This window comes from Podarcis cretensis (assembly GCF_951804945.1).
Source record: "Podarcis cretensis genome assembly, chromosome: 16".
Taxonomy (NCBI): Eukaryota; Metazoa; Chordata; class Lepidosauria; order Squamata; family Lacertidae; genus Podarcis; species Podarcis cretensis.
This window is the reverse complement of record NC_137186.1, coordinates 15,669,397-15,782,321: the sequence shown is the minus strand read 5'-3', so window position 1 is coordinate 15,782,321 and position 112,925 is coordinate 15,669,397. Positions and strand designations below refer to the sequence as shown.

The 112,925-nt window shown below is 47.0% G+C and overlaps 4 protein-coding genes across 5 annotated transcripts; all 4 read right to left on the bottom strand.

Annotated features, from left to right (window-relative positions):
- Positions 1–2,660: 2,660 nt before the first annotated feature.
- On the bottom strand, positions 2,661–17,324 carry CHRM1 (cholinergic receptor muscarinic 1). Its single transcript, XM_079957584.1, has 2 exons — positions 17,228–17,324; positions 2,661–4,739 (listed from the first exon to the last, which is right to left on the bottom strand). The coding sequence occupies exon 2, from the start codon at positions 4,641–4,643 to the stop codon at positions 3,060–3,062; it is 1,584 nt and encodes a 527-aa protein (XP_079813710.1). The 5' UTR covers positions 4,644–4,739; positions 17,228–17,324; the 3' UTR covers positions 2,661–3,059.
- Positions 17,325–28,953: 11,629 nt separating this feature from the next.
- On the bottom strand, positions 28,954–47,470 carry LOC307205323 (solute carrier family 22 member 6-A-like). 2 transcript variants are annotated; one of them, XM_079957562.1, is made up of 10 exons: positions 46,728–47,470; positions 43,364–43,467; positions 42,754–42,908; positions 36,906–37,074; positions 36,352–36,475; positions 34,460–34,575; positions 33,370–33,584; positions 32,262–32,370; positions 30,578–30,781; positions 28,954–29,427 (listed from the first exon to the last, which is right to left on the bottom strand). In XM_079957562.1, exons 1-10 carry the CDS (start codon positions 47,142–47,144, stop codon positions 29,331–29,333), a joined length of 1,710 nt encoding a protein of 569 aa, XP_079813688.1. In that variant the 5' UTR covers positions 47,145–47,470; the 3' UTR covers positions 28,954–29,330. The 2 variants fall into 2 exon arrangements, with proteins under 2 accessions (XP_079813688.1, XP_079813689.1); XM_079957563.1 differs by lacking the exon at positions 28,954–29,427 and having other exon boundaries at positions 30,632–30,801; positions 46,728–47,469.
- Positions 47,471–55,882: 8,412 nt separating this feature from the next.
- Positions 55,883–91,723, bottom strand: LOC307205238 (uncharacterized protein; the record flags this gene model as incomplete). The annotated part of the gene is made up of 20 exons (XM_079957433.1): positions 55,883–56,138; positions 59,594–59,797; positions 60,693–60,801; positions 63,679–63,893; positions 65,095–65,210; positions 65,835–65,958; positions 67,152–67,320; positions 68,996–69,150; positions 70,551–70,654; positions 71,903–72,420; positions 79,227–79,303; positions 80,245–80,448; positions 80,945–81,053; positions 81,404–81,618; positions 83,292–83,410; positions 84,514–84,637; positions 85,841–86,009; positions 87,173–87,327; positions 88,954–89,057; positions 91,319–91,723. 20 exons carry the CDS (start codon positions 91,721–91,723, stop codon positions 55,982–55,984), a joined length of 3,552 nt encoding a protein of 1,183 aa, XP_079813559.1. The 3' UTR covers positions 55,883–55,981.
- Positions 91,724–98,666: 6,943 nt separating this feature from the next.
- On the bottom strand, positions 98,667–112,569 carry LOC307205328 (solute carrier family 22 member 6-A-like). The gene is made up of 10 exons (XM_079957576.1): positions 112,125–112,569; positions 109,619–109,722; positions 106,948–107,102; positions 105,802–105,970; positions 104,959–105,082; positions 104,180–104,295; positions 103,073–103,287; positions 101,940–102,048; positions 100,579–100,782; positions 98,667–99,571 (listed from the first exon to the last, which is right to left on the bottom strand). The coding sequence occupies exons 1-10, from the start codon at positions 112,506–112,508 to the stop codon at positions 99,481–99,483; spliced, it is 1,671 nt and encodes a 556-aa protein (XP_079813702.1). The 5' UTR covers positions 112,509–112,569; the 3' UTR covers positions 98,667–99,480.
- Between the last annotated feature and the right edge of the window lie 356 nt (positions 112,570–112,925).

Sequence of the window (112,925 nt, the reverse complement as noted above, 5' to 3'; positions counted from 1 at the left end):
CCTCCTGAAATTCACATATATTTTCATGGGGTCTGAACTGGCAGTGACAGACCAGGAATGAGACCTAGGTGCATAATACCTCAATGAAGGTGTCGACCCAGTGTTCGGCAGCCATGAAAAAGGCAAATTCCATGCTAGGGATCCTTAGGAAAGGAATTGAAAATAACTCTACATCATAATGCCATTATATGAATCAGTGGTGCAGCCTCATTTGGAATGCTGTGCTCAGTTCTGGTTGCCTCACCAGTTGAGAAAGTTTCAGAAAAGGGCAACCAAAATGATTGTGGGGATGGAGCAACTATGTTACGAAGACTGCAGTTACCACTATCCCTGACCCACTGGTCCTGCTGGCTAGGGAAGATGGGAGTTGTAGTCCCAAAGCAGCTGGAGACCCAAGTTTGGGAAACACTGATCTAGAGGTTCCCACAAATGGAAACCAATTTCCCCATGTGGGTGAAAATCTGTCCAGGGATTGAACCTGGGACATTTAGCTTGCAGGCAGCAACACTACTGCCCTTTCCATTTGCCGTGGGTGCCTGTGCTATTTCAGCTTTAAAAATAGAAACCTCAAGGGAAGGGGAACCTGTGCTGATGTGCCTTGCAGGGAAAATGAGCACGGCCTACAGAGCTTGGGTTCCCCTCTGCAAAATCCCGTGTTTTTCCTATATGTTGCAAGGCTTTCCTGCAGCCACCAAGGGGCAGTGTAAGCCTTTTCCCCACTGTGTTGTCCAAACGTCTTAATCCAGGAGTAGCTAAACTGCCTTCTCTAGCTTTGCCAGAGTTGGAACATCAACTAAAAAAGGCATCCCGGATTAATTTGGCAGGACCATCTTTAACAAATATGTTTTATTTTTAATATTAAAGGGGGTAAAGTCCACAATTAAGTCCAGTCGTAAACGACTTGGGTTGCAGCGCTCATCTCGCTTTACAGGCCGAAGACAGTTTTCCCAGGTCATGTGGCCAGCATGACTAAGCCACTTCTGGCGAAACCAGAGCAGTGTATGGAAACTCTGTTTACCTTCCTGCTGGAGCGGTATCTATCTACTTGCACTGCGTGCTTTCGAACTGCTAGGTTGGCAGGAGCTGGGACAGAGCAATGGGAGCTCACCCCGTCGTGGGGATTCAGACCACTGACCTTTTGATTGGCAAGCCCAAGCGGCTCAGTGGTTTAACCCACAGCCTAAATACAGCGCAGAAGACAGACACCATAATAAAGCAGGCCTTCCCCATCATGCTGGCACAGGAGGGAAGGCATTTTCTAGGGCAGTGTGTGTTGCAAAATGTACATGCAAAATCTCAAGACTTGCCAACACTTTTAGGCCCATGGGCACATTTGGATTTTTCAGGGAGTGCCATGGGTGCCACCTCCAATGGTCCATTCTCCCTGCTTCCTGGATCAGCTCGTTCCTAAGACATAGAAGGAAAGAGTGCGCCACACACACTCCTTATGTTTCCCAGTCATCTGGGTGAAGGTTAGACACAATAGAATTAATCTGAGCCTTGAAAAGTACTTAGAGCTGAAAGAGGAAGTGGGAACGAATGTCGCTTTTCCAATTTCTTCCTTCAGGTCTATGTACTTTACATGGGAGCTTCCCCACCTCTTGACTAAGGGGGTACTGGGAGGGGGAGAGGGCAGAGGCACCCCAAGCATCAGGGGAAGACCTCAAAGTTATCCTTGCGCACACGGGTGCCACGTTGGAAATCCCTGCGTTATCTGAAGCCCAAGAAGCTTGCGTTCCCTTCAAAATTGTACATTTATGCAGATTTAATGGATGCTCAGTGGATTAAGTAGCTCACACTTCTTTCATTGGGCCACGGCCTTATTTGTAATCATGGGCGACATTAAGATTGCATGCTTTTTTTTTTTTTTTTTGAAAAGGTGAAGCAAGTTCATAGAATCGTTAAAAGCTGGAAATGGCGTTAGATGTTTATCTAGCCCAACTACCTGCTCTGAGCAGGATCTATAACTTACTCATTTCATTACATTACATTTATACCCCACCTGTCCTTCACAGAGCTCAAGGTGGCATACACGATTTCCCACCCCCATCCCATTTTAATCCTCACAACACCCCTGTGAGGTAGGTTAGGCTGAAAGTGATAACTCTCCAGGCTCTGCTCAGATGCCCTCAGCAAAGGAGAGCCTGCCATCTTCCTGGGCAGCCCGCTCTGTTCCACTGCTGCACACCTCTTTCCATTACAAAGTTTCTCCTAATCTTTGGCCAAAACAGCTTCCCTGCAATTTTCACCCATTGCTCCCAATTCTGCCTTCTGGAGAGGCAAACAACAGTAAGTCTGTTCCCTCTTCTGTACAACACGGACTTGCTGAAGACTATTGTGTCTCCCCTTCTCTTTTCCACCCAACAACTTCCACCATTCTACATAGGATTTGTAAAGCACTCGTTTTTATTGTCCTTCTAACAACAGAAACAATGAGCAAGGCAAACAAGAATGATGTGGATAGGGTTTTAGCTAGTGTTAATGTAGCTTAGATCCATTCATTCCAATGGGTCTGATCTGAGAACTTAGTTGGATACACCTATGGTTTTCTCTCTCTCATAAAGTCTCTGCCAATAAGCCTATAAATTCCAAAATCCGAATAACGAAGGGATACTGATTCAATCTGCACCTTCCCTACAACTTACTCTGCTTCCTTGGCTGAGGAACACTTTATTTTCTGGAACGATTTTTTTCACAGGCAGCCTACTTCTGAATACCAGATTCTGGGGGTCTAGGTGGTTGAAGCCTTTATGTCCTGGTCTAGGATGGAGTGTCCCAGTGGTTCTTATGTTCTTAGGAGCAAAATGTCTTCTGAGCTTAAAAGTATATATATATTTAAGCATCCATTATGGGGGAGACCACCTCTGCAGTGCTGAATTCTGGAAACATACCCAGGCATATCATAGTTCCAAAATATAAATACCTAGCCCTAAAATTGGGAAGGATCTCTGTTCCATCCCCCTCTCTGTTTGCCCTTCCTTATTTTATGCACCACATCGGGGTCTTCGTGCCCCCTGCTCAATGGACCAGCGCCACCTAGGAGTTGCTCCCTTCTCCCTCTAGCGTCGCCGACCCCCACGACACTGCAGCAGCATCCGGAAGGTGGTCCGGAATGACCTATTGCAGAGGGCGTAGCACATGGGGTTGATGGTGCTGTTGACATAGCAAAGCCAGTACCCCAGTTTCCAAAGGCCTTTGGGGATGCATCCCTGGCAGAAAGTCGACACCAGCACCATGATGTTGTAGGGAGTCCAGGTGATGATGAAGGCCAAAAGGATGGCGCTGAGCGTCCGGGCTGCTTTCTTCTCCTTCATCAGAGAGAGTGTTTTCCTTTTGGAGACACGATTCTTCCTCCTCTTCCTCCTGAAGGCTTGGCTCTTGGCCGCTGCTGGAGTCTTCTCCATCAGTGGTGGCATCGCTGCTTTCTTGAGCTTGTTCTCCATGACCGGAGGTTGCCTTGGGATCCCGACGAGGACCTTTCCGCCCGCCCAGTTCCTACCGGACGCTGCCTTGGGATCTTGGCACTGACCTGGCCGCGGTGGCTGCAGGACAGTGTTGATCATGGGCAGGCGGATGACTGCTGAGCAGATGGTGTGGACTTCGAAGGGCTGTTCCTCGCCCTCGGATGACGTCAAGGAGTCGGCAGAGGCCTCCTCCACTTCCTCGTCCTCCGTGTTGTTCCAGCTGCCATTGCTGCTTTGGTCTACGAACAGGCCCCCGGCCCTCTGCCCAGCAGGAAAGCAGCATGTCTGCAGAGGAAGGACAACCACAGCAGAGGAAGCAGCGACAGCATGGGATGGCTCTGAGCTGCTACTGCTGCTGCCCCCGCTGCCACTGTTTGGGGGTATTCTGGAGGCAGCCTGGGGTTTGTTCCCAAACTCTGAGCCCTGTAGTCCAGATAGTTCCTTGGCTCTCTTCTGGATCTCCTGGAAGATCTTCCAGTAGAGAGCCACCATTATGATGACGGGGAGGTAGAAGGCCGCAATGGCCGTTCCGAAGGTGATGATTGGCACAGAGAAGAACTGGATGTAGCAATCGTCCTCGGGGACTGTCCGCTTGCCGACAAAGTTCTGCCAGAACAAGATGGCGGGTGCCCACAGGATAATGGAGATCAGCCAAGCCAAGCCTATCATAACAGCGGCCCTCTTGGGTGTCCGCTTGGCTCTGTAGGTGAGCGGGCGGGTGATGGAGAAGTAGCGGTCGAAGCTGATGACCAACAGGTTCATGACAGACGCGTTGCTGGCAACGTAGTCCAGGGCCAGCCACAAATCGCAGGCCACACTGCCCATCGCCCACCGCCCCATGACAATGTAGGTGGTGTACAAGTTCATGGAGATGGCTCCAATGATTAGGTCGGCGCCAGCTAAGCTGAGCAAGAAGTAATTGTTGACGGTCTTCAGCTCCCGGTTGACCTTGAAAGAGATCATCACCAGAAGGTTCCCCACCACAGTGACAAAGGAGATGATCCCCGTCGTCAAAATGATCAAGACCACCTCCCAAAGAGAGTGCCCACCTTCTGAAGAAGGCTTGGTGGGTTCCAGGGTGTCGTTTGGAGCTAGTGGGTTGCTTGAGATGTTCATGGTGTCACCGTGAAGTCTCTCCTGCCCACCATCTAGAAAAGGGTTCCAAGAAGACAGCCACATGGGTATGTGGAACAAGGTCCTTTTTTACTTCTGACGGCCACTTCAGATTAAAAGGAAGTGGCAGTTGCAGACTGTCCTTCAGCTCAAGGACTTCACCTGGAAGGAGAGGAATGGAGACAGAAGTAAGTAACGTAACCCAATGCCTGCAAAGCCTACATTGGTGGTCCTAGATAGATCCCCGCTCCAACTCTGAGCCTTTTTTTTCTAGTCCTCTTAGAAAAACAGTTGCAAAGCAAAATGTGCAGGTATCCTCCTAAGTGAAATCTGTGAAATGAGACAACCTGCCTGTTCCACTTGTAAGACATTTTAGCCAATGAGTGAAGTCAGAGCTATGATTGATGCACTTCCTGTTTGGACCCCAGGCGATATAAATCCCTGATCTCCTAAAGAGCTCCTGTTTCAACCTCCCCCTTCAATGCACTTTTCTGGCTTCTGTCTTATTTTCTAAGTGGAAGCTCAACAGGTTAAGCCTTTTCTCATACAATTATGGGAAAAGCTTCACCATGGTAGAGCATGAGGCTCTTGACCTGGGGTGGGGAGCACATTTTTCAGGGGGAAATCACACTGTGAAATTGCGCGAGATCGTGGCATCCAAAATGGCCACTAGTCTCTAGTGATTAAAAAAGGATGCCCCGGTATTTTCGGGACACTTGTGGGGTATGCATTTGTCTCAATTTGCCTGCACGGTGCTTAAGTGGAGGTTAGGCAATGCCCTGTCTTTACTGAACATTTGCAAGAACATAAGAAGAGCCTGGCTGCTGGATCAGGCCAAAGCCCCATCTTGTCCAGCATCCTGTTCTCAGTTTCCAACCAGATGCTTGCAAGCAGGACCTGAGCATAGCAGAGAAATCTCCACTTGTGATTACGAGCAACTGGCACACTGCCTCCAATAACAGAGGTAGTGTATAGCCATTGTGGCTAATAGCCATTCATTCTGTTTGGCTTGTGGGAAGATGACATGATATGGATCATTCATCTTGATTTGCTTGCAGGGCATTTACACATCTTACCAATCATTCGCTCATCCATCTCCCCATCACATTTCCAACTGCAAAAAGTCTGGGGTGTGTGTGTGTGTGTGTGTGTGTGTGTGTGTGTTTTAAGTGGGTTTGTTGCATCAAAGCACTTTAATGTACAAACCTTAAATTCCTCCTGCAAAACATTTATTAATTTTTACTTTCATAAAAGTAAAAAGGCAGCATTACAATATCTAAGAATAAAACCAGCAAGAAGCATCCACTGTTAAATGCCGATGAGCTAAAAAAGAGAAAATTCATATTGCAAAGGAGGCCAGCGTTGAAAAGGGTGCCATTCCAGACCCTCCAAGTGCCCCTATTTTCCAGGAACAGTCCTGGATTTACAGAAGCTGTCCTGGTTTCTGATTTGATCCTGGAATGTCCCGCTTTTCCTTAGGGCATTCCTATTTTCATCAGGTAAATGTTGGAGAGTATGGCATTATTGGACCCCCGAACCAAGGAGATAAGTAACTATACATCTGAAGCACCCCCCCAACCTTTAGAAGACATCTGAAGCAACCCAGTCAGATGGGTGAGGTATAAATAATAAAATTGTTGTTGTTGAGTAGGATGTCCCTATTTTCATCAGAGAAATGTTGGAGGGTGTGCCATTCTCAGAAGGCATCTGAAGGAAGAAAGGGATGGTTTCTGCCAAATCGTCTACTGGCAGTGAGTTCCACAGGGCAAGGCTTACCATCCTAAGGCTCTGGACCCTTGCAAAGGTAGGCCAAACCTCAGGGGTATGGGGAAACCGCTAGAAATGCCCCAACAGAGGATCTCAAGGCTCATGGTGGAGCATAAGGAATCAGGAAGGATTTTTAAGGTCTTTTGAGCCCCAATTGTTTAGGCTTTGTGAATTAACCCAAGTACCTTGACCCAGTAGCAAATGGCGACAGTCTGCAGGTGATCTAAGAAAATAAATCTAGCGTACCTGAAGGCCTGCCATATGGGATATGGGGGAAACGGCTGCTTTGGTCTACAATGTCCTCACCTCACCTCCTGCCCCTCCCTGGACAGCTTGGAAGGTCTCCTTTGATCTTTTTCCTCCTTCCTTTCTCCTTTCTTTCTCTCCCTCCTGTCCACCAAGGGGCAGCTGAGGGTGACGGCGGCAGTGGTGGGTTTCTCAAGTAGAAAGAGCCGGCTGCTGTTCCTTTCAAAACTGCTCCTTGTGGGGCTTCGCCCACTTCTTCTCTGTCTTCCCCTTGTGTCAATATTCCATAGTCACGAGTTCAAACAGAACCTCCTGGCACCACAGAGGCACCTTGGGAGAGAAGGAAGCTGAGGCCTGATTAAAACAGGGAGGCTTGTGGCTCAGGGGAAGGACCTGCTGGGTATGCAGGAGGTTCCAAGTTCAAGTTAAAAAAGAACTCGGGTAAGTGATAGAACAGGGGATGCGGGTGGCGCTGTGGGTTAAACCACAGAGCCTAGGACTTGCCGATCAGAAGGTCGGCGGTTCGAATCCCCACAACGGGATGAGCTCCCGTTGCTCGGTCCCTGCTCTTGCCAACCTAGCAGTTCGAAAGCACGTCAAAGTGCAAGTAGATAAATAGGTACCGCTCCGGTGGGAAGGTAAACGGCGTTTCCATGCTCTGCTCTGGTTTGCCAGAAGCGGCTTCGTCATGCTGGCCACATGACCCGGAAGCTGTACACCGGCTCCCTTGGCCAATAAAGCACGATGAATGCCACAACCCCAGAGCTGGCCACGACTGGACCTAATGGTCAGGGGTCCCTTTACCTTTTTAAGTGATAGAACAGACTCTTCTGCAATTGAGATCTTGGTGGAACTGCTGCCATGCAATAGAACAGGAACAGGAAACCCTCAAGAATGGCGGGGGTGGGGGAGTAGCCCTCCAAGCCTCTCCATCTGGTCCTAAGGATTCTCCCCAGGCTGCAGTCTCACTGGTCTTGCTTTGAACCCCCAGTGTTTGTGCCTGGCTGGAATGTGCCCTTAGAGTCTGGTAATGCTCTTTCTTGCCTAGGTGGAAGATGGAGAGAGGGGTGCAAGTGTGTGGAAACTCGTTTTCTGCACAGAGGTAAAATGCAGATGTACTGCTCCACCCAGTTTTGCTTTGACACCCTGCACCCACCCTGCTGTGGTCCTAATCTGGATTACCCCAAGCATGCAGTGGAAAGTGTTGTTGTTGTTGTTGTTGTTGTTATATTTTTATTCCATCTTTCCTCCAAGGAGCTCAAGGTGGTGTACATGTTATCCTCACAACAACCCTGTGAGGAAGGTTAGGTGGAGAGAGAGGCAGTGACTGGCCCACAGTCACCCAGGCAGCAGGGTTACATGCCACCCCAATCTCCAAGTGGTGTGAAATCCCAGGGACTCCTCTCCAGGGTTCCCCCCATGCAATCTGAGACAGCGCCTGTGCGAAGCTAATTCCTCCTCTGCTCTCTTCATACCTTTCCTGGTTCTGGGAGACCAGCAGGGATGGGAGCTTGTCGCAGCAGGAGGGAGAGACACCCGTGACTCATCCCTGCCTCTTGGCCACCCTCCTTGCTCTCGCCTGCTTCAGTTTCTGCTTCTGTTTCTTCTTCAGCTTCAGGCTCCTCCCTCTGACCTCCCCTTGCCGTCCCACCACCACTCCCCAGGCCCTGAGCCTTCTTCCCTCAGGCGTTCCCCAGCTGGTTCCTCTCCCACCATTCCTCTGCACCCAAGCAGTCTGTGAGACAGCCACACTTTTGCCATTTCCCCTAATATAACACACCATTCTATGTTAACTTCACCAATGCATGCATTTCTGTGCCCATTGCTCTCCACTACATGCATTTTTTGGTACACAATTTTTGCTTGCAGAACTGCACCACCAAATTTGAAGCAGTGCTGTCTTCGAAGGATTGCATGCCTTGTTTTGGAAAGGGCAAAGCAGGGAGGCTTCCTTTTCAACATGAACCAGACTGAAATCCACCCCCCCCTTGCCCCCAATTCTCTAGACCCAGGTGCCAGGCTTACGGCACCAGCCTGCTTCATCCTCGTATTTTTGGGCTGTGATTTTTCTTGCCTGCTCCAAATAGTTTCTAAACCTCTACCAAGGCAGGGAGGAGAGGGGCTTGCCAAGTGAGGAGGCCAGGTGCACGTGTCTTGCGGATCGGGCCAAGAGCGGAGCGTGGTCGAGAACGCTGCCTCTCTTAGGCATCCGTCCGTTGGCGGAAAATATTTACATTAGCTTTTGATGAATGGAGCTCTGGATGTCATCATGGAGGTGCTGATGGGGAAAGAGCTGCTCTTGCCACCCTCCTCCTCGGTCTGTACATCTTTGGGCTCGAGAGCGCTAAGCCATCTGGAATATCCTGTGCCTATGTAGGTGCTCCAAGCCAGAGGAGGCCTGCCTTCTATTTGTCAACAAGAGGCAATCTCTCGGGTGCCAGAATTGGGAGACGGAGGAATTTGACCCAGGGAGAGGGGTAAAACATCAGTGTGTTCTCCTGCCCAAACATTAGTTCTCTGGGACATTAGAAGGACAAAATTAACCCTGACAAACAGGATCGAAGCTCCAGGAAGTTTGGGAATTGTAGTACGACACAGGCAGCGGAAACCTGCCCTAAGCTGCGACTGCCGTTACAATTGGGAAAAGAAAACAGAAGGGCTGGAGAAAGGAGAATCAGGGGGCCTTCCTGACTTGCCCAGCCAGGGGCATAGCGTGGGTTGCCGGTGCCCAGGGTGGGGCAAGTGTTGTGCCCTTGTGATGAATTGGGCAGCAGCTCGTCCCCTTGCTGGCCATTGTCTAATTAAGGGAGTGTCTCCTTGCAAACTGGCCCCAGCCTGGGAGTAGAGATAATGCAGAGAAACATGGAGCCAGGAACATTTTTGTCCCCATCTTCCGGACTTCTACATGATGGGCTCATCCACACTTCCCTTTATCCCGCAGTTTCTAGGCATGGGTATGAGACGTTTTTCTTTCACCCCACGGCTCTCCCTGTGGGAAAGGCACTCTTTTTGTTTGTTTGTTTGTTTGTTTGTTTGTTTTTAATTTTGTTTTCATTATTTTTTGTGATAGAAAACAAACAAATAAGCAAGGAAAAGTACATGTAGCATCTCCACTTTAAATTCATAGCATCTTTTCTCACAGTTCATTTACATTCAGTATGAGACACTGGACTCAACTATACAGCTGCAAATGAAACATTTTAAGTGTGTTGTAAAGTGCATTATAGAAATGTGACACTAGATGGCGATGGTGAGCTATGGCAAATTCAATATATATTTCAAAACTTTTTTAAAAAAGCATTTTCACAACATTTTTAATATGTGTCTAGATTCTGCCACTATTGTCATAGACTTTTTGGGGGGGAAGAGGTGGAGGGAGAGGGAGGGGGTTGTGGGGGGTGTTGATGACATTTTCATTCTATTGCATAGTGTTTGTGGCAGGGTTTTGTGTCTATCACCCAGAGTGGCTGGGGAAATCCAGTCAGGTAGGCATGGTACAAATAATAAAGTTCTTCTCATCATTATTACCGCTGAATCGGAACAATGCCAATCTGTAACAAACCTGATTGACTTTTGTTCTGATTCAGTGGTAAACAATGGGCTTTCCTGGGGAAAGCAGTAGGACAAAAGGAAATACCTCTTGGACCCATGCCTAGGAATCATGGAATCATGGATGAGCCTTGGGACCAAAGAACCAGCGGCGTAGCTAGCCGCTCGGCTGCCCAGTGCGGTGCACGCATCCTGCAGCCGGAGGTGGGGTGTGCTGCGTGGAGCCTCTCTGCCACCTCCCCCTCAGCTGTAGGGCGGCTGAGAGAGAGGCAGTGGGCAAATGCAAGCTCCACACTGCCGTTTCAGGCAGCGCCAAGCCTGCAGTCGCTCAAGCCACCACGTCACTCCCAGGAGAGACGCGTGGCTCGGGCATGCTGCAGGCCCCACGGTAAGTGCCAGCCCCCAGTGTGGCGCCCAGGGCCAGCCGCATTTCATTGCATTTCTTGTCTGAACTTAAAAGTTTCGTGAGCCCATTTTTTAATTATTATTTTTAAAATCTCATATTTTTGTCATTTTGTCACACACGCCCTCAGTGATGACACCTGAGGCAGCCCACACCCACTACACCCCCTTCCTCCACCACTGTAGAGAACAAGAAGCTGAGAGGGAGTGCTACCCCCGGGATGGGTTGTAAGTTCAAAAGCGGGCAGGTAGGTGGCTGGGTGGGGGCTGGCTCAGGGTAGAGGGAGGTTTGTTGGGCAGCCCTAATACAACAGCCTCAATTGGTGTGTGACTCACAATATTGGCGTGCATTTGTGGGAATGTTTCACGTCTCACTTTCTTGAACCCTCTGGAATCTGCCAAAGCGTGTTCTTACTCACACTGTGTTTATGGAATAAAATCACAGAGTGACACCTCTGCGCTGCCTGCCTTCCTCTCTTTCTCTGCCGCTGCTGTAAGTCAGTGTGCTGTTCTATTTTGGGGTTTGGTGCGTGGAAAGGGCGGTGCGTTGCATGGATGCTCATGGGAGAGCAGGGAATGTGGCACCCGATTGGCTGCGGCCAGAGGTGGTGGCATTCCACAGCTCCACGGGCAGGGCGCTAATCATTACTTTCAGTGTCACAAAGGTTCGTAATGTACATGGAAGCTGTGTGAAGTATTGCTCCAGTACAGTTCCAACAGTTGCTATTTTCAGGTGCGATTCAGTCACAAATTCCAGTTAGTGCAGGTTGCGCAATGAATTAAGTTGGTTTGGAGGTCTTGCGCAACAAACCAGCATGCCCTCCAACATTTCTCTGTTGAAAATCGGGACGTCCTAAGGAAAACATTCTGGAATCAAATCAGAAACCAGGATGGCTTCTGTAAATTCGGGACTGTTGCTGGAAAATCGGGAGGGTCTGAGCTACCTCCCATTGGACATTTTGTGATAAGGGGAATGTAGACCCTCCAACATTTCTCTGATGAAAATAGGGATGTCCTATTCAATGATGATGCTCCACACAGCCACTCTGGGTAGCTTCCAACATATATAAAAACATAATAAAACAGTAAACTTTTTTTTTAAATTCCCTATATAGGACTACCCTCAGATGTCTTATATAGGTTGTATAGTTACTTATCTCCTTGGCTCAGGGGTTGCATAACTCCATACGCTCCAACATTTAACTGATGAAAATAGGATTGCCCTAAGGAAAATGGGGACATTCCAGGATCAACTCAGAAACACTTGGAGGGTCTGGAATGGCACTGTTTTCAACTTAGGAATCCTTTGCAACATGAATTTTCTTTTTTTTAGCTCATTGGCATTTTACAATGCTTTTGCGGATGCTTCTTGCTGATTTTATTCTTAGATATTGTAATGCTGCCTTGAAATGTTTTTACGAAAGTAAAAATTAATAAATGTTTTTGCGGGAGGAATTGAAGGTTTGTACAATTAAAGTACATCAAAGCATCAGGAATACACACGGGAAAGTGTGGGATAAACGATGACTTGATGCAACCTCACCTGACCTCTCTGCAAAAATGCTCAGTAAATAGCCGATGACGTTTAGCCACCCCACAGGCGTTGCCTGCAAACAAATTAGGAGGAATGCTCAATAAACAGGTCACCTGACGTGGCCTACATCTGAGCACGAGCAGAGAGGCTTTGCCGTAAAAGAGGAGTGGGGAAACTTTGTCCGTCTTTATTTTTGCAGGTGGATGATATAAATTGCTCCCTCCAGCACCAAGTAACAAAAACCTCCATGTCGAGACACAGTGTGGTGTAGTGGTTAGAGGGTTGGACTATGACCTGGGAGACTCAGATTCCAACACCTGCTCTGCCATGAAGCTCACTAGGTCAAGCACCTGTCTCTCAGCTTCACCTTAGTTGTAAGGATAAATGGGGAGTGGGGGGAAGAATAATCTCTGCCATATTGAGCTCCTTGGGGGAATGGTGGGATGCAAATAAACCCTTAAAAAGGTAAAGGTAAAGGACCCCTGACAGTTAAGTCCAGTCACAGATGACTCTGGGGTTGCGGTGCTCATTTCACTTTATAGGCCGAAGGAGCCGGCGTTTGTCCGCTCCACAGACAGTTTTTCCAGGTCATGTGGCCAGCAGGACTAAGCCGCTTCAGGCGCAACAGGACACTGACACCAGAGCAGCGCATGGAAACGCCGTTTACCTTCTTGCCAGAGCAGTACCTATTTATCTACTTGCACTTTTGGGTGTGCTTTCGAACTGCTAAGTTGGCAGGAGCAACAGGAGCTCACCCTGTTGTGGGGATTCGAACCACCGACCTTCTGATTGGCAAACCCAAGAGGCTCAGTGGTTTAGACCACAGCGCCACCCGCATCCCTTAGCGTGACCTTAACTCCTGTTCTGTTCTTGCAGCGGATGAATGAACTTGAACGGTTTGTTTGCGTTTTGTAATTTTGACTATAGTATTAATAAACATGATCTGTTCTGTGCACATTGATGTTCAAAGGTTGTTGCCGTCTCAGCCTAACCTACCTTGCAGGGTCGTTGTGAGGGTAGGATGTAAAGGGAAGAACCATGTCTGCCACCTTGGAGGAAAGGTGGGCTTATCAAGTACAAATGTCCAGTTTCATAGCCAGCATCTGACTTTCCAAAAGCACCAGCCTAGCTGCAGTTAGAAACGAGTGGCGGTGCAGATAGACCTAGGATCTGATGCATTACATAATGGTGTCTTTTATATCTGCAGACGCATCCATTCTCAATTGATGCCCAGAGTCGGGGACCGTCTGCCTGCTTACCCTTATTTAATTTCTCTCCTTCTAAAAGCCTTAATTTGAAACAGAAGGCAGTTGTTTACAACCTTGCCAGGGGTCCAGCAAGGCCCCTGAAGGGAATCTAACACAGGGACATAAGGAGAGCCTGGCTGCCTCTGCTGGACCACACCAAAGGCCCGTCTAGTTCAGCATCCTTTCCTCACAGTTGCCAAGCAGACGCTCCAACGGGAAGCTGGGAAGCAAAGCCAGTGGTCAAGGGTAGGGTAGGAGCAATGACAAACCTAGACAGCATCTTAAAAAGTAGAGACATCACCTTGCCAACAAAGGTCCGTATATTAAAAGCTATGGTTTTCCCAGTAGTGATGTATGGAAGTGAAAGCTGGACCATAAAGAAGGCTGATCGCCGAAGAATTGATGCTTTTGAATTATGGTGCTGGAGGAGACTCTTGAGAGTCCCATGGACTGCAAGAAGATCAAACCTATCCATTCTGAAGGAAACCAGTCCTGAGTGCTCACTGGAAGGACAGATCCTGAAGCTGAGGCTCCAATACTTTGGCCACCTCATGAGAAGAGAAGACTCCCTGGAAAAGACCCTGATGTTGGGAAAGATTGAGGGCACAAGGAGAAGGGGACGACAGAGGACGAGATGTTTGGATAGTGTTCTCGAAGCTACAAACATGAGTCTGACCGAACTGCGGGAGGCAGTGGAAGACAGTAGTGCCTGGCGTGCTCTGGTCCATGGGATCATGAAGAGTCGGACACAACTAAATGACTAAACAACAACAACAAGGGTAGGAGTGCCTTGTTTCTAGAAGGAAAATTCAGGACACAAAAGTTGTTAAGCTTTTTTTTGGGGGGAATGAAAAATCGCACTAAAATGCTGATGGAATTTCATGAAGACTTAAAAACAAAAGATCAGAAACTGATGTAAAATAGCGGAGAAGTGAAATTAAGGCTGGAAAATTGAGAACCAGGAAAATCAAGTTGGACAGATTCACCTGTCCCTTGCATGGGGTGGGGTGTCTTGACTTTTCCCACCTTTTTTTGCTGTGGGAAAGAGAAACCAGATCTTCCAAAAGCTATGTGAAAAGAATAAAACGTAGCACATGTGCATTGCAAAGCTTGCAGGAAACTTTTGAGGCTGCCTTCACTGGCAGGTGGTTAATGTTACTGCTGGGGGCGGGGGGCGGACTGGGGAAGTGAGCCCCCACTCAGCTCTCTCCAGAGAAGTGGAACATTTGTCTCATATCTTCCCCATATAAGCTCTCCCCGTCTGCTTAAGCCACGTGCTTGCAATTCCACAGAACTTGTGAGAGCTTCTAAACACTGAAGTGTTTGGAACTTTTCATTCGAGCGCGCAGGATTGAGCCCATGAACCTCTTTCCAGTGCCATGGCTTGGCCCAGAAAGACATTTGATTTGACTGATTTTCTGTACACTGCTCCCCCAACAATGACACCGCGCTCAATGCAGCTCCAGATAATTACAAAGCACTGAAAATTAGCAAGCAACCTTTCTATCAGAGTAACCGTACTGAGCACAATAGCACAGAATTAAAGCGATGCAGGTGGCGCTGTGGTCTAAACCACTGAGCTTCTTGGGCTTGCTGATCGGAAGGTCGGTGCTTCGAATCCCCACCATGACGGGGTGAGCTCCCTTTGCTCTGTCCCAGCTTCTGCCAACCTAGCAGTTTGAAAGCATGTCAGTGCAAGTAGATAAATAGGTACCACTGTGGCGGGAAGGTAAACGGCGTTTTCTGTGCGCTGCTCTGGTTTCGCCAGAAGCGGCTTAGTCATGCTGGCCACATGACCCAGAAAAACTGTCTGCGGACAAACGTCGGCTCCCTCGGCCAGTAAAGCGAGATGAGCGCTGCAACCCCAGAGTCGTTTGCGACTGGACTTAACTGTCAGGGTCCTTTACCTTTACCTTTTAAAGTGATTCAGTTAACATGGAATGTTTCTTGGGGTGGTATGTGGGGACAAATTGTTATATGCATTTTCAGAAAACGGAAACTCAGCGCTCCCTCGCAAGCAGCAGCACATTGTTACAGAAAGTGATGGTGGCAGTGCCTCTGAGCATATAGTCACTTTGCTTTGGGGAGAGGGGGAATCCCATGCTTCTCTGTTCTGAGAATCCTTTACATTATAATGACACTTTTCCTTCTTGGACCGCAAGGGGGCGTACATGGTTCTCTTCCCCTCTCCCAATTTTATCCTCACAACAGCCCTGAAAGGTAGGCTTGGGCTGAGAGATACTGGCGGGTCCAAGGTCCCCAGTGGTCTTCCATGTCTCAGGCCAGGGATGCTGAGTTGCGCCCAACATTGGAGGGGCCCATTGCGCATGCATGACGTCACACGTACGATGTCCCACAACCCTTCTGGAGCAGGGGCAATGGGTCCCTTAATCTGGAAAAGGTGAGGTACACATAAAACAGTCTTCTTGGTACTAATTCTGGGTTCTCTGTTCAAATGAGAACAGCACTGCTTTCTCATTCCAAGCAAAACCAATTTGCTTGGAAGTAAATCCTTCTGAAATGAATTGGAAATGCTTCTGAGTGAGCACGATTAACAAACAGGCCTTCTCTTGCCCGTGGTTCCTCACTGTAGCCCACAAGTGTTTCTCTTCTGCCATCTGACCTACACTTGCGATGCAAACCATCCCCTTCCAACCTCCAAGGGCACAGGATGGGCAGGAAGCATTTCTGTGTGTCTGTTGAGGAAATTCTTTCTGTTGTTAAACGGCAAGCAAAATTCTTTCCCACAATTTTTCATTTGATGGGTGAATGTCTCAGTTTTGGTTTCCCTCCACATTTCCATGGCGGTTTGTGAATGCTGTTTTTAAAGGGCTTGTGAAAATTCAATTTAGGATGAATTTCTCCTGCTATGCACATTTTTTTTTGGTATGCAATTTTGCCCATCATACACATTTTTCGCAAAGCAATTTCCTCTAATATAGTGCAATTTTTCTGCATGCTAATTTTTGGCTTTACATGCATAGACACACATTTTACCCCAGCGCTTCTATTTTGGTACATGTCACTTGGCCCGAGAACTGCCTTGCCATATTCTGAGAACCGTCAAGGTTTGCTGGGTTTGAATGAGGTAGGCTTGCCTTCAAATGCGAACAGAATCAAATTTGTCTTTCATTTCTAGGTGAAATGTGTTTATTTCTAATGAGCATCTAGTCTATATTAAATCTAACACTACGTTCCAGTGAGGCAGCTGTGCTAGCCTATTCAGGCAAACAAACACAGAAAGAGCCTTGTGGCACAATAAAACTAGACTCTTTATTGCAGCTGAAAGCTTTATGCCACAGAATAACTGTGGATGTTTAGGTCTACAATCCACCGACCATCAGTGATTTGACACAGACAGATAATATCAAAAGAGCTCAGTGGGTAATGAGGCTGGTTTTTAGGCCTGAGAGTCACTGTCCTGGGTCAATTCGCCAGGATTTGTCCCCTTACATTGAACAAAAGCATTTTCCAGGCATTTATAATTTCTCATTACGTTGAACAAAAGCATTTTCCAGGCAGTCAACAGTTTTGGTAGGAATCAGCCACATGCTGGCAAATTCAGGTTGCGCAATTCAGGCTAATTTGGAGCATTTGCACAACAAACTCCCCCCCCCCCCGCAACCCCCCCCAGACTTCTTTTTATAAGGAAAACGATAGGCAATGCACAATAAATTGTGGGATAGCCGTTGCTTTGATGCTACGCCATCTAACATGCCCACAAACAAATCAGAACAAGTGCTAGATAAATTGCCACGGTTGTCTTAGCCTCCCCGCAAACTTTGTGCAAACAAGACAGGATGAATGCTCATGAAAACAGATTGTCTGGAAATGGCCTCAGCTGTGCCTTAGATCGTGTCGATCTCTAAAGGCTACAAGGCAGTTGACATGAATGCCTCACTTACCTTCCTGAGCCCTGACTCAGGTTCTCGGATCATAGCCCATCCAGGTGAGATGCCTGCTGGCCTCTCTGGTTCCTTTGAGACTCACTGAAGACTTGCCTGGTCTCCAGCCGAGGGCTTTTGCTCTTTCTGGGAAGTCTGGTAGTGGGAGCAAACAGCAGACTGGAAGAAGAAGGGAAAAAAACACCCACCCAGCACTCCAATAAACCATCCTCCTCTCCTTCGCTCCCTCTGCTGGATACGAGACCAAGAGTGAGACTCCTGGCTTTGTGGGAGGATTTTAGAAGGTTGTTATGGAATTGACAAATACGAAATGGATTAGTAGCATAGGAAGTTGCCTTCGGCTGAGTCAGACCATTGGCCCATCTAGCTCCATATTGTCTGCACTGACTGGCAGCAGATCTCGTCAGGGTTTCAGGCAGAGAATCCGATCCTAACCCTATCTGGAGATGTTGGGGTTGAACCTGGGGCATCAAGCATTTAAGCTCCATTGTTGGCCTATGGCACTTTCCAGCTTTTTTTTTATAAAAAAATCCTTACTGTAAAAAAAAAGAAAGAAAGCCACAAATATACCTTTGCTTTGGTAACTGGAAGCAGAAATGCTGACTTTTGTTTAGAAGGCTGGGTGTGAGAAGGGGGTAGCCATGGGCTTAGTGTATTTTTATTTATTTACTTGATTTGGAGGGCAGCTGCCCCCCTGCCCCTGGCTACACCCATGGTTGCAGCTTTGCAGTTGAGCATCAGTCGGAACTGGGACGTGGGTGGCGCTGTGGGTTAAACCACTGAGCCTAGGACTTGCCGATCAGAAGGTCGACGGTTCGAATCCCCGCGACAGGTGAGCTCCCGTTGCTCAGTCGCTGTTCCTGCCAACCTAGCAGTTCGAAAGCATGTCAAAGTGCAAGTAGATAAATAGGTACTGCTCCGACGGGAAGGTAAACGGTGTTTCTGTGCGCTGCTCTGGTTCACCAGAAGCGGCTTAGTCATGCTGGCCACGTGACCCGGAATCTGTACGCCGTTTCCCTCGGCCAATGAAGCAAGATGAGCGCCGCAACCCCAGAGTCATCCACGACTGGACCTAATGGTCAGGGGTCCCTTTACCTTTATCAGTCGGAACTGACACCGATGCTAACTTGAAGAACTAGACCTTGAAGAAATTGTGCTTGAGCTTGCTTTTCATAGAATCATAGAATTGTAGAGTTGGAAGGGACCCTGACAATCAATAATAATAATAAGTATTATTATTATTATTATTATTATTATTATTATTATTATTATTATTATTTATACCCCGCCCCAGTCACTCTGGGCAGCTTCCAACAGAACACTAAAATACAATCTAGTCCAACCCTGAGCAATGCACAAATATGCAGCTGTCCTATACTGGGATCGAACCTGCAACCCTGGTGTCATGAGCGCCACACTCTAACCAGCCCATTCCTTTCCCCTCAAGTGCCATGTTTAATTTTAGTTGAGAACAGTCTTAATGCTATCCCCCTCCCCCCGCGAGCCTCTCTGAGAGCCTTTGGCTAAAGGGGCTATTGATTTAAAGAAATTAAATAAATATGCCTAGGCTTTAGTAGGAATCATTACAGTCAAACCTTGGTTGTCGAATGCAATCCGTTCTGGAAGACCTTTCGACCTCCGAAATGTTCGACAACCAAGGCATGGCTTCCGATTGGTTGCAAAAGCTTCTTGCACTCAAGCGGAAGCCGTGTCGGATGTTCAGCTTCTGAAAAACACTCAAAATCCGGAGCATTTACTTCTGGGTTTTCCGTGTTCAGGAACTAAAACACATGATAATGGAGGTGTTTGGGAACCGAGGTATCAGATTGCTTAATCTTATTAATAGGAGGTGTTTGTTCGGTCTAGTGATATTTGTCTGGCTATTTACCTTTTGTTACGTTTTGTAACTGCTGGTGTATTATCCTGGAATGTTGCTGCCTAACATTTTATGGTGCAGAATTTATCTGATGTTGTGAGCTGCTTTGAGCATAGCTTGCCATGGAGAAGCAGCATTCAATTAAAATAATGCTTCTGGTGAATTCCTTGTAAACTAATATACTTGCCTTGGTCTAGGCTTGTTTGTTGTTGTTGTTTAGTCATTTAGTCGTGTCCGACTCTTTGTGACCCCATGGACCAGAGCATGCCAGGCACTCCTGTCTTCCACTGCCTCCCACAGTTCGGTCAGACTCATGTTAGTAGCTTCGAGAACACCATCCAACCATCTCGTCCTCTGTCGTCCCCTTCTCCTTGTGCCCTCAATCTTTCCCAACATCAGGGTCTTTTCCAGGGAGTCTTCTCTTCTCATGAGGTGGCCAAAATATTGGAGTCTCAGCTTCAGGATCTGTCCTTCCAGTGAGCACCCAGGGCTGATTTCCTTCAGAATGGATAGGTTTGATCTTCTTGCAGTCCATGGGACTCTCAAGAGTCTCCTCCAGCACCAGAATTCAAAAGCATCAATTCTTCGGCGATCAGCCTTCTTTATGGTCCAGCTCTCACTTTCATACATCACTACTGGTTGGTCTAGGCTAGTCTTCCCCTATGTCATACCCTCCAGCTGTACTGGGGCTGATGGGACTTGTAGTTCAAAATATCTGGAGAGCACCAGGTCAGGACAAGCCAGGATATGCTGAACAGGTGCGACAGAATATGTGCCTTGTCTGGTCTTTAACCGTTGTGTCAGTGTAAATTTCAGCCCATGTTCGTTGCACTTCCTAAAACAGTACACAAACCAAAACTTGGACTTCTGCAGGTTTCATGATGCAGTTCTCCATCCAAAGACTGTGTACAAAAATATTTAGTTTTGTTTTCAAAGAAATGCTTTTAAAGAAACAAATACAGGTAAGACTGGAACAATGGGAAACTGAGAGAAACCAAAATTGGCGGACTTATCAGTAATGTGCCAAACTGAACTAAAAACTGGGAAAATAAGAAACCGAGTGAAACTGAAATGGACATATCCGTCCATTCCTGAGGACAAATGGATCTGGCTTCAGCTTCTTTGGGGAAGACCTTAGCTTGGCAAAGCAAACCATGGTGCCCTGTGCATTTCCCATCTTCCAAACCATGGTTAGCTTAAGTATACGGTGAGGTGCAGCATCGGTGACACTGAGACAGAGAAACAACAATAAAAAGTTAGGTGAGTGTATCTGCAGGCCAGAAGCCCATTTCCATAGTCACTGTACAAAGCAGAGCAGACAGGAAACAGCTGTGAGATTTAAAACATCTCTCCTTTGTACAGAGTAGTGCTGTATGTGGGAACTCGCTGGAACACGGGCCTAGATTAATGGGGTGAGCTTGCCATAGAACACAGCTGGGCCTTTCATGGGGAGAAAAAGGTCTTAGCCGTAGAGAAGGGCTGCAGAAAACAGCGGAGATGAGAGTGTTTTATTTTCTCCTATGTTTCTTTGCTCATTTCCCATTGGCAGGGCCTGTGTGCTCTATTCATATCCAGGAGCCTGGCTGGATGGAACCCCCAATTTGGCAGGCAGAAAAGCTCCGCTTTCTTTTATTTTCACCAAAGCAATTTTTCCTAGCCTTTCTGCCTTTGTAGAAAGTTATTGGTGGAAGAAAGAAGGGAGTTTTAAGGTTTGATTTCTTATGGTTAGGAATTGGGAGGGGGGGCAGCGGCTTGATTTTGCTTGCATTTTAATGAGGAACTATGCAATGCACACATTTCTGACCTGAAAGCACAACTATACTTCAAATTCCACACATCTCTGAATTTTGCAACACGTTTCTCCAACTCAACCATGTGTGCAAAAATGCACATATTAGGGGGACTGTGTGCATTAAAAAATGCACACATGGGTAAAAAATCACACCCAAAAAAGTATTACGTTAGGAGAAGATTGCTTGGTATAAAAGTGCATATTAGTCAAAACTGCACACAGAAACATTATTGGGAGAAATTTGCACTAAAATGCTGACGAATCTTCATGAATGTGAGATGGGGGGACGGGGAATGAGATACTGAGAAGAACTGAAATTGATTGAGCCATCCGTTCCCTACTCATGGTCCAGAGTAAAATATCTGAATGTTGCAGCACTTCCAGTCTCCTCTGTGGATGAGAGATTTAGCCAATGGTTGGTGGAGACATTTGAGAATGTAGCTTGATCTTCATTTTTCAGCAAACCAGCCTGATTATTGGGCTACTAGTCATAGGATCCATGGAAGCTGGTGTTTTTTCCTGTGCAGCTGGAACAGTTCCTGATATAGAGCCCCTTTTCTTGTGAGATTGTTTTGCTTTCAGCCTTGTTACTATCTCTTCTGTAGGGGCACTCATATCCTCAAGGTCGTTTTCACAGAGTTGATTTCCAAGTGGAAAATCCCACTGTTACTTTTCCAAGTGCAACAGTTTCACTTGAAACCCTCTAGAGGGAGCATTCAATTGTATCCAAGTGGCAAGGATAAAGAAAAACAAAGAAGCAAGGAAGTATAACAGTAGCCAAAAGTTTCCAATATCCAAACTGTAACGTCTCTATCTTCTATGTGGCCAAAATGCAACAGAATAATTCTAAGGTCCGGTAACTTTGTTACAAGCAAACCCCCACTTCGCAAAGTTTGACAGTCCACGTCCCGGTGTCTTATTTGGGCAGCCCGACCCAGGGGGATTTGGCAATGGAAGATCTTAATTTTCCAATAATTTTCCAGCAGGTTAACAGCGTTCCAGTCTCTTCCCCCCTCCTCCTGCCAATCTGGGGGGAAGTTTTAAGTCCGATGTCAGTTTGACAGCTTAAAAAAAATAGAAAGGTTCCCTTTAAATGCAGCTTGATTTTCGTTGCTTTATCTCTTCTGCGGTTCCGGGGAGGCAGACTTCCTTAATTTATGCCTTTCCCGTTTTCAGCCGAATTTCTTATTTAATGTCCCGTTACTTTTTCGATCTTACTCACGGGTGCTGTGGTCAAATTCCAATTGCAGGAAGGAATCGGCGCTCTCCGCTCATGGCGACGCGGCTTCACTCCGCTAGCTGGGTGACGACTCTCAGCACCGCGCTTACCCCGATGCCGCTCAGAAGCCTTTAAAAAGGCTCCCTCACAGTGCCGGGGGGCGCAAAAGGTGCCCACCGAATCTCCTTTGTTCACAGGCTCCGCGCCTGTGATTTTAGGGGTCCCCCGCTTGCCGTAGCGGGTAAGACCCGAACTAACGAAGCAGTCCTGCCTCGGAGCTCGAGGCTCGGACCGCCATTAAGCGCTGGAAGCATTGACAAAGCTATCGACAGAGAACTCTAAAAAACTAACTGAGTTGACAACAAGATTGGATGTGAATACAGCTAGTGTTAAATCTAACACAGATTCTATAAATAGATTAATTCAGGAAAATTCAGAAACACGAAAGATTGCAGAAAGTGCAAAAATAACGGCTGAAGAGACAAGGGAAAAGTTCGGGCCTATTATTAAAAAAGTGAATGAGCATGATGCAGCCCTCTCCTTACTGGAACTTCAACGTAAAGAGAAGAACTTAAAACTTAGATTGGTGCCTGAAGGGGAAGGGGACAACCTTGTGAAATTTCTTACAGAGAACATTATAACTTTTTGGCAGGAGGAATGGGAGGAAGAGGATGAATTTGAGATAACATCAGCCTTTCGATTGGGTAGAAAACAGGATAAAAAACCAAGGGATTGTCTAATTACACTGAGATCAAAAGAAGAAAGAGATAAAATATTGAATCTGCATTATCAAAAGGCATTGGTGATCCAAAATTGTCAGATACAGATTTTTAAGGACATCCCCAAATACATTTTAGAGGTGAGAACATATTATAAAAGCCTAGCAGATCTGCTGAAGAAAAACACCATACCATTCAGATGGGAGTTTCCACAAGGATTGTCCTTTAACTTTAAAGGAAGGAAGATTAAAATAAAAACAATTCAGGACAAAGAACAATTTCTGGAGAGATACCTGGAGGATTTGCAGAAAGGAACCGTGGAGGAGAGGGAACCGCCTGATATAGCAAATTTGTCATTTGGACTTTTACCACCACCATCGGAGGAAGAGCAGAAGCTTGGAGCAGTTGGAGGAACAGCTACTTAAATACTTAAATACAAAATGTCTCTGCAACTCCTTAGTTGGAACTGTAACGGTTTGAACCTTCCTCGGAAAAGACGACAGGTTTTTCACATTTTGAAGAAAGAACAATTAGATATAATATGTTTGCAAGAAACCCATATTGCCAGGATACACAGGAAATTACTGATAAATAAGAGACTTGGTCAAGAATTTATCTCATCAGACAAAGTAAAGAAAAGAGGTGTGGTGATCTATGCAAAGGAAAAGTTGGTTCCAAAATTGATATTTAAAGATGAACAAGGAAGATACCTGGCAATTGAAATACAAATTCAAGGAGAAAAGATACTAATTGTGGGAGTTTATGCCCCAAATGAAGGGAAGGCCGAATTCTTCAGGAAGTTGCATGAGACATTAGTTGACTTTTTAGATTATAAAATCCTAATGATGGGAGACATGAATGGAGTTGTCTCAACAAACATGGACAAAGCACAGAGACAAGTGATTTCAAAAGAAGGGAGACTACCAAAGATCTTTTTCGAAATGACTGAAACAATGGACTTGATTGATATTTGGAGAACAAAGAATCCTCTAGAGAGGGAGGGAACTTTCTTCTCTGAAGCAAAAATGACATGGACAAGAATAGACCAAATTTGGATTTCTAGCAGTCTGGCGCCAAGAACAAAAAAAGTAGAAATATGTCCAAAAACGTGCTCCGACCATAACGCGGTGAAGATGGAGATGAAACTAACAACAACTGGATCCTTTAGATGGAGAATGAATGACACCCTATTTAAGGATGAAGAGATCCACAAGAAGGCCCTTAAAACATTAAAAGATTACTTTGAGATCAACAGGAAAACAGATGTGGAAAAAAGAATAATCTGGGACGCAAGCAAAGCCGTGATGCGAGGTTTCCTAATTCAACAAAATTCTATAAAGAGGAAGCAACAAAATGAGAAGAAGGAAAAATTTTTAGAAAAAATAAAAGAAGGAGAGAAGAAGTTGAGGTCTAAACCAAAGTCCCATGAGATTTTGAGAGAAATAAAGTTTTATCAGATGCAGTACATGGAGCTTATGAACCAACAAATAGAATGGAAGATAAAGCAAATGAGACAAAGAACTTTTGAATCAGCGGATAAATGCGGGAAACTTCTGTCATGGCAACTGAAAAAAAGGCAGAAAATGAATACTGTAACAAGTCTAGAAATGGATGGAAAAATTATCCACAAACCCAATGAGATCAACAATTGTTTTCAAAGTTTTTTTAAGAAATTGTATGCACAAGGGCCAATCAACGAACAAGAAATAGAAGAATTCATCAGAAAATACGGTCTACCAAAAATTCCAGAACAAAGTAAAAGGATCTTAAATGAGGAAATAACAGAACAAGAAATAGAGGGTGCCATTCAAAACATGAAATTGGGAAAATCACCAGGACCAGACGGCCTGACGGCCAAATACTACAAAATGCTGAAAGAATGGCTGATACAACCATTGAAGGAAGTTTGCAATGAAATTTTGAAGGGGAAAAAGGCACCTGAATCGTGGAAAGAGGCTTTCATCTCACTTATACCGAAAACAGAGACTGAGAAGAACCAGGTTAAAAACTACCGCCCTATATCTTTACTCAATGTGGATTACAAAATTTTTGCAGACATTTTGGCAAAAAGATTGAAAAGAGTGTTAGCAGAAGAGATTCATAAGGACCAAACAGGCTTTCTCCCAGGTAGACATATGTCAGACAATGTGAGAAACATTATAGACATTTTGGAGCTGCTGGACGTTGACATTAACAGGAAAGCAGTTTTGATTTTTGTGGACGCGGAGAAAGCCTTTGACAACATTTGTTGGACCTTTATGAAAAAGAATCTCCAAGGGATGGGGGTAGGCCAAGGTTTTGAAAACGGTATAGGTGCAATATATTCTCAACAAAAGGCCAAATTAATTGTAAATAACGTGGTAACAGAAGAAATACTTATAGAAAAAGGTACACGACAGGGTTGCCCAATATCCCCTTTGCTTTTTATATCAGTCCTGGAGGTTTTGTTAAACATGATCAGAAAGGACCAGTTGGTTAAAGGAGTTCAGGTCGGAGTTAGACATTACAAATTAAGAGCATTTGCAGATGATCTGGTATTGACCTTGCAACAGCCAGACACTAGTACTAAAAGAGTATTAGAACTAATTGAAATATTTGGTCGAGTAGCAGGTTTTAAATTGAATAGACAAAAAACGAAAGTGTTGGAAAAAAATTTAACAATGGAAGAAAGAGAGAGTTTTCAGAATGAAACAGGCTTGGAAATAACAAAAAGGGTAAAATACCTGGGGGTAAACTTAACATCCAAGAATGTGAACTTATTTAAGGATAATTATGAAAAATGTTGGTCAGAAGTTAAAAAGGATCTGGAAATATGGTCAAGGTTGAAACTCTCCTTGTTAGGCCGAATCGCTACTATTAAGATGAATGTATTGCCTAGAATGTTGTTCTTATTCCAGACGTTGCAGATTGTGGACAAGATGGACTGTTTCAAGAAGTGGCAGAAAGACATATCAAAATTTGTCTGGCAGGGCAAAAAGCCCAGAATTAAATTTAAGATTTTAACTGACGCAAAGGATAGAGGGGGGTTTGCCCTGCCGGACTTAAGACTTTATTATGAATCAGCAGCTTTCTGCTGGTTGAAACACTGGCTACTTCTTGAGAACGCTGACATTTTGGATCTGGAAGGGTATGACAATAGTTTTGGCTGGCATGCATACTTATGGTACGACAAGGTAAAGGTGTATAAAAGTTTTAAAAACCATATTGTAAGGAAAGCATTGTATAACGTTTGGATTAGATATAAAGATTTGTTGGAAAGTAAAACCCCTAGGTGGGTGTCACCAATGGAAGCTAGGGAAGTAAAAAAGCTTAATATGGATTCTAAATGGCCAAAATATCATGAGATTTTAGAATATGATGGCGAAAGGGTGAAACTTCAGAGTTATGAGAAACTAAAGCCTATGGTTCGAGATTGGTTGCACTACCATCAGATAAATGAGACGTTCAAACAGGACAGGAAAATAGGATTTCAGAAAGAGAAGTCAAAATTAGAAACAGAATTGCTGGAACCCAATACTAAGAACTTATCAAAAATGTATAACTTGCTGTTAAAATGGAATACACAGGATGAAATGGTGAAATCAGCTATGATTAAATGGGCACAAGATATCGGTCATGATATCATGTTTGCTGACTGGGAACAGTTATGGACCACCGGTATTAAATTTACTGCATGTAATGCCTTAAAGGAAAATATTATGAAAATGATTTACCGGTGGTACATGACCCCAGTCAAGCTTGCAAAAATATATCATTTGCCTAGTAATAAGTGTTGGAAATGTAATGAGACTGAAGGCACTTTCTACCACCTCTGGTGGACCTGCCCAAAGGTTAAAGCTTTCTGGGAAATGATCTATAATGAAATTAAGAAGGTCCTTAAGTGGACTTTTCCTAAGAAACCAGAGGCTTTCCTCTTGGGCATGGTGGGCCAAGTGGTGTCAAGGAAGGATAGGATTTTCTTTATGTACGCCACTACAGCAGCAAGAATTCTACTGGCAAAGTATTGGAAGATGCAAGAATTACCTACTCTGGAAGAATGGCAAACAAAGGTGATTGACTTTATGGGATTGGCCGAGATGACGGGCAGAATCCGGGACCAAGGGAAAGAGACAGTGGAAGAGGACTGGAAGAAATTCAAAATATATCTTAAAAATAATTGCAAAATTGAGGAATGTTAAGATGTCAGGGGGTAAGAAGTAAAGAATTGCAGCAGTAAATAAAAAACTTAAGAAACTTTTGATGAAAGGGAATTAAGACAATGGACCTAAGGGTTGCTAAAGAATTATTAAATAAGGATGCAGGGATGGGGAGGTATGGGGAAGTCAAAGAAAAAAGGGTATGAACCGATGAGCTTGAAGTTATACTGTTTTATATTGTTCTTTATTATTTGTGTGGAAAATTAATAAAAATTATTATAAAAAAAAAAAAAAGATTATTGGGCTACTAGATTGGACTAGCCCAGTAGTCCAATAGTAGTCTTCAGCTTCCTCCAGCCCCAGCATTGCCAGTGTGGTGTAGTGGTTTAGAGCGGTGGACTCGTAATCTGGTGAACCGGGTTCGCGTTCCCGCTCCTCCACATGCAGCTGCTGGGTGACCTTGGGCTAGTCACACTTCTCTGAAGTCTCTCAGCCCCACTCACCTCACAGAGTGTTTGTTGTGGGGGAGGAAGGGAAAGGAGATTGTGAGCCACTTTGAGACTCCTTAAGGGGAGTGAAAGGCGGGATATCAAATCCAAACTCCTCCTCCTCCTCCTCCTCCTCCTCCTCTTCTTCTTCTTGCCAATGTTCAGGGGTGATGGGAGTTGTAGAGTCTTAGAATTGTAGATTTGGGAGAGACCCAAAGGGTCAGCTGGTTCAACCCCCTGCAATGCAGAAATCACTGCTAGCCCTGAATCTCCCAACATTCAGTGGTACCAAATGACCCAGCTGTGGTTTAGTATTACCAGGATGTGAGGAAACTGGTGGTTGTAGTCCAACAACAAGTGGAGGTCACAGGTTAAGAACGTAAGCATAGCCCACAACTGTTTCTGTTCATTGCAACTTAGGAATTAGTAATGAATGTCCACCGTGGGGAGCTGGATGCTGACGGCTTGGCAGTTTTTATGCATCTGTGTTCCCTGGTAGGGAGGATGGTGGCAGAGGTCCCGAGTGGCACTGCCCAACCCCCTCTGGGTCCTGAGATATGCCCAACCCTGCCCACTGCTGGTGCCAGCTTTGATATTAAAAAAAATGTTTTAAAGTGGCTACCCAGTTAAACTGCGTGCCCTTTTAATCTCTAAACAGGTTTCCTTTGGTTCTGCTGATTAATTGACTCAAATTTACAGCTCTGGAAATTAAGGTCTTGCCCCTACACCGCAAGCTTCAATCCCTTGCCTTCCCCCTTCAATCTTGCAGGTTTGTTGAGACAGCTTAGATTTTTCTGTTCACAGACCTTGACCACCTTTGCAGGACTACAGGTCAGCAAAGTTTGTGATGTTGTCATGACCATCACCTGTTTGACCAGCCCCTGCACGCAACAGAGCAGGTGGGAGCCCTGATCCCTCAAACTGTGCATGGAGGTGGCATGCCTTCACAGAGAAATGACAAAAAAGGACACCAAATGACATCTCTGTTTCCCCTGGGTCACTTTTGTGAGTACCAGGCACTGGCCCCAGGTACTTGAACTCCCTGCCTTCATCGTGGGGCTAGGAACTTGCTGCTTTTTTGTTTAAAACAAAAGCCAGAAACCCATGGGCGTCTTTGAACCTACTACAAAAAAAGGCTCTGCTCATCTGTCTTGCTCAGCAATGCACAACTTGTACTATAGAGCGGTCATTCAGTACCTTGCGGAGAGTAAAGACCCAGCTAAGGTCATTGATGGCAGGGGAGATGTGCTTTCTGAGCGTGCACAGAAAAACTGCATTGGAAAAAAGGAATTTGAGAAGGAAGTGCTGAAAAGGTTTTCAGCAAATCCAAGAAAACTTCTTCTAGTTTAATTAAACAAACAAACAAAAAGATGAAAAAAGGCATGTTCTTTGTAATTTTCCAAAATATACTTGACAACGACATGAAAGCTACTCCCTGATGTTAATTTTTTTATTTAGCTTCCCAGTTTTCAAATGACTAAATATTTTTACAGATATTTTTCTGAGCACTTGGGGTGAAAATAAAGTAATTTAAAACAACTGTTGTTGTGATGTTTCATTCCGAATCTGCTAGACAAAACCAGAGAGGGTGATGACAGGTGGGTGTCCTGACCCCCTAACATAAATGCTGGCTATGCCCATGCAAGAACATCTGGAATTTTGCACCCCAAATGCCGGTTTCTGCATCGTTTTGCCACAAGCAAAAAGGCTCGGCCTGATCTTCTGCCTGTGCCCAGAGAGAGATGTGCTGCAATTGATTTCTTTGTTTTATTTGGTCCATTCATGTCAATTTCTGACGCTCCCTCGTCCCTCCTCCCTCCCTCCAGAGGATGCTCAAGGCATGGCGATTCCCAGCAGATGGCCAGCCCCCATCTTAGCACAGTCCAGGTTCCTGGGGCATCTCCTGGCCCACCTTCTGCAGCAAAACCTGCTCATGGTCCTTGGTAGGGAGATGTTGCTCTGGCTCCTGTCTGTTAGGGGATAAAAGGGCAAGACATTGTCAGAGCATCTCAAGGCAGCTGCAGACTGCAGGGGCCATAGATTTGGACCAGGATCTCCTGCTCCTCCCCACCCCCTCCCTTTAAACTCAATTTTATTTTTGTTTTACTTTGCTTACATGGCAGCTTTCCCTCTGAAAGTCAGCCTTAAGTTGCATCATAAATGAGCAAATGTGAGAAATGGGTCTGCAGCCAGAATCAAATGGGCCGTTTTTGCCCCTTTTCATGCCGCTTCCGGGTATGTGGCGATGTGTGCTGTCATTGTCACGCATGCCTTGACCGTGCATAAATGGGGAGTTGCCTGTATCAGTTTGCATTTCTTAGTGCAGAAAGTATTGATCTGATGCGTGGAGATCTTTCCTATTCTGATTAATACAAGAGGATTCTAGAAGCTACTAGAAGCTTCTCTGTGTGAGAGAAACAGGCAGAAGGGTCATGATTGTTTGGGTTATACCTTCTGGGAAGCTGGTTTGAACTGGTTCTCTTATCTCTTTCAATTAAGGTCATGCTGACTATAAATACAGGCCAGAAGGAGCCTGGGTTTTACTTTATCTTTCTGTCTCTCTTCCTTCTGGTGTGGTGTTCTGTACATAGTGTGCTTAGTGTTAAGTTTCAGTTGTGTTATAAGTTTTTGTAAGTGCTGCAACTGAGTTTCTTATGGACAGTGCCAATCCTGAATGTACTGGATTAGTGACCGTTACACTGCCTTCAGTAGCAGTACAGCTCTGCTGGATGAAATACAATTGCCTCTGGTCTATTTTTTGGAATCTCTGCAACTTGTGAAGGTTTTCCTCCACACATATGACAACCTGTGCATGGCATGGTTTACTCCCTTCTGTAAGTCGCTTGGAGGCGTATAAAGAAATTTCTTTAACAAAATTCAAATGTATTAGGAAATGTCCACTTTGGAATAAAGTATATATTTAGAAATGCATAAAATTTTGTGAGGAAACACACTCAAAAGCATGCATTTCTAAATACAAATTGTGCTTTTCATTATTATTTTTTTAAACGGTGGAGAAATGTGAAGATGGGATGTGCTGTGGACTCATGAATGGAGACTTGTGAAAGTTTCCTGACCCCCTGGCCATGCCTTTCCAGGAGGCCACAAACAGGGACTCACCCACTCTCAACTTCTTCGATGGTATCTGAGAGCGGCCTGTTGCGTGTCTCTGGCAGGAAGAAAGCAGCAATCCCAGACAGAATTGGGGCTGTCCCGTATATGAGAGGTGGGAGGTATGGAAAATATTCCCCGGTCATTTTTACCATCGGCGCCACTATGCCCCCCACACGAGCCAGGGTGCTTCCTAGCCCCATCCCGGTCTGTCTGCAAGTGTAGAAAACAACCTTTAAAGGAGAAACCATAAAATGGTAAAAAACAAAAGGTTGGTTTATCTTGGTTCTTTAAACAAGTAAACAAATCAGAAAAAGGGAACCAAGATCTGGGTGTCTTTTTTTTGGGGGGGGGGATATTTTTTGTGGGACTTGATTATTCAGAGAAGCTGCTTTGGGGACTGAGCCACAAGTTGCTTGGCACTGCTTTGGGCTGAATGTCTGAACAGGCACCAATGAGCATTAAAGGCTATAATTTAGCAGCAGAACATCTGCTTTGTATGCCAAAGGTCTCAGATTCAATCCTTGACATCTCCAAGGAGGGTTAGGAAAGAGAGAGAGACCCCTACCTGAAACCCTAGAGCAGCTTTTCTCAACCTGTGGGTCCCCTGCATAGCTGTCAACTTTTCCCTTTTCTTGTGAGGAATCCTATTAGGAATAAGGGAATTTCCCTTTAAAAAGGGGAAAAGTTAACAGCTGTGATCCCCAGATGTTGTTGAACTACAGCTCCCATCACCCCTAGCTAGCAAAGCCAGGGCTCAAGGGATGATGGGAGTTGTAGTCCAACAACATCTGGGGACCCACTGGTTGAGAACCGCTGCTCTAGAGAGATATTTCTGGTCAGCATAAGGTGATACTGAGCTAGCTGGACCAATAGGCAGCGGCGTAGCATGGGGGGCACAGGGGCGGTTGCCCCAGACACAAAATTGTTAGGGGTGTAAAATGTCAACACCCAGTGCTGCCTCAATACAGCTGCATGCTGCCATTGCTGGGCTTTGTTGAAAACAGCTTCTCCATGCAAACCAGGAAGTGACCTCTCCAGACAATGGAGCAACTCTTCTTTTCTTTTCTTGGCAGTTATGATCCCCTGGGTGATGTGGATCGCAAGCATAGTTCGTCTGTTTCCCTCCCTTCCATCCACCCCTTTGGTGTGGCCCTGATCTCTGGCAACCCACGCTACACCACTGCCAATAAGTCGTGCCATTTTAGGAGGGGTGAAGCTTAATTTTTGCAAATTTCTTCAGTGAGGGGCCTTAGAAATATGTTTTTGGGTGTGAAGAAGTCAAATCTGCTATGATTTTTGTGGTTGGACATTTAGTCCCTAAGACAGCCTCCTGTGCTCCTAAGTTATATGAGACAGCATTAAGTGAATGTTTGTGGTCTTTGATATCTCTGATCTCTCTTTCTCATATGCAAATAGGCACCTTTGTCATGGGGCACCCAAGTAACAAGCATATTCTTAATGAACTTTGCTACTGCCCAGGCAATTATTTCTGCATGTTGGGAATGGCTTTGTGTTGCTAAATCAGGAGCCTGGATTCAGCACTGGTACTTGGTGAAAGCTGCGTGTTCAGATGATAAAAGAGATATCATACTCTAGCGATGAGAAGCCCACTGGCTCCAGTTTTTCTCAAATGTTGCTAGTTGTTCCATATAATCTAAAGGGGAGGTGACAGTCGGAGGCACAAACTTACCTGATCACGGTTGGGTAGAGCTCGCCTGTGTAGAGATAGAGGCAATTAAAGGATGAAGCCAAGCATCCTTTTCCAAGCACTGCCAGGGAGGTCCTCAAGGTGTATAGATCTTGTGTGGAAAAGAGAGTCAGGAGACACATATGGGGTTATGGTAAGTTTTCCATCCCTTACACCTTGGTGGTTATTTTATTTTTCCTAGCTACCAACAAGTCCAGGGAACTGCGGGAGGATCTGCAGCTAAATCACAGAAAGCGTGGTGGCTAGATAGTCACCAACAGGGGACTCTACGATGTCATAGCCTCTAAACATTTGTTGTGGGAAGGAGAACAATAGAAAATGCAATTTATACTTCTTCCTGTCACTACACATTCTTTTTCTACTCTCAGATAATTCTATATTGGTTTGCAGCCTTAGGCTGAGATCCCGGGCTCACTTATCTGGGAATAAGTCCCATTGAATATAGTGGGAAATTTGAATAAACAAGCATAGGACTGCGCTGTGAATTCTGCTGATTTGAAATTATTTCTGAGTTGCTGAAACTCTCTAGATTAATATCCATTCTTTCATTGTATACTGTGTTAGTTTTGTGATGTTAGCCACCCTGAGCCCAGCTCTGGCCAGGGTGGGCGGGGTACAAATAAAGATTTATTTATTATTTATTATTTTTCCTACCTGCAATGTGGGAAGACATTTCTTTGCTGTCCTCCAGAGAGCAATCTCCATTTTGAACTGGACTATTGATATTTTTAACATTTAAGGATTATTGCCTGCCTATTTTTTATCATGGCATCTCTTGAATCCTGGCAAGACTTCAATGTGAGTAAACCTCACATTTTAAGTATTCCAGAAAGCTCTCCCATCTAATTGTTCCCACCAAGGAAGCATCTACCAGAGTCATTCTGATGCATTAACCAACAAGGACCCTAACAAAGGAAAGCTATCCGGTGACTGTAGCAATATAAAAGAAGAGAGAGGATTTACCAACTAAGTGCCAACGGCCGCCAAACCACCTCATGGGACTGATTTTCAGAGCAACGGGTGCAAGTGGTGGCTATGCACAGTGCCAAGCAGCGATGACGTTCACCACTTCTGCTTGACATCAGCTTACCTTGGGGCACAAATGTATTGGCCAGGATGGCTAAGCCAGCCAGGATGACAGAAGAGGCCTGTGTGGTTCTCCGTCCGATGTAGCTCATCCCGATGGCGGCCCCCAGCTTGGCCGGGATGTCGATGCAGCCAAATGCCACCTGGATCAGGTAGATGCTGAAGCCAAAGTTCTGGAGGTCCATGACGAGGCCGTAGTAAGCGAAACTAGTGGCAAACCTGGAAATGGGGTGTAAAAAGGAGATGGCACAGAAAGAAAGGCAAGGGATGTGCAGGTTCTGATTGTGGTGGGTAGCTGTGTCATAGGACTAAAGCAACTGTTCTGGAGCGGGGGTGGGAGGAGGAGGAGATCATTTGTTTTGGTTTTAGACAATGTACACTTATGTCACAGTGGATATGAAACTGGAGAGAAAGTTTTGATATAAAATGCAGTAGAAAAAGGGGTTGAACAAAAACACTCTGGAGGTGGGGGTGGGAAGTCAATATATGAAACAGCGTAACTATTCAATTTGAAAACTTTTTTGGGGGGGAATTGGAAATTAAATAAAAAAATTATATTGGAAAAAGGAAACTGGAGAGAAAGTGTGTGACAGCCATAGCTTAGTAAGCAGTTGGGTTAAAAATAATGTACTACTACTACTACTGTGGGGACACGGGTGGCGCTGTGGGTTAAACCACAGAGCCTAGGACTTGCCGATCAGAAGGTCGGCGGTTTGAATCCCCGTGATGGGGTGAGCTCCCATTGCTCTGTCCCTGCTCCTGCCAACCTAGCAGTTCGAAAGCATGTTTCCGTGCGCTGCTCTGGTTCGCCATAAGCGGCTTTGTCATGCTGGCCACATGACTCGGAAGCTGTCTGTGGACAAACACCGGCTCCCTCGGCCAGTAAAGCGAGATGAGCACCGCAACCCCAGAGTCGGTCAGGGGTCCCTTTACCTTTAAAGCATTGCAGTCCTAAAATTTAGTAATTAGGAATTCAACCTCTTGATGATTTTAGTGTTGCATTTTGAAAAGAATCTTAAAACCAAGTTTCTAGCCCTGGTGAGAGTATTTGAATTTTAGGAGCGGAGGGATGAAAAGTAACGGTCAAAGCATACCAGACACTGGAAATACAACAGGAGATCCGGCGCATGGTGGGTGTACGAACTAAGCTGACGGCTGTGTAGGATGATCGTGTCAGAGACAATTCTTTCTGCATGCTAGCTTTTAAGACCTACAGGAAGAAAAGGAGAACAAATGGTTGGTCTTACTCGTGACTGATGCAGAAGCTTTCCTGGACTGCCCCGATTTAAGGAAAGAATGAAGGCAAAGGCTGGCAGAGGCACTGGCAGCAGAGCCTAAAGGACCTCAGGAAGTCTGCCATTGGCCTTGGGTGACTGACAGCCTTCACCAGTCCTATCTCTTGAGTCACCAAACCCGCTTGGCATTGCCCGTGTGTCACATAGTGCAATACTCCCTAAGTAGTGGCTTGTAACCGCCAAACTCCAGGAGTACAGGGGATGATTCCCGTTTGCAAAGGTGGATAATGTTGGGCTCACAGTTTTTTAAAACTCCAGTAAATACACATGTACTCAGCTGAAAAGGAGAGAAAGATAGAGTTTAGAACATGCCCAGAAATCCTGTGCTGGAGGCGTTTAAGTAGAATGTTGCCTATCTGTTAGGGTTGTTGCAAAGCTTCGGGTGGGGGGCGGGCAGGAATGGGTGGACCACTTTGAGCAGTGGGCCAAGCTGTGCACCCATCTGTCACCTGGCATTGTATGATATCAGGTTCCCACCTTGAACTGCAAAGGAACGCTCCTTCCCTTTTTAAATTGGCACCTTTCCTTGCTCAATTTAAGCTTCAGTTGCAAAGGAATGCTCCATTGCCTTTGCAGCATGCATTTGGTGCTATTTGAAACAGTTGCTTTACCTGTCCTGTGCATGACATCATGCGATGTCAGGTGATGGACAGGTGAGTTTGTAAGCTCAGTGGCAGATGCCCTGCATGCAAAATGTCCCAGGTTCCTTCCCTGGCATTTCCTTCCCAGAGCCAGTGGGGTGTAGTGGTTAAGAGCGGTAGTCTCGTAATCTGGGGAACCGGGTTCGCGTCTCCGTTCCTCCACATGCAGCTGCTGGGTGACCTTGGGCCAGTCACGCTTCTCTGAAGTCTCTCAGCCCCACTCACCTCACAGAGTGTTTGTTGTGGGGGAGGAAGGGAAAGGAGAATGTTAGCCGCTTTGAGACTCCTTCGGGTAGTGATAAAGTGGGATATCAAATCCAAATCCAAAAATCCAAATCCAGGAAGGACTGTGAGAGACCTCATCTCTGAAACCCTGGAGGGAGGCTGCCAGTCAGTGTAGACAATATTGGCCTAGCTGGACCACTGAGCGTTTTCTATTGTTCATTTAATTTCTTTCTGGTTCTAACTTGCTTTTATTTGTTGTATTTCATTTTGTCAAGTCACTTTGAGACTTTATCTCTTGTATAAAGTGACCAATAGATGTGATATATAAATAATGCTGATACTAATGTTGGCAATGATGTATTTTCGTACGGTGTGTCGTCCCCGTCCCCCAATATGTTAATACAGTCATACCTTGGAAGTCAAATGGAATCCGTTCCGGAAGTCCATTCGACTTTCAAAACGTTTGGAAACCAAAGCGTGGCTTCTGATTGGCTTCCAAAAGTTCCTGCAGCCAATTGGAAGACCTGTCAGACTTTCGGCTTCCAAAAGAACATTCGAAAACCGGAACACTCACTTCTGGATTTTGATCGTTCGGGGGCCGATTTGTTCTGGAGCCAAGGTGTTTGAGATCCAAGGTACAGCTGTATTGTGTTTCTGCTAAAGGTGCCCTCCAAATTGAGTCACATTCGAATATTTCAAAATTCAAAGATTCACATTAAAAAACGACAACAAATCCAGCCAACATAACAGACACGGATTCACAGAATGTGCTCATCCCTTGCTTGTGAATTTGGTTGCATCAGCAACCTCAGTTTGTCTTTGTACCTCTGTGCTGAGTTTCTCTCCCTCTTCCATTTTCCTGTTGATCTGCGCTACCCTCTTAAGAACTTTCACAGCCTGTTCCAGTCGGTTCGAGAGTATTAACCACCGTGCGGATTCTGCAAACCACCTAGGCAGGGTTTTAAAAAAACAGTCAAATCTCAAACTGTTGGAGACACAATCACAGTAGGACCAGTACCCCTGGGCAACTTCTGCTTTCTGCCTTAAGCATATCCAGCGCCGTGGTGCAAATATCTCTCTGGTGCCCCCCCCCCCCCCCCGTTTCCCAGAGTTGTTGACCTTTCTTAAGGAGGGGAGGGACTTTGGTCTGGCTCGTTTACATCGTGTGGTCCAATGCGTGCTTGGCGCTGCATGTAGGTAAGAGGCACCCGGATCGCAGCCCAGATGCCCTCCCGCGAATGAGCCATTTGGCCAAATGCTCGCATAGCAGCAATTCATGGCAAAAAGTCATAGGAGCTGTTGGGTGAGACCCTGGCTGCTCTCTAGGGTTTAAGGGTTTAATTAAGGGTGTTTTCTGCAAAGGGATGATGTGTGCTCACCAGGAGTAGACAAAGAAGGCAAGAAAGGGCACTGAAACAGCAAACTGGAGCCATCGCCAGTCTGGGAGGGCGTAGGCCAGTCCAGGAAGGATGATTTGCCCGGTGGTTGCAGAATATCCCACCACAGTCCCAGCAATCGTGCGCACTTTGGTTGGTACCCACTCGAGGACTAAAGGAAACACAGAGAGAGCAAAGATCAGTCAATCATTATATAGCAACAGGGGCTGCATCTACACAGCTATAAAAAAACACCCTGAAAATGATCTGGAAAAAACGTTTTACAGCTCACAATGTAAAAATTCATTCAGTTCTAACTTCAGCTCTGCAGCGCCCTCTGGTGTCACAGTGTTACAACACACATATATATTCCACTGGGATCCATACATCTCAGTGCTGTCTACACTGAGTGGCAGAGTCTGCCCAGGGTTTCAGACAGGGAGCCTCTCCCACCTCTATCTGGAGATGCCATTGGCGAATGAACCTGGGGCCTTCTGCAGAGATGCTCTGCTATGGAGCTATGGTCCTTTTCATAAAAATAAAGTAAGATTCTAGTCTTTGTGTTTCTGGATAAAGGGCTGATCTAACTAGGAAGATAGGAATCATAGAATTATATGATTATTCTTTGCAGAAGTGCATTTTTATTAAAGTAGGGGTGCAGCAAGGGTTGCCAGCTCTCTTCCTGCCCTCTGCTCCCCTGCTTTTAACAGTGACTGGTTCTGCAGATATTACAAGCCGAGAATACTGCTTTTTCTTCATCCCATAGAAAACCTCCTCTGCTCCCTTCTGCACCTTATCAAGCTGCTGTTAAGGAGCAGAAGAGCAGGCCAGGTTGTGTGTTTTTCCGGTCAGTTGGCAAATCTAGCACAGAGCAGATCAAATGAGATATTGTTTTGCATTAATTATTCCCATATGACCAAACAAGCCTGGCATTTCTCTCCCCCCACAATCCGTCTCCAATGTTTCCACATCATGTAACCCACCCACCCTCTGCGCCTCTCCTCTCTGCGTGTGATAAAGCAAATGAGAGCCAGGTATGCCAAACCAGGGGGATAAATATTTGTACAGCTCAGCAACATGCTGAGGGCAAAACACAGCTAATGGAGTCAGGAATGCAAGAAAATGCAAACATGAAAACACTCTTCCACATGCCACCATGCAAATGCAAGTTCTCCCCTACACCTCCCGCAGCTGCTTGGCAGGCAGAAATCCAGCAGGTCTAGCTTCAGCCACTGCTCCATTTCCACACTGGAGTAAAAGCTGCACCCGTCACATAGCGACCTGTCTTGCAGGTGTTAAAGGCAACAGCCTCTAAGTCTGTGAGCGGAAATGTTTGGAATTACAGAGCAAGGGGCAGTGTGATTCAGTGGGTAGAGACAACCATGAGGCTCAATGGGTGAACCTGATACAGTCTCCCCTCTCTCTAACCCTTCGGATTTTTGTGGGGCTGGGGGAAACAGGGAGAAGGATCTTCACATTTGGGCTTAAGGTAGAAATGGAACAATGTTGGGGGGCAGTGTTTTTCCAGGATAGTCATTGCTGAAATTCTTTAACAACTTTTCAAATGGTTAATTCTCTCACAAGAGAGCCAGCAGTGGTTAGACAAGTGTAAAAACAGGACCAGGGAGTTCTGGGTTCAAATCCCCACTCACCACTGAAGCTTACCAGGTGATACCCAGTTAGTTACCATCTCTTAGACTTTTCTCCTTCACAGGGTTGTTGTGAGGATAAAATGGGGAAAACCATGTATACCGATATGGGGAAGGCTCAGAATTGTGGAACCAGCTATGTTCATTGTTTAGCTACTACCCCAAGCCAGGAGCCAGGTACAAAGTAGTATCTCTGTCATGCAGAATAAAGGAACAGGGTGTTTTTTGGAACGCAGGCTAAGTCCAGAACCAAGCTTCCAAGTTGTTTTACATAAAAATCCACTCCTGGTTTTCCTCCAAGCATACTCTTTCAGCAAACTAATTTTGGAGAAAAACACCTGCTGCTCTTTGTTCGAACTGCTGGGAATCAGAACTGCTGGTCGACCCACTGCAAACCACCCAGAGGCCTATTAATCGATCCCAATCTATCTTCTGCCCATCCCTGAACTGTGCACCAACTTGAGCACCTCAGAGGAAAGGCGGGGTGAATCTAAATGGTAGATACTGCAGGGTTTTGATGCTTCGTTCACAACAGGGGGCAGGGGCAGTGCTGAGGGAGCAGTGGTGTAGCGTGGGGGTGCAGGGGGGCGGCCGCACCGGGCGCAACATCTGGGGGGGTGCGCTCGCCGCCTCCGGAGTCGCCAAAGAGCCTCGGGCGCAGGCTGTAGCAGAGCCCCATGTCTCGCGGAACCGACGAGCTGCGCGCGCGTCCGGGCTGAAGGCGTCTGGCAGGGAGCGGCTCTCAGCGCTCGCCGCGGTCCCCACGCGTCAGGGCCGCGGAGGGCGCGCCAGGCAGCCCCTCCTCACAGCCCCGCCGCCGCCGCTGCTGCAGCTGCTGGGCCATGTTGCATTTTCCTCACCTCTCTGCCCTCCTCCTCCTCCGGGCAAGCGGCATCATTTGGGCGGCAGCGCCAGCGGCAACTCACCTCAGATCACTTGACACGGACCCGCCGCGGCCGCCATGGGTACCTTACCGTAAATACCCCAGCCCAGGCAGCAGCAAGAAGCTGGCAGCAGCGGCAGGTTAGGGGTGCTGACAACCCACGCTACGCCGCTGTGAGGGAGAGAAAGAGCAAAGGTGATGGACACCAAAGCTCTATTTATGGGACCGCCTCTCCTGGTCTGCCCCACAGAGGACCTTAAGGTCCATTAATAATCATAGTTTAGAGGTCCCGAGCCCTAAGGAAGTCAGATTATCCTCCGCCTGGGCCTTCTCAGTGATGGCTCTGACCTGGTGGAATGCTCTGTCCCATGAGACCAGGGCCCTGCAGGATTTAACCTCCTTCCACAGGGCCTGTAAAACAGAGCTATTCTGCCTGGCTTTCAATTTGAATTTAGCCTGATCTTTCGTTCCCCTTCCTTCCCTCCCCCTCCCCTTTTTATGAAGATTACCCGCTCTGGGATCCCACAGCTAATTCTCCCCGGCCTCCTTGCTGGCCCAAATAGGATTAATTTAGCCAGCTAGCCCTGGTGATCACCTAATGTTTATTGGATGGATTTTCCCCTAAATTGATTTTAGAACTTTGAATTTATTGTTATTTATGCTTTTATACTGTTTTTTATGCTGTTTTTTGTTGTATTACAATTAAGTGTTTTAAATTTGTTGTTCGCGGCCCTGAGCCTGGTTTTCTAAACTGGGAAGGGCGGGGTATAAATAAAAATTTATTATCATTTATTATTATTTCTCATTGGTGTCTGAATCAAATGAAGCCATTGGCCCAGTGACTGGATTTTAGTGGTGGGATGAGTGAGGGCCAATGAGCTGAGACTGAATGCTTACAAGATGGAAGCCGTGTGGGTGAGTAGTGCCAAGACCAGGAATTAGATAGGAGGCCTGTTCTGGATGGCATTGCGCTACCCTTGAAGGCGCAGCCTCGTAGTCTGGGGGTGGGGTGTGCTCCTGGATTCAACATTGTCACTGGAGGACCAGTGGCTTTGATGGCTAGGAGTCCTAGGACCACCATTCATGAGCTTTGCTGGATTTGCCACCTATGGATGTTCCTGAACAGTCTGGCCACAGTGATAATCTCCAAGATAGACTACTGTAATGCATTCTGTGTGGACCCTCCCTTGAAGACACCCAGAAGCTGCAAATTTTGCAAAATGCAGAAGCTCGATTACTAGCACTTAGAGACATATAACACCAGCTGCAATAACAGCTAGTTTGTCCCAGATTCAAGGTTCTTCCCAAACGCAGCCAGGTGATTCTAAGGAAGTCCGCAGAGTTCCCTGAGTCTCCTTCCTTGTGGCTTGGGTGAGGGTCTAAGCAGGTGTGGGAAACCTTTGGACCTCCAAAGCTGCTGAACTACAACTCCCATCAACCCCTGCAAGTATGGCCAGTGGCTGAGGATGATGGCAGTTTCTCTCAGTTCCTCATGCTTCCACGTTCATGCCCGGTTCTCCACATTTCCACATCAGTTTGTGTGTGTGTTTGTATTTTAAGCCCTCGTGAAAATTCAGCAGCATTTCAGTATGCATTTCTCTTAGCATACACAATTTTGTACACACTTTTGACTGATACACATAGCTTTTAGGGTTCATTGTTGTGCACGTTGGTTGGAGAACTGCACCACAAAATTCGGAAGAGTGCTTGTTTGGAAGGATACTTTGGTTCATGTATTAGATTTTTAAAAAATGAAGATTTGGTAGGTTTTTTCATAATTAAAATAGAAACAAAATTGAATTTCTCCCCTTCTGTAATGGTGACCCATATTCAGTCAGTCTATGATCCAGTGATTAAAGCTAATAGCACAGTGGGCTGGGGAATTTTAAGCCCGGGGCCAAATGTGGCTCTCCAGACCTCTCTATCTTACCCTCAGTCCTCTAGGCCACACCCCCTCTCCAGGCCACACCCCTCACTGTTCCTGCTTTGCACCCTGCTTGAATGTTTTTGCCTGGCTGTATTGTGCCTTTGAACTCTGGTAATACCTCTTTGCTTGCCTGGGTGAAGGATAAAGAGAGAGGTGTTTGTGTGTAGAAACCTCTGGTTTTTGTGTGGCTGGAATGCTGGAATGCAGTCTGTTGTGCAAAGGTAAGAGACTCACCTGTTGCTTCACTGGTCCTCTGGTCCCTACCCCACACTGGCAGGCAGCCCCTGGTAAGTGGCTCATGGAAGAACAAGACCCTCAGTAAGAATAAGGTTGCCTACCTCTGGTGCGGAGGAATCAAATCTACCTAGCTAATGCTGAACACCATAGCCTTAAAATCATGAAACAAGATTGAAAGGGCCCGATCCAACAATGCTGCTGCACTAGTGGAAACCTCTGCAACTGGACTCCCCTCCCCAAATCTGCTCGGGAGGAACAGGAGAACCCCAAGATTGGCAGAACAGGGTCAAGATTGTTCCACCTGGCAAACAGAAATGCTTCCTTTGATGGAACTAGCGCAAAGTTGAATTCCATCCAAAGTGGCCTTAAAGTTGCATTTGAAAACAGAGGGTTGCATTCAATGGAAGTCCTACTCAGAGTTCACCCACTGAAATGAATAGACATGACTAACTTAGGACCATTAATAATAACGTGTCTACTTTGAATAAAGCTTAATTGGCATCAACCCACAAATTTGAACAAAATTCACAAGGTCCACAATCAAATTCTGAAATCTTATGAAATTTCAATTTTGTACCATTCCATCTACCCTGTCCCAGCTAGGGAATACAGTGGTACCTTGGGTTACATATGCTTCAGGTTACAGACTCCGCTAACCCAGAAATAGTACCTCAGGTTAAGAACTTTGCTTCAGGATGAGAACAGAAATCGCGCGGTGGCGGTGCGGCAGCGGCAGGAGGCCCCATTAGCTAAAGTGGTGCTTCAGGTTAAGAACAGTTTCAGGTTAAGAACGGACCTCTGGAATGAATTAAGTACGTAACCAGATGTACCACTGTAGATGAATTTGGCTGTTTCCATTCTGTGTGAGTTTGCATACATGCAATCACTTCCACTCTGGGTTTGTGTGCGTGTTTTAATAAATGCATTTACTTTTTCCTTTTGGAGCATTTCCTGTAAAATGCGCATTGTTTAGAACCAAAAATTCCTTTGGAAAGGTGCATCATTGAATTGATAGATGCTTTCCAGATAGACACCCAAGAGCTTCAAATTTAAGAGCTGCTTAAATTCAGGCTGAACCAGTTTCTCTGCCATCCCTGGGACTCTGAGTTAATGGTGCTCAACAGGCCCCATCAGACTGGGCCTTGCGACTCTTACCTAAGGACATGCAGTTCAGGATAATCCCAGAGTACGACATGCCGACCAGGAAGCGGAAGACGCAGTAGGCTGTGAGATTCGGGGAGAAAGCGGTACACAGTCCTGCAATGGCCATCTGCAGGTAGGACCAGCTTAAAACTGGCTTGCGTCCAAATCTGCAACACAGGACACTGCATGAATATATTGCCATTGCCACAGTACCAACAATCTGAATACTAACAGCAGGACTAGTCCCAGATTCTTTTTTATGGGGGAGGGGCAGAATCTAGCAAGGTGCCTCTCAAGCTGCAGGTTTCCCTGATGCTAGCAACTGATTTGGGAAACGGCCTGTCTACAGCCATACTACCCTGAACACACCCGATCTTGTCTGATCTCGGAAGCTAAGCAGGGTCAGGCCTGGTTAGTACTTGGATGGGAAACGGCCTGCCAGTTTGATTTCCCACAATGCCCCTTTGTGGGAATAGTGCTGCTGAGGCCACTGTTTCGTCAAGCCTAATTGAGACAGCAGTTCACGTTTTCATCTGTCCCCCCCTCCACCTGAGTTGCTTCACCCACCAGCCTGAGTTTCTCCACCCCTGAGCAGATATATTGAACAACCACAGATACCCACCTGTCAGCTAAGCTCCCAAACACGAGAGCGCCCACCAGAACTCCCCCCATGTAAATGGACTGTGCCATCTGCCTCCGAGTCCGCAGGTTACACACCAGATCCCACTGCATGGATGGAATGGAAGAGCGTTAAAATGCAGGCAAAGCAACCCTTTCACACAAGAAGAGGAATCGCAATCCACCTGCATCAGTCGGTTAAATGCTGTAGGTATAACATCCCACCACTTGGGGGAGGTGTGGTTCAGTGTGTCGCCCCCTAGAGGAGAAGCTGGGTGGTGGGAGGTCTAAAGCAGGTCTGGGGAATCTGATGCCATCTATGATATTGTTGAATTCCCAACTCCCATCAGCCCCAGCCAGCATGGTCAGTGGTCAGGGATTATGGGAACTGTAGTCCAGCAATACCTAGAGGGCCTGACAAGCTTCCCACACCTGATCTAAGCTACTACACGACTTTTAGAAGACATCCAATGGCAGCCCTGTATCTGGAGGTTTTTAATGTTTGATGATATGTTTTTATGTGTTGGAAGCCGCCCAGAGTGTGGCTCAGCACACACGCCGCTGCCCATCTGGATGCGGTCCGTGTGAGCGCAAAAGAATGTGATGCGAATATTATCAAATGGAGAGCTAGCAGAGACAGTGCCAATCATCTGGGGGGGGCAGATGGGGCTGATGCTGAGCCCCCCCTCCCAGCAACTGGTCAGCCCTCATAGCGCTGAGATTCTGTTTGAAAGGAGAGAACCTCACACAGAGTTGTGTGCTTGCAGGATTCTGCTGTACAGTGGTACCTCAGGTTAAGTACTTAATTCGTTCCGGAGGTCCGTTCTTAACCTGAAACTGTTCTTAACCTGAAGCACCACTTTAGCTAATGGGGCCTCCTGCTGCTGCCGCGCTGCCGGAGCACAATTTCTGTTCTCATCCTGAAGCAAAGTTCTTAACCCGAGGTACTATTTCTAGGCTAGTGGAGTCTGTAACCTGAAGCGTATGTAACCTGAAGCGTCTGTAACCTGAAGTGTCTGTAACCCGAGGTACCACTGTAGTTGATGATCTCTGGGTCTGCCGCAGGGGGTGCCAACTTGGCACTTGAGGGCACTACAGCACCTCTGAGGTCTTCTCTCTGGAGAAGCCCCCACCCCACCTCTCCGGTGGTGAAGACCACTATCCATTTCTCTGTCAAAAAGCACAGAGAGCTAAAGGAGGAAGTTGAAAGAGTGACGCTTTTTCTCACTTCCGCTTTCAGCTCTATGTGTTTTTCAAAGCTCCGGTCAATTCTACTGGATGGGACTTTTGCCCTGATCCTTTGGAAAAGCGAAGTAGGCAGGTGCTGATTTGGTGGAGCCACCGGGGGGGGGGGAGAGAGCAGTGATAAGAACAACCGATGCTCATGGCACTTGCACAGAAATGTGCCCAAAGGCCTAAAAAGGTTGTCAACCTCTGACCTCCCATGCTTCCCCCTCCTCTGGAATTTTCTGCATGCTATTACCTGATATCACATCCCCTTCCTCTTGCTTGTTGAATTAAGCTGTGAGAAAAATGGTGAACTGAAACACAGGGTTGCTGCTGCTTTAGTACATTTTACCTTTTTGCCACGTTAACCTTTTTTATATATATAAAAAGAATTGCTACATGAAAAACAGGCAGATGGCATGCACAGAAAACACCAGTGTGCATCAAATCAGTTGAAGCATTAACCTTCCTATGCTGTGGCAGTCGATGTGGCTGTTCCCGGCAGCATGAAAGCAAGTGTCCTGCTGAAAGAGAGCGGTCATATACATCTGGCCTAGTACCCTACTTCCAACGCTGGACAGCCAAAGTGCCTATAGAAAGTCCACAAGCCAAACATGCAGGCAATAGCCCTCTTTCGCTGTTATTCCCTGGCCTCTGGTGATCAGAGGTAGACTGCTACTGACCTTGGCAGTTTCACTTTGCTCTTGTAGTTAGCAACTGATGGTGGCAGGATTTCAGTAGCCAAGCAAAAAAAGATATAAAGCATGATGGTGATTGTATTTGCTACCTATACCAAATACGCCCCTCCCTCTTTTAAAAGCAGCCCAGCCCTCAGCCCTCCAATCTTAAGTACAGTTCTCCATATTTCCATGCCAGGTTGCATTTTTTTAAAAAATAGTCCTCCTGAATATTCATCAGCAATTTGGTGCGAATTTCTCCCAATATTATTGATTCACGTATACAAATCTTTCTGTGAAATTTTGCCTAGTAAACACTTTTTTGCAAAACAATGTTCCCTAAGATAACACATTTTTACATGCAATCTTCACAAGTATGTATAATTTTATATGCAACTTACTCCAGTATATATGTATTTGTGTGCAGGCAGCATGTCTGGAGAATTTCAATGTAAAATTCAGAGACACGCGCCTTTGCAAAGATGGCGGCTGTGAATCGGTTTGCACGTTGCTCTGGGACGTGCAAAGTTGGCAGGCTCAATTATAAATACGAACAGAATTGGCTTTCTCCCCCGTGCCTACACTGGGGTCCCTGATTAGGAGCCTGTGAGGGCCAGCTGCTCCTCCATGCCCTTGCCACGCCCTGTCTGCTTGGGGCCAGGCTGATGAGGAACAGGCTTGCAGCCTTGAACCAGGGGAAGAGAGAAGAGAGGTCTGTTCTGAGGTTTGGCACACTCCCCAAAAAGGCCACTAGCCACTTTCAGCGCCCAAATTTTCCTTGCCAGCGCAATGGGCTAGGACATGGATAGGCAAACTAAGTCCCGGGGGCCAGATCTGGCCCAATCGCCTTCTCACGGACGGTCTGGGAATCAACGTGTTTTTACATGAGTAGAATGTGTCCTTTTATTTAAAATGCATCTCTGGGTTATTTGTGGGGCCTACCTGGTGTTTTTACATGAGTAGAATGTGTGCTTTTATTCAAAATGCATCTCTGGGTTTTTTGGGGGCATAGGAATTCGTTCATTCCCCCCTCTTTCTTTTCAAAATATAGTCTGGCCCCCCACAAGGTCTGAGGGACAGTGGACCAGCCCCCTGCTGAAAAAGTTTGCTGACCTCTGGGCTAGGAGATAATTAAATTCTCTCTGCCACGGATCCTGATAATTAGCAGCTAGTTCTAGTGGGAGAAAAAAACCTGCCCATTAAATGCAAAGACACATTCAATGCCATATCCGCCTTGGCCCTCGGATGTCTCCAATTAGCAGAGACTGAGCTGGGGGGGGGGCTGTGGCCCTCAGGACTACAGTCCTCACCAGTCCCAGACATCATGGGGCTGCAGGAGGATGTGGTGCAAGTCATTTATCAAATACTTGCCTTGCAAGCTATGAAACATCACTGCATGTGGAACCCATGTGGAATGCCGTGGCAGCCTGACCCCCACCCGACCTGCCGCCCAGGCCCTCTCACCTCCATGATGATAGTGTTGACAAAAACGCTGTTGTCATAGATCCAACCATCATAGCACGGCTCCGTGTCCACCTGTGTCACATTGTGGCTCTCGTCGGCGCTGGAATTGAGGAGGTGCCAGCGGGGGGTCACAAACCGGCGACACTTCTCTGGTTTCCCGGCCACGTCTCTGGGGATGTAGATCCACAGGAGGTCCTCCTCCGTCCCTGACTTTTGAGTAGTTCTGTTTGCATGGCCAGGGTTGGTGGCGTTGCCGATCAGCCGGATCCGGCAGTGGTGGTCCGGGATGGCGGCGGAGAAGTTCTGTAGCAGGTTGTGGCTGGCGACCAGCAAGACAGGAGTGACCAGCAAGGCCACCTGCAGGACCTGGAAGCGGCCCATGCCCCCGATCTTCTCAAGTATGTCAGCAAACGCCATGGTGGAAGAGGGAGGAACGTTTGGAGGGGGACGACTGAGTGGCTGGGCTCAGGAGCGATCTTTTGTGGCCGGGATCTCCGGAACGCATGCCAGCCCCAGGCAAACCCTTCCCACCCTCGCTGGAAGAAGTTTCCTCTCGCTAATTCAGGGTCAGGATCTTTCTCAAGGCAAAGCTGTGACGGCCCCCATCTTGGCCGCAGCTGAAAACATCGCAGGCCGGCCTGGCGGGGGAAATAAAAAACACATTTCCAGCAACCTGTTTTGTGAACTCAAGTCATCCCTGCAAGACTGTTCCGCACACAGGCTGTAAACTGCATGGGGTGTTTATGAGTCCCTTTTTTTCTCCTGTGTGTGTGTGTGTGTGTGTGTGTGTGTGTGTGTGCCATAGCCTTGAAGGGGGAACCAATGGGGCTAGGTTTCAGAAAAGGGGGGTTGTTCTCTTCTCCATGGGATTATGCAAGCCCTAATCACTTTACTTGGGTCAAAGTTCTAATGAGGCTTTGAAGGATTAGTCCAAAAGGGATAGGAAGGAGGAGAAAATGAAGGCATTCAGTAAATGTGGGGCAGGGTGTTGCATGGAACAAGTATTAGGTTTTTTTTTGGGGGGGGGGAGGCGTGTGGAGAAAGGAAAGAGGGGGAGCTGGCTGTGTTCTCTTGGCTACAGGAAGCATCGTTTTTTGTTTCTTGTTCCGTGCTCATAATCTTAAAAAGCGGACCGCTGGAGATCGCCTGCCCTGGAATGACAAAGGCAGGAGATGGCACAGCACTGGAAAGAATGATTGTTCTCATCAGGCAGTGGTAGAGCATCTCTGTTGCAGCAGGCAGAAGGTCCGGAGTTCGATCCCCAGCATCTCTGCGTAGCACTGGGGGAGATTCCCTGTCCAAAAACCCGGAGGGCTGCTGCCAATCAGTATGGACAATAGGGAGCTCCATGGACCATTGGCTCTGACTCAGCAGAAGGACATTTCCTATATTCCCCCATCAGGCTCTGATTGGTGTTTGTGCAAGCGTTTGAGCTACACAGAGCGCTTTATGATTTTGCCCCTTTCTGCCTGGGAAAGAGCTGTGTGAGGCTGGAAAGCTGCCAAGAGGCAGCCCAGGTGAGGCAGCTGCCTGCACCAGTGTCACAAAGGGCCCACGTGGGGAACAGTGCCAAATTCTTCTTGCACATGACTCAGTGAAATAAAGGGGGGCTGCACAAATAAGGGAAGTTCATTAGCATGTGAGGCCTTCAAATTTGGTGTGGCCACATCAATTTAAGGGGAGTGTGTGTGTGTAGATACCAGCCAGAAACTAGCCCAGGGGGTAATGTAGCCCCCAGGCTAAAAACGCTCCTGCAACCTTTATTTAATCCCTATCTTTTTATTTGCTGGCTGAAGACACTGTACAAAGAACAGTGTTGTGATTATTAACAACCTGTCTGCTTTTTTGAAGGGGGGGGGGAAGGTTTCTAGCTTTCGTGGCCGAGATGCTAATGTGTGAAAAATGTGACTGCCGTGTTCTTGACAGACGCAGCCCAAAGCAGCCAAATAGTGTGGTAAAATTATGCAGCAGGGCAGTGTGCTTCATAATTTCTGCCTTCAGGGAGCACCAGCCGCATTGACTTCACCCCAAGTGTTGAAGCGTGGTGTTCCACTGTGTGTGGCAAAGGATTCTGGGACATGTTCTGGGGTGTGCACTCAACACAAAGGGTACCTTGCCCAGGCTGGATGAAGCTTCCTGTTGACTCAAGTGAGTGAAGAACAAATCCCCCCCCCCAGTACATTTAATGCTGCCTTGCAATGTGTGCTGCAGGGCAAGATTGCCCTGTCCAATGAACGTTGTTCACCATTTCCAGTCATTGTCTAGAGCAGGGCCAGCGGTGGAGCAAGCCGATCAGGCACCTGGGGCAGTGCGCATGCCCTGCACCCATGGACGGGGCCAGCCGCCCTTGGGGTGGGGCGAGCTAGGGCAGGACGCTCCGCCCTAAGGCTGAGGGGGAAGCGGTGGGCAGACCTTCTGGGGCAGTGGGGAGCCTGTGGGCACCCAAGCCACCATGTCACTCCCAGGAGAAACGCGTAGCTCAGGCACACTGCAGGCCCCACGTTGAGTGCCGCCCAGCATTTTGTCACCTCCCTCAGTGGTGACACGTTGGGTGACCCACCCCCACCGCACCCCCCTTCTTTCAACCCTGAGCAGGGCTGTGGGCCCTCGAGGCCAGAGGTCAAATGTGGCTCCCGGGAGTTCTCTGCCCAGCCCTTTGGACTCCTCCCAGGCCACACCCTCTTGCTAGCCCTCCTTCAGGGTTTTTACTTGCCAGGATGTGTCCTTCAAGTCTGACTGTGCGTCTGCTTGCCTGGATGGGGAAAGGAGAGGGGTCTGCACAACCTCCTGGTTTCTGCCTGGCTGGGAAGTTGCCCATTGTAACACATTATTTTTGCCTCCCTCATATGCCTGCTGCGATTATAAAAAGGAACCCCCCCCCCCATTTATTTCACCTCGAGCTCCTTGGAGGAGAGTTAAATCATAGAGGAATCATAGAATTGTAGAGTTGGAGGGGGCCCCCATGGTTCATCTAGTCTGACCCCCTGCAATGAAGGAATCTTTTGTCCAGTGTGGGGCTCGAACTCACAACCCTGAGATTAAGAGTCTGATGCTCTGCCGAATGAGCAATCCATCAGGATGTGGGACGAATCTGAAAGTCTGTCAATCTTTTAAGCCATCTTGTCGGTTGCGGGGGGTGCCTCTCCTTTTTGACAATTTCTTAACATTTTGGGGAAACTGGGTCGTGTTTTGTTGTTGTTGTCACTGTCTTTGCTTGCCATTGCCCTCACTCGCTCTCAGTGATGTGATTATCAAGTCAGATTTGACAGGCTGCACAGAGTTGCGATGTCATTCTAAGCTAGGGTTGCCATATTTCAAAAAGTGTAAATATGGACACAAAAGTTGTTGAAGCCATCACGAGGAGCTCCACCCCCCTTTCCCCACGCCCCTCCTTTCCCTTCTTCCCTCTTCTCCAGCCCTTCACACCCACCACTGAAGCCTGTCTCCGAAGCTTTCCGCCAAATGTGTCCAGAGAAACGGAGGAGGCGGTTGTTAGGCTGGACCCGGGAGCTGCCTCCAAGGCCAACCAAACCTCAGCAGAGCCACTAGCTGCAATACGGGCAGGAGAAGTCCCATGAGGAAGCTGAGGCTGCAGTAGCGTGAGAGTAGTGGTGGGGCAGAAAGATGGTGTGTGCTTTTTGAGATATTTTATGGAAAATTGGCAAAAATGACACTGCCAATATGGGCTGCCATATGTCCTGATTTTCTGGGACATTTTCTTGCTGGCTTCCATCTGAACGCTGCTTCTGACCGCGGTATTACGGGCATGTCTGGGAAATTCAAGATGTATGGCAACCCTGGGACGCGGGTAGCGCTGTGGGTTAAACCACAGAGCCTAGGACTTGCTGATCAGAAGGTCGGCGGTTCGAATTCCTGCTATGGGGTGAGCTCCTGTTGCTCGGTCCCTGCTCCTGCCAACCTAGCAGTTCGAAAGCACGTTAAAGTGGAAGTAGATAAATAGGTACCGCTCCAGCGGGAAGGTAAACGGCATTTCCGTGCGCTGCTCTGGTTCGCCAGAACCGGCTTAGTCATGCTGGCCACATGACCCGGAAGTTGTACGCCGGCTCCCTCGGCCAATAAAGCAAGATGAGCACTGCAACCCCAGAGTTGGCCACGACTGGACCTAATGGTCAGGGGTCCCTTTACCTTTACCTTTTCCTATCTAAGCAGTACACAAGTAAGAAGGGGACTTTGAAGGGGTGAGGTGCTTCAGTTGGAGCTGGCACTGGAGGCTGGTCCATTGGGGCAAATGGGGCACTGCGCTGAGTCTGCCCTCCGCCAGCCCCCACCTGCCTGCCTTTTTTCCTTACAAGCAGCCAAAGGGGCGGCCATCTTGCAGAGCTCAGGAGGCGGGCGGAGGATGGGGACGAGGGATGGAAGGATTCCGGTTCTCCCTGTTTCTCATTCTTAAATCCAGTTCCCCACATTCTGCAACGATTTGAAATTTATTGATTAAAGAAAATTCCCCGTGAAAATTCACCAGCATTTTTAGTACGAATTTCTCCTAAGAAACACATTTTCATATGCAGTTTTGGTGAACGTGCACATTTTTGCAAGCAATTTCCCCTAAAGCAATGCATTTTTGTGTCTTTTTTTTTTTTTACAAATTTCTTTATTTTTTTAAATGCATGCTTTCCCTTAAAATGTGCATTAAAAAAAAAAAAGGTTGGAAATCTGTAACCCGAAATTGGTAAAAGTGTGAATTTTGAAGGATAGCTCTGTTTCGGTTCACATGTGGTTTCAGAAAAGGCAAGTTGGATAGATTTGACTTTGAATGCATACTGAATTAAATTCTTCCTCTGTCCCTAATGGGGCAGAAACAAGAGCTCCTTAGCTCTGCCTGCCATTGGCTGTGGCTCCAGCTGTCATTGACTCTGGCTCCGCCTATTTTGCCCTCCTTGCTTTCTGCTCCACCCAATGGGCACCAGCTGCCACTGGGAGCAGGCATGGGGAACCAATGGCACTCCACAGGACTGTGAATATGTTTGTATAGTTCAAGTATTTCCCGGCAGAAATGAGCACCCTGCTGAAAGTCCTTGTTTGACCCCAAAGTAAAAACTGGACACTATTCCACCCTAACTTGACAATAGTTGAGAGTTGGTGCTCTGTGTGCTGTTGCATTTCTTTGATGGTTTTTGCTGAGCCTCACCTCCCAAGAAGACCCACATGATAAGGCAGGGATGGTGAATGACCCACTGGATCTGGCCATGGCTGGTTTTTCCCTCTGGCCTTATTTGCTCCCCTCTTTCCCTTGTTCCTCATCACCTGCTGGCTTCCTTTGCCCAAGTAGGGAGAGCTCATTGCTTTAAAGTAATAATAATAATAATAATAATAATAATAATAATAATAATTTATTATTTGTACCCCGCCCATCTGGCTGGGTCTCCCCAGCCACTCTGGGCGGCTTCCATAAAAACCAAAAATACACTAAAATATCACAGATTAAAAACTTCCCTGAACAGGGCTGCCTTAAGATGTCTTCTGAATGTCAGGTAGTTATTTATTGCTTTGACATCTGCTGGAAGGGCGTTCCACAGGGCGGGCGCCATTACCGAGAAGGCCCTCTGCCTGGTTCCCTGTAGCTTTGCTTCTCGCAATGAAGGAACCGCCAGAAGGCCCTCGGCGCTGGACCTCAGCGTCCGGGCAGAATGATGGGGGTGGAGACGCTCCTTCAGGTATACTGGGCTGAGGCCGTTTAGGGCTTTAAAGGTCAACACCAGCACTTTGAATTGTGCTCGGAAACGTACTGGAAGCCAATGTAGGTCTTTCAAGACCGGTGTTATGTGGTCTCGGCGGCCGCCCCCAGTCACCAGTCTAGCTGCCGCATTCTGGATTAGTTGTAGTTTCCGAGTCACCTTCAAAGGTAGCCCCACGTAGAGCGCATTGCAGTAGTCCAAGCGGGAGATAACCAGAGCATGCACCACTCTGGCGAGACAGTCTGCAGGCAGGTAGGGTCTCAGCCTGCGTACCAGGTGGAGTTGGTAGACAGCTGCCCTGGATACAGAATTGACCTGTGCCTCCATGGACAGCTGTGAGTCCAAAATGACTCCCAGGCTGCGCACCTGGTCCTTCAGGGGCACAGTTACCCTATTCAGGACCAGGGAGTCCTCCACACCTGCCCGCCCCCTGTCCCCCAAAAACAGTACTTCTGTCTTGTCAGGATTCAACCTCAATCCATTAGCCGCCATCCATCCTCCAACCGCCTCCAGGCACTCACACAGGACCTTCACCGCCTTCACTGGTTCTGATTTGAAAGAGAGGTAGAGCTGGGTATCATCTGCATATTGATGGACACCTAGTCCAAACCCCCTGATGATCTCTCCCAGCGGCTTCATATAGATGTTAAAAAGCATGGGGGAGAGGACGGAACCCTGAGGCACCCCACAAGTGAGGGCCCAGGGGTCTGAACACTCATCCCCCACACCACTTTCTGAACACGGCCCAGGAGGAAGGAGCGAAACCACTGTATAACAGCGTCCCCAGCTCCCAGCCCCTCTAGACAGTCCAGAAGGATGTTATGGTCGATTGTATCAAAGGCCGCTGAGAGATCCAGCAGAACTAGGAAACCACTCTCACCTTTGTCCCTAGCTCGCCGGAGATCATCAACCAGCGCGACCAAGGCAGTTTCAGTCCCATGATGAGGCCTGAATCCCGATTGGAAGGGATCCAAATGGTCCGCATCCTCCAGGCGTGCCTGGAGTTGTTCAGCAACCACGCGCTCAATCACCTTGCCCAAGAAAGGAAGATTTGAGACTGGGCGATAGTTGGCCATACTGGCCGGGTCTAAAGATGGTTTTTAAAGAAGCGGTTTAATGACCGCCTCTTTCAGCGGATCTGGGAATGTTCCCTCACAGAGGGAAGCATTCACCACCCCGCAGAGCCCATCGCCCAGCCCTTCCCAGCTTGCTTTTATTAGCCAGGATGGGCAAGGATCCAGGAGACAGGTGGTTGGTTTCACGCGTCCAAGCAGCCTGTCCACATCCTTGGGGGCAACGGATTGAAATTGATTCCATGCAACTTGACCAGACAGAGCTCTAGCACTCTCCCGCCCCGGCACTGCTCCCACGGTGGTGTCTAGCTCCTTCCGAATATGAGTGATTTTATCTGCAAAAAACTTTGCAAAATCGTTGCAGGAGATCTTGGGGTCTTTACAAGGCCCCGGTGGTAAAGGTGGTTCCGTTAAATTACGAACCACCTGAAAGAGTCTCCTGCTACTATTTTCTGCAGATGCAATAGAGGCGGTGAAGAAAGTCTTCTTCGCCGTCGCTATCACCACTTGGTAGGCTCGACGTTGAGCTCTAACCTGTGTCCGGTCAGATTCGGAGTGAGTTTTTTGCCACCGACGCTCTAGCCGTCTCAGCGATTGTTTCATCGCCCTCAGCTCCGAAGAAAACCACGGAGCTGTCCGGGCTCCATGCAATCGGAGAGGGCGCTTCGGAGCCAGACAGTCGATAGCCCTGGTTAACTCCGCATTCCAGCGGGCCACCAGGGAATCAGCTGAAAGGCCATCAACATGGGATAAAGCATCCCCTACCACTCTCTGGAAACCATTTGGATCCATTAAGTGGCGGGGGCGGACCATCCGAATTGGTCCCACCTCCCTGCAGAGGGGAAGGGTCGCAGAGAAGTCCAGTTGCACCAGGAAGTGATCTGACCATGGCACTTCTTTTGTTTCACTTTTACTTAGTGTCAGATCACCCACGTCACTAGAGGTGAACACCAGGTCTAAGGCATGTCCATGACTATGAGTTGGGCCAAACTTATTCAGGGACAGCCCCATGGAGGCCATGTTTTCCACGAAGTCCCGAGCAGCCCCTTGTAAGGTCGTGTCGGCATGGATGTTAAAATCTCCTAGGACAACCAAACTAGGTGTCTCCAGGAGAAAATCCGCCACGACCTGAAGCAGCTCAGACAGGGAATCCTTGGTGCAGCGGGGAGGTCGGTACACCAAAAGGAATCCTGTACTGCCCCTATTGCCCAACTTCCAGAACATGCACTCAGAAAACTGGATCTTCCCAGTAGGACGCCTGGTGCAAGCTGGTGACATCCTAAAAATCACTGCAACCCCCCCTCCCCACCCACATGACCTGGGTTGCTGTGCGTAAGAGAAACCTGGTGGGCAAGCAGCAGCAAGGACAGGCCCATCCGCTTCCTCCAACCAGGTCTCTGTCACACATGCCAGGTCAAATCCTCCATCCACAATCAGGTCGTGGATGGCAGTGGTTTTATTCATCATTGACCTGGCATTACACAGCAACACCTTCAGGTCATGTAGGTTTCCCCTGTTGATTCCAGTATCCATCTGGTCAAGGCCAGACCCGGAGGCAGGGATAGTCTTCAAACAACGACTAAACCTGCCTCCTCGGTAATGACATGGTCTGGTCTTAGCGTAACTCCGCCTCCTGTTGATCTGATGGCACCTGCAACCTCCACTTGCATCTTAATTTGAACCAACCTCATCTGCACATTCTGAAACAATATGCAACCCAAATCACAGGGTACCTCCCCTCCCCCAAAATGCACATAACTAGGAAAATCATGCCTTAAAATGCATGTATTTGTGTCCCTAGTATAACATCAACAGTGCGTTCTATTAGGGGATATTGCATTAGGATTGGGGAGATATTAGATTCAGTTCTCATCTGAAGCTTAATCTATCAAATCTGCACTGTCCGAAACCCATGCGTGAACCAGAACACAGCTATCTGTTAAAATTCACCCTCATACGAAATTTGCCTTGCAGTTTTCCAAGTAAACAATTGTAAAAAAAAAGCATATGTAGAATTGACAGCTCTTTCCATCTTTATTTAGGAGTGCACTAAAATGCTGTTGAATTTTCAGAAGGACTTTTTAAAAAACACCAAAATGTTGCAGACATGCTAGGAACTGAACTGGTAAACTGGAGAAACGAAATTTGGTGGGTCCCTGCAGCAGAGACTAGCTTAAGCCCCTTCCACCTTAAAGTGTCCTTGCAGGGTGGAGGGCATAGCTGGTCAGATCCTCAAACACAAGAAGCCCTTTAAGGAGATGAGGATTCCCCCCCCCCCCGCTTTTTTGCAGGTCCCCAGCTGTGAGTTTTTCACACTTGGACATGTCAGCCAGGCTAGAATGGTGTCCTAGCCTATTACGATTAACAGAATGTCTTGACTTTGCTATGCTGGTGGAAGAAGGCACTGAGGGGTTTTTTATTGTTGAAGGTAGTACATTGCAGGCAGGGGAGGCCCTGCTGCCCATGGGGGCCACACCTTTGATGCTCAGCTACTTTTGGCTGGATCCACAGCTGCCCCATCTCCTTTTCCTGTGTTTTCAAGCGGCCTGGGATCTTTAAACATTCTCATGTCCAGGAAAATGTCGTCCTGATGGGAAGGGGTTCCTTTGTAGCCCTCGTCGCCTTTCTGCTGCTCCAAGTTCCTAGAAGACAAAATAATGAAGCTGGATGGGGGGAGAGAGAGGATTGGGGGAATATTATGGGTTCCTGCAAATCCTTCCGCTTAGGTCCAGGAAATCTTACAAACTGAGTCCTCCCCAGCTCAGCTCAATAAGAAAATGAGGGGCTGGGTATGGAGGGTGATGAAAACCCGCCAAGCCAGCTAATGTTTCGCTGCTGCTCAGGACACCGAAGGTTCGTGGGGCTTAGCTGTAGCACCTGTACCACAACTGAAGGCAGCCCTGTTTAGGGAAGTTTTTAATGTCTGACACTGTATTGTTTTTAATATTTGGTTGGAAGCCACCCAGAGTGGCTGGGGAAACCCAGTCAGATGGGCAGGGTATAAATAAATTGTTGTTGTTGTTGTTATATGTCTGCCTGCCTCTGCAGAGGGGAGCCTGGCTGGCTGGCCCTTGGCAAGGAGGCATGGGACACGGCAGCAAGGCTAGGCTCCAGGGTCCAGAGTCAGGCAGTAGGCAGGGTGGGGATCCCTGCATGGGGGTGCCTGACTCGTACGCCTTCAAAACCATGCGCCTGGGGCTACGGCCCCCCTGGCCCTCCCCCTGGATTAGAAGTCCTGGACAGGTCTTTAGAGCAGGTGTGCCTTAGCTGGTTTAACCTTCTTTTCCCCACATAGTCCTACTTGGATGTGATACTAAAGGGGATGTTTTAACAGGCACACAGGACCCTCTTGTCCTGTGTAATCCAAGCTGACTTCAGCTGGAGATGCTGTTTGCAAAAGGGAGGTTGTTCTGCCATAAGAATGTAAGAAGATTCCTGCAGAATCAGGCCAAAGGCCCATTAGTCTCACAGTGGTCAGTCAGATGCCCCCGTGGAAAGCCCCCAAGCCCCCCCCACGTGATTTCCATGAACGTGCCAGGTGACGTGTTGAAAAGCTTTCCTTGATTGACTTCCATCGCTTGCACTGCACTTCCTATATACATTTTAAGGAAGATTGTATCTGTTATTCTGTATTATTCCCATACAATCTCACACAAATCAGTCAATGAAATTTTATTAATATTTTCATATTGAGATATTTGTAGAATAAATTTGGAAGAAATTCTTCCAGCTTTTCTTCTTTTTCTCTCTCTATTTTTCTTCTTTTTTCCTTTTCTTATTTCTCTTTTGTTCTTTTTTATATATGTGTACTTATCTGAAATATATATGTACGTATTTGCAATGTTTTGCTTATATTTTGTAATAATCATGTTAAATAAATTAATAAAAAAGAAAAAGAAAAGCTTTCCTTGAGTTCTGTACTGATCAAGCGTATTTTTTTGGTTAAGGGGTATGTGCAGCCGGCAACTGGACTGCTTCCCTTCACAAGCTAGTCTTTCAGCTAGTGGAGGAGCTGGCAACTGCTCTGCCATACCCTTGGATTCAAATGTCAAGATGCTGATCAGCAAAGAAAAGAAAAAGCAAGCATCGCTTCTCTCTCAGGAATATGCAGCCATTCCCCCAAATTTGCAGGAGAGGGCCTGTGGAGGAAATTTCCGTTGGGTCCAAGGTTATTCCGTTTTTAGGCACCTTGAGTTAATCATTTGTCCCTGCAAATTAACGGAGGTAATCCAGGGCCTGAATGCAGACTTTACCTTCACACCAAATTGCTCAAAGCAATTTTAAACAGAAGATAAGAGTCACAGTGGGGTTGGATTAGATGACCTCCCTGTAGCGTTGGGTAGAAATTCGATTCCGTTTGCACTTAAAGGGGAATTTACCTTTCGAAAAACAAGATGCAAATCAACCAACAGCCATCTTTCGAAATGCACGCTTTCCTGAATTTTGCAATGCTGTTCCTCTGCTAAGCAATGTGTACCGAAATGCATATACCGGTACTTCTGTACAGCATGCATATAAATTTGTATCTTAATGGAAATAACATACAAAACTGCATGGTAAAAAGATGTTTTAAAGCAAACAAGCCCAATTTATCTGATTGCCAAATCTGGTGCTCTTGGTCCCTAAACTGTGGGAACCTCTCCTTTTTGTGGGAGTTTAATATCATGTCTACCATGTGACAATGGCAACAGCAAATTCAGCTTCTTTGCGTCATAAGCCAGTCTCATCTGTGTAAGTTGATTATCTGCACACTTTGTGGGTAATCTGCATGATATAGGCAGATAATTTATGCGATTACGATTGGCATACATTGACAAGCCAAATGATGCCCATTCCATGTTTTGAATTAAGAGAGGGGGTAGCCGAAATGATGACAATTCCTGTGTGTGAATCATGACATGAAAAGGCACAACCTCTTCTGTTTGTATTATAATAGTTGCTAGCATAAGTACCTTCACGTGTCCTTTGACTATTTTAGGTAAAATGCAAGAATGTTGTGTTTTCCTTAATGCAAGTCACTTCTCCACCAACACAGACCTTGTCACAGCCACTGATGGCTTACTAAATGGAAGGAAGGCAGTGTGGTGCAGTGGTTAGAGCGTCCAACTAGGACCTGGGAGACCAGGGCTCACATTTCCACTTAGCCATGAAACTCATTGGGTGACCTTGTGCCAATCACTCTTAGCATAGCCTACCTGATAGGGTTGTTGTGTGAATAAAATGGGGGGGGGGGCAGTTATGCCAACTTGAGGTCCTTGGATGAAAGCTCTTGGATACATGCAATGAATACATCTACTTTATGTTGGCTACACATTTGAACACCTTAAGATTATCATAAGCAAAGACCAAGGAGCAGGTTTCTGTCTATGTTTGGATACAACTTGGTGCCATTTTGAGTCAACATGGAATAAGAGCCTAAGAAGAACCTTCTGCATTAGGCCAAGGATTCATCTAGTCCAGCAACCTGTTCTCACAGTGGCCAACCAGATGCCCACAGGATAAGAATTTAAACTCAACTCCTGGGGCTTTCTGTGTGCAAGCCCTGCACTTTGGAAGACAGGCTCACAGCCATTTTTTCTTTGTTAATTACAGTGGTACCTCGGGTTAAGTACTTAATTCGTTCCGGAGGTCAGTTCTTAACCTGAAACTGTTCTTAACCTGAAGGACCACTTTAGCTAATGGGGCCTCCCGCTGCCACCGCACCACTGGAGCACAATTTCTGTTCTCATCCTGAAGCAAAGTTCTTAACCCGAGGTACTATTTCTGGGTTAGCGGAGTCTGTAACCTGAAGCGTATGTAACCTGAAGTGTATGTAACCCGAGGTACCACTGTATATAGAATGAATATGTCCCCTTACCAATTCCCATCACTTTTCTGAACCTTTTCCAACTCTCCAATACCCTTTCTGAGCTGAGGCAAACTGAACCTTTCAAAACTGCACCAATTTTAGCCACTGATTTTAAAACTGCACTGTTGTGAAGTTTTTTTGGTCTCTCAGAATTCCCAAACAATGCCAGGTAAAACTTATCAGGGTTGCTACTGATAAGCAAACAAATGTGGTTAAGGAATGAGGAGGGGAGAAGGCAGATCTACTTACTGGTTCTCCACGTCTTCAATGGTATCAGGTAGTGGCATGTTCAGGGTCTCTGGAAGGAAGCAGGCGGCAATGCCAGAGATGATGGGAGCTGCCCCATAGATCAGAAGGGGGAGAGATGGGGAATACTCGCCCGTCATCCTCACCAAGGGAGCCACGATCCCGCCGACACGAGCCATGGTGTTCCCAAACCCCATCCCGGTCTGCCTGCCATGCAATGGACAGAAAGTTGACAAAGGGGGAAAGCCTTAAGCCTGGGAAACCTGTGCTGCCCCCCACAGATGACCCCAGACTTCAACTCCCATCAGACCCAGCCAGCATGGCCAGCAGCCCAGGATGATGGGAGTTGCAGTCTAGCAATGTCTGTAGGGCCACAGGCTCCCTATTGCTGGCCTAAATAGATTGGTGCCTGGTGCTCATTGGGACTGGTAGGGCAAAAGGCAGGGAGCCCAACACTAGGGGGAGCCAGAGCCAACGACAGGCAGAGGCGACTCATTCTGGTTTTGCTCTCCTCTTCCTCCCTGCTGGGTTCTACATGGAGCAATACTGAGATTGAGGAGGAGGAGGAAGCTACCAGGCAGTGCCAATCCCTGGGGTGGCTGGGAATATGAAGACTGGTGGAAGGTGGCTGGCGTATGGCAGACTGAGACTGGTGGGGCAGCGCCCCATTCACCCGAATGGACCAGCCTCCACAGCAGCCAGCTTACTTGAAGGATGGCTCCACCTGCCTGTTTTAAAAGATCAGCCTGCCTTAAATAGCTTGGGTCTACGGGGCTTCTGCAGCTGTGTGTGCTCAGGCCACAGAGGCCACTTTAGAAAGTAAAAGGAATAGCAGTGGGGAGCATTGTATACCCATCAACTGCCCTGGAAAAGCTGGGACATCTCATTTCCCCACATCCCACAAGAGTGCGGCGGCCATTTTGGGTGCCTCGCTCTCACATGACTTCGGGCTGATATCTTGCGCCGAAAACAGCATTTATTTCCGGGTCCGCAAGATGGGGCTCGCTCTGATCAGAGCCCCGGCCTGGTTCTGACGGTATTCCAGGATTATCATCCATATAAAATGGCCCACAGTTAAGAGCTTCCGCTAAGTCTGAGGTACCTGATCACCGTGGGGTAAAGCTCTCCCGTGTATAAGAAGACACAGTTGAAAGATGCTGCCAAGCACCCTTTCCCAAAGACGGCAAAGACAGTGCGCAGGATCTGCATATCTGGGGAGAAGATCAACTCAAATGATTTTGCAAACAACTATTGTTCAGAGCCCTCCAGCCCCCCAGACAAATTCTGTTACCGTTTTGACCTTTGGTTTCTCGCCATTATTTGACTTCCTGTTCCACTTTGCATTTGGCATACATTTCCTGCCCCCACCACCTCAGTCTTAAGATAAGGTTTTCTCCCTTTGTCTCCAGCCAAATGACCTTTCGCAGTTCGTCAATGTTGTGTCACCAGCAGTCTTCGCCTCAGAATCATTAGAGCATTTGTGAACATTCTATGTCTCACCTGCAGCTCAGCCAATAACAAGGGTGGCAGCCTGAAGGTGGCAGGCAACAGCCACATTTTATTTTTATTTTTTAAAAATACTTTTTATTAACCGACCAATCAAATCAAATCACATCACATAAATTCTGAATTACAAAGCTGAATTTTAAATTTTTGTTGAGGGGACCCATATTTCAAGATCCGAAGGGGGATTCTGATCATCTTCTTGCTACTGCGTTAATGTCCAAATCAGTCCAAATAAAGTTCATAATTCTATCCACTCTTATCTTGCTGTTTCCACATCTCATCTTGTTCGTATATTTTTTCTTTTTTTCTTTATGATCTCTTCTGATAATCTCCTTAAGCAGATAAACACCAATTATATCCTGTGTGAATTTTTCCGTTCGTCCAATCCTCGTATCGAGATGGTTTCCATATATCATCACTTTCATAAATAACATCGCTCTTTCCATCATTAATCTCAGGATCTGTCGTTCTTAAGTTCCACTGAGGAGTCACTCACAATATAAAAACATCTCTTTTCCTCCTCCCAAACTCAAGTCCTCCGACAGAGCTGGCCATCATGGCGACGGTATTTTTAACTGCGTCATTCCAAACCTCTTAAACTTTCCACGCTCTTCTTAAAACATGCTTTGGTTAGAAAATTCATCTGCACACAGTCGTAAATCCACAGCTTAAGTCATTAAAATGACACTTCTGACTTGTAGGGGGGGGATTCTTATTTAATCACATAGAGGAAAGAAAGGAAAGTTTTCCCCCCCTCCCCCATCCAGTCCCTTTGCCATACCGAGTCTTGGCATATCTTCTCATGATTGATTCTTGTTTCTCCGACTCTTCTTGTTTATCAGAGAACTCTTCAGTTAGCAGTCTTTACTCCCCCTCCTTCCTTGAAATATGTGCATTTGCTTCTTCCTAATTAATCCTTTTGAAGTTCTAGCAGCTAGCAGCGCGGATCAGAGACAGCGTCCAGGAGCACCGAAATCCACAGTAGGGCATTCTGCCTAGTGCCCCCATCCCCACAAATTCGGGGGTGGTATAGGGCACAGCAGGCAAAGGCAGCCCCCCCCCCACAATCCTGGGGGGGTAGGGAGGCTATTTACTCCCATTGCAGCCTCCTAATTACCTCCTGTGGGTCGGAGAGATGTTCTTGTCAGCCATCTTCCGCTGCACCCCTAGTGGCCCCTCGGCAACAGCCACATTTTAAGCCTTATTATATAAGTTTTCGGCAACCTTTGGTGAACACTGGCATTGACACTGTGAATGTTGATGCTCCCATCACCAGCGAAAGTGAAGTCAAGGCACTTTCCTTGAGTGAAACGACACATTATGTTAAATAAGAAATTGCATTTAACATGTCTGTGGTTTTAAAATAACAGCTGTTAGGATGGGGCTGGGAGCTGATCAGGGCTGGCGCTGTGGTTTAATCCTTTCCCACTATGCTGTGATTTCAACAAAAAGTTCCTCCCTCACCATCTTGTTTTCTGTTTTATGGTTTTCAACTTTTACCTGTAAATCACTCAGAAAACTTTAGCTGTTGGGTATTACGCACAAATGTAAAATAAGCAAATGAATTAATGAATTAAAATTTGCCTGGAGGAAGGAAGTTGTTAGTAAGAAAAATGCACCCTGCATACGCTCAGGGGCTCTTTCGCCTATTCTTCCACATGCTTTTGAGCCAGAAGCATGAACCTGTAGCCTCAGTCACAAGGTCTTATGCCACACAGTTCTAGGACTTAATCCCATTTCACACTGAAAACAAACAGCCTTTCCTCCTCCACAGGAAACCCTGTTAGGAGCCTATAACCCTAGGAATCTGCCTTCAGCACCCTCACCAGACTACAGTTCCCAAGAGGTCTTTGGAGGGCGCCCAAACACCTCAAGCAGTAGAAAAACAGACTGTTCTCTATTTTGTGGGAGGAACTCTAGCACATACCAGGAAACGTAGGTTTGCAGAAGCATGTTTTGTTTTATTTTTAATTGTTTTGTTTTGCTGCTTGGTGGTTTGCCACCCTGGGCTCCTTTAGGAAGAAGAAGGGCAGAGTGGACGTTGAATAAATCAATAGGTGGATAAATAAATAAAGTGGATGAAATCATTCTGTATCCCTAGTGCAGCATACCTATGTCTTTATATATGTTGGAAGCTGCCCAGAGTGGCTGGGTCAGCCCAGTCAGATGGGTGGGGTACAAATAAAATAATAATAATAATAATAATAATAATAATAATAATAATAATAACCCACTTGAAAAAATAAGATGCCCTGGGATTTTCTTGGCGGAAGAGCCATGGGATATGAATTTAATGCATAAAGCAAATAAATAAGAAACAAACTGTTTGCAGTTTGGAAAGTGATGGGGACGTACCGTACATTGAAAAGTATGGGGTGGAATAGTGACTAACAGGAAGATGCATGAACACCTTGCAAACAAATCAAGAAGAACATTGGTTGTCAATGTATAACCTCCCAGGAAACGAATTGGAGCAAGTGCTCAATAAATCCAACTTCCGCATAAGCTTTGTGCAAGCAAATCAGAACGAACGCTCAATGGTCTGGAGGAGCCCCTAAACTGCGGTTTATCTGGAGTCTCACCTTGGGGGACAAAGATGTTTCCGGCAATGGACAGGCCTGCTAGGATGAGAGTCAATGCCTGGGTGATCCTGCGGCCAAAGTAGCAAATCACAACAAAGGCAATGAGTTTCGCTGGGATATCGACAGCCCCAAAGATCACCTGGATGAGGTAGACGCTGACCCCAAAGTTCTGCAGGTCCATAGCCAACCCATAGTAGGCGAAGCTGGTGGAGAACCTGGTGGCGGATACAGGGAAAACACACAAATAAGCCGAGGGTTGTGGCTCAGCGGCAGAACATTTGCTCTGCGTAAAAGGAAGTCCCAGGTACAGTCTCCAGCATTTCCAGGTAGAACGGAGGGACATCCCCGTCACAAACCAGGTGAATCCGCTTCCTGTCAGCGTAGATACAGTGGTGCCTCGCAAGACGAAAAGAATCCGTTCCGCGAGTCTCTTCGTCTAGCGGTTTTTTCGTCTTGTGAAGCAAGCCCATTGACGGCTTAGCGGATTAGCGGCTTTTAGCGGCTTTTAGCGGCTTAGCGGATAAGTGGCTTAGCGGCTTAGAAAAAGGGGGGGAAAGGGGAAAAAACCCGCAGGAACTCGCAAGACATTTTCGTCTTGCGAAGCAAGCCCATAGGAAATTCGTTTTGCGAAGCACCTCCACAACTGAAAACTCTTTCGTCTAGCGAGTTTTCCGTCTTGCGAGGCATTCATCTTGCGGGGCTCCACTGTACTGAGTTAGCTCAATGCTCTTCAACCTTTGACCCCCCAGATGTTTTTGGACTCTGTTTTCCATTGTTATTCTTTATGCACCATTATTTATTAAATTTGTTAGTCGCCTCCATCCCAAAGTGACTTACAACCAACCACCTATCGTTCCATTTACAGTGGTACCTCCATTTTTGAGTGTCTCAGAAGCCGAACGTTTCGGTTTTCAAACGCCGAAAACCCAGAAGTAAATCCTTCCGTTTTTGAATGCACCTCGGAAGTCAAATGGCTTCCGCTGCATGTTTTTCAATTTTCTCCACTGAAATTGGAATTCTCCCTTTGCGCCTCAGTTTTTGAATGTTTCGGAAGCTGAACGGTCTTCTGGAAGGGATTAGATTTGAAAACCAAGGTACCACTGTATATCCCAACATTTTCTCCACAGAGCTCAAGGTGGCACCTGTGGCTTCTGCCCTCATTTAGTCCCTCACAACAACCCTGTGAGGTAGGTTAGTCCGAGAAGGAGCTGGGGGGGGGCTGGTCGTGCCCCCTCTCAAAAAAGCACAGCCCCTCAGTCCCCCACACTACACCCCTGCTCTAACCAACTGAGCTATCCCCCCCCTCCCCAATACTGAGCCAAGAAAACGATCTTTAAAGCGATCTGGCTTTTCTTCTTCCGCTTCTTTCATTTCCTCTCTTGCCTTCCCCACCAGCTGCTTCCACCTCAAACTTACCAGACGAAGCAAAGGCAGCACGTTACCCGTCGCACCACAGGCGATCGCACCAAGTCAGCTGCCGTGAAGTTGGACTTGGCGGAGGGTGCCTCTTTCTGTAGGCTGGCTTTCAAGACCTGCAAGAAAAAGACAAGCAAGGGGTTGCCTGCCGCCTGCTGTGGTCTCCGGCCAAATTCCGCACATTTAGGGATGGAATGACGAGACGCCTGGAAACTTACTTAATGTTTAAGGGGAAGGACCATAGTTCCACGTTCAAGTGCATGTTTTGGATAAAGAAGGTTCCACATTCAATCCTCAACCTTTTTCGGTAGAGGTAGGGGGAAAGCCCCATCGGAAACCTTACAGATCAGCAGGCGAGTGAGGGTGGAGGCCAAACAGGCGAATCCACAACTTGCACCCCGATTGCAGAATTAGTGTATCCTGACTGCGGAATCAAGACTGTCGCAAAATACGCACAGCCATTTTTTGGATGGCTAGTCCACCTCATCTTCTTCCTAAGGTTGCTACCATTCCCCACCTGCACTCCCAGGCAGGCTCCTGTTCCCTGTAGATGTTTGGCAGGCAGATATTCAAATGGTGCTGTTTTTTGGGTTTTTTTAACAGCAGAGAGGTGCATTTTTGTGTGTGTATGTTTTTTTGGGGGAGCTGGCACTGCTGAATCACTACCTGTTGTGCAGATGCTAAAGGCTTAGAAGCGTAAACCAGGAAGAAAAGGAAGGAACGTTTCTTTCTCTCGCTACCTCGAGGCTGAGCTTCTGCCCTTGCTCCTTCTGCCCATTTATCCGTGCCACTTTTTGCAGCTCCTTGAGTGCCTGGTCCAGTTTGCCAGCTGTGGCATACCACCGGGCAGACTCTGTAAACCACCTGGGCAAGAGAAAAACAGAGAGGCAGCAAGGTGGGGGAACAGGGACACGGTGAGGTGAAAGCAGGTATATACAACCCCTAGGTAATGCCCATCCTGCTCTATAGAAGGGTATTTGTTTAACAGCTCTGCCCTGCACCCCAACATCTCCTTCTCCAACAAGCCCCTCCCTAGGTTCAGCTAGCTTTCCCCACCCCTCTTAGGGCTTATACTTCTGTGCCTCCAATGGCTGTAAGCAGGGGTGCTGACTCCTAGAGGCTGAACCCCTTTGAACCCCCACCCCAATATTTGTTAGCGGGGAACAGAGTTCCCACAATGTTTGTCCGGGATATGGCGGCCCCTCCCCCCTCCATGGTGGGGGAGCAGCCCCCGGCTCATGGCATTGGCAGGAGGCGGCGGCAGAGGAGCCGTCCAGACACCCAGACATTGTGCATGATGGCGTTGTGTCTTGGTGTCGTGTCCGACATCTGGGCATCGCATGCAGCATCACAACATCGCGCATGATGCCCGGATGCGACTCGTGACACCACGGCATCACACGCGATGTCAGCTGCGTCAATCACCCTCCTGAGTCAGCATGCTTGGCTGTAGGAAAGGCAGGAAGCCAACAGTTGAAGCTTCCCTCTGAAAATGTGCTGGGGAAGCTTTTACTGTTGCACTGCTGTTTGTCAATGATGCAAACACAGGACCTGCTCTTTAAAGCTGAATTGGAGCAAATGGCAGTCCAGGTTTTCTGCAGATTGCTCTTTGCTCCGATTCAGCTTTAAAGAGTTGTTTTTTTGTGGGAGAAGCTTTGGAGAGAAAGAAAGAGGGTGCCCGGACACAGAGCTTTAAAGCGTGGGTTGTTCCTGGAAAGCGTGGATAAGCCCTATATCTTTATCTTTAAAGTGGCATGCTTAAATGGGGACTGCGAGAGAGAAGAGACAACCCTTTTTTCCCTCCTTGCTTATCCAGTCTCCCCTTCCAGAAGCTTCCTTGTGACACTCCCCCCGCTCCTCAAATGACCGGTGTCTGCCTCTGCAGTGCCCTCAAGGCACTCCTTCCTCCCCAGCTCCTTCCCCACAACCTCAGCTTTCCTCGCCTTCACCCACCAGTCTCCAGCCTCCCCACACAATTAATGTCAGTGTTTTGGGGTAGGGACTCCCACCACTGCCGCTCACAGCAGACAAGAGAGCAGGGCCACAGCGCCACCTACCAGCCGTACAGGAAGAAGGCGAAATAAGGGAAGGAGACGGCCAGCTGGAGCCAGCGCCAGTCGCGGATGGCATAAGCTATGCCAGCAAGGATGAACTGCCCGACGCTGTAGCTGTATCCAGTCACCATGCTGATGGTGGCCCGGGAATGCATTGGGGTCCACTCTACCGCTGGAAGAGGAAAACCCCATGTTGCCGTCTAGCAATGTTCAAAGGAGTGAACACCCACCTAACTGATTCTGGGGTTTCTAACAAGAACTTTGACCTAAACTCTGTGTCAAACAGAAAATATAAAACCAGTACTTTCTTCCTGGAAGTACTCAAGGTTACACAGTACTGGCACCTTCTTCCCCCCTCCCCATGTTAAAAGTGTGGTACTTACTGTAACAATTTCATGGTGAGTACCTCCCCCCCCCCCCTTTCTATATAAAAAAAACCGTATAAAACATATGGGACAGATTGAACTTCTCCAGTTCCTCTGGGACATAAATGTACATCAAAAGGAAGACCCGAAAACCTTATTTGCAGCAGTGGAGAAGTTAAAACACAAACCTAGCTAACGGTAAGGCACTGCTATATTTAGGTAGATTTATCACTTCTAAATATTTTGGCAGTTTAATCCCATGATTTGAATTCACACATGTAAATAATGAAGAACAGGTTTTGTTAGTCCAATATTGTATGCTCTAAATGAGTGGAGATTTAAACCCAGATATCCCTTATTCTGTGCAACACTCACTACAACACAACATAGTGCCTTGGGGTGTGTGTGTACAAATCAGACTTGAACCCAGATCACAAGGCAGGGAAGCAGTCATCACTCATTTTACCCCACTGGTGCATAGGGATGAGTGAATCTGTCAATGATGATTGGCGTTTCTCTCAGGTTCTCATTTTACCAATCTTAGTCCTCCTTGTTTCCACATCAGTTTGCAAGTTTCTTTTTTATATATAAAAAAGTCCTCATGACAATTCACCAGCATTTTTGTGTGAAGTTTTCCTAATATACAAATGTTTGTATGTGGTTTTGCCTAATATGCACATTTTTGCAAAGCAATGTCTCCTGATACAATGCATTTTCCCATTTATTTTTCTTGAATATATGCGTATTTATGTGCTTTTTTGTACCCAGGTTTTAGAGGTGTGGATAGGATGCCTCTGGTTCAGTTGTTTTATTACGTGCGCAGATTAGATGGTCATGAGGCACCAGAAGTTGCATCGGAGGCCCCGCAGTGTGGGTGCCGAGCACCCACAACAAAAATTTTGTGGGTGCTTGGGCCCCCAGGGTCCCCTATATTTGGCGTCAGTGGCATACTCAACATACAGGTGAAAACAGCCCTTTGATTTTCCAGGAGATCTGTGTAAAAGTCAGATCTAGCAGAATTAATCAGAGGCTTGAAAAATAGAGCTGAACAAGGAAATGACAGAACATTTCCAACTTCAAAGGGGTAGCTTTCAAAGGGGCAACTACCTTCTCCAGCAGGGGGCAGTACCTGCGTGGTGGTGGTGGTGGTGGGGCTCAGAGGCTTTGTGAGCTCCAGGGGAAGTCCTCAAAGGTGCCTGGGTGCCCAAGGGCACCATGTTGGGGACCCCTGATTTAATATCATTGTAAGAAAAGGCAGTGTGTGCAGGCGGCCATTTTCTCAGAAAAACAACAATTGAAAAAAGATTCCAAGACTCAAACTCTCTCTCATCTGTAACTGGTTGTCTTTGGTGGATATGACTGCCTGTGATTAATGGGAGAACAATGCCCTTTGCACATGCCCAGAGGCCTCAGGGCAGATTTGCAGCATGCTTGGCTAATGTTTTAAGTCTTGGAACCAGCCACTAGAGGAAACTGACTTACACAGCGACACGCAGTTCAGCCCAATGCCTGAGAGAGCCATTCCTGACAGGAAGCGGAAGATGCAGTAAGCTGTGAAGCTGGGGGCAAAAGCAGCGCAGGACCCCGAAACAGCCATTTGGAGACAGGACCAGATCAGCAAAGCTTTCCGGCCAAACCTAAACCGGGGAGGAACGAGTCTTGTTATAGACAGGGTGGTGGTCTCTGCGTGGGTGAAATCTGGAAGCGGTGGGAATGGAAGAATGATCTGGAAAAGGAGTGGGGGAGCTTTTACAGCCTGAGGGCCACATTCCCTTCTGCGCAACCTACCAGGGGCCACATGCCTGTGGTGGGCAGGACCAGAGGCAAAAGTGGGAGGAGCAAGGAATGCAAATATTATATTTGTACAGCGGGCCGGTTTCTACACACACCTCTCTCTCCTTGACCCAGACAAGCAAGAGGCAGTATCAGAGTTTGAGGGTGCACTCCAGCCAGGCATAAACACTCAAGGAGGGCCTGGCTGGGGAGGCTCCTGAGGGCCAAAAAGAGAGTCATGGAGGGCAGAATTTGTCCCCCGGGGCTGAGGCTTCCCACCCCAGAGCTACTGTAGAAGCACCAAGGCGATAATGGCTGGAGAATGTAAAGAGAACACACCATAGCTGCCAGCATCCTGGGAGGGCAAATCGGGACATGACCTCCCCCCGCATCTTGCCGCCAGCTGCCCTTACATGTCGCTGCCACCCATCGCCTTGGGTTTCCCCAAGGAAAGTGGCAGGATAAAACTAAAACCTGTGAGGATCATGGGACGAATTGAAGAAATTACGGGGCAAATTAAAATGTAGATGAGCCCAGAGTCGGATACTTTCACTGGCCCTAAGCCCACAGTCTGTACCTCAGGTTACAGACGCTTCAGGTTACAGACTCCGCTAACCCGGAAGTAGTACCTTGGGTTAAGAACTTTACCTCAGGATGAGAACAGAAGTCGCGCAGCGGCATCAGCGGGAGGCCCCATTAGCTAAAGTGGTACCTCAGGTTAAGAACAGTTTCAGGTTAAGAATGGATCTTCGGAACGAATTAAGTTCTTAACCTGAGGTACCACTGTAATCTGGATAAGACTCTGGGACTGGGGGAAAGTCAGTTTCTGGCTAGGAAAAAAGTGGTCCTCTTCCCTGCACACACACACACTGAGTTGACCCCAACATGGGGGGGGGGGCGTGGCATGACATCACACATGCGCCGCCCTCCCAACCCGGCCAGGCCAACTTGGCCCATCATGTCCCCCCCACCCCAAACAGCCAGATTAGCTTCATGAAAGGGATGTGCCAAGGCAAAGACTCTTCATCCTGGCTCATCCTTTTGAGGATTGTCACGAAATTCCCTTGAAAATATGGGGGAGCCCTGGCCCCCAGCCCCCCCTTTGATGGCGCCCCTGTCCCCACAACCCGTCATTTGCCATTTTGCTTCTACTAATCTAGTATGATTTTTTTAAAAAAAACGAACAAAGGATTCCTTGGCCCAGCTAGAACCAACCGCTTTGACGTGCATTCGCGACGTGCTTTCAAAGCGCGAAACGCCTTACTTGTCTGAGAGGCCGCCGAATGCGACCGCACCCACCAGCACCCCCGCCATGTAGATTGACTGGGCCATCTGCTGCAGCGTCCGAAAGTCGCACACCAGGTCCCACTGCGGGAGGGAGGGGGGGAGGGCGGTTAACACAGAAGCATCACCATCGCTTGGCTTTTCCGAAACGCGAAGCAGAAAAGTTGACTTTGGGATATGTATCTATAAAGCTCCATTTCCTTTTCCAACTTTCCATCTCACACAGAAGATGGTGTGTGCTCAAGCTCCGCAGCTCCAAAAGGCATTCCTAGAACCATAGGTGGCCGAGGCAGTTTTTACTGCAAAAACTTTAATCCTTAAATCCCGTTGGCAAGAACAGTGGTACCTCGGGTTACAGACACTTCAGGTTACAGATGCTTCCACTAACCCAGAAATAGTACCTCAGGTTAAGAACTTTGCTTCAGGATGAGAACAGAAATCGTGTGGTGGCGGCGCGGCGGCAGTGGGAGGCCCCATTAGCTAAAGTGGTACCTCAGGTTAAAAACAGTTTCAGGTTAAGAACAGACCTCCAGAACGAATTAAATTCTTAACCCAAGGTACCACTGTATTGTGGCAATTGTGTTGAGTAGGAAATTGCTGAATTTAGACAAATGCAGGAGACCCCAGATACAGAACCTGGGATTTTCCTCCTGCAAAGCTGGTCCTCCACATCTGAAGAATAGACGCCCCCCAACCCCCCCATATTTATATGGAGACTCTTCACAGAGAGCTTTTGTGAATGATGGATTAGGAGCGGGTGGGGGGGGTTTGCAGGAGGGGGGAGGATTATTTAAATCACTAAACTTTTGCAAATAGATAATCATGATTTAGCTACTCAACATTGCTCCCTTAAAATCAATCTTGGGCATAGTCATATTTCATATTGAATGTGGACATGTGGCCTATCTCCAACCCCCCCCCTTTATTTGTGAAAAAATTTGTTACAGGAAGTCATCTGCATCATTGTTGGGGACCCTCCAGATTATTTAATTATTATTTGTATCCCGCCTTTCCACCAAGGAGCTCAAGGGGCCAAACATGTGTATCCCCCCCTCTGCTTTCTCCACACAACAACCTTGGGAGGTAGGCCAGTCTAAGAGACAGTGACTGGCTGAAGGTCACCCAGCTGTGTGGGGATTTCCCAGGTCCTCTTCCCACACACTTAACTTCTGCACTGACTGCGATTCCCATCACCCCAGACCAGGGACTGTAGTCTAGCAGCAAGTTCCCCCCGATCTAGACAAATCCAGCATCCAGAATCCCACTTAAGTACCAATCCAATCCCAAAAAATGTGGTGAGGCATTGCTGATCCTCACCTAAGGCCTCCCTACCTCTGTCACAATGGTCGACGTGAAGACTTGGCCATCGTAGGTCCAGCCGTCAAGGCACGGCTCCAGCTCTGCCTCTGTTCTCTCCAGCTCCGTGGAATTGGGCTCGAGGAAGTGCCACTGGGTGGTGACGAAGCGACGGCACTTCTGCAGCCCCTGGTTGCCGTCTGTCGGGATGAAGGCTCTCAGAGGATCCCGACAGTCTGCGCCTTCGGTAATGTTGCTGCCACCGCATGTGCTGTTAATGCCAGTGCGGCAGCGGTGCCCGGGGACGGCTGCTGTAAAATTCTGCAAGAGGTTGTGGGCTGCCATGAGGACCATCGGGAAGCAAAGAAGCAGCACGTTGAGGACCTGGAAACGGCCCATGCCACCAACCTGATCCAAAAGTTGGGCAAAAGTCATCGCGGCCCAGAGACGCAGGACGGGCCCGGCTGAATCGGACGAGGCACGTTGACCGATGTAGATGCAATGGCAGCAGGGGAAGGAGAAAATATATATACCGGTATATTCTTGCAAACGTTAGGTGTTTGCTTGGCGATCTGGAGGTGCAATTCACAAATGGACTTGCTAAAACGTGGAGATGGAAACCTCCAAGAATCGGCCCGGTGGCGGCTGTCAAAATGATTCCACAGCTGATTTCCTTTGCAGTGGTCGGAGCTGCACCGAAGGAATGAAACAGTTAAGAAGGACACTTCCCATGCCTCCTGCCGATGGGCAAACAGACGGGACCTCTGCCCTCCTGCGTGTGCATTTCATATTTGAGCCTGATCCAAGGTCACCCAGAAATGCGCCGCCGCTTATGTGCAGTTCCTACGAAGGAACCAGTAGGGCACCTTTCCCTCCCCCCCCCCCTCTGCCTGCAGGAACGAAAGGTAGAATAAGGCTGAAAAGGCCAGAGCTTGAGGAAAAGGCTCCGGAGAGGGGCTTGTTTTTCTGTGCTTCTGATTAAGCTCCTGCTGAGTTTCAGACGGCTTAGTCGGTTCCATTAGACCCACATCTCCTAAGAATGGAGGTCTTAGTGAAAAGGGAGGGGTGCACATTCACTTCCAGCGAACTTGAGCGAGATGGTGGTAACAGGCAGAGGAATGAGCTGAGTCAGGCCTGGAATATGAACTTTTCCCCTTGAAGTCATTTGCATTCCTGGTATCAAAGAAAACATCACAACGATAAGCTTTATTTATGGGGGCTGTGCAGATCTGGGGGGGGGGGGATCGTTTGCTGCTCTGGGTGTTTGGTAAGACTTTTTCCACCCTTCGCTTGGTCTGGGATGCTTCCCACTGAGGTCGCGTCATGAATCCCCAACGCTCAGTCTGCAAGGTGAACCCTTCTGCCTTTGACACATCCACATGTCACGAAAAATGGGGCTCTCTCAAGGGAGACCCTGCAAGGTCTGCTATTGGTCAGTGGAAGGAAACAGAGTTGACAGCCAGCTAAAATGAAAGGAAACTCCCCAGCCCTGTCAGAAAAACCACCCAAAATGTAATGAAAACATCACAAACAAAGAGGAGGTGTTTAGTGACACCGGAGCACACATGAGTACATAGTTTCAGAACTTGTCAATCACAATACTTTGTGAATTGCCTGTCTTGAACCACCATTCAAATTCAGACACATTTTATTCCCCTCTCCAGGCATTTAAACACCCACATCTCCTTCTCCCTCCCAGATCTATTCTTCTTGCTCTTGCCCACATTCCCCTCTTTGATAAGCAAATGACAGTTTCCTCTTCTGTGGACAAGCAACCCTCTCCAACTGGTAAGACATTCGCAGCTAGTTGAGGGGTTTCCTAGTTTCCTGGCTACGTGACTTTGGAGGTGGCTGCTGGGGTGAGGTGTGGGCCAAACACTGCTCACTTTTGGGTTTTACTATGTCATTTGACATGAGTTTCATTCATAAACAAGGTTTTCCATTCATAAAAAAACCTTCATAAAAACCTATTACTTCAGAGGAAAAGGTTATGAATTTATCCTTTCTGGGTGGTGCATGTGGGGTGGTGCATGCCCTCAATTTACAGGGCAACCAATAATTTCCTTGGTGTGTGCTTGATGGGAGGTGCTGACGGGCATTAATTTGGTGTCTATACATAACCCTCTTTTCCCGGACTTCCCCATACCTTTCCCTTTTTGCATCCTTAATTTTAAACCATTATTCAGCAACCCTTCTTAACCAATTAAATGTAAATTCATTCTCTTTTTCAATTCCACCCTAAAATTAAACACAATTTTCCGCTGCAATTCTACATCTTCTTTTCCCTCAGCATTTTAGCACTCCTCAATTTTATAATAGTTCTTAAGATACATCTTAAATTTCTTCCAATCTTCTTCCACAGTCTCTTTCTCTTGGTCGCGGATTCTGCCGGTCATTTCTGCCAATCCCATAAAATCAATCACTTTCGCCTGCCATTCCTCCAGCGTGGGTAGCTCTTGTGTCTTCCAATACTTTGCTAGAAGAATCCTTGCTGCCGTAGTAGCGTACAAAAAGAAATTCTTATCCTTCTTCGGCACCAACTGGCCGACCATACCCAAGAGAAATGCCTCTGGTTTCTTGTTAAAGGTGCACTTAAGCACTTTCTTAATTTCATTATAAATCATTTCCCAGAAGGCCTTAATCTTTGGGCAGGTCCACCAAAGGTGGAAAAAGGTACCTTCAGTCTCTTTACATTTCCAACATTTGTTATTGGGCAGATGATAAATCTTCGCAAGCTTGACTGGGGTCATGTACCACCTGTAAATCATTTTCATAATGTTTTCTCGTAAGGCATTACATGCCGTGAATTTAATACCTGTGGTCCATAACTGCTCCCAGTCAGCAAACATAATGTCGTGACCTATGTCCTGTGCCCATTTAACCATAGCAGACTTCACTGTCTCATCTAATGTATTCCACTTCAACAGCAAGTTATACATTCTTGATAAATTCTTAGTATTGGGTTCTAACAGTTCTGTTTCTAGTTTCGATTTCTCCACCTGGAAACCAATTTTCCTGTCTTGTTTGTAGGCCTCCATTATTTGGAAATAATGGAGCCAATCTCGTACCTTGGACTTTATTTTCTCATAACTTTGTAATTTAAATTCACCACCTTCTTGTTCTAAAATTTCAGAATATTTCGGCCAATTAGTTCTCATATTAAGTTTCTTTACCTCCTTGGCCTCCATAGGTGAGAGCCACCTGGGAGTTTTATTTTCCAATAAATCTTTGTACCGTATCCAAACATTATATAGTGCTTTCCTGACAATGTGATTTTTAAAACCCTTATACACTTTAACCTTGTCATACCAGATATATGCATGCCAACCAAAGTTATTATCAAATCCTTCCAAATCTAGAATGTCTGCATTTTCAAGAAGTAGCCAATCTTTTAACCAGCAGAAAGCTGCTGATTCATAGTAGAGTCTTAAGTCCGGCAGGGCAAACCCCCCTCTTTCTTTAGAATCGGTAAGTATCTTAAACTTAATTCTGGGCTTTTTGCCCTGCCAGACAAATTTAGATATATCTTTCTGCCACTTCTTGAAACAGTCCAGTTTATCAACAATTTGTAATGTCTGAAACAAAAATAACATTCTAGGCAATACATTCATTTTGATTACTGCGATTCGACCTAACAAGGAAAGCTTCAGGTTTGACCATATTTCTAAATCTTTCTTTATCTCAGTCCAGCACTTATCATAGTTATCCTTAAATAAGTTTACATTCTTAGATGTCATGTTAATCCCCAGGTATTTTACACTCTTTGCCACCACTAACCCAGTTTCCTCTTGGAATCTCTCTCTTTCAACATTTGTTAAGTTTTTTTCCAGTACCTTGGTTTTTTGTTTGTTCAACTTAAATCCTGCGACCTGGCCGAATACTTGAATTAGTTCTAAAGCTCTTTTGGTACTAGTGTCTGGCTCTTGCAAGGTCAATACTAAGTCATTTGCAAAGGCCTTCAATTTGTAGTGTCTGGCTCCGACCTGAATCCCTTTTACCAGCTGGTCCCCCCTAATCATATTTAGCAGAACCTCCAGGACCTCCAGGTTAAGAAAATATGAGTTTTTGTGTTTGTTTTATGTTGTTTTTGTTTATGTTAAAAAATTTGGAAATTAATAAAAATTTTATTTTTTTAAAAAAAATTGGTGTCTATACAGCTCTGCAAAAGTGCTCACAACTGCAAGGAAGAGGTCTCAAATATAAATTAAATGTTCATAAATGTACAAGGCAAACACATGCATAAATATATAAACCACGTGTCTGAAATAGTACAGGAGAGCAATCCTGAAGCCATTTTGATTCTCCCAAATTGACCTCAAATATTTCCCTGCAAGAAGGAAGGAAATGGAAAAGCCTCCCCATTGTCTTTTGCTTACAAATCCTGCCTTAGGGGTGTATTTGTATATGCATAGGGTGAGCCTGTGACCTCAATTCAGGAACTAAAGTATTAGCCATCACAAAAGAATGGCCAGACTGCCCAGGTAATGCAACCAGTGACCATTATCAGGTATCCTGGCAGACAGGATTTCTGCTGTAGGTTTCAATTATACGCAATTTCACTGATGCGCACGGTGCCTCGGAATGTAACCCCCACATAAGGGGGGGGGAGAGACTGCCTGTACATCTGAAGATGATGTTACCTGTGTTGTTTCTGCTGTAGCATTGGAGAATGCATGAGCAAAGCATTTAAACTTGCTAACGTTTATGGTCTATTCACTTCAAAAAGGGGCGGGGGGGGGGGAGGAGAATTTTAATTGCTTAATACTGGCACATTTTATAAAATGGCAAATGTTATTGAATACATAAATTGTTCAGACCTTGGCAGGAATCCACCCAGCACTCATGGGGAAATGTGGCATGATCTCTTGGAGTAATCAAATGAAACTTTAACATGTGGCATGATAAAATTCTGTAATTTTATCAGGACAAGTTTCTTGTTGCTTACTGTTGTAACAATTGTTTTCTCAAAAATTGTCTTCTGAACCATGAAAATAAATAAAATCAGAATTTATTTTTTTAAAAAATAGTGGCTTATTTAAAGCTCCAACAGCGTATATTTCCCATGCTTTGCAAATGTTGCATAGATCTGTGTTTTCAACTCTGCTAGGGACTGTTTTTGCTAAAGAGTGAGTCAAGCCTCGCACCCTTTCCCCCCAGCCATTTTTTCTTTGTAGTTCCCCACACACATGAGACTTCAGGATTAACTGGTATTCCCCAGTGATTTCCAACCAAAACAACAGTCCACCAGTTTGGCGGCAGCCCTCCATATCAAGTACCTTTCTATGTTTCTGTCTAGATCAGCCCTTTATCCAAAGCACCAAGGGCTGTTGCCATGGATTGAGCCAAGAGTCCAGTGACATCTTAATGGATTTATTATACAGTTTCCAGAGGAGTAGCTGTACAAATCGAAAATGCTGTCTGTTGACCGCAGCTACTACTATGCCATAAGATCCAATGTCCTGTAATATCACATATGAGCTTTAACTATTGATGAAGCCCAGGACGGCAGAACAAGGCCAATATTCCGGAAATCCTTGTCTTAGACTCTGTGAGAGGATTTTGTGGAACTGTAAGAACCTTTCATGTGGATGGTTTGGAGTTTATGGAATAGACACCATTACATGGATGCACCTTACGCATGAACTGACTAGAGAATGATCTGATCCACTGGATCTTCTGCTTCGTTTGTTTGTTGAACTTTATGAGTTACTTCTGTTGAAATTTATAATTTGATACAATGAATAGTATACTTTATTTATCTAATGTCAGGGAACTGACATCAGAGTGAGCAGAGCGAGAGGTGGAGGCAAGGCTCCAGGGTGATGCCGGAGAGGGGACCAGCCGGGGGGAAGGAATTCAGCGTAACACCAATAGAGATGAGAGGGAGATGGAGGAATTGGTGACAGGGCTCCAAGACCCTTCACCCGAATCTAGTGGAGAGAGCGCTGGCACGCCCCTGCCTTCCCCTCACTTGCGCAGACGCGTTCCGCGCAGAGAACATAGGAGGAGACTTGGGGTCAAACAGCTTTTATGCTGGAAGAGGTTCAAGAAACGCCCACTGATGGATTCTGCAAGTGACTAACAGGTCACGGAGGGCGAGCTCTAACCCTGAATATGGTTGAGCAAACAAACTGACTAAACTGAAGGCAATTTATGCACAAGTAACCCCTTACAACCATTACATCTAAGAACACAGCCGGTTACGTCTTGTGTGTTTATTGAGCATGCTTTACATGACCATAGGTTTGTTCGTTGTTGTTCTGTTGAAGCAAAGCAATGCAAAATGAAATAAAGAGCCTTGTGGCACTTTAAAGGCTAACACATTTATTATGGCATCATATGCCTGAAAAAGCCTCGCATGGCCGACACACACATATATATAGGTATAGAGAAAACTGTAAACAGCGGGGCCCAAAGGCCACAGGATGCAGAAAGTACAGTCTGACATTTCTTTGCAAATCTCAGATGTATACAATACAATAAGCACAGTAACCATTTTCATGAGTAGCAACTGGCAATCTTCCAAACTTTGTTCTGTTAATTACGCACCAGGTACGAGAGGAAACCCTGGTTCCAACTGAGCCCTAGACACACAGAATCAAACTTGCCGCAGGAATTCTAATTCAGTCAGAGGCTGCCTAGTGTGGAGTCAAGTCAAGTTGCAAAGTGTATCCCTGAACACCTTTGGCAGGTGAGAAGCCTGCGGTCCTCCAGATGTTACTGAACTACAACTCCCATCATCTCTGATAAGGGATGGGGAAGGAAACTGAATCAGTTTGTATTTAAAGACAAACTCTAATTCACACTTTTCAAAACAGTATGTGAATCATAACACAGCCACCTTTTGAAATTCACACTTCTCCAAATTTTGCCGTTCAGTTCTCCAGCCAAGTGATGTGTACAAAAATACATATACTTGGGCAAATCGTGCATAAAAATGCATATATTAGTGAAGGTAGCGTACAAAAACACATTATATTGGAGAAAATTGCTTTGCAAAAACTATCTATTTTGCCAAAATTGAATAAAAAAATGTGTATATCAGGATAAATTCACAATAAAATGCTGATGGGTTTTCAAGCAGGCTTTTGAAAAATAAATAAATTGCATGCTGATGCAGAAATGTGGAGAACTGAATTTAAGACTGGAAAGAGTGTGCTGACATTTTGTGTCCACGCGAGCACAATAAATTTACATGCCTGTACCGTAAGTGTATGCATATCCCACCGCTTCCATCAATTCCCTCCCCACTAAGATTTAACTTTTAGAGGACCTGGGGAGGGGTCTGAAGACTGAAGATTGGGGTGGGCAGGTGAGGGTGGAGTGAAAAAGCCCCTATGTCTTTTGTTTTCTTAGCTACCATCTTTGATGGGATCAGACTTGGTGGAGGCAAGAAGAACCTTCATTTGTTGTTCATCCTCTCGGAGGGGTCTTGACCTTAAAAGTAAAAGCGATTGAACAGAAATAAGCAATACAGGAGGTAGTGATCATGCCCTATACGGAAATGGCGGAAGGAGATAGGCATGTTTATCTAATCGTCTTAGAGACTCCACTCTGGATTTGTGTAGGGTTTACTTCTTCGCCTTTTCTTCTCCCAAAGATATCCCACAAGGCATTTACTGTTCACTAAATGTGTATAGGCTCCTGCCAACCTAGCAGTTCGAAAGCACATCAAGTGCAAGTAGATAAGTAGGTACCGCTACAGCGGGAAGGTAAACGGCATTTCCGTGCGCTTCTCTGGTTCGCCAGAAGCGGCTTAGTCATGCTAGCCACATGACCCGGAAGCTGTACTCCGGCTCTCTTGGCCAATAAAGCAAGATGAGCGCCGTAACCCCAGAGTCGGCCACAACTGGACCTAATGGTCAGGGGTCCCTTTATCTTTAAATGTGTATAGGATTCCAGCCTAAAAGTCTTATAAATGCGTCAGTTAAAGAAGGGGGTTGCTTTTTTTAAAAAAAAAGTGTCTCTGAGTAGTATATAGAATTCTGTTTTCTTTCTTAAAGGTAAAGGTAAAGGACCCCTGACAGTTAAGTCCAGTCGTGAACGACTCTGGAGTTGCAGCGCTCATCTTGCTTTACTGGGCGAGGGAGCCAACATTTGTCCACAGACAGTTTTTCCGGGTCATGTGGCCAGCATGACTAAGCTGCTTCTGGCGAAACCAGAGCAGCCCACGGAAATGCCATTTACCTTCCCGCTGGAGCGGTACCTATTTATCTACTTGCACTTTGACGTGCTTTCGAACTGCTAGGTTGGCAGGAGCAGGGACCGAGCAACAGGAGCTCCCGCATCCCTGTTTGCTTCCTTAGCCAGCCCAATTTGAGGGCAGGGCCACCAGGGCAGAAACCTCCCCAAAGCGTTAGATATATCTTGAAACTCACCGTCTCTCCACTTCCTCAATTGTCTCTGCAAGTGGGACATTCCGGGTCTCTGGTAGAAAACAGGCAGCAATGCCAGAGATAATGGGGGCCGTTCCATAGATTATCAGCGGCAACGGTGCGAATATTTCCCCAGTCATCTTCACCAGAGGGGCTATCATGCTACCCACACGGGCCATGGTACCGCCCAGGCCCATCCCTGATTGCCTGTGGCAGGAGAGGAAATGGACGTGAAGATCTGCAATTTTCAGCTCTTTCTAGAGCTTCTTGTTTCAATGTGGATTGCATGACCATCAATTTGCTTAGAGTTTTCTAGGGCAGCATCACACAATACAAAATAAAAATGCAGGGCTCTTCCAGATGACCTGTTTGTTGAGCAGTCATCCTGATTTGCTCACACAAAGCTTAAGGGGCAGCTAGACAGCTTTACTGAACTTTTGATTCTGATTTCTTGGCAGGGAGACTATACAACAATGCATTCGCCATGACTTGCTTGTGAGGCGTTTGTACGTCTTCCTGGTACTCATTAATTAATTCCACACTTTTCAATGGGGATGAAGGAGAAGTTCTGTTTTCATTTAAAGGCAAATCTACCTTAAACACACTTTTCAAAACAATACACAAACCGAAACTCAGCTACCCTTCAAAATTCACAGTTATCTGAATTTTGCATTGTAGGTTTCCAGGACTCCCTTTGACCCACCTGACCACAGTTGGGAAAAGCTCTCCAGAGAAGATGTAGGCGCAGTTGAAGGAGGCCGCAAGGGAGCCTTTGCCGATCACAGCAAAAACCATTCGCAGATTGCTCAGATCTAAGAAGTAAGAGAGAATTGTCAGTTGGAAGCAAAAATTCACAGAGGATAAGGCTACCAATGGCATCTAGCCACAATGGCTATGCTGAAGCTCTGCTGTTGGAGGAAATATGCATCTGAACACCAGTAGCTGGAAACTGGAGGTAGGGAGAGTTGCTCGGGTCTTGCTTTTGGGCTTCCCATTGGAGCATATGGTTGGCTGCTGTGAGAACAGGATGCTGGACTGGGTGAACCATTGATGTGTTCCACCACGACTCTTCTTATGCCTCGGATTGAGGCCAGTGGGGAGGGGAGACACTATATCTTTGCACTAACCAATTTCTGTGCCGCACTCATAACAAGATCCTCACCTGAAGGCACAAAGATGTTGGCCAGGATGCAAAGCCCTGCCAGGATAAGTGACGAAGCCTGGGAGAATCGGCGGCCCACAAACGTGATGGTCAACACTGAGGCCAGCTTGGCTGGGAAGTCAACAGCGCCAAAGACCAGCTGGGTGAGGTAGATGTTGAAGCCAAAGTTCTGCAGGTCCATGGCCAGCCCATAATAGGCAAAGGCGGTGGAGAACCTTGGGTGACAGATCACAAGTCAGGATGCTCAACCAACATGCCCCCAACTTCCTTGCTTCCCAACAATGCAAAAGCTCTTCCTGTCTTGTGTGAAATGGATCCCAATAATCTGTTGATTTCAGTTTCTGACAGTTCTTTCTTTCCAGTCTTAAATTCTGTTCTCCACATTTCCATATCAGTTTGCAGTTTTTATTTTATTTTTAAGCAATCTTGCGAAAATTCACCTGCCATTTAGTGTGGATTTCTCCCAAGAGTCACATTTGTATGTGATTTTGCACTTTTCGTAAAGCAATTTCCTCCTGGAGAATACAGTTGTATGTGATTTTCACTAATATAGGCATTTTAGTGCACACTTTGCCCTAGTATATGCGTGTGTACGCATTACCCGGCTGGAGAACTGCCTTTCAGAATTCAGAGATGTGTGAATGATGGTGCCTGGCATGCTTCCCTTGGGAAAGCATTGCTCAAACAGGAGCCAACACTGAAAAGGCCCATTCCTCAGACTTCCTTCTTGAGAAAGATAGTTCAGGTATATGCATCCACCCTACACCTTCCACTGTGAAGACAGATGCAAATAATTCATTCAGCCCCTCTGCATTCTCCTTATTCCACCCCCCTTTTTTTGCATCCCCTATTTGTTTGCTTGCATGTCAGGGCTGGGTCATTGGCAGGTTAGAACAGAGATTCAAAAGTAAAGCTGGCTTTTGATTCAAGAAAATAGCATACAAGCAGGGAGCACGCAGGCATGGCTGCTCTCAGTGGCAACGTTGCCAAGACTAGCTCTTGGCCCCTCCTCCTTCCACCTAAATCTCCTCCTCTGGACGTCTCCCAAACTGGCTGAAACTCTGGTGGGCCCTTGGGCTTCCTGAGCTTTCTGTTCGGCTACATGTAAAGCCCTGCATGGCCTTGGAGTCAAAGCGGGAGGGACACTCAACACAGAGGGACCGGGCAGCTGCTGCAAAGCTGGTGCAGCTTTTGTCCTTTCCACCTTCTCTCTTTTAGGTCCAGGGCCTGATTTCTCTCTCTCTCTGTACCCGTATATCTGTACCAGTATACCTGAAGGAGCGTCTCCATCCCCATCATTCTACCCGGACACTGAAGTCCAGCGCCGAGGGCCTTCTGGCGGTTCCCTCACTGCGAGAAGCCAAGTTACAGGGAACCAGACAGAGGGTCTTCTCGGTAGTGACGCCCACCCTGTGGAACGGCCTCCCATCAGACGTCAAAGAGAACAACAACTACCAGACTTTTAGAAGACATCTGAAGGCAGCCCTGTTTAGGGAGGCTTTTAATGTTTGATGTATTACGGTATTTTAATATTTTGTTGGGAGCTGCCCAGAGTGGCTGGGGAACCCATCCAGATGGAGGGGGTATAAATAATAAATTATTATTATTATTATTACCCTGTCTTGGTCTCGAAGGGCTTTCTGCCTCAGGCTCTTCTCTTTCCCTTGAGCCTGTTGCTCCTTGTGCTTCCCAGCCTCCCTCCATCTCTGACCTGTCTCCAGAGTCCCACCACCACAATCTTGGCTGTGAGCCTTCCTCCTCTGCTGTTTTCCTGGGGGAGTTCTTCAGTTGGAGCCTCCTTCATCCAGCCTGTCCCCGACATTGTATGGGGGGGGAGTTTGTGTTCCTTTTTTTTGCCCAAGCAAGAAGAAGAAACGGAGGCACTTGCCAGACAAGGGAGATCCCACAGGAGATTCTGCGAATAGCAGGTGTCCACACCAGGTCGGCCATGCCGTGGCTGGCTTTGGTGGCGGAGGAGAGCTCCTTTTGCATGCTGGATTTCAAAACCTGAGCAGGAAGAGAGCAATGTTGGGATAAACCAATCAGGGGACACAAGGTCACCAATGCAGCCCTGCAGCTGGATCAGGCCCAAGGCCCATCCAATCCAGCGTCCTGTTCTCCCAGTGGCCAATCAGACGCCTCTTCTGGAAAGCCCCTAAACTGGACCTGAGCACAGTTGCAGCTCTCTTCACCTGTGATTCCCACCAACTGACATTCAGAGACATGGTGCCCCTAACTGTGGAAGCAGAACATAGCCATCTTGGCCCATGGCCACAGAGAGCCTAATCCGCTGACACTTTGTCTCCCAAGACTTGTTGCAGAATGAGAAAACAGGGTCATGAAATGCTTTACAGCTCCCGACACAAGTTGGCTGACAATGAACCTGAGCTGTGCAGCAAAGCGTTTTGCTTTGGAAATCAAATTTTAATCTAGCAAGCTCGTGCATAGCATATATAGAAAGGTGGTATACAAATTAAAAGTGGAATGAAATACAGTGGTACCTCGGGTTACAGACACTTCAGGTTACAGACTCTGCTAACCCAGAAATATTACCTCGGGTTAAAAACTTTGCTTCAGGATGAGAACAGAAATCGTGCTCCGGTGGCGTGGCAGCAGCGGGAGGCCCCATTAGCTAAAGTGGTGCTTCAGGTTAAGAACAGTTTCAGGTTAAAAACGGACCTCCGGAACGAACTAAGTACTTAACCCGAAGTACCAATGTAGTTGAAAGGCATCAAATATGTTGGCAAATGAGGGATTCGCCAGCCTCCCAAGCTGGATTCATAATGGCCAAACGATCTCATGGTTAGCACATTCCCACTAAATAGGAGTTTATTTGGCAACATTCATGAATGAAAAATGAATAACTGAATGAAGTGAACTGAAATGGCTGAGCCCTAGGGATATATGGAATAATACTTCTGAGCATGCTCAGAGTACCTTTCCATCACAGCCAACTGCAGCCAGTCCTCAGGTGTCTCAGGATGGGAGGCCTGAATTTGAACTGTACCGATTAGTTTGCTAGGGCTGTTGCACACATGGCTGTTCCCTAATTTTGTGCCTGTGCAAAAAGTTGCATTTCTTCCTTGTCCTGCATCCCCAGCGTGATGTACCTCCACACTAAGTTTGTCTCCTTCGTTCTTCTTCCCGTTGATTTGGGCGGCTCTCTTGAGGCCTTTCACTGCCTGCTCGTGTTTTCCTGAAATTGCCAGCCATCGTGCCGACTCCACATACAGCCTGCAGACCAAACACAAGGAAATGGGATTCTTTCAGTAGCTCTCTGAGGGAAGGAAGGAATGGCTAGAGCAGGGAGCAGTTAACTCTTTATCAGAAGAAATGCCTGCTCAGGGGAGCCAGGACTAATGAGCACAGCAACTCTTTTCTATTGGTCTTGCCTTTATGAGGCAGTTGTGGAGGCTGAATGTCTCTGCCTTCCCACAGCTGCCTACGTCCCCTCCTCTCCCAGATCCTTCCCAAATAATCTGAGACTACACCAATGTGCCTCTCTCTGCTCTTCCCTCTTCATACCTCTTCTGGTCCTGGGAGACCATGGGGGAGGGGAGCTTGGTGCAGCAGGAGAGAGAGAGAGAGACCCTGAGTTCCTCACCAGCCTGACTCATCTCTGCCTTTTGGGCTCCCTCCTTCCAATTCTGGACTTCTTTCTGCCACCGAATCTCCCTGCTCACTAAACCCTGTTACCTCTTCTGCTTCCGACACCTCCTCCTCCTCCCTGTCTGCTCCCTCCGTCCACCTCTTATCATCCCACCACCACTCCTCGGGCTCTGAGCCTTCTTCCCCTGGGGGTTCCCTTGGGGATTCCCCAGCTTGTGATTCCCACCATTCCTCTGCGTCCCACCACTCCTTGACCATAGCTGTCAACTTTCCCCTTTTCTTGCGAGGAATCCTATTTGGAATAAGGGAATTTCTCTTTAAAAAAGGAAAAAGTTAACAGCTATGTCCTTGATTGCTTCTGCCTGCTAGAATTTGTTCTCAAACTGTGATTGTGCCTCTTTTCTTGCCTGCATGGAGACGTCTGATTTAGCCTCCTGGAGAAAGGTAAGATTCACACCTGCTGCCACACCCTCTTTTCCCTTTGGCCCTGCCCACCACTGTCATGTGGCCCCAGGGAAGTCGTTCACAAGGAATGTGGCCCTTGGACCGAAATGTTTTCCCACCCTTGTTGGAAGGATATACTGGGACCCATTTAAAAATGCAGAGTAACCCACAGTGAGCTTGGAGCACCTTCCATTCTCAGTGTTTGGGATTGGGACCCGTGGTGAGCAGGACCCAGCCATGTGTATTACTTCACTTGCTGCAAAATGTGTCAAGCCAGCCCTGATGTACAGGGCGGCCTGAGCCCTCCTGCTCCTGAGCTTAGGGCTTCTCTGCCCCAAAGTCCTGCCCTGGTGGCGCCACTGCCAGCAGACCACATTGACCTACCAGGAGTAGAGGAAGAAGACAAAGAAAGGCAGGGAGACTGTCAGCTGCAGCCAGCGCCAGCCAGGGATGGCGTACGCCAGTCCAGCCAGGATGAACTGCCCAGAGGTGTAGCCGTAACCGTTGATGGTGCCAACAATGGCGCGGTACTTGGTCGGGATCCACTCCATGCCTGGGGAAGGAGAAAAGGATACATTTTTAAAAAAATGCTGCTTTTTTCAGGTTGGCAACCAATGTCAGAGGAGCAGGGTGAGTAAAAACGATAAAAGTGCGCAGGTAACAATTATGTGTACCACTTTCTTGCCGCGATTCTTGCTGTTCAGGGTAGGAGTCGTACATTGGTTGCCTAGCTAGGATATCGTTTTCTTTTCCCCATGATGCACCTTTTAACCTGAGCTGTTGACTCAAATTCAAGTTGATTAAGTGCCATGGGAGTTGATTGAGTGGACAGGGCACCGAAACACAGAGCTGTTATAGTCACGTAGATTAAAAAGGGGTAGGTAGTTCTTTTCAAATTGGGAGAAATGTTTCAAAATACAAAAATAAAGTGTGTAGAAGTTCTGGATTAGTACAGTTAAAATATAAACTTTTCCCCTTGTAAAGTAGGCTTGTTTCTAAATACACACACACACTCTCCATTTTTCACCCAGACAATCATAGAATTATAGAGCTGGGAGGCACCACAAGAGATTCACAGAAGACTGGAAGAAATATACGAACTATTTAAAGAGCAACTGTAATCAACAAATTACGCTAGTAGGACTACAAGAAGTTTTGTAAGGAGGAATATATGAAATATTGCAAAGAAGATAAAGAAGAGAGACATTAGTTATGATACTTAAATGTAATAGTGAAAGTAAGAAATGTAAATTAAGTGGAAAAGATTGGAAAATTTTCAGATGTGATTGATGGAAGTAAAAAAAATTGTATAAGATATAAAAGTATGTTTAATAACTGTTGAAAATGATATGTTATATATATATATATATATATATATATATATATATATAGTTGGAAGGCACCACAAGGGTCATCTAGCCCAACCCCCTGCAATGCAGGAATCTTTTTGCCCCATGTGGGGCTCGAACCCATGACCCTAAAATGAAGAGTCTCATGCTCCACCAACTATCCACAAGCAAGAGGCATTGTCAGAGTGCAAGGGCACGTTCCCTCCAGGCAAAAACCCCTCAGGGCCAGGCAAAGGTATTGCCTAGGGAAACGGGAGAGGTGTCTGAGGAGAGTCACAGCGGCCAGTTAGACAGGCCTTGGGGGCTACAGCTTGTGAAAGGCTGCTTGAGGACTCGGCCAGCGAGAGAGGAGCGTCAAAGTACTCACACAGCGAGACGGAGTTAATCACTACCCCCGACATGGCCATTCCACACAGGAAGCGGAAAACGCAGTAAGCCGTGTAGTTTGGCGCAAAGGCAGTGGAGGTGCCCGCCACCCCCATCAGCAGGTAGCTCCAGACGATGAGGGCTTTCCGGCCAAACCTAAATGATGGGGTTGAACATGTATTAATGTGAAGCTAAGAGGAACCTAAAAAAACTCCCTTATATACCACATCATGCTGTTGGTCTATCTAGCTCACTGTTGTCTCCATGGTCTGGCTTTGGCTCTCCAGGGTTTCAGGCAGGGGAGCTTCCCAACCCCACCTGAACACACCTGGGATGAAACTGGGAACTCAGGTGTGCAAAGCAGATACTCTTCCATTTGGCTACGGCCCGTCTCCCTTTTTCACTATAGGGATGGGACCCTCCTGATGTTTTTGCCAGTTTGCATTTCTTAGTGCAGAAAGTTGTGTTTCCTGTTGTGTTTCCTACTCTAATTACTACTCTGATCTTTCCTACTCTAATTAATTCAAGAGGGTTCTGGAAGCTTCTTTGTGTGAAAGAAGCAAGCAGAAGGTTCCTGATTTTTGGGTTATTCCTTCAGAGAAGAGGAGTACAGCTGGTTTAAATGGGTCCTCTTATCTCTTCTGTCAAGGTCATGCTGACTATAAAAGAATGGTCAGAAGGAGCCTGGGTTTCACTTTCTCTTTCTATCTCTGGTGTGGTGTTCTGTATACAGTGGTACCTGGGCTCTCAAATGCCTTGGTACTCAAACAACTTGGAATCCAAACACTCCAAACCCAGAAGTAAGTGTTCCAGTTTGTGAACTTTTTCGGAAGCCGAACGTGCTCTGTTTTGAGTGTTATGCTGAGGTCTGTCTGTTTTTGCAATTTATTTTGCGTTTTTGTGCCTCTTTTTTGTTGTTTTTGTGACTGTGTGGAACCCAGTTCAGCTACTGATTAATTGATTGTGTGACTGCAGTACATTGTTTGATGCTTTCATTTTATGGATCAATGGTCTCGTTAGATAGTAAAATTCATGTTAAATTGCTGATTTCGGGGTTGTTTTTAAAAGTCTGGAACGGATTTATCCAATTTGCATTACTTTCTATGGGAAAGCGTGCTTTGGTTTTGGAACGCTTTGGTTTTGGAATGGACTTCCGGAATGGATTAGGTTTGAGAACCAGGGTACCACTGTATAGTGTTAAGGTTTAGTCTTATTATAAGTTATTGTAAGTTTAAGTTAAGTCTGTTGCAACTGGATTTCTTGTGGACAGGGCCAATCCTGAATGTATTGGATTTGTGACCATTATGCTTATTTGCCTTCAGTAGCAATAAAGCTCTGCTGGATGAAATAGTAATTACCTCTGGATTATTTTGGGGGGGCAATCCTGCAACGTGGTTAAGTTTTTACTCTGCTAACTATACGTTGGAATCTGCTCTGGATCAATACTGAGTAGAATTCTATCACAGTTTTTGGGCTACCATCGTCCCTGCCCATAGTAGCTCTTTAGGATTCCTAGAGGTATTTGGACTTGCAGAGAGTTTAAACTTTCAGCATCGCTGGAGCCATAATACCTGCTTTAGGCTCCACCCCTTGACCCAGGTGGCCACACAACAGGCCACGCCCACATCCCTCACCCACAACCCCAACCACATTGATTTCAAGAGCTGTTATTATACTCCAGAGGAAGGGGACAACCAACCCCCACAGACTGAACTGGGGAATGGGGGTGGGATCCATCCAGCTTTGTTGTTCATAGCCATGGCAACCGGCCTTGGACCTCACCTGTCCGAGAGGTTGCCAAACAGCACCGATCCGATCAGCACTCCGGCCATGTAGATGGACTGGGCCATCTGTCTCAGGGTCCGGGAATCGCACACCAAATCCCACTAAAAATTGAGGGGGGGGGAGCAGAGACTGTGTGAGAACAAAGGTGGACATAACATTTGAGGTAGCCTCACAGCGGGGCTTAATTTCTGAGCCTGGAAATCTATTTTCAGTGCCTCACAGAATCTGTTTCCAGTGTCCCAGAGGAAAAATTATGTGACTGGTGAACTTCAGGCTTTAGGCGAAGGCAATGAAAACAATGTCTCATTAAAAAGGTGCTGAAAACAATGACTCATTACTATCCTTATCATACTTAAATACCCCCATTTAGATAATATAACTGTGAACAAGGTAGAGTGCTGAAAGGGGATAAGGAGTAACTTAGGGGAGTCATCATTTAAAGAAGCTGCTTATTAGTTTGTACATTTACAGATAGGTGCTAACATTTGATGTCCATGTTTCTGATGCTACCGATTCATCCTACCTACTAATAGTAACCTCACTCTCTCACGCATCCGAAATCCATGCACAAGGAGGGAGGAATCTGGCTCAGAGGAACACCCCCCCCCCCAATAGTCCAATTTGCTCTTAGCATGCTAGCTGATGTTTGGAGGGTATCTTGGGAAATTATTACTATTATTATTATTATTATTATTATTATTATTATTACACTGCCCATCTGGCTGAGTTTTCCCAGCCACTCTGGGCAGCTCCCAACCAAATATTAACAACACAATACAGCATTAAACATTAAAAACTTCCCTAAACAGGGCTGCCTTCAGATGTCTTCTAAAAGTCAGATAGTTGTTTATTTCTTTGACATCTGATGGGAGGGTGCTCCACAGGGCGGGCGCCACTACTGAGAAGGCCCTCTGCCTGGTTACTGTAACCTCACTTCTCGCAGTGAGAGAACTGCCAGAAGGCCCTTAGAGCTGGACCTCAGTGTCTGGGCTGAACGATGGGGGTGGAGATGCTCTTTCAGGTATACTGGACTGAGGCCGTTTAGGGCTCTAAAGGTCAGCACAACACTTTGAATCGTGCTTGGAAATGTATTGGGAGCCAATGCAGAATGGATGGGATCTCTGAGGAAAGGCATAGCTGGCAGGAAGCTTGGACATTTTGCTACAGATCCCACTTGTAGACACTGAAATACAGATTCTTAGGCTTGGAAAACGCCACAGCATTATGTGCCAGATGTGAAGAAATCCCTCCCTTTCGCTGTTACATTTTGACTCCACACACTGAACCTCTGGCTGTTATAGCTGACACCCCTGACAGATCCGTTGCTATAAGGTGCTTTGGGTCTACAAAATTTAATGAGGTGGACAAAAACTGATTTGCTTGCACAAGGTTTATGCCAAAAATATAAAATGTTCAGTCTTGATTGAGCATCTGTTCTGATTTCTTTTGTCTTTTAAAACGGCTCTTTAGAATTCAACATTTTGGTGTGACTCTCTCTTCTAATATACATATGTGTAATTTTGCCCAATGTACACATTTTTGCAAGCAATTTCCTCATATAATGCAATATTGCATGCTCTTTCTGCTAACGGATGGATTTTTATGTGCGCCTTCCCCCAAGTCACATATTTTTGTTCATGTTATTTGGCAAGTGAACAGCATCCAAATCTCTGGAGAAGTGCGAATTTTGAAGGACAGCTGCTTAGGGGTTTGCATATTGTTTCGGGAAGTGCAAATTAGGGTGAAAGGGTGAACGCAAGCCTATCCTCCGGCACTGCGACTCTTTTCATCTCTATGAAAAACTGTTGCCTCATTTGTCCATGGCAGGACAGGAACCTGCCTTACTTACACCAAGTTACACCATTGGTCTATTTGGCTCAATATAGTCTACACAAGGGTTTCCCAAACTTGGGTCTCCAGCTATTTTTGGATTACAGTTCCCACCATCCCTGACCATTGGTCCTGCTAGCTAGGGATGATGGGAGTTGTAGTCCAACCACAGCTGGAGACCCAGGTTTGGGAAACTCTGGCTGCACTGACTGGCAATGGTTTTCCAGGTGCCATTGGGAATTGAAGCAGGGACCTTCTGTATGTAAATAATATATGCTCCTTTTCCTTTTTTAAAAAGTTAAGATTCTAGACCTCATGGTTCTTAACAAAGGAGCTTGGGAAGCTGCCTTCTACTGAATCAGACCACTGGTCCATGTAGTGGACTTGCAGTGGCTCTCCAGGGTTTCAGGCAGGGCACACTCCTTCTGCACTCCAAGCAGGTGCTCTATCACTGCACAATGGACCTCCCAGCCACTTATCCTCAACCCCACTCTCTCAAGGATGGTCCAGCTAGAGGGCTGCTCTCTCTCACCTCGCTGATGATGGTGTTGGTGAACATGCTCCTGTCGTAGATCCACCCATCGACACATGGCTCAGTATCCACCGCGGCGTTGCTGGGGAGGGTAGCGTTTGGATCCAGGAGCCGCCACTGGGTGGTGACGAAGCGGCGGCACTTCTCTAACTGCTTGTTCTCATCCATCGGGATGGAAATCCGGAGGGAGCTCTCGGCTCCCAGCTGCTGGGTGAGGTTGCTGGCATGGCGGGTGTGGTTGGCCGTGATGCGGGGCCGGCAGTGGTGCTCGGGGATCCCTGCCGTGAAATTCTGCAGGAGGTTGTGGTTGGCCAGAAACATCAGAGGGATGGCCAGGAAGGCGACGGACATCCTTTGGAAGCGGCCCATGCCTCCCAGGTTGTCCAGGATATCTGCAAAAGTCATGGTGGTGTTGGTGGTCAGCCGAGTAGAGTTCCCTGGAGGAGAGGGGCTCCCAGGAGACCCTGATGGGATTCAAGCCTCTGCACGCTGGTTGGAGTTTACAGAGAACTGGCCTCCTGTGTTTCAGAAGGCAGCAACGTGGCAATCCACAGTTCCCAGATGGCGTGGCCTGAAATCACCAAAAGCCCGTTGTCGCCCCTTGCTTTTCTCTTCACCTATCAATAATATTGCTCTTCTCTCCAGATCTCTGTTATTCCCAAGAGAATTTAAGAACAGGGCCTCCACGTGTTGATGCTGAGAAGATGCCTTCAGTATATAGGACCCTCCTGGCCAATCCACATGCTTTGAAAAGCAGCACTTTGTATAAAAGCTTCGGGCCAGTTAATTTTTTACCTCTGAGAACAGTTTCCAAGGGGGCGGTGGCAGCTTAAATGGAAGATGCTCCATCTATTGGGAAAGGGGGAAGTGGACCGGAGCAGTGGACCTTGGCATGTTACATCACACGGGTGACATAACAAGAGCTATCACGCTAAGTCATTCTCAGAGAAGACCTACAGAGATGAATGGGATTCAGTTATTCCCATTAATCTCAGTGGGTTTGCTTTGAGGACTACTAGTGGTGGCTACAAAGCAGAGAGATGGAGCTAGGGATTAGATCTAGGGCTTTGCATCCAGTCTGGATGAATCCTGGATCCTGAAGCTACCAGGGGCTGGTCCATGGATGGGTTGAAACAGCCTCTGATCACCCCATTGAGTCAGATTCACCCAGAGTGATCTGGAGCTGTGAAAATGGACGAGGATATTGGGCACTTAGGGTGCAGAAGAGACCCTTTGTGGCAGTCTTCCCTCTCTCCTGACTCTCTTCACCACTGAACCCTGAGGTTCACCACCCCTGACCTAGAGTGTGTCTCCTTCCAAACTTGGATCTCTGAGGTCAGGGGCTGAAACTGGGGGCATCAGTTTCAGCTGAGATGCTTTGCAAAGCTTTGCACCTGAAATTCAGGAAGAAGAACACTGCTCTCTTGGCCAGGCTTCCAGTATTTATAACATGCCTGGCCAATGCTAAGGCTTTGTGCTGCCAGCCAATCACAGGATCTGGTGTTGCCCACCCATATTCCCTTGCATGCTTGAGCAGAGCTCCAGAAGGTGAACATAATGTGTGCCAGGTAGCACACTAGGTTAGCCATAAGATTCCTCGTTCTAGATCCAGAGACCCCCTGACATCAGTAACCCACTGACCAATGCCTTCCCCAACCTGGTGTTTTTGGACTACAACTCCCATCATCATTGGCCACATTGGCGTGGCCTGCTGGGAATTGTAGTTCAAAACATCTTCAGGTTACCAGGTTGGAGAAAGCTGACCTAAATCAAGGGTTGGGAAACTTCTTCAGCCAGGGGGCTGCATTTCCTTCCAGGAGCCACATTCCAGTGGTGGGGCTGGGTCAGATGCAAAAGTGGGTGGGGCAATGGATGTGACCCTTTCTTTTGCCCATAGGCAACTTTGCAGCCATGGGAATGCCAGAGGGTTCAATGTACACAGGCCACACTCACCTCTCTGTCCTCCAGCAAGAGGCATTGTCAGAGTTCAAGATCTGGTTCTCAAAGGTTCCGTGGAACCAACTCAATAATGCCCAGGCTTCCCAAATGGCAATACCGCAAAGACTGCCTCTCCCCATATGAACCAGCCTGGACCCTGCAACCATCACCTGAGGTCCTTCTGCATGTTCCTCCTCCTCCATGAGAGGTTCTGAGGGCGGCAACAGGAAAACAGGCCTTTTCTGTGATGGCTCCCCATTTGTGCCATGCTCTATCCAGGGAAGCTTGCTGGGCGCCTTCATTGTACACTTTTAGGCACCAGGCGAAAACGTTCCTCTTCAACCAGGCCTTTGGCTGTGTCCTTTTAGATGTGTTTGTGGGACGGAGGGTTCTTGTTTTGTTCATGTTCTTGTTTTTATTATGTGTTTTGTGTTTTTGTTTTGTATTTTTATTCTATGAACCTCCCTGAGATCTTTGGATGAAGGGCAGTTATACGCATTTAATAAATGCATCATAAATATGGCATGCAAGTTTATTCACATATCCAGAGATAAGCAGGTACAAACATAACACACCATGAGGAAATGAGCTTGTCTGTTGAAATTCTTTTCACCTGTGCTGGCAAGCTGTTTATTAATCTTACAGGGACATCATACCACACACCTCCCTTTCTTAAAAACAGGAATAGGTATCAGAATAAAACATACATATCAAAGGGGAAATCAGAGCACCAAAATCAATGCCTACAATGGGGCCAGAGGTCACCAGTACTTAGCCCACCATAGAAAGTGGTCTTTGTTACCACCCTTCCTCAAGGAATGTACAGTGGTACCTCGGGTAACAAACTTAATTCGTTCCAGAGGTCTGTTCTTAACCTGAAACCATTCTTAACCTGAGGTACCACTTTAGCTAATGGGGTCTCCCGCCACCGCCAGCGTGCAGTTTATGTTCTCATCCTGAGGTAAAGTTCTTAACCTGAGGTACTACTTCTGGGTTAGCAGTTTGTAACCCGAGGTGTTTGTAACCCGAGGTATCACTGTATCTTACTGGTAAGAAGTCCTGAGATGTTACATTCATCGGAAGTCTTTCTTTCGCAGGCATAAACACACCTCTCATGAGGTGCAACTTTTCTTCATTGGTGCCTTCAGTGTCACTTGCAGACACTAGTAACATGCTCTAGGATGGTGATAAAATTGCCCTGCCCTGAACACGCACTGCCAAAATCTTCATGGGCCCAACTGTAAAACCTTAAACGGCACCTATTGCGCCAGCGCTTGTAACCACCTGGAGTCCTCATTTAATATGAACAAGGCTGCCCATGTTTCATAGATTTATGCGATCTGAAGAGAAACCAGAGTATAGGCTGCCCACGTTTCATGGTGACAGCAGCACAGAGCCAGCTTTCATTAGAAGCATAGAGTTAGAAGGGACCACGAGGATCACCTAAACCAGTGATGGCCAAACTCGGCCCTCCAGCTGTTTTGGGACTACAAATCCCATCATCCCTAGCTAACTGGACCAGTGGTCAGGGATGATTGGAATTGTAGTCCCAAAACAGCTGGAGGGCCAAGTTTGGCCATCACTGACCTAAACCAATACTGTGCGGTGCAGTGTCTCATGCTCTACCAACTGAGCTATCTTTAGAATCTATCCATAACCCAGTGTTTCCCAAACTTGGGTCTCCAGCTGATTTTGGACTACAATTCCCATCATCCCCCTGACCACTGGTCTTGCTAGCTATGGATGATGGGTGTTGTAGTCCAAAAACAAAACAAAACTGGGCCTTGGAGGACTTTGCTGTAGGATTGTAAAAAGTGCTTCTGCAGGAGAACATGGGGCAGGGCCAGTGAGGGGTGAATCCTGGGAAGGTGTGTGGCCCTTGAAGAGTCCTGGGGCCAAATAAAGATCAGGCATGAGAGCTGCATTCATCCTGCGCACCTGACGTTTCCCACCCCTGACCTAAATCAATAATCTATCAGGAAACAGAAGGAAGCCAGGCTAGTGGACCTGACCCAGAAGCGAAGTCAGTGACAAATAAAATCTGTTAAATACCTGGAGTTAAACTTTTATAACTTGGCTACAGTCCCTAAGAAAGGAAGTTGGGTTGATCATTTCCCTCCTGGAGACTGTGGGCAAAGTTCAGTTACCCAATCATCGAGCTCAACAAGATGGCGGCCTTTAGCCAGGAATGTTTGCTGGAATGCATGGCACGGGTTCAAGGAGCAGCTCATCTGCACTCATCTGTCCATGCGCAGCGAGCTGTGCATGTGCCTGTGCTCTGCGGATCAGTGGTTTGGGCATGGAGTGGAAAATCAGGAATCAGCCATTTCTTCCACCAAGTTTGGGCGCAATGTGGCACTCAGTGCATGGAAGGGGCAGGTGTGATGAGCATCTACTGCTTAGTTCCCAGAACAGCAATGATGGGGGACCAGTGGCCCTTTGGGTTCTGGTGGACTCCCATTCCTTTCAGCCTCACTCTGCATGGCCAGACGTCTGGGATGGCGGGAGTTGCTGTCCAAAAGCATCTCAGGGGCCAAAGATTCCCCATCCTTGTACAGCAAGGTACTCAATCTGTTTGGAAGGCCAGCCATCACCTCTCAGCTCACAGGCTGGTTGTGATTACCGATGGAGGGTAAGGCAAAGTCATTCTTAGAATGGAATCATAGAATTTCACGAAGGGACCTCCAGCTAGTCTAACCATCTACTCCAGCCTTTCTCAACCTGTGGGTCCCCAGATGTTGTTGGACTACAACTCCCATCACCCCTAGCTAGCAAGGCCAGAACTCAGGGATGATGGGAGTTGTAGTCCAACAACATCTGGGACCCACATGTTGAGAACCGCTGCTCTACTCAGTGCAGAATCTGCAGTGGAGAATGCAACTGTAGCTAGGGGTATAGGGCGGAGTTTGCTGATGGTCTTGGGAGCATTTTTCTGAGTGACACTGCACATTTGACTCCTCACATCACCCTGCCAGCCCTGCACTGTTTTGCAAGGCTGGGATCTGATCTGAATGATTCGCCGGGAGAATCCTGTGCTTCCTTTTCTTATGACCCAAGCAGAGGAGGCAGCAGCGGTGGCTCATGGGGTGGAGGCCAAAGGCAGCGGCAGCCTCTTCGTGACAACACTATGCTCATCATAAGAAGGATGGAGTGGGGAGTTGTGGGGTGGCAGCAGCCCCACAGGGGCATACACACCTGTGGGGCTCCCAATGCCAACCCAGAGTAAGCATGGGGGGAGAAATTAGACCCAGTTGGTCATCATCCTGCTCTATGGCCATGCTGGCTGCAGCTGATGGTGCATATTGGGGAGGCCAGGTAAGCCCTGCCCCACATGATCAATCGCAAAATGCAGCACATGTGCACCATTTGAATGGCAATGTCTATAAACTTTGGGAGGGGTCCAGCCCCCTCCAATATTTTACTGGAGGGGGCCGAAGGGACCTCAGCCCCTAGGAGTTGGCTCCTATGCTTAGAAGCTACTTCTGCCAGTTGAGATATCCGAGAACCACAGTAGATGTGACAGTAAATGCATCTTCATATTTCACATGCAGGTTTTTTTTCTGCCTCCAGCAGCTGGAGGGGCTGATAATGATCCGGATCTGGCAGAAGGGGGGGGGGGGGTGGAGAATTTAATCCTTTCCTAGCCTGCTGCAGTGGCAAGGAAAATCTGGGCTCTGAAAGTGCTTAGAGGCCTTTTCCAAGAGTGTCCCGAACCTCAGAGCAGACCGCTCTTCTTTCTCGCCTGATTCAAGGCTGCAAGCCTGTTCCTTTTCAGCCTGGGGACCTGGGCCCTTCGTGGCAAAGGCTTGGAGAAGCCACTGGCCCCCATAGGCTCCTAATCGGGGAGCCCAGTGTAGGCGGGGGGGGGGAGAACATGCAAACTGACTCACAGCCGGCATCCCTTGAAAGGTGCACTTATCTGAATTTGGCAATGACGCTCTCTTGCCAAGTAATGTGTACAAAAAGAATTATGCATATGTAGTGCATACAGTGGTACCTGGGGTTAAGAACTTAATTCGTTCTGGAGGTCTGTTCTTAACCTGAAACTGTTCTTTACCTGAGGTACCACTTTAGCTAATAGGGCCTCCTGCTGCCACCGCACCGCCGCCACACGATTTCTGTTCTCATCCTGAAGCAAAGTTCTTAATCCAAGGTGCTATTTCTGGGTTAGCAGAGTCTGTAACCAGAAGCGTCTGTAACCCGAGGTACCACTGTATATATTAGTGAAAGTAATATACCAAAAAGCATTGTATTAGGGGAAATTGCTTGGCAAAGATTTGTATATGAGGGGAAAATTGCACTGCAATGTTGATGAACTCTTTAGGAGGACTTATATAAAAATAATTCAGAAACTGTTTAGAAATGTGGAGAACTGAGCTTAAGAGTGGGGGGGGAGGAGAAACTGGGGGAAATTGAAATTGGCAGATGGAATTTTCCACCCCACTGATCTCACTTGCCCCTGCACCGCATTCCCACCATGCAAAGATGCCAGCACCTCCGCCCCTTCTCATGAGCAGTGACTGGGCAGCACGGGCTTCAGATAAGAGATGGGGGAGCCTGAGCATCTCACTTTTGGATCTCTTAAAGTTGGTTGGTAAGCAAGCAAGCAATGGAGTCCCCACTGAGACACTCACAGCCTCAGTCACATGGCTGTGTAAGAGAGCCCTGCTGTTCCATAACGCAAGAGCGCAAGAAAACAAAGGGAAGGCAGAGGGGAGAGGAAGGAAGGGTGTTAACCGATCTGTGTGAAGTGCCTTGGAGCCTTTTAAAAAAAAACCCCACTGAGCCTTTTTTTCCCCTTGCATTGCATTTCCGACTCTGTAGTCTCCAAACCACCAGCCAAGAGCAACAGGGCCAGAGACTAAGCTGAACTGTGTTCTTATTTGTTCCAGGGCTTCATGAAGGACAAGCAGATCCCGGGAGGGAAGAAAATGAATGTGGAGGTGGCTGCCTAGGAAGCAACTTCCAGGTGGGAGGAGAGGCCCAGGTGGAAAGAGGTGGAAGGCAGGATTGGGCTCACTGTTTCGGAGGAGGGATTCAAGTGCATACTGGACGAGTCCAGGTTTGCACAGTTGAAGTGGATCAAAGTGCTCTGTTGCTTGGGCGCAACAAATCCATTGACAGCAACAAGAAGAAAACAATGAGACTTTTTACAGTGAGGAAAGCAATGGGGAAATGTGCTGGAACATGTGGGATGGACTGAATGATGAACAGGAAGACGTATGAATGCAAATCAAAACACGACAAATGTTCAATGAAGGAAGACAATAGGAAAAAATAAGCACCCTTAGATGTACTGCTGGGTAAATGTTTCGTGGTTATTGTGTTTGTATTTGTTAAAAAACCAATAAAAATTGTGTTGGGTTTTGTTGTTGTTGTTGCTTTTTTAAAAAAAGACTGGACAATGGGGTTCCTTCAGACAATATGTTTATTCAGGATTTATCCCTACTTGCCTGCACAAAGCTTAAGCAGAGCTTAGATTATTGCAGATCTTTATTGCGCATTCATTATTATTTGCCCGCAGGGAGGTTATACAAGGTCCTGCATTCATCCCGATTTGCTCGCATGGCAGTTATATGTCTTCCAGTAAATCATCTGTTCATCCCACACTTTGCATTTCCCTGGCCACTGAATACACTTCAGCCACCATCTCATTAAAAGGCAAACAATATTCATTTCCTCTGCTAGCTCTCTTCAGCATCTCCTGTTAAGGTTGAGGGTGGAAGGAAGCCCCATAGCTCTGCTGTTCTTCAGCGTAGGTCAGCCTTCACCAGCTTGGGTCGTCCGCCCCCCCCCCTGATGTTTTGGACTCTGAATCACCCATTGCCCCTGGTCATTGGCTGTGCTGATGGGAGTTGGAGCCACAAACATCTGGAGGTGTCCAGTTTGGCAAAGGCTGGTGTAGACAATACTGACCTAGTAGGATCTGGCTTGGTAAGAAGCAGCTTTCTATATTCCACCTCCCATTTTAGAAATGAAGTTTCATCAGCCTGGAGGAAAGCAGGTCAAGAATGCAAGCAAAACAGCATCAGAGTCCAAATACCATCAAGTCCACCCATTACAGGAAGTCCAGATTTTTGCCCCCTTGAGTGATGCCATCCAGTCTGCCTTTCTGAACACAGAGCACGGAGCATGCCAGCCTTTTTCCAAAGGGTAAGATTAACCTCAAGCAGCAAGAACTGAACACCCCCCAAAGTCAGTCCACAAGCCATTCTCTCCTCTCCTTAAACAGCATCTTTTGTGGTTTCAGGCTTGGTGGCGTCGAGAAGGGCCTCCATTTGCTGTTGCTGCTTTGGGTCCTTCTGGGCCTGAGATCTGAACAAGACAGAAGGTCCATGAAATACAGTTTGTTACTCTCCCCAATACTGATATAATGTATGCCTGTGCATCTGACGGCACTCTGTAGATCAAATGGGGCAAACCCATTTGTTTCTCCTGTTCACATAAGTAGGGGGAGCTCTCTCTCTCTCTCTCTCTCTCTCTCTCTCTCTCTCTGTGTGTGTGTGTGTGTGTGTGTGTGAGGTCCACAGCTCAGTGGTAGAGCATCTAGTGGAGTAAGAGCTGAAAATAATGCCAATGTATGTCACAACTGGCAACCCATGCACCCCTTTGGGAAACCAAAATGCTTGTATACAAAGTTATTGTACTACCAACCTAACTGTATGCTTGTGAAACATGGGCCACTTATAAACACCATCTCCAACTTGAAAGATTTCATCAACAGTGTCTCCAAAAAAAATTTACATATCACTTGGAAAGACAGGAGAACTAATACCAGTGTACTGGAAGAAGCAAACATCACCAGTATCGAAGCAATTCTTCAACATCAACTTCTTGGACTGGTTATGTTGTTCAGATGCCTGATTATTGTCTTCCAAAGCAACTATTCTATTCTGAACTTAAAAATGGAAAGCATAGTGCTGATGGTCAACAAAAGAGGTTTAGAGACTCTCTCAAGGCAAATTTTTAAAAATGTAGTATAAACACAGACAATTGGGAAACACTGGCCTGTGAGCACTCCAGTTGGAGGGACTTTGAAGATGCTTGAACTCAGCACGTAAGGAAGAAATGTGCTAAGAGGAAGGCATGTTTGGCAAACCCTTACCATGATCAACTCCCACCCAGAAACCTATGTCCCCATGGTGGAATGATATGTGGGTCCAGAATTGGCCTCCAAAGTCACCTATGGACACACCATTAAGACCATGTTCATGGAAGACAATCTTACTCAGCTACGAGTGATCGCCAAAGAAGAAGATAAGGCAGCTTTCCATCCCCCTATGAGGAATGTTGGGAAGTGTCCTCATGGCTTCAATACTCACTTGTTCTCAACTTGCTCGATTGTTTCTGGCAGCGAGGCATTGCGGGTTTCTGGCAGGAAGATGGCAGCGATCCCAGACACCACGGGGGCAGTACCATAGATCAGGTGCGGCAGGTAAGGGAGGTACTCCCCAGATATCTTCACCAGGGGGGCTGATATGCCACCCAAGCGAGACAAGGTGTTGCCTAGACCCATGCCAGTCTGCCTACAAGTCAAGAAGCAAAAGTATTATCCACACAGCAGCTTAGTGGACCCATCCAGCATCCGCAAAGGAGGCACAGTAAATGCAGCCCCACTCCCTGTAACAGGAACTGGAAAACCCACACCCTTCAAGGTACCCAGCAGAATAAAGGCTCAGTCCTCCCTCCCCTTCAACAGGGGGTAGTTATCAGCCTTTTTTTTAACCTTCAGAGCAGGTGTGATGTTGTCATCTGCCCGAACGCAGTGATAATGAGGCCTTCAACTTTGCTTATGACGGTTTAGCCATAGAGGAAGTCAGTAAATGAAGCAAGGAACCAAACAGAGGCTGGCTGCCCTTTTCTTTGATGGGGTTCCTGCTTCATGCTAGCAGTTGAAATGGTGGTGCTTCTCTGCAAGATTACTTGCATTTCTACTTAAAAGCTAAAGGCTGCACTTCAGCTGGTTGTTGATCTTTGGTGAAAGCTCCTTGTATTTCAAAGCATGCAATCAGACGAAAGTACCATTGAGGCTAGTGGAGCTTGCTCCTGCGAAACTATGCACAGGATTGTGGCCACCACTGATCCTAACAAATTGGGTAACTGCTGCTGTTTGGTGTGTACATAATAATAACAGACGGAATTTTTGGACTCTTGTGAAGTGTTTGGCTGCAGTGAGCTCTTGCACCTCAAAATCTCCCATTGTAGTTTAGTGCACGGGTGGGGGGCTTCTGCCCCAGAGGCTAATTGTGACCATCTCCCCAGACTACCCCCCTCACTGGCCTGGCTTCACATCCTGAGTGCCTTTGCCTGGCTGGAAGGTGTCCTTGGACTCTGTTAATGCCCCTGGCTTGCCTGGCAGAGAAAGTTGTGTGTGTAGAAGTTCACCTACCATGCAAAGGGGGGGGGGGAATCACATTCATTGCTCTGCCCACTTTTACCTCTGGCTCCACCCACCACTGGCACGTGGCCCCCAGAAGATTTTCCAGAAGGGAATGTGGCCCCTGGTCTGAAAAAGCTTCGCCACCCCTAGAGGAAAAGGGTAGCACTGAAGAGGAGGAGGTGAGTAAGGGATGTGAAAGGGCCACACCCCCAGGCCACAGGTGTCCCCTGCTTTTTGAGGCCAATCTATTCTTCGCAAGCTCCCTAGAAGACACGTCTCTCTCACACACCTATTCTCACTTACCAGAGCACCGTTGGATAAAGTTCTCCAGTGTACAAATAGATGCAGTTGAATGCGGCAGCCAAACACCCCTTCCCAAAGACAGCCAAGGCAGCCCGTGTGGTGGGCATATCTGGGGGAAAGGAAGGGAAAGCTTGGTGATACATTAAGGGTTCTCCACTGGCCCATTTCCTGGATTGAAGCCTCGCACTCTTCTCCGTGACTGACAGAAGCTCTTCATGAGGTCTTCCATGGACCTATGTGGAGACATGAGGGATTGAACCTGCGACTGCCTGCACTCTGGCATGGAGCTGCAGGCCTCCGTTGTGCAGGCTGAATGAGGCCTTCCATTCCTCTCTATGCCCTGGAACTGGGATCACGGGTGGTCGTCAACTAATTTTTATGCAGAGCAGTCTCAGTGAAATCCATGGCCTACTCTGGGTGAAGAATTAGTTGCCTACCACCTAATGTCTCCTGCTTACCTGGTTGTTAGACGTGTGTATGTGTGGAAACTCCCAGCTTCTGTGTGGCTGGAATGCCACCTATTGTGAAATGGTAAGGGTCAGATCTGTTGCTCTGCCCCCACTTTGGGGCTGTAGCTCAGTGGTAGAGTGTCTGCCTTGCATGTAGAAGGTCCCAGGTTCAATCCCTATGGCATCCCCAGGTAGGACTGGGAAAGGTTGAAACCTTGAAGAGCCAGTGTAGTCAGTGTTGACATAGATGGAGCAATGATCTGACTTGGTGTAAGGTAGCTTCCTGTTGCTTCTGACCCACTTTTGTCTCTGGCTCTGCAAATGTGGCCCCTGGAACGCTGCCCAAAGAAGAATGCGGCCTTCCAGGTGAATAGGCTCCCCAACCGCTAACATCAGCCCTCAATTGACTCCAGATTCTTGCTGGAGCTACATGCTGGGTTACCTCGATTACTTTTCTGTATCAGTTCTAAATCTACCCTTCTCCACGGGGAACTGTCTGAGGTCCTGAAGGTGCACACAATGTGCAACCTCAAGTCCAGAAGAGACTCCCGTTGTTCCATCTCCAGGATAACACAGCACTTCTCCATTCCACACCATCCATTGTCAATTGGCTTGATGTGGTGTGCTCAGATAATTCTTAGCACCACCCACACCTCTAGGCAGAAGAAGAACCTCCTCTCTGACCTTGTGGAACAAAGATGTTAGCCAGGATGGTCAGCCCTGCAAGGACGAGTGTGGCAGCTTGGGTGAACCGGCGCCCAATGTAACTGATGGTGAGGACCGAGATAAACTTGGCTGGGAAGTCAACTGCCCCAAAAACCAGCTGGATCAAGTAGATGTTGACGCCGAAGTGCTGAAGGTCCATGACCAGTCCATAATAGGCAAAACTGGTGGAGAACCTGGGGGTGGAAGAATGAGAGAGTTGGAAGGGAACTCAAGGGTCATTTAGTCCAACCCCACGTCAAATGGCTCAGGACTGCAATACCTCAAGGGCTGCCTCTCTCCATATGAACCTGCCCGGAACCTGAGATCATCTTCTGAGGCCCTTCTTTGTGTGCCTCCTCCATGAGAGGTCTGGGAGCGGCAACACAAGAACAGGCCTTTTTTTGCCGTGGCTCCCCCTTTGTGAAATCCTCCCCCAGGGAGGTTCAGCTGGCACCTTCATTATACACCATTAGGTGCCTGGCAAAAACGTTCCTCTTTAACCAGGCCTTTAGCTGATTGACATCCAATGCTCTTTTAAAATGTGTGTGGTGGGTGGGTGGGTGTTATTTGGTTGTTTTTGTTATGTATTTTGTGTTTTTATATTGCGATTTTATGTTGTAACCGCCCTGGTTATAGGGTGGTATACAAATTTAAGAATTCATAATCACCATTCTCATCCTAATGATCCTTGTTGTCGTTGGCTATGCTAGCTAGAAGCCTGGTGGAAGCTGGAGTCTAACAACACTTGGAGGGTGAAATTCTGGCTACCACTCTGGTAACGTACAGAAGGACATGGCTAGCTGGAATGATGAGCCAAGAATGCTCCACCCTCCAGCATTTTCTTTCAAGTCCCACTTTGCCTATATCTGCAACTGTTAACTAACAACCACATTTCATGGTACTGACAGTGGGTGGGTGCAGGTTTTGAGAGTTCTACCCCGGCCACTGCCATTCAATGTAATTTCATGATTTGAGGGCTGGAGCCTTTCAGTGTGGTTTTACACTAATAGAAACTGCACAGCAAAGGGAGACTCCACTAATTGTGGAATTGCACGGCCCATGGACATCTCTCCTGTCAGAACTCACCACACAAAGCAGAGGCAGCAAGAGATCCTGCGCATGGTTGGAGTCCGCACCAAGTCCACAATGGTATAGCTGGATTTCAGGGATGCCATTTCTTCCTTCATGCTGGATCTCAAGAGCTGGCAGGGAGGAAAAAAGAATTCTCTGGCTACTGGGCACAAGCAGGAAATATCTGGAAGGGGAACTGAGGTTTTGCTTCTCCCCACTCCCAGTTTTTCTAAGTATCAAAGCTGGAAGGTTTGAAGGTATAGCAAGAAGATAGAAACCACTATGGGCTCTTGAATCTTTGCCAGAATCAAATAGTTGGCCATTTCCTCTCTTTGCCTGCACTAAGAGTACTGTTAGCCAAATCTATTTTGCAGATAAGAACACTTACATTTGATTCCGTTCTCATTTAAAGGCAAATCTACCTGATTCAAATTTTCTGAAACAATATGTGAGCAAAAACATTGCCTTCCTTTGAATTTCACACCTCCAAATATTGCAATTCGCTTCTCCAGACAAGTAATTTGTACAAAAAATGCATAAGGTGTCCATAGAAATGCACACATTAGTGAAAATGGTTTACAAAAAAGCATTATTTAATGGGAAATTTATTTGCAAACAGTGCAAATCAGGTCAGTTCCAATCAAAATGCAAACCCAGCCAAATTTCTTCCCCATCCTTATCTCAGACTGGTCTACCACTCAAGGTTATTGTGGGGATAGAATTTTGGAGCTACAAATGTAATACATGAACAAGTTAGTTGGGGTGTGTGTGTGTGTCCGTCCTCCCAATTTCACCTCAACATTTAGCTTGTTACTGGCTTCAGGCTTCCCGTTCATCCTGGCTGCCCTCTTCAGTTCCTTCACAGCCTGCTCTGGCTTCCTGGCCAACACCAGCCAGCGGGCTGATTCAGAAAACCACCTGTTGGGTTGGGTGCAAGACAGTGAAGTAAGGAAAATAAAGATGAGGTACACATTCCAGAGTCAACAAGGGCCCCTCCAGACTGAGGGACATTTAGGCGAGGCGTCATGGCTATGGGAAAATGTGCCTTTTAGGTATCAGAGAAATCAGTTAGATTGGAGATATGGACTCTGTCCTAGTTTGAAAATGAGAAGGAGGGTGAAGCTGACAGCTAGCTATAAAAAAAAGTGTGAAATTCCTGCTTTCACCTGTGACCACAAACTGCCAGAACAGGAAAGTGCTGCGATATAAAGATGGTTTATTTTTGAGAACTTTTCCTTGTACCTTCTGCTTCATTTTGAGGAAGTGAACATTATATTTCATATGATGGGACTATGCATTAAAAATCTTTTGAATTCTGCGTGTCGGCAGAGGACTCTGTGGCTCTCATAAGGTCAGAGACTTCTCTTTCTCAGGTACCCAAATAAAGAGCTAAGAGGAATCTGTGCATGGTTGTTTGTTTTTTTAATCAAGATAGGCATATTTGTATACAATTTTGCCTATGTCAGGAGAAATTCACACTAAAATGCTGCGGAATCTTTATTGTAGAGATTGCAGACGGATGTGAACCAAAGACCGGGAGGGGGGGGGAGGACAATGAGAAACTGAGAGGAACCCAACTTGACAGGTTTGCTCCTTCCCTTCTCCACCCTAAAACCACAGCTACGCAAAGACATTACCAGGAGTAGATGAAGAAGAGGAAATAGGGCAAGGAGACAGTCAGCTGCAGCCAGCGCCACTCTGGGATGAGGTAGGCCAACCCTGCCAGGATCATCTGTCCAATCGTGTAGGCCAAGCCGTTGTAGGTTGACAGCAAGGGCCGGGTCTTCGTGGGCGTCCATTCCACACCTGGCGGGGGGAGCAGGGAGAGAAACGGAAGCTGTGGGGGGCAGTCCGCCCCCTCCAGGTAACACCTTACTGGATTGTGGTGTTGCTATTCACTTCATGTACCTCAAGGGAAGAGAATCTCAGTCCCTGGGGGCCAAATGTGGCCCTCCAGGCCCCTCTACCTAGCCCTCGGGACTCACCACAGACTATTACCTCTGCAGCCATACTCATTTATCCTGAGTCAGTCCCTCACCCCACTTTTTGGCATGAGGATCACGTTTCCATACCCTCCAATACGAAGTGGCCAAAATCTAGACACCATCTTCTGGGTCATGTGATGGGAAAAAAATGCTTTTTTCAGGGTGGGATCTTGGCTCACAATCACAAGAGAGCAAGGTTCTTCTTCTTCTTCATTGAATTTATAAGCCACCCTATACCTGGAGATCTCAGGGTGGCTCACATAATAAAATGGCTGCCATGCTCTCACAGGAAAAAACCCCAGGATGTCCCAGTTTTTCCATGGCAGTTGACAGGTACACATTTCCTTCCAGGCATCCTTTCCTATTCTGTGACCCGCCCTGAGATATTTTGACAAAGGGTGGTATATAAATTTAATAAATAGAAAATGATAAATAATAACCTCCTGGGGCCCACATGCCAGTGGTGAGTGGGGCCAGAAGCAAAAGCAGACACAGCCAGAAAAAGGCAAATCTTACCTTTCTACAGCATCCTAGTTTCCACACATGTGATTTGCTTCTTTTATACTTGCTCACACCCCTCTCTGTCCTCTATCCAGGCAAGCAAGAAGCCTTATCAGAGTTTGAGGACATGTTCCAGACAGGCCAAAACACTTACAGAGGGTGGGGGGCAGGCAGGATCAGTGAGGAGCATAGCCTGGGGAGAGTCCTGAGGGCCAGGCAGAGAGAACTGAAGGGCCACATTTCTGGCTTAAAGTGAGGAGTGAGTGTAAATGGGAAGGGGAGGGAAATCCAACTCACACAGAGAGAAAATATTGAGGACAGTGCCAGAGTAGGCCATCCCTGTCAGGAAGCGAAGGGTGCAGTAGGCACTGAAGGTGGGGGAGAAGGCGGAGGCCGTCCCTGTGACAGCCAGTTGCAGGCAGGACCAGATGAGAATCAGCCGCCGTCCAAACCTGCGAGGTAGCAGAGGGAGGGAGAAAAGAGAAAGAAAGAGAGAGGCTTTTGAGAAGCAACTCCTGACAGGGACATTGGAAGGTCCCTTGAAGGTAAAGGGGCCCCTGACCGTTCAGTCCAGTCATAGATGACTCTGGGGTTGCAGTACTCATCTCACTTTATTGGCCAAGGAAGCCAGCGTACAGCTTCCGGGTCATGTGGCCAGCATGACTAAGCCGATTCTGGCGAACCAGAGCAGCGCACGGAAACGCCGTTTACCTCTCCGCCGCAGCGTACCTATTTATCTACTTGCACTGCGTGCTTTTGAACTGCTAGGTTGGCAGGAGCTGGGACTGAACAAGGGGCGCTCACCCTGTCGCGGGGATTCGAACCGCCGACCTTCTGATTGGCAAGCCCTAGGCTCTGTGGTTTAACCCACAGTGCCACCTGTGTCCCTGGAAGGTCCCTTAGACAGCCTCAAAGGCTGTCTGTCTAGCCCTTTTTCGACTGGAGGGCCACATTTTCCCCAGGGCAACCATCCAGGGGCAACATGTACGTAATTTGGTGTGTGTGATCAGAGGCAAAACCAGGAGCAGTAATGGATGCACAGTTGACCTTGGCACTTGTAGGCTCACATGCACACACAAGTTTCTCTAGACTCTGTCTAGGCAAGCAAAGAGCCGTTATCAGAGTTCAGGCACACATGCCAGCCATCTCATACCACAAACACAAACACTCCATTTTATTTTTATTTTTTATTTGTCCCGCTTTTTTGTGCTATAGTGTAAAAGTTCGCCTCCAGACAGCAACAGTGTGGCAACTATTAGGGAAGGTGGTAAAGGGACAGCCAAAGGACAAGGAATTTGCAAAAAAAGAAAAATTGATATTAATTAGAGACAAATCTGTGCAGCATGTAAAAGTGGATGAATTGGAATATATCTGAGAGAGTGGGGAACCAATTTTTTTTTTTGGGGGGTGTATTAAATTAATATTAAATTGGTTTTGATGTGTTATAAATTAATCAGCAATTTTTTAAAAAAAGCTGATGTGTGGACAGTCACTGCTAATGTGTTGCTATTGTGTCAATTACATCTCACAGAGCACACCCTCCAAAGAAAACCCAACAATCCTCTGTATCTGCGGCTGGAGGACAGTGTGCTTGGTGCTGTCCAAGGTCCTGCCTTTGCCTTGATTTCGCCTGTGGGCCTCTAGCTCTCCCAGAACTGGGCAGGCGCAGAGCAAATGCTCCACCTCTGAGCTCCCGCACAGCAGGACAGGCTGCTTCTCTGTCTGGCCTGGTGTTGTCTGCTCTGGTTGGCAGTAGCTATCCTGGTTCTCTGGGAACTCAGAGTTTTTCCCACTGCCTACTATTTGAGGACAGTTGCTGCCTGTCAGTGTATACAGTACTGAGCTAGATGGACCAATGGCTTCCTTTATTTTCCTTGAACTATGGGTGCTCAGCATCAAACTTGGGAGCTTCAGCATGGAATGCATGTGTCCTTCCACAGAGCCCTTAAATTTGTGTGTTTGTGGTGTGTGTGAAAAATGGGATTTGTATGCATTAAATAAAATATACATTAACATTATCAATAAAATTCGGAGTTTAAAACAAGTTAACTTTTAAAAAACAGTTTAAAAAACACATTATCAAATAAAATTTGATACATGTTAAAATACATGTCAACTTTATGCTATCTGGATAGGCTTGTCTAAGCAAAAACAATTTCTAGGAGGCATCAAAAGCAGTATGGAATCCTGCAATTCAAGCATCCTTCACAGGTGAGTTTCTAAAACCATCACCAACAGTGGCTGAAATTCTAAAAGTTGGCTTTGAAAATGCTGTCACATTTCAGAAGTGTACAAAATTTAATTATGTGATGATAATGATGATGATTTTACAAAATGTTGAGACCACTAAACATCAACGGCTGTACCTACTCAGAGTAGGCCCATTCAAAGCAACAGCCCTACATTAGTCATGCCCTTTAATTTCTGTGAGTCTACTCTGAGCAGCACTAACATTGGATATAACCTTATGATACCCTAGAAGTGCAAAAAGATAGAGAAATGCATAATATAAAGCCAATAAAACACCATAAAAACAAAATAAAACAAATAGCAGGCATATCTTCAATGCAATACTAGTTTAGCGCTGCAAAGGCATTTATTTATAGTGATTTAAACAATTTATATACACTCTCTCTGCATACTACTGCAGTCACCTCTAAAGTATGTTGTTAACAAGCAAACTAAGGCTGCTCTGTCAATTGTAGAACAGTACTTTGTACATGCTCCATAGACATTTCTCAGCATCTCAGAGTCTCTAGAGAATTCCAGTAGGCCCAGAATATGGCCTAAGGGCACATCAGGTCATCACTCTGCTGAAGCTGAGCTGGTCTGGATCTGGTATGTTTGCTTGGGTGAACACCTGGGAAACTTAAACACATCGCCTTGGCTTCCATGTTGGAAGGAAGGTGGGATAACCATTGAAATAGCATAAATGAATGAAAACAAACAATTTGCTGGCTCTCCTCACCTGTCTGAGAGGCCTCCATAGACAATTCCTCCCACCAGCACGCCAGCCATGTAGAGGGACTGAGCCATCTGCTTCAAAGCTCGCGCAGAGCACACCAAGTCCCACTGCAACAGGGCGGAAGGGGGCGGCAGAGAAGAGAAAACAAAACGATTCAGAAAAGGCTGGGTGGTGTTGAAGTTCTTCCCTCCTTAGGTAGACCACAAAGGCTAGTGACTTCAAGCCCTGCCTCTGGGCTTCCTCCAGGAGTCTGATCGGCCACCGTGAGAAGAAAGATGCCGGACTAGACATGTCTTTCAACTGATCTAGTGTGCTCCTTTGATGCTCTGATGTTGTGGCCTCTATCAACAACACTGAACTAGGGAAGATGGAGCAAGCTTGTTTTCTCCTGCTCTGGAGGGTAAGGATATAAACCAATAGATTCAAGCTACGAGAAAGGAGATTCCAACTCAACATCAGGAGGAGCTTTCTGACAATAAGAGCAGTTTGACAGTGGAACAGACACCCTCAGGAGGTGGTGGGCTCTCCTTCCTTGGGAGGTTTTTAAGCAGAGGTTGGGTGGCCATCTCTCAGAGATTCTTTAGCTGCAGTTCCTGTATTGCCCTCAGGGTCCTTTCCAACTCTATGGTTCTATGATTATAGGGCAGCTAAATGGAGCCCCCACGAACAAGAGGTGTCTACCATTAATTACCAAATATGCAGGGAGGGATCAGCAAGAGGGAAGGGCTTTTGTCTTCAGGCTGTGCTGGAAGCCTCCCAGAGTACCTGGGGAAACCCAGCCAGATGGGTGGGGTATAAATAAGTTGTTGTTTCCTTCTGAAGCCTGCTCCGATCCAGTAGGGTTCTCCTTAGACTTGTGACTACACAACATGAGGTGCTTCTAGCTTGCCTACCACAGGCATAGTGGGTAGACATATGCCTGCCAATTGAGATCTCAAGAAAGCTAAATTCTGCACCTACCTGGGACCCTACTCTGTGCTGGTGTGTGATGCAAGCTTCAGCAGTCCACGATACACGCAAGCCCTGACCTCAAAATGCCTCTTGGTGTGCTTAGTAAAGGAACAGGCAACCTGCCTAAATTCCTGCAGCCCTTGATCTAAGAACGTAAGAGCACAATAGGAGCTTGAGCTGCTGGATCAGGCCAAAGGGGTCCCATCTAATCCAGTTCTCACAGTGGCTAACTAGCTGCCTCTGGGAAGCCCTGAGAGCAACAGCAACACCCTTTGCTCCTGCAATTCCCAGCAACTGGTAGAATAATAGAATTGTAGAGTTGGAAGGAGCCACGAGTGTCATCTAGGCCAACCTGCTGCAATGCAGGAATGTTTTGGCCCAGCGCGGGGCTCGAACCCATGACCCTGAGATTAAGAGTCAGACGCTCTACCAACTGAGCTATCCAGGAGAAGCATAGCACCTCTGAGCAGGGAGGCAGAGCATAGCCATCATGGCTGGTAGCCCCCGATAGCCATTACCTCCATGAATTTGTCTAAACCTCTTTTCAGTCCATCCAAGTTGGTGGCCATCACCAATTCTTGTGGGGGGCGGGGTGGATTCCATAGTTCCAACTATGCACTGTGTGAAGAAGGACTTTCTTTTGTCTGTCCTGAATCTTAAGTGCCAAAAGCCCTCTCTGTGGGTGATTGGACATATGGCAAGCATGATCTGTCCCTCTCGGGGCATCCTGCTGGATGGGGAGGAAGATACAAAGAGAAGAGGACTTCAGAAAGGGAAAGACAGAAGAGGGGGCCACAGAAAGAGCAGGATGGTAGGAAAAGAGAAGAGGGGATAGAATCCTACAACTGTAGAGTTGGAAGGGACCACAAGCAAGGCTGGGTGATATCTGGTTTTCAACACTGTGACATATCCCCAGCTAAACATCGTGATATGCCGATAGATCACGATGTCTGAAGTAAGCATGGAGCTAAGGAGAGGCATTGGCTGGCTTCATGGTTTTTCATGACTTGTGCTTTTCGCCAGCACCTGCCCTTGTGACTCTCTGCCCCCTGCAGGAGACAGGGAGATCTTAGCCAGCAGAGATAACAGGGGATGCAGGAATCGAGAAAAGCATTGGCTGACTTCACAGTTTCTCCCACATTGTGATTTTTGCACGACACACACACACATATCATGAGATGTGATAAACTGCCAGGTCAAAAATTATGAAGCCGATATCACTTCAAATTGGTTTGGGATGATATAGCGATATATCTCCCAGCCCTAACCACAAGAGTTATCTAGTCCAATCTCCTGCAATGCATGAATCTTTTGCCCAAGGTGGGAATCGAACCCACAACCTTGAGATTCTACCAAATGAGGTGCAGCCTGGTAGCCCCTCCCACTTCTGAATCTGGCCCCACCTCTTTCGATGGCCTTGCCCATTAGCACCATGTGGCCCCAAAGGGATCGCCTCAAAGGAAGTGTGGCCCTTGCATGGAGAAAACACTGCTCACCCCTGACTTAGAACAACACCCACCAACTCAGCAGCCTGGCCCTGAGCAACGCTGGTCCTCACCTCGGTGACGATGGTGCTTGGGAAGACCGTCTTGTCGTACACCCACCCATCCTTGCATGTCTCCGTGTCCATCTCGGTCCAGTTCGCTATGATGGCATTCAAGAGCTGCCCCTGGTGGTGGATGAAGCGGCGACATTGCTCGGGCTGCCCTTTCTCATCCATGGGGATGGAGACCTTGAGGAGAGCCTCTGCTTCCAGGCTTTGGTTCCCAGAAGTGCCATTGGGGTGGTGGACCAAGCAGTGGTGGCCTGGGGTACCTGCGGTGAAGTTCTGCAGGATCATGTGGCTGGCCATCATGAAAATGGGGAGGGACAACAAGACCACGTGGATGATCTGGAAGCGTCCCATGCTGCCAACGTGTTCCAGGAGCTCGGCAAAACCCATTGCGCCTGGCTGGAGAGCACGATGCTGTGGTTTAAGATGCAGTTATCAGTTTATGACAAGTCTACCAATCACTGGCAACCAAAACCGGATGCCTGGCAATCAACACAGCAATGGGACTAGACACCCGTTGGCCACTAAGATGGCTCTTGGAGGTTGCCATAAAACCTTGACAAAACTGGAGATTCCTGGCCTCCTTCAGAGGTGCGTTGGAATTGATCTCCTTGGATCACAAGATAAACATCTTTCCGACTCAGGGCAGTGTGGTACATCCCATGGGAGAAGCCTTCTTGATCGTGGCAACCTTTGCTGAGAGCCTCTCAAAGGGGCTGGGCTTTATTTCTGCCCCATGAGTCTCAACCTCCAACCAACCAGCTGGGGATGAAGCATCACTTGGGGGCAATATTTAAAGTCCATCAT

What these genes read in the sequence shown, in the direction of transcription:
- CHRM1 (XM_079957584.1), bottom strand. Translation starts at nt 4,643, where the DNA reads ATGTGGCTGTCTTCTTGGAACCCTTTTCTAGATGGTGGGCAGGAGAGA.
- LOC307205323 (XM_079957562.1), bottom strand. Translation starts at nt 47,144, where the DNA reads ATGGCGTTTGCTGACATACTTGAGAAGATCGGGGGCATGGGCCGCTTC. An exon ending in TCAACACTATCATCATGGAG is followed by an intron (nt 43,468 to 46,727) that starts GTGAGAGGGCCT and finishes CCATCCATGCAG; the next exon opens with TGGGATCTGGTGTGTAACCT. An exon ending in GAGAGAAACTCAGCACAGAG is followed by an intron (nt 34,576 to 36,351) that starts GTACAAAGACAA and finishes TTCTTCCTGTAG; the next exon opens with GTCTTAAAAGCTAGCATGCA.
- LOC307205328 (XM_079957576.1), bottom strand. Translation starts at nt 112,508, where the DNA reads ATGGGTTTTGCCGAGCTCCTGGAACACGTTGGCAGCATGGGACGCTTC. An exon ending in CAAGCACCATCGTCACCGAG is followed by an intron (nt 109,723 to 112,124) that starts GTGAGGACCAGC and finishes GCCCTGTTGCAG; the next exon opens with TGGGACTTGGTGTGCTCTGC. An exon ending in TAACATCTTTGTTCCACAAG is followed by an intron (nt 102,049 to 103,072) that starts GTCAGAGAGGAG and finishes CCTTTCCCCCAG; the next exon opens with ATATGCCCACCACACGGGCT.